General features: G+C 45.9%; 2 protein-coding genes and 1 pseudogene across 3 annotated transcripts; all 3 read right to left on the bottom strand.

Moving 5' to 3' along the window:
• Positions 1-349: 349 nt before the first annotated feature.
• On the bottom strand, positions 350-37,508 carry JPT2 (Jupiter microtubule associated homolog 2). The gene is made up of 5 exons (XM_056535201.1): positions 37,357-37,508; positions 15,997-16,145; positions 4,769-4,914; positions 3,819-3,864; positions 350-1,760 (listed from the first exon to the last, which is right to left on the bottom strand). Exons 1-5 carry the CDS (start codon positions 37,410-37,412, stop codon positions 1,489-1,491), a joined length of 669 nt encoding a protein of 222 aa, XP_056391176.1. The 5' UTR covers positions 37,413-37,508; the 3' UTR covers positions 350-1,488.
• LOC130290105 (U2 spliceosomal RNA) lies at positions 30,883-30,965 on the bottom strand (annotated as a pseudogene).
• A 7,203-nt stretch (positions 37,509-44,711) lies between the features above and the next one.
• CRAMP1 (cramped chromatin regulator homolog 1) lies at positions 44,712-120,947 on the bottom strand. Of its 2 annotated transcripts, none has more exons than XM_056533272.1 (21): positions 120,754-120,947; positions 115,883-116,199; positions 101,452-101,642; positions 101,102-101,255; positions 88,886-88,966; positions 86,472-86,520; positions 86,214-86,308; positions 84,982-85,105; positions 81,941-82,022; positions 80,418-81,386; positions 65,500-65,677; positions 61,359-61,540; positions 59,128-59,196; positions 57,354-57,435; positions 55,081-55,182; positions 54,189-54,373; positions 54,047-54,103; positions 53,733-53,967; positions 53,347-53,505; positions 50,642-50,787; positions 44,712-49,154 (listed from the first exon to the last, which is right to left on the bottom strand). In XM_056533272.1, exons 1-21 carry the CDS (start codon positions 120,921-120,923, stop codon positions 48,993-48,995), a joined length of 3,789 nt encoding a protein of 1,262 aa, XP_056389247.1. In that variant the 5' UTR covers positions 120,924-120,947; the 3' UTR covers positions 44,712-48,992. The 2 variants fall into 2 exon arrangements, with proteins under 2 accessions (XP_056389247.1, XP_056389248.1); XM_056533273.1 differs by lacking the exon at positions 120,754-120,947 and adding an exon at positions 117,627-117,750.
• Between the last annotated feature and the right edge of the window lie 949 nt (positions 120,948-121,896).

Raw genomic sequence — 121,896 nt, 5'->3', positions numbered from 1 at the left:
GCAGTGCTTACAGGTGGGTGCTACATGCTAGATTGCAGGGGCAAGCGGCAGGACCCCTGCGATCAGACATCTTATCCCCTATCCTTTGGCTAGGGGGGTAAGATGTCTTGGGGCCGGAGTACTCCTTTAACTTTTCAATCCATGTCAATGCTGGGTTTGGATCTCTGTATAAGGAATGTGATGCTCAAACCACTATAGGAGATAGAGAAATATATATATATATATATACATATACATATATATACATATACATATACATATATATACATATACACATATACATATACATATATACATATACACATATACATATATATAATATACATACATACATATATATACACATATATATATATATACATATATACCGGATCAGTATATAATCCTGGCTCTGAAAACAACAAACCCAAAGATTCACTTTAATGAGTCATTCAAAAGTTGTGAGCACCCGCAATCTTCAGCTCCAGCGTGGCAGACGCAGGCCACGCCAACAAACGTACCACACTCAACAAAATCCCACGCATCAGTGCCGTTCATCCTGACATAGAAACTGAAAATCACACAGGTTTACAAACTTACACTTTAGTGCTCCCTTCTTTAATAACCGGAACGTTTAGGGGTGACTGGTAACTTCTAAAATCGACATTTTGCCATCAGTTTTAGGAAGCTAGGATACATGGAGCTGTTTGAGCCTTCACTGCCCCTCTAGGCTTAGTTCACACACTAGATCTCTATGGCAGAAGAATCCATTGTGGATTCGGAAGAGAATCTGCGGCAGATTTGCCCATGGATTATGGCGGAGACTTATCATTGCCTGACATTTTTTTTAACTGTTATTTGGCATAAAAATTTTCGCGCAGTTGTTTTTTTATGCAATTCCAAAATAGATACTTTTCTGCAAAACTAATTGTGAAATGCAGTGAATCATTACTAACTTTGCAGTAGAAAGGCGCAAAAAAAAAAAAAAAAAAAAAAAAAGCGCAAACGTTCAATGATTATGATAAAAAAAAATATGCAAATTCATACCACCGTCAGCCTTGCCTTAGAAACGCGACATCCTACAGCAAGTTCTGAGGGGATTTTACATTTGAGTGATAGTTATAAAAATGTATGTGCGTCTTTTTGATAAATTTGGTGCAAAGTAAGCCAAAAACACTGCAAAAAAAAAAAAAAAAAAAAGTCAGAAGGAATGACTGCACACAGCCACACAGTGATAAATCTCCCCCTATTCCCATTCACCTGCACTAAACTGTCTGTGACAGCCTGCAGCAGCTTCTCTGAATCAAGTAGTGACGAGACCCTTTCTTTCTGTAATAACGATTTCAGTTCCGCAGATTTGATGTTTCGTGCAGTGACATTTTTTTCATGTGGTCTTTGGCTTGGACCTGTGTAGAGTAAAGACACTGACCTCTGTCGTCACCCCCAAGACTTCCCCTATCTAACCTGTGCTGGAATCCCGGGTCACCCTGCTGATTCTGTGACACTAACTTAATAGAAAGTGACACTAGATTTGCCCCCTGGTGGGTTCAGGACTCTGTTGTGACATCTTGGCCGGGGACCAAGATGTGGTTCATGTGCTGCAAGGGCCGGGTCTGGCACTGCAACTTTTTCTGCAACTTTTTCTTCTTTGGCAACTGGGGCTTTCACTTCTGGTGCAGGGACTGGTGGTTCAGCTTTCACCGCAGGGACTGGTGGATCGGCCCTCACCGCAGGGACTGGTGTATCAGCTTTCACTGCAGGGACTGGTGGATCAGCTTTCACTGCAGGGACAAGGTGATAAAAATAAATGGTTAAAGCTAACATGTCGCTGGGGCTGTCAATATTAAAATGAGGGTCTCTGTAACCAAGACTTGTGCGATTCCATGGTAACAGATTACAAATAAACCCTGTGCAGTCTGATCCTGCAGTTATACCGTCCATCTGCCCCCTACATTTTACAAACGTCATGCAAGGAGACACTATAGAGGTCCAACCGCCCCCCCCCCCCCCCAACGATCTCTAGAACAGAACCAGTCAATGACCTTTAAGTGCTCCAGCACCACCTTTATGAGATAAACTAGTCTCAGGAGGGACGGCCTGGTCGGCCAATCACCGGCCGCAGTATTGTCTCGCATTAGCCTGTGATTGGTAGAGCAGGCAGTCACTCCCGGGACCAGTTTCTCTTAAAAGGGGTACTCTGGTGAAAAACTATTTTTTTTCATATCAACTGGCTCCAGAAAGTTAAACAGATTTGTAAATTACTTCTATTTAATAAATCTTAATCCTTCCAATAATTATCAGCTGCTGAAGTTGAGTTCTTTTCTGCATGACAACAGTGCTCTCTGCTGACACCTCTCTGTGTCAGGAACTGTAGTAGGAGCAAATCCCCACTAAAAAAAACTCTCCTGCTCTGGACAGTTCCTGAGACAGACAGAGGTGTCAGCAGAGAGCAGTGTGGTCAGACAGATCACTCAACTTCAGCAGCTGATAAGTACTGGAAGGATTACATTTTTTAATAGAAGTAATTTACAAATCTGTTTAACACTTATCCCCTATCCACAGGATAGCCATGGCCCCTTGCAGGAGATCGTAGGGGGCCCCCGCAATCAAACACTTATCCCCTATCCTGTAGATCGGGGACAAGTGTTAAAGGGCTGCAGATGTCCCTTAACTTTCTGGAGCCAATTGAGAAAAAAAGTTTTTTTCAATGGAATACTCCTTTAAAATGTGGGGGCTGAAGCACTTAGAGGTAAAAAGATGGGGCCTTGTTCTGGAGATCAAGACCCCACACGATCAGACACTGGGGATAAGTTTGCATAACCAGAATATCCCTTTAAATAGCGCCCCCCCCCCCCTCCCAAAAAGTTAAACAGATTTGTACATTACTTCTATTAAAAAATATTTACCCTTCCAGTACTTCTTAGCAGCTGTATGCTAGAGGAAATTCTTTTCTTTTTGAATTTCTTTGTCTTGTCCACAGTGCTCTCTGTTGACACCTGATGTCCGTATCAGGAACTGTCCAGAGCAGGATAGATTTGCTATGGGGATTTTTCTCCTGCTCTGGACAGTTCGTGACACTGACAGAGGTGTCAGCAGAGAGCACTGTGGTCAGATAAAAAAAAAAAAAATTCAAAAAGAAAAAAGAACTTCCTCTGTAGCATACAGCTGCTAAAAAGTACTGGAAGGGTAAAGATTTTTTTATAGAAGTAATTTACAAATCTGTTTAACTTTCTGGCACCAGTTGATTTAAAAAAAAAATAATAATAAATAAATGGTTTTCCACCGGAGTACCCTTTTAACCTCATGTATTGGGTCATATATACAAAGAAGAAATGTCTTGCTGGCTTCTTTTGCAGTGTATTTGTTTTGCCTGTTGTGGAGCGGTGGGTGCGATCCTACAGCACTTTCTATATTCAGCTATTACACACACCACTCAGGGTCTAAAATAGAGCGGATGAGACAGGGAGCCTGTTACACTGTGTATATATATAGGACACGCTGCTGGAAATCAAGTAAGACTGGATGCGTCCATGGTGTCTGACTAATGCCGACCACAGACTGTTTGTACAAACAGATGGTAATCCAGAAGTGAGTAACAAGTCCAGTGCTTCCCAACCAGTGTGCCTCCAGCTGTTGCAAAACTACAACTCCCAGCATGCCCGGACAGCCTTCGGCTGTCCGGGCATGCTGGGAGTTGCAGTTTTGCAACAGCTGGAGTCACACTAGTTGGGAAGCACTGTACTAGTCCCTCAAGAACCCCCCTCAGAGCACCTGGTGATTTGGGGGACCCATGTGAAATGGGCTGTGGGATCTACCTTACCATTACTGCGGGTACTTACCAGGCGTAATGTTACTTTTAGCTTCCTGCTTTAGCGAGATGCTATCCTATAAAACACAACAGGAATAAAGTTATAACGTAATACAGTGATCCCTCAACTTACAATGGCCTCAACATACAATAGTTTCAACATACAATGCTCTTTTCTGGACCATTGTAACTTGAAACCAGACTCAACATACAATGCCAAGGACAGTTCAGATCTGTGAAAAGTGTCAATGGCTGGAAGAACTGACCAATCAGAATGGGCAATTTACTGGTAAGACACCTGTATCATTGAAGCGTATGCACTGCCTGGTGTCTGGTAGCGCCCCCTACAGTACAGGGAGGTATTACATGTTCTGTACTCTTTACCTGTACCAGGGTTAGTTGCTCCTTTGGACACCAGGTGAGGTCGGCTCCATGTTACTTTTTTAGGACATTGCCTGTTCTGTACAGGACCCTGAAGAAGCTCCTGTCCTCTACATAGACCAGTGTTTCCCAAGCAGGGTGCCCCCAACTGTTGCAAAACTACAACTCCCAGCATGCCCGGACAGCCTTTGGCTGTCCGGGCATGCTGGGAGTTGTAGTTTTGCAACAGCTGGAGGCTCCCTGCTTGGGAAACATTGAAATAGACAGTGATTACAGCTCCCAGCAGATCTTTCTTACTTTTATATGGAAGGATTTGTTTTATCTATATTAGTTATCTGCTTATTTTTCTTTAATCCTCACTTTTTCCTATTTTTGGATGACATTTTGGTGCCTTTAGAACCAATTACCAGGTTTCCATAGAGTTCTGGTCTCAACATACAATGGTTTCAACATACAATGGTCGTCCCAGAACCGATTAATATTGTAACTTGAGGGACCACTGTACGCTCATTCACAATACACGACCTATACAATTTATCTACCCCAGGAAGAGATGCCCATTCCGTATGATGGGAGGCCACGGTGTCTGATCATACATACCTTAGGTTTATTAGGATGTGCCTTAGGGCTTACTGCCACCTGAGCCTCGCCAAAAATGTCACTGGTTCTTCCTCCTGGTGGGTTATGTCGTACAGAGGATTGCACAGAAGCTGGGGGGTCCTGGAAGATGCCGCTGGTCTTTCCACCTAATGAAAAAAAAAGCCAACACAAGTCAGAAGAATGGCGCAGAGAACGGTCAGTAAAAGCTGCGACACTACATTAGGCGGAATATTGGTGGGGTTCATTGCGGATTTCCCCAATCAGAATCGGCATGCGGTGTATGGCAATAGCCGCAGTGCGGGCTAATTTCCACGGGGAACCTTTGCGCAGCGCGTGCGTGACATTTAGCAAAATCCTATCCGCTTGCCTTTTACTTTGCAAACCTGCAGCTAAAATCCGAAGCAATTCCACTGTCATTAAAACAAATTTTTGCTATTGCATTCCTTATGGTAAATTAAAAAAATCTTTCTAATGTACTTTGTTTAAAAAAAATATGAAGTTTTCTTTGTGTTGAAAAAAACTGCCACTAGGTGTCTCCCTACTTGTCCAGAGAACATTTCCCCCTCCATCTCTTGCACAGACTTTGGACTCCAGAAGTCCAAAATCAGGAAATGCAGTCTGGAGTGCTAAAGGGGTGTGTGCAGCCTTAGCCAATCATAGCTCATCTCAAACACTGAACTACTCTGGGCTGTGTGTAGCAGAGTGAGGGAGGAAGTTCTCCCCTGTATGGGTTCAGATTATGTCACAGCCTGCTGGGGAACACCCCTTCCCAGTCTGTGAATCTGACCGAGACTGAGCAGAAAATACAGAGTGATATCAAGGTATAAAACGAACACATAATAAAAATAAAGGCAGGGGGTGGTTTATCATGATGGGGGCAGTGAACTGGGAGGATTATAACATTTAACAAGATCATGAGAGGTACTCTTTAAAGGGGTACTCCAGGGAACACAACTTATCTATACACATAGATACGGGATAAGTGTCTTGATCATGGATGGTCATACCTCTGGGTACCCCGCCATCTCCAGAACGGGGCCCTGTCCCTTCCGGTTCATGGAGCATTATGTTGACAGGTGCTCTATGCATTCTCTATGGGGTCCTTGGAGATCCACAATCGCTGTATTTAGGCATCTCTGGCCCTCCAATAGACAGTGCATGGAGGGGTGTGTAGACTTCACACTCCCTTGCACAGGGAGAGAAAAGGCCCCGCTCTGGAGATTGCAGGTCGGGGCCCCCAGCTGTCAGATTCTTATCCCCCACCCTGTACTGGAGTGTCCATTTGAGCTGACCATACACTTAAAGGGGTACTCTGCTGCTCGGCGTTTGGGACAAACTGTTCCCAACGCTGGAGCCGGGAGCTTGTGACATCATAGCCCCGCCTCCTGATGGCATCACGCCCCACCCCCTCAATGCAAGTCTATGGGAGGGGGCATGACGGCTCTCACGCCCGCTCCCATAGACTTGCACTAAGGGGGCGGGGTGTGACGTCATGAGGGAGCGGGACTATGACGTCACAAGCTCCCGGTGCCAGCTCCAGCGTTCGGAAAAGTTTGAGCAGCGGACTACCCCTTTAAGAACATGCCTCTCTTCCAAAGCCCCACCTAACACCTGTACCCTCGGCTAGGCTGAACATGCATGTGTTCCTAATAAAAGGGGGGAAGCTGCTGTTAGACCATTGTTTTCCGACCGGGTGCCTCCAGCTGTTGCAAAACTACAACTCCCAGACATCTGGGCATGCTGGGAGTTGTAGTTTTACAACAGCTGGAGGCACCCTGATCAGAGAACACTGTGTTAGACTATGGTAGGAGCTTATATGCTGTGCTTACGCAGCTTATAGCATAACTCCATCACGCTCTGAGGGCGTTCACACAGACGAAAATGTACGGCCGCACATTTGCTATATCCGGCAGCACTAGGACCTGTCGGAAATGCGCCGTCTCCATAAACAGCAATGCATTTATTTTTTTTTGCAAGATTAGCAATTAGCAGAGTGCACAGTGTAGCAGAATCCAATTTAAAATCAATGGGACTGTTCTGTAGCGGAATTCTACTCGGAAATTCCGCCGTGTGAACATGACCTAAATCTCCCAGCAACTTAGTAGCCCAATTTGCCGGGAGTTCCACAGACTTGCATGGGACTTCAGGCAACACTGTATCCTGATTATTGTAGTCTTGTGCTACAAAGTTGCTGGGAGATTCAAACAGATATCCTGCTGTCATAGCATGAGCAGAGTTCCGCTTTAAAGGGGTACTCCAGTGGAAAACAGTTTTTTATTTTTTTATCAACTGGTGCCAGAAAGTTAAACAGATTTGTAAATTACTTCTATTAAAAAATCTTTACCCTTCCAGTACTTTTAGCAGCTGAATACTACAGAGGAAATTCTGTTACAGTTACATAGTTAGTACGGTTGAAAAAAGACATACGTCCATCAAGTCCAACCAGGGAATTGAAGGGTAGGGGTGTGGCGGGATATTGGGGAAGGGATGGGATTTTATAATTCTGCATAAGCATTAATGTTATTTTGTTCCAGAAATGTATCTAACCCTGTTTTAAAGCTGTAAATTTTTCCTGCTGTGACCAGTTCCTGAGGTAGACTGTTCCATAAGTTCACAGTTCCTATGGTAAAGAAGGCGTGTCGCCCCTTGAGACTAAACCTTTTCTTCTCCAGACGGAGGGAGTGCCCTCTCGTCCTTTGGGGGAGTTTAACCTGGAACAGTTTTTCTCCATATTTTTTGTATGGGCCATTTATATACTTATATAGGTTTATCATATCCCCCCTTAGACGTCTCTTCTCAAGACTAAACAATTGTAACTCCTTTAATCGCTCCTCATAGCTAAGATGTTCCATGCCCCATATTAGTTTAGTCGCGCGTCTCTGCACCCTTTCCAGCTCCGCAGTGTCCCTTTTATGGACAGGCGACCAAAACTGAACAGCATATTCCAGGTAAGGCCGTACCAATGCTTTATAAAGGGGGAGTATTATGTCCCTGTCCCTAGAGTCCATGCCTCTTTTTATACATGACAATATCCTGCCGGCTTTGGAAGCAGCAGCCTGACATTGCATGTTCTTTTTGAATTTCTTTTTTGTCTTGTCCACAGTGCTCTCTGCTGACACCTCTGTCCGTGTCAGGAACTGTCCAGTGCAGCATAGATTTGCTATGCGGATTTTCTCCTGCTCTGTACAGTTCCTGATACAGGCATCAGGTGTCAGCAGAGAGCACTGTGGACAAGACAAAAAAGAAATTCAAAAAGAAAAGAAATTTCCTCTGTAGCATACAGCTGCTAAAAAGTACTGGAAGGGTAAAGATTTTTTAATAAAAGTAATTTGCAAATCTGTTTAACTTTCTGGCACCAGTTGATTTAAAAGAAAAAAAAAATTCTACCCCTTTAACCCATTGCAGCTCAATCAGCGCTAATAAAGGCCGGCATTGATTCCTGGTCCAGCAGGCTTGATGTCCACGGTATACAGCTCCCCACCTGCAGGCCGTCTGTGTGGGAGGCACGGTACGTGGAGGCCGTAAATCTGCCGACTCCTCACCTCTCCCATGATATTTGCACATCTGGCCAGTTCCTGGATTTGTTTGCATTACACCCAAAGCCTCCTCCTCCCCTCACATGAGGCAATGTACAGGAGGGGGCCGAAATTCAGGGAATTCTAAGACAGTCAGAGCTCTGCATTGTATGACATCGGACGTAATCAACCCGCCTGAATAATTGGTAATATTTCTCTGGATAGTCAATAGAGGGGTTCATCACAGGACACAATGGTCAGCCTCTCCCATACACAGGAGACTATCCGCATATGGAACCATATGGACTCTTCCCCAACCAAGGAGGAGCCTCGGAGTATCTAGATCCAGCTCTGGGCAGAACCATCAGTGCCGGCTCAGCACAGTCCCCAGCTGCCTCTAGTCCTCCCATCCCCTTACTGGGAATACTTATTGTGCATACCCCAAACCTCACCGCCTACTTAAAGGGGTACTCTCCCCCTATGTCTGATCGCGGGGGTCCCGCTGCTGGGGACCCCCACAATCTCGGCTGCGGCACCCCAGACATCCGATGCATGGAGTGAACTTTGCTCCGTGCCGGATGACTGGCGATGCAGGGCGGAGGCTCGTGACGTCACGGCCACGCCCCCTCAATGCAAGTCTATGGGATGGGGCGTGAAGGCTGTCAAGACCCCTCCCATAGACTTGCATTGAGGGGGCGTGGCCATGACGTGACGAGCGGGGTGCTGACTTGATGTCACGGGCCTCCGGCACTGCACCCGACGCTCTAAATGAATGCTGGGTGCAGCAGGGAGATTGCGGGGGTCCCCAGCTGCGAGACCCCCGTGATCAGACACCTTATGCCCTATCCTTTGGCCGTCACGCCCCTCCCATAGACTTGCATTGAGGGGGCGTGGCCGTGAAGTCACGAGCCTCCGGCGCTGCACCTAACGCTCTAAACGAATGCCGGGTGCAGCATGGAGATCGCAGGGGGTCCCCAGTGGAGAGACCCCCGCGATCAGACATCTTATCCCCTATCCTTTGGGGGATAAAATGTCTAGGGGCGGAGTACCACTTTAAGAAGTGCCTGTGCTACCACATCTATGTCAGGCAGCGCCCCTCAATACACAAGGGAGTATACAAGATGTGTTCACCATGTTTAACCAATATCAGGGGTGTGGACCTCCCATTTTTTGTAGCCCGACAGGGGTGTGGCAATGTTACATCACAGGTGTCCTAGTATGAACATCGGCCTCTAGTGACAGTGCCTGCAGCTACTAGAAGCCGAGACTCTTACTATGGAAGGCGCACAACAAGTAACTTCATTGTGCACATCCAAAAGATAAAAGATGCTCGTGGTTTCTAGCAGCCGCAGGAAGAAGCAGAAGACTCTGGAGACTGATGGGGAGCTGAGGGGAGTATGCGTTTTGTTTTTTTATCCTTGGAGGGAGGGGGAAAGAGGTGCTACCACCTACCGGGGCCAAACTACCTTTAGGGGTCATGGGCAAGCTACATATAGACTGAATGACTCAAACCTTGAAAAGTAGTCGAAAATAGCAACACCATGAATACTGGGTAACATCACACACCTCCCCAAAGCGGTTTCACCATCACATTACAGGGGAGTTCAATAGATGTTTGACCAAATATAGAGGCTGATTTTTAAAGGGGTACTCCACTGCTCAGCGTTTGGAACAAACTGTTCCGAACGCTGTAGCCGGGAGCTCGTGATGTCATAGCCCCGCCCCTCATTACGTCTCACACTCCGCCCCCTCAATGCAAGTCTATGGGAGGGGGCGTGACAGCCGTCACGCCCCCTCCCATAGACTTGCATTGAGGGGCGGGGCTATGACGTCACAAGCTCCCGGCGCCGGCTCCAGCATTCGGAATAGTTTGTTCCAAACTGAGCAGCAGAGTACCCCTTTAAGTAGCAATAGAAAGAGGAAAACTAGATGTTATGGCTTTTATTCACTTGCAACGTTTCAGTGCTGTAATGCCCCTTTTCAGCGACGTAGAGGGTACAGGTATATTTACCTGCCTCTGGGTGACGGAAGGGGTGTGGTCTGCGGCTGTTCACTTACCTGTTTGCAGGTCCCGGCATCCTGCTATACGGATCACTATTTGCACCATGAATAAAAGACAAATATTCCACGATTGAAGCAACATCGTACCGCGAGTGCCCCCCTGCCTTTTCTTCATTTTCGATTTTTAAAGTAGGTTTGCGAAAGATTGCAAGACCCTCGGTAGAAAATGGTCCCTGACCCCTGACTTTAAGATAAAACCCCAACTTGTGTCTTTCCAGCTGTTGCACAGCTACGACTCCCAGCATGCTCTGGTTTGTAGCATTGCAACAGCTGTGGGATCTGTGACCTATGTGTTACTTCAGAATAAGCGTTGCCAGAGAATTAAAGGGGTACTCCGGTGGAAAACAATTTTTTTTTTTAATTAACTGGTGCCAGAAAGTTAAAAGATTTGTAAACTTCTATAAAAAAAAAAAAAAATCTTAATCCTTCCAGTACTTATTAGCTGCTGAATACTACAGAGGAAATTATTTTCTTTTTGGAACACAGAGCTCTCTGCTGACATCACGAGCACAGTGCTCTCTGCTGACATCTCTGTCCATTTTAGGAACTGTCCAGAGAAGCATATGTTGGCTATGGGGATTTTGTCCTACTCTGGACAGTTCTTAAAGGTGTACTCCGCCCCTGGCATCTTATTCCCTATCCAAAGGATAGGGGATAAGATGTTAGATCGCCACGGTCCCGCTGCTGGGGACCCCGGGGATCGCCGCTGCGGCACCCCGCCATCATTACTGCACAGAGCAAGTTCGCTCTGTGCGTAATGACGGGCTATACAGGGGCCGGAGCAGCGTGATGTCATGGCTCCGCCCCTCATGACATCACGGCCCGTCCCCTTAATGCAAGTCTATGGCAGGGGGCGTGACGACCGCCACGCCCCCTCCCATAGACTTGTATTGACGGGGCGGGTCGTGATGTCACAAGGAGCCGTGACGTAACGGTGCTCCGACCCCTGTATCGCCCGTCATTATGTGCAGAGCGATCTCGCTCTGCACAGTAATGATAGCGGGGTGCTGCAGCAGCGATCCCCGGGGTCCCCAGCAGCGGGACCCCGGCAATCTGACATCTTATCCCCTATCCTTTGGATAGGGGATAAGATGTCTAGGGGCGGAGTACCCCTTTAAAATGGACAGAGATGTCAGCAGAGAGCTCTGTGTTCCAAAAAGAAAAGAATTTCTTCTGTAGTATTCAGCAGCTAATAAGTACTGGAAGGATTAAGATTTTTTAATAGAAGTAATTTACAAATCTGTTTAACTTTCTGGCACCAGTTGATTTAAAATTAAAATAAAAAAGTTTACCACGGGAGTACCCCTTTAAGACACCTGCTCATCTTCCATACCAACTGGAGGGTATTCCCAACTAAACACTGCCCTAACACGTTCGACAAGGATCTCACAATATACTGTGAATTACGTTTTTGCGTAAGTAGTTCTCAGTTACGCAGGTTTAGGACATTATGTAACAGAAAACCCCTTCTTAAAAATTCCTTACAAACCAGACTAGTCCTGTCCTGTCCATGTTCATCAGTCCCTGTAGTCCCTTGACAGCAAATACTCCTAGTACAAAGTCACCTGGAGATCAGTCAGCTCTGGGTGCTATGGTTCACTGGTTAGTTACCTCCAACCTGAAGCTTTCCAGCGGGGTTTCCCAACCAGGGTTCCTTCAGCTGTTGCAAAACTACAACTCCCAGCATGCTGGGAGTTGTAGTTTTGCAACAGCTGTAGGAACCCTGGTTGGGAATCACTGCGTTACAGCAACAAATTCTAGAAAAGACTCTTGGTTTTACATTACGAGTAGAGAGCGAACTTACAGTAAATTCGATTCGTCACGAACTTCTCGGCTCGGCAGTTGATGACTTTTCCTGCGTAAATTAGTTCAGCTTTCCGGTGCTCCGGTGGGCTGGAAAAGGTGGATACAGTCCTAGGAAAGAGTCTCCTAGGACTGTATCCACCTTTTCCAGCCCACGGGAGCACCTGAAAGCTGAACTAATTTATGCAGGAAAAGTCATCAACTGCTGAGCCGAGAAGTTCGTGACGAATGGAATTTACAGTAAGTTCGCTCATCTCTAATTATGAGTCTTGTACAATATTCTGCAAATGTCTAATAAGACTTAAAAATGGAAACTGACAGTGGGTTCATCCGCACTAAATCCCCAAACAGTGAACCATATTACAATGAGCATCAAAGTAGGAGGACAAAAGGATGAACTGGGCACTGCCTAGTATTCCTGTGTGGCCAATGTTCATGGGTATAGAACTACGGGGTCTGTACGGGGGTGCAACAATGGCAACCAGACATCCATATAACTACACGTTGAGAGAAGAAAAAGCCAGTGCACTCACCCGTTCAAATGGACTGCTGTTTATTCACAGTACATAGTCGTACAACATAGTAGTCCTGGACAATATCCCCGTGTGGAAGGTGCAGAGCAGGATGTATCGCAGGCAGGGACGTTCGCCGGAGCATGACGGTGCCGTTTCACGCCAATGGGCGTTTCCTCGGTGATGCCCGTTGGCGTGAAACGGCACCGTCGTGCTCCGGCGAACGTCCCTGCCTGCGATACATCCTGCTCTGCACCTTCCACATGGGGATATTGTCCAGGACTACTATGTTGTATGACTATGTACAGTGATCCCTCAACTTACAATGGCCTCAACATACATTGGTCTTTCCTGGACTATTGTAAGTTGAAACCAGACTCAACATACAATGTACAGACAGTCCAGATCTGTGAAACGTGTCAATGGCTGGAAGAAACAACCAATCAGAATAGGCATTCACTGGTAAAACCTCTGTATTAGAAGCGCATGCACTGACTGATGTCTAGTAGCACCCCCTACAGTACAGGGAGGTATTACCTGCTCCTTTGGACACCAGGTGAGGGCGGCTCCATGTTACTTTTTTAGGACACTGTGTACTGTACAGGACCCTGAAGAAGCTCCTGTCCTCAACAAAGACCAGTGTTTACCAAGCAGGGTGCCCCCAACTATTGCAAAACTACAACTCCCAGCATGCCCGGACAGCCGAAGGCTGTCCGGGCATGCTGGGAGTTGTAGTTTTGTAACAGCTGGGGGCTCCATGCTTGGGAAACACTTACAAAGACAGTGATTACAGCTCCCAGCAGATCTTTCTTACTTTTATATTTAAGGATTTGCTTTATCTGTATTAGTTATCTACCGTATATACTCGAGTATAAGCCGAGTTTTTCAGCACGATTTTTCGTGCTGAAAACACCCCCCTCGGCTTATACTCGAGTGAACTCCCCCACCCGCAGTGGTCTTCAACCTGCGGACTTCCAGAGGTTTCAAAACTACAACTCCCAGCAAGCCAGGGCAGCCATCGGCTGTCCGGGCTTGCTGGGAGTTGTAGTTTTGAAACCTCCGGAGGTCCGCAGGTTGAAGACCACTGCGGCCTTCAACATCATCCAGCCCCCTCTCACCCCCCTTTAGTTCTGAGTACTCACCTCCGCTCGGCGCTGGTCCGGTCCTGCAGGGCTGTCCGGTGAGGAGGTGGTCCGGTGGGATAGTGGTTCCGGGCTGCTATCTTCACCGGGGAGGCCTCTTCTAAGCGCTTCGGGCCCGGCCTCAGAATAGTCACGTTGCCTTGACAACGACGCAGATGCGTCGTTGTCAAGGCAACGGCTCTATTCCGGGCCGGAAGCGCGGAGAAGAGGCGCCCCCGGTGAAGATAGCAGCCCGGAACCACTATCCCACCGGACGACCTCCTCACCGGACAGCCCTGCAGGACCGGACCAGCGCCGAGCGGAGGTGAGTACTCAGAACTAAAGGGGGGTGAGAGGGGGCTGGATGATGTTGAAGGCCGCAGTGGTCTTCAACCTGCGGACCTCCGGAGGTTTCAAAACTACAACTCCCAGCAAGCCCGGACAGCCGATGGCTGCCCAGGCTTGCTGGGAGTTGTAGTTTTGAAACCTCTGGAGGTCCGCATGTTGAAGGCCGCAGTGGTCTTCAACCTGCGGACCTCCGGAGGTTTCAAAACTACAACTCCCAGCAAGCCCGGACAGCCGATGGCTGCCCGGGCTTGCTGGGAGTTGTAGTTTTGAAACCTCTGGAGGTCCGCAGGTTGAAGACCACTGAGGGCGAATGATGAGAAGAGGATGATGAAGGGGGGGTGTGGGGATGATGAAGGGGGGTGGGGATGATGACAAGGGGATGATGAAGGGGGGATGTGTGGGATGATGACAAGGGGATGATGAAGGGGGGGATGTGTGGGATGATAAGGGGATGATGAAGGGTGGATGTGTGGGATGATGACAAGGGGATGATGAAGGGGGGGATGTGTGGGATGATAAGGGGATGATGAAGGGGGGATGTGTGGGATGATGACAAGGGGATGATGATGAGGATGTTAATGACGGGTCTGGATGATGACAGGGGGGGGATGATGTATTTCCCACCCTAGGCTTATACTCGAGTCAATAACTTTTCCTGGGATTTTGGGTTGAAATTAGGGGTCTCGGCTTATACTCGGGTCGGCTTATACTCGAGTATATACGGTACTTATTTTTCTTTAATTCTCACTTTTTCCTAATTTTTTTGGATGACATTTTGGTGCCTTTAGAACCAATTACCAGGTTTCCATAGAGTTCTGGTCTCAACATACAATGGTTTCAACATACAATATTAATTGGTTCCAGGACGACCATTGTAACTTGAGGGACCACTGTACGGTGAATAAACAGCAGTCCATTTGAACGGGTGAGTGCACTGGCTTTTTCTTCTCTCAACGTGTTGTCATATTACAATGAGGCATCGCTTATCTTTACAACCGGACCAATGTACCTGTTGTATTAGCCGGCATTGCTAATCTGGAAATCAGTTTTGCGCAATTGCAGCAATACCCAGCCTTCCTGCCTCCGTCCCCTCTGCATTGATATGCCCACCAACCTCATGAATATTCACGAGACCCCTTTGCCCGTGTAGGCACATGGTGGGTGGGCATACAAGTGCAAAGGGGATGGAGGCAGGAAATTCGGGTATGCTGGGTACTTCCTCCACTGCATAAAGCTGACCATTCCCATATTAGCAAGCCAAATAATACAACAGGTATCTCCGGAACTGGGTAAGTAATTGTATCACTTTGTAATCCTCATTGCAAATGATCCGGAGTTATATCCTGTATTATACTCCAGAGCTGTACTCACTGTTCTGCTGGTGGGGAGTCACTGTGTACATACATTACATTACTTATCCTGTACTGATCCTGAGTTATATCCTGTATTATACTCCAGAGCTGTACTCACTATTCTGCTGGTGGGGGTCACTGTGTACATACATTACATTACTTATCCTGTACTGATCCTGAGTTATATCCTGTATTATACTCCAGAGCTGTACTCACTATTCTGCTGGTGGGGTCACTGTGTACATACATTACATTACTTATCCTGTACTGATCCTGAGTTATATCCTGTATTATACACCAGAGCTGTACTCACTATTCTGCTGGTGGGGGTCACTGTGTACATACATTACATTACTTATCCTGTACTGATCCTGTACTTATCCTGTATTATACTCCAGAGCTGCACTCACTATTCTGCTGGTGGAGTCACTGTGTACATAAATATAGTAAAAATGACTAACACCCTTTGAGAAATCTCACCTATACAATTACAGGTCTGATTCTACCAACACTCACCTGGGGGGTTGGACCTTTTTGGTGCATTATCTGGCTCCGGAGGTGCATTGAAGATGTTAGAGGACATCTTATTCTGTCGTCTTGGGGCAGCAACCTCCTCTGAATTCCCAAATATACAGCTTGATCCTCCACCTGGCGGCTGCAGAACCCTGCAAAAGAAGAAGATGTACTGGTTAGGAATTCTGCATTCATGAGTTTGTGGTATGGGGTGTGATGCAGGGCAGATGTTATTACCCTAGGGGGCAGATGGCATTAACCTCTTGTTTTCGTGACGCCAGGGCGTGGTTTATCCTCATTACCACCCGAAGGTATACTGCTGGATCCTGGGCTAGGCACGGGGGCAATGATGACTAGGACGCCACGTTACCGACAACGGTAGCTTTACTGAATTAGACAGGTGGAATAGTCTATACAGCTTAGTCAGGCCCACGGAGGTGACCGGGCTTGCTGGGACTTGTAGTGGACTGGGACGACTCTGATGCAGGCCACGCTGACTGAAGACAGGTTGACTTTGATGTGACTGACTATACCCAGTTTGTAGCATACTAGCTCTGACTTGGACCTGGGGGTAATGAATTTGTAGACTTGTGGTTGCTTCAGACTTTAGGCCTCCTCTGGACTCCAGACACACCTAGGACCGGACTGCACTGGACCTCAGAAAAGACTAAGAGAGTGAGCAGAGGCTCCTCTCAGGGCTTATATAGGGGAGACTCTGGTGGGGTCCCATAGGTCACCCTTCGGTCACATGGTCACTGACACCTCACTGGGTTACAATCACATGACAGATGTTCTTAAAGCTACAACATTTTATATACATTACATAGCATAACAATAACTGTACAAGGGGAACAGATGCAGGGGGCCCAGGAGACACTGCAGGGAGGCTGCCTGACAGGGCAGCAAGGGTACAGGGGTACAACTCCTGTACCGGGCCACCACAAGTCATCCGCGCGGTATACATGAAATGGTTAAAGGGATTGTCTGGTGTCAGAATGTATAAGAAAGCAATTTACTATTATAATGCTATTAGACATAAGGCACAGCCTTTCCATATCATCTGTGCTCCATTCCCTGTAAGCTGTGACATCACACCACAGGCTCTGAATGCAGAAAGCTCCCTCCACTCTAACAGCACCTGATTTGACCAGTAATGTAAAAGGGAGGAGCTGGTATTACTGCTTATTAGATAAGGCAGCAGGCAACCATTCTCAATCACAGTAGTTTCAAGTGGAACGGGCTCTCTGCTGCCTTATTTAAGAAGTCATAAATCTAATGAGCAGTAACACCAGACCCCCCCCCCCCCCCCTTCGTCTCACCTTACTAGTCTCGTCCCATGCTGATTGAAGGGGGGAGGAGGGACGGAGCAGACTGCTTTCAGTGTCTGTGACATGACGTCACAGCTTGCAAAAGGAGAGCACAGCGGATGTAAAAGATCTTTACACTATGACTAATAACATTGCATTAGGAAGTGGCTTTATTATGCTTTTTAAACCCCATACACAGGTTGTTTCTTTCGCTGGACAACCCCGTTAAGTCTGATATAACTGTATCCTCTAAAAATCGGTGAGGACTGGTCATGGTGCTGGTGAGATATTTCGGCAACTTTACCATATACTTTGTGCTTCATTTATTTTCAGGATCTCTGCTGTCAGTGAATGTAAGAGGATCCAGTCACTGACAGCAAACAGTTGTACAGAGAAGAGCAATTTGATCAAGGAAACAATATACCTACAGCCTAATGCTATCTATTACCCACTCTTATCAGAGACTGTTCCTGATACATTTACATACACAGGGGCAACTAATATCAGCATGGCTTAAAGCAATGTTTCCCAACCAGTGTGCCTCCAGCTGCTGCAAAACTACAACTCCCAGCATGCCCGGACAGCCGTTGGCTGTCCGGGCATGCTGGGAGTTGTAGTTTTGCAACAGCTGAAGGCCCACTGGTTGGGAGACACTGCCTGGCTTGGAGTGATAGATTCCTAGTGCGGGGGCCGCCCCAAGAAATAGCGCGGTCAATACGTAAAGACTAACATCTGAGCCGCCGATAGGCTGGGTGGTGTCGGCTCACATGGTGACCCTGCGGAGAGATGTGTCGTGTCACCGTGTAAGGGCGATCAGATATTAAAAGCAGAGACGGTGATCCCTGCCAACACGCATCAGCTGATATACAGCAGGGGGGGGGGGGGGGGAAGGGACGACTTGACACAAGACGCTATGCAAACAAGCAACGTACAAAGTGCAGAGCGTGCAGCCTCCACCTACTGTACAACAATGCAAAATTATTCTATATTCAAGGAGAACCCAGACACTTCCTTTACACAGAGGGACACAAGGGCACCAAGACAATGGTAGATCCTGCGAGGATCATTGGTCTCCTCCAATATGATCCTACCCCTTCGGGTCCTGTCCCTTTATAGGGAATGTGTCATCAGAAAATGATTTATTGTTTAAAACAAGTTAAACATTTTTTGACAAAAATTTTGCAGATTTTTTTTTTTTTCTTTTTTTTTTCTAATTTTACATTTTACCATCCAGATTTTAGAATTATTCTGAAATCTTGCAGTTTCCATTGCGGCCACTAGGTCCAGAACTAAGCTGAGACTTCCTGTTCTATACAGATCCCTTCCCAGTAATGCCTTACAGTACAGAGAAAGTATATAGATTTTAACAGAGGTACACATGATAGTTGTTGCTCACAGATCAGCCTCCCCTCCCTATAGAATGGTCTCTGAAAAGGTCAGAGAGAATGCCTAGTAATGTCTCCAATGCATTTGAATGGGACAGGGCCTGTCTATTGTCGTCTATGTCCATGTGGCTTACTGTAAAGCATGTCACTCAATGGTGTAAAAAAAAATAAATAAAAAAAAAAAAAAACAGGTCTGGCAATAAAAAAAATAAAAAGTAAATTAATAAATAAAATCATAAAAAATAGAAATCGCTTAAAAAATAAATGCTTCAGTATCTGTCTCTAAGCAGTAAAAAAAAAAATATTTTTTTTTATAGGAGATACATTCCCTTTAAAGGAGTACTATTGTGTAGAAAAGGTTATCCCTTATCCAAAGGATAGGGAATAAGTGTCAGATTGCGGGGGTCCGACTGTTGGGACCCCCGCGATCTCCTCTCCAGATTAAGGCGCCAATCAACTAAGTTTGCACTTGTTTAGGTTGCGTTCATACAATGTGGCTAATTGGCAGCACCGTAAGTAATTACTGCATGCGTTTTTGCCTCATTTGACCTCAAATGACCGAAATCTGGGAACTGGTAGGAGGGGGAGGGATTTGTTAGGTGATGTCATCGTGTTGTCCATAGTCTGACATCCTGTTGTGACCATTAGGCACTGAAAGATTTAGAGAGTCAGGAATGTGATCACATGACCACGTTAGAACAACAAAACACATGGATGCAGCTGCGCTGGAATAAAACAAATGGCGCTGTAGACCGGAGTGCTTCTTTAAAGGTGGCGGTCGGGGCAGGCTGGGAGTTGTAGTTTTGCATTAGCTGGAGGCACACTAATCTATAAATCGTATTATTTTTTAACACTTTAATTGCAATTAGGCGCTTTAAAAAAACAAAAAAAAAAAAAACAAACAGTCTTTCACACACGATGCAGCTGTAAGAATCCTGTGCATTTCAGCTATTTACACAGGAAACGCTACTAACTTCTCCCAGCTGCTCCAGCGGAGGAGATGGGGCCCAGGTCAGGGCCATGGAAGGTCTTCCATATGGACAGAAAATGCCCTAAGGCAGTGTTTCCCAACGAGGGTGCCTCCAGCTGTTTCAAAATTACAACTCCCAGCAGTATTAGGTCTCACCTCCAGCCTTGGTGCTCCTTATGCAGCTCAGCAAATATGACCCTGTCTATGATTGTGTGTGTATGATAGATAGATAGAGATAATTAATATTATATATATATATATATATATATATATATATATATATATATATATACACACACACACACACACACACACACACACACATATACATATATACATACACACACACATACACACATACATATATACATACATACACACATATATATACATATACACCCCCCCAGTTAAGTAGAGACAGGTGAGGAGGCATCTACAGCTGATGACTTGAGGTGAAGCTCAGGATCTCTAAGATTATACTATTTAGTTGTTCCTTTTAGAGAGGAAATGTGCTTAAGTACCTAAGAAGAGTCAAGTAAGGTCCTCAAGACGGGCGTCTAAGACCCACTTGAAATGCGTGACAATGGCCAAACATGCAGTGATCAGACAAATGTAAGAGCCGAAAGCAAGTTACAAGGATTGGTCTCCAGAAGAGTCACTCTGTGGTAGTGGTCTCCAATGAGTGATGCCCACCAACAATCCGGTTTCTTTTTCCAGTTACTCCTGGATAGTTTGTGCTCTATAGGACCATTTAAATCAGGGGTCTCAAACTTCTGGCCGCGAATGACAAATGGAACGAAGTTTTGTGGCCCGAGCAGGTGATTTCTTCGGGCAAGCAGCACTAAATACTGGAAGACTTCCCACACGTCGGCACACACTGCTATTGTACCTATATCTCCCTGCTGCAGCCTATAAGGAGCCTTCCTAGAGGGATGCGCGTGATTGGTGACATCATTGCATCCGCAGCACCAAACGTCGGGACGCTGCCATCCTGCGCCGCGCATGTGATGACGTCACCTAACGCGCGCATCCCCACAAAGAAGGCTCATTTTAGGCTGCAGAAGGGAGATGTAAGTACTGTAGCTGTGAAACTCATCTTGCCTAATAAGGGAGGACCTTATCACCAGGGGCTAACCTATCTTCTTAGGGGGCATAATTGTTTAGATAGGAGCCCTAACTGCCAGGGGTAATATCTATGTGGGGGCTTGTACACCTATTGAGAACCCCTACCTGATCATCAAGTAGGGCTCCCCAGTAGGTAGACAGGCCCCCAGATAGATATTAACCTCAGCAGGTAGGGGCTCCTATGGGGATCATAGCTGGGGCCTCTATACCTACTTAGGAACCCTACCTGATTTGGGGGGGGGGGGGGGAATCATATCTTTCTGGGGGGTTTGTGTACCTACTGGGGAGCCATACCTGAAGGGGGTTCATATCTATCTGGTGGCCTATCTGGGCGCATTTTATATGGGAGGGGCGCATGATGGGGGCATTATATATGTGAGGGGCGTATGATGGGGGCATTATATGTGAGGGGCGCATGCGGCCTAGCCTCACCCAGCCTCTACCTCCAGTGGCCCCCAGATAATTTGAGTTTGAGACCCCTGATCTAAATTCAGGGCTGGTGCTAGGATTTTTTCCACTCTAGGTGAAACCTAATTTTGCCGCCCCCTTGACCCCACCCATTGGTTCAGCCCTTTGACACGCACACCTTACTACTGGGGTGACACACTGTAACAAACCTCCTCCTCATGTAATCTCCTTACCACTGGGGTGACATGGTGTTGCTGGCTGGGCGGGTGCTTCGGATGCTAACTGGCTACTAACTTTCTTGCTCTACGCAGCTGCCTATTTTGCCTATAGGCAGAACCGGCCCCGTCTAAATACCAAGGTTGGACAAATCCCAGGCGCATTGTAGACAATGTACCGAAAGTTGGGTTCACACCTGCATTGACTTTGCTACTAATCTGCTGTGTTATAGGAGCAAAATCAACTGCGCCCGCAGAACTGTTGCCCGATGGAGACACCAGGGGCACCCGACTCAACCGTGAACCCAGCCTAAAAATATTCTGCTGATGTCAAAACTTTTCGGATTACTTTCTATGTAAGTTCCTATCGGCCTCACAGTTTACATCGCTGTTCCCCAACGTATGACTCTGTAGCTGTTGCAAAACTACACTTCCCATCATGCCCTAACACTTCCCATCATGCCCTAAGAGCCAAAGGCAGAAAAAGCTACAGTGATCAGTCCACCCTTAACCATATGATGCCCTAATACAACTGGTGCCATGTACCTCACTAACTGGCCTCAACAGGCCAAGACGGGCCTGAAGACACAAACCTTGACCCTAAAAACAAATGGCACCAAATGCTCGCTCGTGTGGCCAAGTATTTTCCAGCCTAAATTTCCATGTTTCACCAATGGTCACCAACCTAACTCCCAGCATCTATCACAGTCAGCGGCTAAAGATCTGCTCTCAAGAACCAAATCAGTGGAGAAACCACAAAATATGATGACAGCAAATACTTCCAAACTAAATTTACAGAAAGCAGGAGACCCCCCATTAACCCTTATTAGTCCCGCCTCACAGAATCAATAAGGCTGTGTCTTCAATTGGTCACACTGTACGGAGAATGACCTCTTCTTTAGGACATGGCCTCTACTTTCCATTAGTGTTATTGAAGGAGGAATTCTCTACGGTCCCTTAGAGGGATATGAGGAAACCTCCGGAGGAATCTGACATTAGAGGACAGATGTTTACGGCCCCTGATGGGATAGCTGTCTGAGTAAAAAGGAAATCCTTGACCTAGGAGATGTCTGACACAGCAGGGGTCAACCCTATAGATCAGTGGTCTCCAAACTGTGGGCCTCTGGATGTCGCAAAACTACAACTCCCAGCATGCCCGGACAGCCAACGGCTGTCCGGGCATGCTGAGAGTTGTAGTTTTGCGACATCTGGAGGGCCACAGTTTGGAGACCACTTTTCTGCACACAAAAGGAGCTCTGCAATAGTGTTGAGCGCAAATATTCAAAATGCGAACTTTTACCGCGAATATCGGCACTTCGCGAATATTTAGAATAGAATGATTTTTTCTTAGAATGTAATTTTTTTTTTTAATGCAAATTTTTATGCAAATATCGGCACTTCCAGACTGGACACTGATCCCTCCCTTCTTTTAGGTGAGATATAATTGCGCATGCGCACTAGGTGAATAAAAAGAAATGAATAAAAAAATAAAAATAAATTAAAAATAGCGCATTTTGCGAACATAGGACAAATATTTGTCCATATATTTTTTAAATATTGCGAATTCGAATACGGCCCCTGGCGCTCATCACTGCTCTGCAATAAGTTGTCACAATGGATGAGAATGGAGAACATTACCGACATACAATGAGGAGCCTGTATAGCAGCGGACACATGATTCTTCTCCTCCCGCCTTTTATAGGAAACAGGAAAAACCTAAAAGCCTCCTTTGTCATCCCAGTCCTCCTTTATGTCCCTTTTGTTGACTCAACAAGCTGAGAAATGAAGCCCTAAGCTACACCGATGACTTTTAGAGCGTCATAGACAACGATACACGGCCACAAGATATAAAAAGCTTTAGTTTTATTTCCTTCTTGTATAAAAATTCCATACAAAAAAGAAAGCCAATAAAAGTTCATTTAAAACAGGAGAAAATTTAAGGAAACCGACTAGTTTCGGGCCTTAATGGACCTTACTCGTGGTCTGGATGGACACCTCCCAATGTTCTGGTGGTGTACAAATACCCCCAACTCCACCCTTCTTAAAGGGGTACTCAGCTGCAAACATCTTATCCCCTACCCCCACCATCTCTATGCTGGCAGCGGTGGCTCCATGAACAGGACATCACGCCATTCATGTCAATGGGAGGTGGTGTGACAGCTATGACGTAGCCATCACACCTTCTCTGATAGAAGTGAATAAAGGGGGGCGGGGCAGCCGCATGGCCAGTCATCGAGCACAGAGTGCGCCAAATGATGGGGAGCTGCGCCGGAGATCACGGGGGTCGCCAGCAGCGGGACCCACGCGATCTAACATCTTATCCCCTATCCTTTAGATAAGGGATAAGATGTTTGCGGCAGAGTACCCCTTTAACACCCGTGTCACTCAAAAACATATCAGAGAAAAGCATAAAACACAACAACAAAAAATCCCCACACAATGCACAAAAAGCACATAAGGGGAGATTTATCAAAACCTGTGTAGAGGAAAAGTGGCGCAGTTGTCCATAGCAACCAGATAGCTACTTTCATTTTTCAGAGTTTTTTTTTTTAATGAAACAGATTGGTTGCTATGGGCAACTGCACAGGTTTTGATAAATCTCCCCCATAGTATTTCAGTAGAGTAATGCAATATTAATTCTGTTCTGTGGCTCAATCCATTCTATAGGTTCCTGGATCCTCTTTGTAAGCGGGCGTTGAGTACAACCCACACAGCATATATTGGCCCTGATTGTAAATCCGATCTGTTTTGTTGGGTTGTATGCCAGAATTTGCAACAAAAAATAAAAAACCCGACCAACTGTCCATTTTACTAAGAAAACCCAGAAAAGGGGCACAAGAGAGGCGTGCCCCCAACATTTTTGAGCATAGAGCATGTGCGAAAAGAAAAAGCAAAACGTAGGGAAAAAGCGCAAAATGTAGGGAAACCATGGAAAAATACCTATTTGGGGGGGGGGGGACTCAAAGAAAACTATACTTTACTCTTCGTAAATCAGGGCTTTAATGTATAATGTATGTAGAATAGCAGGGGTGAGGAAATCTCCAGTCCGCCAGCCATATAAGGCCCGCAACATCATTCTGTCCGGCAGATCCGTGGTTCCCAATTGGAGCACATGAGAACCGGCCATATATATACTGATGGTGCGAGGACAAGGATAGCGCCACTTCAAAGCTCAGACCTGGACTGGTCCGAGCTTACAGACTCTCCCAACTTGGTTGTAGGAGATATCAGAGGGTCACTTATGTGGTGAATGCCCTTCTAGAGCGCTCACTAAAGTAGACTGCAATGTGGTGGCCCAGTACTGGTGGTGGCCCAGTACTGGAGTTGTTACCCCATACCCTTGCTGCCCTGTCAGGCAGCCTCCCTGGCGTCTGAGTCATTACTGCCCCTGTGCCTAGCCCAGGATCCAGCGGTATACCTTCGGGTGGTATTGAGGATAAACCACACCCTGGCGTCACAAATACAAGGGGTTATTGCCATCTGCCCCGCATCTCAGACCCTCTACCACACAGTTCCAAACTGGACCATTATGGGTCTCACTGTCTCCTACTAAGGCAAACTCACTAGTGATGAGAGTCTCACCAGTTTAGGACTGGCTGCAGAATAGCTGCTTCTACTTTCTGTCGAAGAGGTATCCAGTAACATAAGTGAATTGTACATGCACATAAAGGCCCTGAATTACTATTGTAAACCAGCCATGTAGGGCAGTGCGCCACAAATTGTTTCTGCGCCACCCGACAAACCTGAAAAGGGGATGGGGCCGGTCAAAAAGGGGTGTGGCTTCACAACACGACCTATTTACTATTGAATTCACAGAAAACCATGTAAATAAATGGCTGGAAATTATCACCAAGAAAAAGCTGGTCAGAAAACTTTTGATCTGTGAATCCCCATAGTTGGAAACAACAAGTCACACATGTAAAAACCCAACACACTTAGATCAGGGCCAATGGGAGAGATTTATCAAAACCTGTGTACAGGAAGAGTGGTGCAGTTGCCCATAGCAACCAATCAGATCACTTTCATTTTTCACAGGCCTCTTCAAAAATGAAAGAAGCGATCTGATTGGTTGCTATGGGCAACTGCACCCCTTTTCCTCTACACAGGTTTTGATAAATCTCCCCCAATAAGTCTATATTATATATACACACCTTTACCTGGTTGAGATGTTTCATGTAGTTTATAAAGAGTAAAAAAAGTCAAGCGGGAAAAAATAAAAAATAAGGGACCTGTTGACCGAGCAAACAAATCTGATGGCTGTGAGACATAATAACTCAGCAGCTTAGTGAGGAATCTGTCAGGGGCTGATCCTGCTACAGAAGAGAATGGACTTTCATGGGAATTCAAGTGAAAACCCCTTCAGACTGGCCTGCAACAAGAGGGGCTTCTATCAAGTCTATTAGCACAGTGGTCCCCAACCCGCTCCTCAAGGCCCAACAACACTACTCTTATTTTCAGTTTCTCCATTGAAATAGAACAGGAATTTTTTTAAATCCTGGACTGTTAGCGGGCCTTGAGGACTGGGTTGAGGACCTTTGCATTGGTGTTCTATGAAAGTCCATTCTCTGACTGGCTATAGAGTTCACTCTGAATTCTGATCTACACAAAGCATTTTGAGAGACCATCGAGTGAAGATAAACACGTCATCACTTCTATTATATACCTATTCAAACAGGGACCCACTCGAAAGACAGTCTTGATACAACCCTTAAAAAGGTACATGATAAAGGGTTAAAAAACACAGGCAACCCCCTGCTAAGTGGCGGTGAAGACAATGGACTCATTCTTTAGGAACCCAAGTGTGAACGTATTTGCCAAGTGCGCTTATTTGTTTGGCAAAACTCAACACTACAAAGTTACTGCCAAAAACTATATTACACTTTGCCTACCAGAAATTATATCGAGGAGGAGGAACTGAAAGAAGACGAAAAAGGAAGGAGAAAAAGAAGGAACAAGCTTGACTGAAATAAGGACTTGAGGAGTCTTCAAGAAGTTGGGATGTAGTGCAAGGGGAAGAGTAGTCTAAGGCTAGGTTCAGACTAAGGAATTTCCGTCTGCAATTCCGTTTTGAAATTGCAGGCGGAAATTCCACTTGCTAAAATGTATGGTGTAGTGAATGTGTTTCCGTCCACAAATTCACACTTCGGAATTTGTGAACGGAAAATCCGCTTGGAAATTTCCACCTGAAGAATGGTGTTGCTCTTTCTTCAGGTGGAAATCCGCGTGGAACACATTGCAGTCTATTGGAGACTCCAGTGTCCGCACGGTCCTAGCGCCGACTGATTCAGTCAACGCTGGCCGCACTCGGAATCTCCGGGCGGAAATTTTCTGCCCGGAGATTCCGTAGTCTGAACCTAGCCTAAGGGTCTAGTCACACAGCAGAATTTCCGCCTCAAATTAAAGGGGTTCTCCAGGAAATTTTTATATATCTCTCAAATGGCTCCAGAAAGTTAAACAGATTTGTAAATTACTTCTATAAAAAAAAAATATATATATCTTAATCCTTTCAGTACTTATGAGCTGCTGAAGTTGCGTTGTTTTTTTCTGTCTAAGTGCTCTCGGATGACACCTGTCTCGGGAACTGTCCAGAATAGAAGCAAATCCCCATGGCAAACCTCTTCTACTCTGTGCCGTTCCTGAGAGAAGCAGAGATGTCAGCAGAGAGCACTGTTGCCAGACAGAAAAGAACAACTCAACTTCAGCAGCTGATAATTATTGGACGGATTAAGATTTTTAATAGAAGTAATTTACAAATCTGGCTAACTTTCTGGAGCCAGTTTATATTAAAAAAAAAATAAGTTTTTTCCTGGAAAGCCCATAGACTTTTATGGGATTCTGCACTCCCATTCACACTTCTGAATTTCCACTTGCAGAAATTCAGAAGTGTGAATGGGAGTGCAGAATCCCCATAGAAGTCTATAGGCTTTAATTTGAGGAGGAATTCCGCAAGCAAAAGATCTGCCATGTGAAAAGACCCTAATAGCACTCGTACTGTTTTCCTTGTAATTGAGGATATAAATATATTCCCTTATGTGCACTTTCCTCCAGGTCTTCAGCTAGGAGAGATCTTCTGTGGATTTGGCCCCAGATTTCCGGCATTTCACTGCAATTCTCCAGCAGAATCAATAGCTCCCTGGTGTGAAGTGCAGAAAGAGTTAACAATAGAGAAGCGTAGATCACATGGTGCGTAACCACAAAATGCAAAAAATGGGGATGAACTAAGGTTTTATTGTGCTGCAAACAGAACTGGCGACAACTATGCGAGGCCTGATACATGGTGATTGTCACGACATTCTGACTGATAAGGATGAGGCCACACAACCAGATCGGTCACATGTTCTCACCCTAAGGCTGATGGGCAAAAAGTTTCTGATCAATACCTGGCCCGTATACGAATCTACATTGGATTTTAGGTACATACTCCATAGAGAGATTAACCCACTACTTAAAGGGGGTACTCCACTGGACATGGGTTCAGATCATTTAGTTCCGAAAGCTGTGCGCGCACTGTGGGGGTCGGCCACGCCCTCTCAAGTCTATGGGATGGGGCATGACGGCCGCCACCCCCCCTCCCATAGACTTACATTGAGGGGGCGTGGTATGACATCACAAGGGGGCGTGACCAACCCCCACAGCACGCACACAGGCTGTCCAGGCATGCTGGGAGTTGTAGTTGTGCACTGTCTGACAGGCTACATTTTGGAGATCACTGCTCTGAAGAATCTATTCTCTATTATACAGACAACTCACCTGTATTGCTGTAGGGGAAATTAAAGGGATATATAAAAAACATTTTTCCTGGATAATATCAACTGGCTCCAGAAAGTTAAACAGATTTGTAAATTACTTCTATTAAAAAATCTTCATCCTTTCAGTACTTATGAGCTGCTGAAGTTGAGTTGTTCTTTTCTGTCTAAATTCTCTCTGATAACACCTGTCTCGGGAACGGCCCAGTTTAGAAGCAAATCCCCATAGAAAACCTCTTCTACTCTGTGCAGTTCCCGAGACAAGCAGAGATGTCAGCAGAGAGCACTGTTGCCAGACAGAAAAGAACAACTCAACTTCAGCAGCTGATAATTATTGAAAGGATTAAGATTTTCTAATAGAAGTAATTTACAAATCTGTTTAACTTTCTGGAATATATATATATATATATATATATATATATATATATATATATATATATATATATATATATATATATATATATATATTATGTTTTTTCCTGGAATACCCCTTTAACACTTGGACCGAGTTCACACGGCAGAATGTCCGCAGAGAAAATCTCAGTGCGGACATTCTGTGGACTGCGGGCGCTGGACATGACACTACAGGTGTCCTAAGACCACACAGGAATGCGCCGTGTTATAGATGGCAATGCATTCCTTGTGGAGAAAGAACGGACTTTTTCATTCTTTCTGTGGACAGGTGAATATAAACTTGCGGTGCAGAAATTCCGCCATGTGCACAGCGCAGCAGAATCCCATTGAATTCCATGGGACGCTGTTACTGCCACGTGAACATAGCCTCACTGTCAGCCGTTCCTACACAGCAGAAGATCAGCTAAAGCCAACTCTACACATTGGATAAATGTTGGCTGAACCCATTGATTTTGGCAGGACTAGTAATCCATCCAATGTGGAAAGGTTGGGAAGCTGCCATACAAGTGTGTATGATGGGAGTCAAAATCTCAATAGTGGCCCTCATTTACTTTTGCAAACCAGTCATGTTTTGTCGGGTTGTGCGCCAGATTCTGTTGCATTGCGCCAGAAATTCTGTCTGCGCCAGAATAAAAAAAAAAAAAAAATACAAACTAACTCCATTTTGCTAAGAAAACCCGAAAAGGGGGCGTGGTCTCCGAAAAGGGGCATGTCCCCGACATTTCCACAAAAACCAAACATATTTACTAAGGTTTCCACATAAAATGTAGTGGATTTGAGCTGAGGAAAACCCCACAGATCAGAACAGGTGTAAAAAAAAAAAAAGTGTAGGGAAAGTGGAAAATGTAGGGAAACCTTTGTAAATACCGTGGAAAATAAATTGTAGGGAAAAACCCACAAAGAAACCTACACAACACTTAGTAAATGAGGGCCAGTGTGTATGCAAAGCTTTAGGCTGTCACCGTAACGTCACGGCTTTTTTATCTATGCCTAACCTATCACATGACAATCCAAATGGCACCCAATGGACCCCATCGACTTATAGGTTGCATCAGCCAATGGAAGTTCCAAATTTAAGCGTAAACACAGCCCAAGATCAGAGCACATAGAGCAAAGAACCACAAAATGGTCATGTTGCCAGAATCAGATATTTATAGGCATCAGACAAGGGAGGGGACCCAACAGTCTGTCGTAACGCTTAATAAGTGTCCCAACTCCTGTCCTGCAACTTGCCCCACCCAGACATCCCCAGCTGAGAGGTGATCCATGGTGGTGACATCTCCCCAAGCGTGAAATGCATTAACAAGGCGGCAGGTGAAGACACTTGGCAGGGCCATTGTTCTGTCTGGCTCTCAGGCTTTTAAGCAGACGTGTGTGATTTACAGGCTGCTGACAGCGTTACTGCATTTAACCACAACACCACAGAATCCACAGCATGGCAGATGACCACACAGAATTACTTTGATCTGTGTCATCCAGGGCACAAACACAAGAGTTTACACATCACAACCAGCTGGGGGCATATGAACAAAATCATCCAAGACCAAACCACTAAAACATATCCAGTCAGCTACCCATCAGTGCAAGAAAAAGGGCAAAACGCGTTACACTAAAAAAGAATGCACAAAGGATGCGGTCTATCGCAAAGCCCTTCTCCTACAGGAGAGAGGCGCCCCCCCCCCCCAACAAACCTTACCCTTCGACTCCAGACAAAAAGGTATCTGCGAGGTTCCAGGTTCCATGTCCCTTTTCACCAAAGCTACTAAAAGGGACCACAAATGCTCCCGGCATCCCCCTAGGCATTAGCCAAGGTATCTGCCTGCAGAGCCATAAACGGTCGGTACCCTGCCCATGCAGGAGAACCCGGGGTTTTTGCAGGGAGGTGCGAAACCTGTTGGCCACACAAACCTCCTATAGACCGCCAGGAGGGACACCCAGAAGGGCTACCGCATCCTGACAATCCTGTGGACACACAACACGCAAAAAGTGACAGTGTGACAAAAAAAGTTAATAAGTGAATGTGCGCAGGTATACCGCCTGGACATCCGGCCGGATCTATAAAAAATTCTCTGATCCAATCAGGAGGTGAGTGCCACAAAGGTGAAGAGTTCATGGTGCCTGTGCTTCCACTCATTAAGCAAGTACACCTAATGAGTTTTGGCACCTCGGGGTCACCACTCCCTGAGGCACTTAAGTACCTCGGCTCTAGACCCTCCCAGCCTCATGGCGAGACTCGGAGGGAACAGGTCACACCGGGGCAGCCGTTGAGCAGATTCCTCAGAACCAGCCCCGGAACGCCCCGGTACACCTGTCCCCTCCATGTAGCCATCCATTCCCACCAGTGAACTAACTGATAAGAACAGATGCTACAATTGATCTTAGCCAAAAGGCTGAGAAGCAAATTCCCATAGCAAACCTATCCTGCTCTAGACAGTTTCTGAAGTGAACAGAGGTGTCAGCAGAGAGAAAGGAAATTCAAAAAGAAATACAACTTCCTGTGGAGTATTCAGCAGCTGATAAGTACTGGAAGGATTAAGATTTTTAAATAGAAGTAATTTACAAATCTGTTTGACTTTCTGGCATCAGTTGATTAAAAAAAAATAAAAAAAATATAAAAAATCCACCGGAGTACCCCTTTAACAGGTTGTGCTGCCTCATCTGTAGAGAGACTAGGTCCATAGAGACTCTCTCTCTCTCCTTGACAACTTGATATACATTTCCTCTCTTGTGACACTAACACAAAGACCACTTAGCTTACATTATACAAGACCTTTTACTGGGGGAAAATAATGGGCTCTGGATTATGGCTCTCCAGGTCATCATTCATCCTGATCCTTTTCCATGAAAGAATCCTACATGTCTATGAGGGAGGACTCTGTGAGAGCTCTACGTGTGGGGGTTATCCCTAGCGAAGTGTGTAAAGGGCTGATAGACAAGATACTGTATAAACACTGATGGGGGGGACTGGGGTCTTCTTCTCTTATGCACATAAAGCTGACAAGATGATGGATGGCCAAGCCTGAAAGGGGAGAAGTAAACTAAAACAACCGGACACACACACACAGTCCCTATAAGCTCAACAATAATTCATTAAAGGGGGTCTGCAGAGACATTCATATTAGGGATGTCCCAATACCATTTTTTGTAAGGCACAGCACGACTATCAATACTTTTTTAGCAAACAATACCAATTTTTTTAATATCATGTGACAGCAGAGGTGGCAGTCTTCAAACTGTGGCCCTCCAGATGTTGCAAAACTACAACTCCCAGCATGCCCAGACAGCCAACGGCTGTCCGGGCATGCTGGGAATTGTAGTTTTGTAACATCTGGGAGGGCCACAGTTTGAAGACCAATGCTCTAGACTTTGTGAGGCCTTAGGTGAAAGTTGAACATGACACTCATAATAAGATATGATCCCAGTAGTTATGTAGGCAAGCCCCCTATTAGGTAGAAGCCTCAGTAAGTAGGTAGGAAATCCTCCTCTTATGTAGATGTCCCCAGTAGGTAGGTAAACCTTGCACAATTAAGTAGAAGCTCCCAATAAGTAGAGAATACCTCCTATTAGGTAAAATGCCCCAGTTGGTAGAAAATACTCCCCATTAGGTAGAATGCCCCAGTGGGCAGGGAATCCCCCCTGTTAGGTAGAAGGCCCAGGTGGGTAAGGAAAGAACCCTGTTAGGTAGAAGGCCCCAGTGGGCAGGGAATACCCCCTGTTAGGTAGAAGGCCTAGGTGGGTAAGGAATACCCCGTTAGGTAGAAGGCCCCAGTGGGTAGGGAATACCCCCTGTTAGGTAGAAGGCCCAGGTGGGTAGGGAATCCCCCCTGTTTAGGTAGAAGGCCCAGGTGGGTAAGGAAAGATCCCTGTTAGGTAGAAGGCCCAGGTGGGTAAGGAAAGAACCCTGTTAGGTAGAAGGCCCCAGTAGGTAGGGAATACCCCGTTAGGTAGAAGGCCTAAGTGCCCCGCACTGTTCAGAAAATAGGGAATCCCCCTATAAGGTAGAAGTCTCCAGTAGGTAGACCTTCTGCTCCACAGGAGGTTTCTGTCCTCCCTGAGCTCGCCTTAGGACACCTGCGTTACGGTTTGACAGGTATACCGCCCCAGTCAAACTCCCCACCTGCGACTATTTGGCACCTTACATTGCCAGGCTTGGCACCTCATGTAGACTAGGAAGCTCTCCTACATCCTGACATGTTCTCCGGCCCACACACCGATCCTAATCTCACCACAATGACATGATGCCGGCTGTACGGCACAGGGCGCACCTAAATAGGAATACGTCTTTAGACCAATGAGGAGTAGACAGGTGATCGAGGGGTTACCTCCACACTGCAGCAACCTGCACATGTCCAGACACTGCTGGGATGCGGCGCTAAAAAATGTGTTGCTGGAGGCAAAAGCAACGCTGGATAGTGGGGGGGGGGGGTCTGCCACTGTAAAGTTCCCTGCTGTTGTAAAACTACAACTCCCAGCATGTGGGAGTCGTAGTTTCGCTACAGCTGTAGAGCCGCAGGTTACAGGCCATTGGTCAAACTGTGGACCTCTAGATCTTACAAAACTACAACTCCCAGTATTCAGCTGTCCGGGCTTAACGTCCCTGCAGTCAGAGTTACCTATGCCATAGCGGCCAGGTAACCTACAGAAATAGGAGCTACAGGGACCTTGTGCGCTTAAGGCTGTATTATATATTTTTTGTAGTTTATTGGGAAGCCAGTGTTTTCCCCAACCTGTGTGCCTCCAGTAGGGATGGGTGGTATACCGGCTCATAACGAATACCGAAATCTTAATCCTTCCAGTACTTAGCTGTTGTCTGATCCACAGGAAGTTCTTTTCTTTTTTAATTTCGTTTCTGCCTTACCACAGTGCTCTCTGCTGACACCTCTGTACCACAGTGCTCTCTGCTGACACCTCTGTCCATATCAGAAACTGTCCAGAGCAGGAGAGGTTTGCTATGGGGATTTGCTCCTACTCTGGACAATTCCTAAAATGGACAGAGGTGTCAGCAGAGAACACTGTGGTCAGACAAAAAGGAAATTCAAAAAGAAAAGAACTTCCTGTTGATCATACAACAGCTGATTAGTACTGGAAGGATTAAGATTTTTAAATAGAAGTAATTTACAAATCTGTTTAACTTTCTGGCACCAGTTGATTTAGAAAAAAAATAATGTTCTCCACTGGAGTACCCCTTTAAGACCAGGTTTAGAGGAGCACAGTGCGTATGCCACGTTTGCCTGACATGTCTATTTATAACCCATTTAACTGGACACCATAACACAACAACCTGCCTCACCTTCATGGGGTTGTGGTTATGCACATCCTCTGTCGCAATTACACAATCTGGCGCCGAGATGTGTGATGACACAACTACCGAATGATTCAGGTCTGTGATTCCACAAGAATAGTCAGAACACTGAATCAGCCCCAAATGCTGGACCCCCTTGTGTTAGACCCATGTATTCTAATAGGATACAGAATATAGAGGTTGTCCTAGTGACTTCAAGGAGCATTGGTTGGGATTAATTGGGTACGTTCACATGGGCGGATTTATTTGCAGGTTTCCCGCTGCCTATTTGAAACACTTTTGTTGTCCGCAGCAGATTTTTCGATGCAGAATTTCCGCTGCAGAAAATCTGCCGCAAGCCCCATTGAAGTCAGTAGGGTCTGCGGCGGATTTTCCGCAGCGGAAATTAAGCTGCAGAGAATCTGCTGCGGACAGCTGAGAGGAGCCCGCCCCCTTTTAAATATGCAGCGGAAAACCCGCAAATAAATCCGCCCATGTGAACATACCCTTAGGCTGCATTCACACCACGTTTTTGCAATATAGTTCCTGTATACGTTTTCAATTTAAAAAAACATATGGAACCGTATTGAAAACCGTATGCATTGACTCTACATTGAAAACCGTATGCCAAACGATGCAACCGGTTGCATACGTTTTGCTTCTTGTACAGTTTTGCTCTTTTTTTTCCCGTGCCCAAAAAACGTAGCCTACCTCGGTTTTTGGTCCAGGTGAAAAAACGTATTGAAACCATATACTTTTTATTTTTTTATTTATTTTTTAATCATGGGAGTCAATGGGAACCGTACAGAACTGTATGTGCGTACGGTTCCATACGGTTTTCACCATAAGGTTTTTGACTTTGCACAGTTATTTTCTTGGAATTTCAATCAAACAAGTGAAACTTTATTCAGAATGGAGTGAAAAGTTTAAAATATATATGTTTTATTCTTAAAAACCGGACAAACTTTTCAAACCGTATAAGGGTTAAAATTTGTACACACGTTTTGACACAGTTTAGTCCGGTTTTGAGGAATCCGTTTTTCCATCAAAATCCTGATACGGGAATTGCAAAAACGTGGTGCAAATGCAGCCTAAACCATTGTTTCCCAACCAGGGTGCCTCCAGCTGTTGCAAAACTACAACTCTCAGCATGCCCTTCGGCTGTCCGGGCATGCTGGAAGTTGTAGTTTTGCAACAGCTGGAGGTGCACCGGTTGGAACTTATGGGAACTGAGGGAGTATATGTAGATCTGTGTTTCCCCACCAGGGTGCCTCCAGCTGTTGCAAAACTACAACTCCCAGCATGCCCGGACAGCCTTTGGCTGTCCGGGCATGCTGGGAGTTGTAGTTTTGCAACAGCTGGAGGCGCACCGGTTGGAAAACACCATGCTTGGGCAAACTCATTTAGAAAGGAGACTGTCCTTGCTGGAAACCCCCTCAACTGGAATGAAGGAAGAGCGGCCTTGAACAGGAAGCCATATTTTAGATAGAGCTGAAAGGGGTGTCTGGCGAGGGTCTCCAATTCTAAAGGACCCGGCATCCAATGCAAATTGATTTCAAGGGTGTCTTGTGAAGTTTGTCTCAAACCGAGATGCCCCCGACCAACCTAGGAGTTCTTAAAAACATAACTGCCTTGTTCCAGAAACAGCGCTCCTCTAGTTCACAGGCCGCATCAGGTACTGCAGTTTTGAATGAGACTGAATTTGCAATTTGCAATACTATCCCCTGGAGAAGAGCGGTGTCCATGTTTTCTATGGTCACACTACGGCTTCAATATGTAAAATTGTGGTAGTTCTGTGGCTCTCCTGCTGTTTCAGAACTACAACTCCCAGGATGTCCGGATGTACACATGAAGTTGTATTTTCGAAACAGCTGGAGAGCCTCAGGTTAGTGTTCAGAATCTGAAGGACTTCCTAAGGCAGTAGCTCCCAACCAGTGTGCCTCCAGCTGTTGCAAAACTACAACTATCAGCATGCCGGTTTATAATGCAATCACCTGTTGCCGAGATCCCTATCCTGTAGGTCTCCAGCTGTTGCAAAACTACAACTCCCAGCATTCCCAGATAACCTACAGATGTCCGGGCATGTTGGAAGTTGTAGTATTGCAACATCTGGAGGGACACAGTTCAGACACCACAATCGAAATCTGTCCATAGGTCAGGAGGCTGAATGGGAATTTTTCCCAGAGCACTACGCCAATCTTTTTATACGTGCAATCATGGTATTGGGATTTTTCAGTAATAAATTACATTTTTACCGGTTGTCTTAGACAAATAATCATTGTAAAGGACGACTGCATCAGAGAGGTAAGAGGACGAGCTGGCTCCCTTCCCGATCCTCACACACCTTTCTGCAGAACAAAGCCTGGGCCGGGCATGCAGCATCTCTCCTCTACACAGGGGACAATAGTCTTGCACATGGCTCTGCCTAGACGGCAGGATGTAGGTTAGGCAAGCGGCACGCTACCGATTAACCCTTTCAAAGCATCTGTCTATGGCAGTGTTTCCCAACCAGGGTGCCTCCAGCTGTTGCAAAACTACAACTCCCAACATACCAGGAGTTGTAGTTTTGCAACAGCTGGAGACACACGGTCTGGAAAACACTGATCTACACCTTTGTTCCTGTATCAGATCTGCCCCCCCCCCCATTATGACACAATGTATCAGATCTGCCCCCCATATGATACAATCAGATCTGCCCCATGACACAATGTATCAGATCTGCCCCCCCCCCAATATGACACAATGTATCAGATCTGCCCCCCAATATGACACAATGTATCAGATCTGCCCCCCAATATGACACAATGTATCAGATCTGCCCCCCCCCAATATGACACAATGTATCAGATCTGCCCCCCCCCAATATGACACAATGTATCAGATCTGCCCCCCCCCAATATGACACAATGTATCAGATCTGCCCCCCCCCAATATGACACAATGTATCAGATCTGCCCCCCCCCAATATGACACAATGTATCAGATCTGCCCCCCCCAATATGACACAATGTATCAGATCTGCCCCCCAATATGACACAATGTATCAGATCTGCCCCCCAATATGGCACAATGTATCAGATCTGCCCCCCAATATGGCACAATGTATCAGATCTGCCCCCCAATATGGCACAATGTATCAGATCTGCCCCCCAATATGACACAATATCAGATCTGCCCCCCAATATGGCACAATGTATCAGATCTGCCCCCCAATATGGCACAATGTATCAGATCTGCCCCCCAATATGGCACAATGTATCAGATCTGCCCACAAAATTGATACAATCCTAAGACAGAACAATGAGAAGGATAAAGCATGTCCAGTAGCATCCCTACAGAAGAGGCTAGCCCACACTGTGGATATCATTGTGCCTATGGCAACCAGATCCACCCTTCCTGCCCGTATACTGTCTGCAGATACCGCAGTTTAAAGGGCTGTGACATAACCCCCCACCCTGCCACTCCCTGTCGCCCCCTGCAGGATATACCCTGTACCCCATACCATATCTCACCTAGAGCTGGGCTTGCTAGAGGTCTCCAGGCCCTGGAAAGTGTTAGTAGAAGTCATGTCTGCACCCGCCTGCCAGTAGAGCGTCCAGACACAGAGACAGCTAGAACTGACTGTTCACAACTGCGTGCAAGCCTAGGACAGAGCGGGCTGCTCGGTGATTCGCCAGCATAAGTGTCAATCAATTCCCTCCCCCTATCAGCGCACAACTCCCCAGAGGTTCTCGCCCATCTCGTAATCGCTGTTCACTGGTAGACTGCCTAAAGTCAATCATCGAGCATGACGATTCCTATTGGTCAGAGGATCGGTTGGAGGAGGGATTTGAAATAGGGGGCGTGCCCGCCCGTACAGCGTAGATTGCGATCCAGTGAATGAACGTGGAAGGAAATGCTGCTGGGACAGAAAGCTGACGGGGAAACGGCGGTGGTGTGGGGCAGTGTTCTCCAACTAGGGTGCCTCCAGCTGGTGCAAAACTACAACTCCCAGCATGCCCTTCAGAATCTAATTCCCAACACTTATCAGGGCATGCTGGGAGTTGTAGTTTTGCAATAGCTAGAGAGCCACAGGTGGAAATTACATAATTTGAAGTAAAGTTGCAATCTTTGCAGATGATACTGATCTCTGTAAAGTATTTAACACAATAGAGGACAGAGCACTGTGTATAGCAGATAACACAATAGAGGACAGTGCACTGTTACAAATGGATCTGGATAGGTTGGAGGTTTGGGCTGGGAAGTGGCAGATGAAGTTCAACACTGATAAATGTAAGGCAATGCACATGGGGAGAAAAAAATCCGGGCTGGGATTACGTATTAAATGGGAGAACACTTGGGACGACTGATGTGGAAAAGGATTTAGGAGTCTTAGTTAACAGTAAATTTAGCTGTAGTGGCCAGTTTTGGGCAACTGCTGCCAAGGCAAATAAAATCATGGGGGGCATCAATAGGGGCATTAGATGCCCACGACAAGGAAATAATTCTACTGCTGTACAAATCACTAGTCAGACCACACATAGAATACTGTGTACAGTACTGGTCAGACCACACATGGAATACTGTGTACAGTACTGGGCACCAGTGTACAAGAAAGATATAGTGGAGCTGGAGATGGTTCAAAGACGGGCAACCAGGGTAATACGGGGAATGGGAGGACTACAGTACCCAGAAAGATTATCAGAATTAGGGTTATTTAGTTTAGAAAAAAGAAGGCTTAGGGGCGACCTAATAACTATGTATAAATATATCAGGGGACAGTACAGAGATCTCTCCCATCTATTTATACCCAGGACTGTATCTATAACAAGGGGGCATCCTCTACGTCTAGAGGAAAGAAGGTTTCTACACCAGCACAGACGGGGGTTCTTTACTGTAAGAGCAGTGAGACTGTGGAATTCTCTCCCAGAGGAGGTGGTCATGGTGAACTCAGTAAAAGAGGTCTGGATGCATTTTCGGAGAATAATAACATTACTGGTCATATATACTAGATTTATAGGGACAGAACATTGATCCAGGGATTTATTCTGATGCCATATTTGGAGTCGGGAAGGAATTTTTACCTCTACTATGAGGGTTTTTTGCCTTCCTCTGGATCAACTCAGTAGGGACTTAATAGAGATCTAGGTTGACCTTGATGGACTCTGGTCTTTTTTCGACCTTATAAATTATGTTAAAGTCTGTCAGAATCCAATTATGAACTTGTGGCTCTGGATACTACAATTCCCAGCATTCCCTGACAGGTATTTTTTAAAGTGTTTTCAGCTGTTGCAAAACTACAACTACCAGCATGCCCAGACAGCTGAAAACACGGATCTACACCTTTATCCTTGTGGTTCTTTCTGTGCTGGTCCATATTGAGGAGATCCAGCTGTATACGGATTAAGGGTACGTTCCCACACAGCGTATTTTGCTGCGTATTTGCTGCGTATTTGGTGCTGCGTATTTTCCTACCCATTGACTTCAACAGAGAAAATAAAATACGCAGCAGCAAATACGCAGCAAATACGCCGTGTGGGAATGTACCCTTAAAGGCAATGCACCCTGGGAACTAAGGGGGAGATTTATCATTGTTGTCTTTAGAACATGTATTAGGTTATTCTTTTTTGCTTTGGTTTTGCTTATGTGAGACCCATTTATCATACTATCACAGGGGGGGTCGATAAAGTTGGCTCATATACGTCGCAGTTGTAGTAAAAAATGTGTGACATGTATATGTGTTATTACATTTTTTTTCCTGAATGTCCTAACTCATTTTTTGTGTTTTTCTTTTCTTCTCATTTCAGATCTGTGTATACAGAGGAGTACTTCATGTTTGTTGGACTATGTCATTGACCTGCATTTTTTTTTAAATTTAAATAAAATGGTTTATGAGGGCTTGTGGGGGAGTGTTTTCTTTTTTTTATAAAAGTTTTTTTTAAAGTGTTGTGTTTTTTTTATTTACTTTATAGGCTTAGTAGTGGAGGCTGTCTTATAGACAGAGTCCATTACTAAGCTGGGCTTAGCGTTAGCCTCAAAAACAGCTAATGCTAACCCCCAGTTATAACCCCAGTACCCACCGCCATTTGGGTACCTGGAAGATCCGGTTCCAACAGGCCCGAAGCATCAAAAATGGCGCTCCTAGGCCTAGGCTGTAATAGGCTGACTTTATTAAGGCTGGAGAGGGCCAGTAACAATTGTCCTCACCCACACTGGTAACATCTGGCTGTTGCTGTTTGGTTGGTCCAAAAAATTGATTAGGACATTTTGGGTGCTCTCCCCTGGGCAGATCACCAATAAAGCTGTGTTTCCAAACAGGAGTCACCAGCTGTTGCTAAACTACAACCCCCATCGTTCCCAGACTGACAAAGGCATACTAGAAATTATGGGAGTTGTAGTATTGCAAATGTGGGGGCTCGTAGTTGGTAAATTACAACTCCCATTATGATGAAGTTGAAGTTTACCAACATTTAACTCGTTCCTTGCTGGACCAATGCATTGTGTTCAGCCCAGCAAGATTTTACAGAAATCCAGCAATCAGTACTCTCTGCTCCCCAGCTGGCTATGTCATTTCATATTCCCTGCCATTTTCCGTGATTGAACCAACCGGCTAATCACGGTTCCCGGCAGGGAATATGAAATCATGCTCTCCAAAGACCGTTTTCCAAAGACAGCTCTAAATGTGATGATAAATCTCCCTCTAATCCTCTGCTATAAGGAAGGAACATCTCTCTGGCAACACCTATATAGGTAGCTATAGTAAGTCACTGTCCAACTATACTATAGACATGGAAAAAATTGTTGGTACCCTTCTGCTATAAACAAAAAATAATAATATAAAACAATACTCATTGAAATAACAAAAAACTGACAAAAGTAATAATGAATAAAAAGGTACTGAAAATTATTACCTGATGAAAATCAGACTTTACTTCTGAATTATGGTTCAACAGAATTGCAAAGAAAATAAAGAAATCTTTCTAATGTACTTTGTTTAAAACAATTACGTTTTCTATGTTTTATTTGTGTTTAAAAAAGCTGCCTCTTGGTGTCTCCCTACTTGTCCAGAGCACATTTCCCCCCATCTCTTGCACAGACTTTGGACTCCTGCTGGCCTAGCTTAAGTCCAAAATCATGAAATGCTGGGGTGGGGGGGGGGGAGGGTTGTGTGCAGCCTTAGTCAATCATAGCTCATTTCACACACTGAACTGCTCTGGGCTGTGTGTAGCAGAGTGAGGGAAGAAGTTCTCCCCTGTATGGCTTCAGATGATGTCACGCCTGCTGGGGAACGCCCCTTCCCAGTCTGTGAATCTGACTGAGCAGAAAATACAGAGCGATATCAAGGTAGAAAACTAAAAAATTATAAAAATAAAGGCAGGGGGTGGTTTGTCATGATGAGGGCAGTGATCTGGGAGGATTACAAAATGTATCAATATCATTAGAGGTACTCTTTAAGTCAGCATAGTAATGTGCCCTATAGCATAATAATATGCATGTGTTAAAGGGGTGCTCCACTGGCCAGTGTTCTGGCTGCGTTTAGAACATTTAGTTTAGTTTGCATTGAGGGGTGTGGCCTGACGACACGAGGGGGCGTAGCTGACCCCCGCAGTGCGCACACATCATTCGGAACTAAATGTTCCAAACGCTGCCGTAACACTGGAGTACCCCAGTGGAGTACACCTTTAATATGTAAAATATCTTTTGATCTATGTATTACTGTAATGAGTCTTTCTGAATTTATCTGGGGGTGTTTCCCCTGGTGTATGAACAGCTCCTCTCCTCCCTCCTCCCCCTTTTAAAAGAGTAATAGCCCCCATTTTTTAGGCCTCTTAAAATAACAGATACATCCTGAACAGAGTCACTAGATGACTCCATTCAGCCATAGAAGTAAATGGGGTCTGCTGATCCTACTAACAGTATATGTCAGCATGACATTATATACAATTATCTTAGGTAGAAACGTAGTGTGAACCTAACCCAAGTTTAAATTACCTTACTGTTAAATTATTTCCGATGTTATCTAGGGGTACCATCATTGGAAGAACGTTGTCTGGCCTGATGAATCTCGATTCAGCTGTGACATTCAGATGGAAGGGGCAGAATTTGGTGTAAACAACATGAAAGCATGGATCCCTCCTGCCTTGTATCAGCGGTTCAAGCTGGTGGTGGTGTAATGGTGTAGGGGACATTTTCTGGACACACTTTGGGCCCCTTATTACCAATTGATCCTGGTATAAACACCACAGCCTACCTAAGTATTGTTACTGACCATGTCGATCCCTTTATGACCACAATGGACCCATCTACTGATGATACTTCCAGCAGGATAATCCCCCATGTCACATGACATCATCTCATACAGGCCAATGAGGTCACATGACTCCAATGGCCTCCACAGTCACCAGATCTCATCCAATAGATCAACGCTGGGATGTGGTGGAACCGGAGATTCTCATCATGGATCCATCAAATCTACAGCAACTGTATGATGTCATGTCCATATGTGGGAACTGTGTGAGGTCATCATATCCATATGGAGGAACTGTGTGATGTCATCATGTCCATATGGAGGAACTGTGTGATGTCCTCATGTCCATATGGAGGAACTGTGTGATGTCCTCATGTCCATATGGAGGAACTGTGTGATGTCATCATGTCCATATGGAGGAACTGTGATGTCATGTCCATATGGAGGAACTGTGTGATGTCATCATGTCCATATGAAGGAACTGTGTGATGTCATCATGTCCATATGGAGCAACTGTGTGATGTCATCATGTCCATATGGAGGAACTGTGTGATGTCATCATGTCCATATGGAGGAACTGTGTGATGTTATGTCCATATGGAGGAACTGTGTGATGTCATCATGTCCATATGGAGGAACTGTATGATGTGCTCATGTCCATATGGAGGAACTGTGTGATGTCATCATGTCCATATGGAGGAACTGTGTGATGTCATCATTTCCATATGGAGGAACTGTGTGATGTCATCATGTCCATATGGAGGAACTGTGTGATGTCATCATGTCCATATGGAGGAACTGTGTGATGTCATCATGTCCATATGGAGGAACTGTGTGATGTCATCATGTCCATATAAAGGAACTGTGTGATGTCATCATGTCCATATGGAGGAACTGTGTGATGTCATCATGTCCATATGGAGGAACTGTGTGATGTAATCATGTCCATATGGAGCAACTGTGTGATGTCATCATGTCCATATGGAGGAACTGTGTGATGTCATCATGTCCATATGGAGGAACTGTGTGATGTAATCATGTCCATATGGAGGAACTGTGTGATGTAATCATGTCCATATGGAGCAACTGTGTGATGTCATCATGTCCATATGGAGGAACTGTGTGATGTCATCATGTCCATATGGAGGAACTGTGTGATGTCATCATGTCCATATGGAGGAACTGTGTGATGTCATCATGTCCATATGGAGGAACTGTGTGATGTCATCATGTCCATATGAAGGAACTGTGTGATGTCATCATGTCAATATGGAGGAACTGTGTGATGTCATGTCCATATGGAGGAACTGTGTGATGTCATCATGTCCATATGGAGGAACTGTGTGATGTCATCATGTCTATATGGAGGAACTGTGTGATGTCATCATGTCTATATGGAGGAACTGTGTGATGTCATCATGTCTATATGGAGGAACTGTGTGATGTCATCATGTCTATATGGAGGAACTGTGTGATGTCATCATGTCCATATGGAGGAACTGTGTGATGTCATCATGTCCATATGGAGGAACTGTGTGATGTCATCATGTCCATATGAAGGAACTGTGTGATGTCATCATGTCTATATGGAGGAACTGTGTGATGTCATCATGTCTATATGGAGGAACTGTGTGATGTCATCATGTCTATATGGAGGAACTGTGTGATGTCATCATGTCTATATGGAGGAACTGTGTGATGTCATCATGTCCATATGGAGGAACTGTGTGATGTCATCATGTCCATATGGAGGAACTGTGTGATGTCATCATGTCCATATGGAGGAACTGTGTGATGTCATCATGTCCATATGAAGGAACTGTGTGATGTCATCATGTCAATATGGAGGAACTGTGTGATGTCATGTCCATATGGAGGAACTGTGTGATGTCATCATGTCCATATGGAGGAACTGTGTGATGTCATCATGTCTATATGGAGGAACTGTGTGATGTCATCATGTCTATATGGAGGAACTGTGTGATGTCATCATGTCTATATGGAGGAACTGTGTGATGTCATCATGTCTATATGGAGGAACTGTGTGATGTCATCATGTCTATATGGAGGAACTGTGTGATGTCATCATGTCTATATGGAGGAACTGTGTGATGTCATCATGTCAATATGGAGGAACTGTGTGATGTCATCATGTCCATATGGAGGAACTGTGTGATGTCATCATGTCCATATGGAGGAACTGTGATATCATCATGTCCATATGGAGGAACTGTGTGATGTCATCATGTCCATATGGAGGAACTGTGTGATGTCATCATGTCCATATGGAGTGACTGTGTGATGTCATCACGTCCGTACTGATGAAGTCTCTGAGTAATGTTTCCAGCACCTTGTAGACAGTATGCCACCAAGTATGAAGGAAAAGGGGGTCTGACCTGGAAGTGGCAAGGTATACCTAATAAAGTGGCCAGTGAGTGTACATAGAAACCCCAAATCTGAGACGATTAGCAGAGGGGGTGCAGAATTGGGGAGGGTGGAGTTATTGCTGGACTGCTTCTTTAATAACATCACATACAAGACATAATTTAGTCTTAAGTATTTCAATATATTTATGCACAATAGGAAAGCAATACCGAGTTTTACAAATTCAAATGCGCCCCCCCCCCCAAAAGAAAAAAAAAACAAACAAATCTGACCCTCCATTTTTTGCGCGTGAATTAACAGCAGAGATAAATAGCAACCATATTTATTAAATAACCCTCCCCAAATGAAAACAAAAAACAAGTCCTCGCCACGGCAAAGGTGGCAACGAGTAAATAACTTAAAAATGTACAATATAATACAAAACCAAACATCAGTAAACCCGTTCTTGTCATCCGGAGGTTAAAGACGGTTGTGATACTTTATACATAGACTGTACAGATTATTCTTAGATAGGATACTATATTACAGACACATTCAGATCAGCTGATCACGTTTTGGGATTCTCATAAACCTTCAGCAATCTTTACAGATTCCATTACACCAAAGCATCCCCAATGAGCGCAGCCGTGACCCTACTGTGTACCGGGGGCATACACTGGGGTGGACGTCACCATCCTGGGGCTAGAAAAAGGTCCTTGTGTGGACAGCTTCATCCAATGGGACCATAGATACAACCTAGAACAGTGTTTCCCAACCAGGGTGCCTCCAGCTGTTGCAAAACTACAACTCCCAGCATGCCCGGACAGCCGAAGGCTGTCCGGGCATGCTGGGAGTTGTAGTTTTGCAACAGCTGGAGTCACACTGGTTGGGAAGCACTGTACTAGTCCCTCACAAACCCCCACAGAGCACCTGGTGATTTGGGGGACCCATGTGAAATGGGCTGTGGGATCTACCTTACCATTACTGCGGGTACTTACCTGGTGTAATGTTATTTTTAGCTTCCTGCTTTAGTGAGTTGTAGTTTTGCAACAGCTGGAGGCACTCTGGTTGGAAAACACTGACCTAGAAGATCACTGCCAGGATATATGCCCACTAGAAGGTTAGGGAGCCGGTTAGGAAGTGTTAAAGGGGCACTCCGGTGAAAAACTATAAACTGGTGCCAGAAAGTTAACCTGATTTGTAAATTACTTCTATATAAAAATCTTAATCCTTCCAGTACTTATCAGCTGCAGAAGTTGAGTTGTTCTTTTCTGTCTGACAACAGTGCTCTCTGCTGACTCCTCTGAGAAGAGGTGAGACTGAGTAAGTGCTGGACTAGGCAATTTTTACATAAATCAGAGTACCCCTTTAAAAAGGGGGTACTCTGGTGGAAAACTAATTTATTTAAAATCAACTGGTGCCAGAAAGTTATACAGATTCGTAAATTACTTCTAATGAAAAAAATCTTAATCCTTCCAGTACTTATCAGCTGCTGTTAACTTAAGAAAGTTTATTTTTTCTTTTTGAATTTCTTTTCTGTCTGACCACAGTGCTCTCTGCTGACACCTCTGTCTGTCTCAGGAACTGTCCAGAGAGGGAACAAATCCCCATAGCGAACCTCTCCTGCTCTGGACAGTTCCTGAGACAGACAGCGGTGTCGGCAGAGAGCACTGTGGTCAGACTGGAAAGAACAACTCAACTTCAGCAGCTAATAAGTACTGCAAGGATTAATATTTTTTTTTAATAGAAGTAATTTACAAATCTGTTTAACTTAATAGGTGTTATCCAGAAATAGAAAAACAGCACCACCAACTCTCCTCAGGTTGTGTGTGGTATTGCAACTCCAATGGAACTGAGATGCAGAAACACCCAACCCGCAGACAACTAAGGGGCAGGGTTTCTTTTAGATTTATTATTATTTTTTAATCTGCTGTTTTTCTACTGTTAAATAATAATATGTAATAAATTGATAACCCCTTTAGAGCATTTATCATCTATTCACACATAATACATTTCTGACCAGTTTGGGGGGGTCTAACCTCTGGGACCCGCACCGATCACCAAAAAGGAGGACATTGAGTGGCATGATACATGCCCACCCCCCCCCCCCACCCCCCTCTCCATTCACTCTTTATGGGACTTCCGAGTGCTGTATTTGGACCATCCGTTCTATTATGGGCTATTATAAAAGAAGAAGCCATGTCTAGTGAGGGGTGAACACGTGTCATACGGTCACCTTCGGAAAAACGGCTCATAACATTCTAACCAGGACATAAAAGTGCACAGAAATCATCTCGATTCTCTTCCATTCCCAAATAACGTGTTCACTTTGCAGGCAGCCAAAGGACTGGTGACCCACGTGATTTCCACCCCAGTGATATGGTACACCCTTCTGCTTTGACTATAACCAAGTGGTTCCCAACAAATACCAACAACTTTTTCAAGAACAAAGAAGATAATTTAAAGGGGAGACCTTCCTCCCAACACCAAAGTGAGGTGGGCAGTTACTAGGTCATCGCAGCTTTTACGGAAAATGTCCCTGCACATCAGGGTAACACTGACGCCAAGTGAGACCAATTGGCACCTCAGCGGATACTTGCCCTAACACTATTAATCCAAGTCCCAACCAGCCGTTGGCTGTCCGGGCATGCTGGGAGTTATAGTTTTGCAACAGCTGTAGACACCCTGGTTGGGAAACAAGGCTCTAGCATAACCCTAGCACTAGAACTAAGCCTAACCTTTTCCCTAACCTAACCCTAGAACTAAGCTTAACCCTAATTTTAATCTAACCTAACCCTAGAACTAAGCCTAACCCAAGCCTTATTCATATTTTAACCCAGTGTTCCCAACTAGGAGGGCTACAGAGATTGCAAAACTACAACTCCCAGCATGCCCGGGCATGCTAGGAGTTGTAGTTTTACAACAGCTTGAGGCACCCAGGTTGGGAATCACTGCTTTAACCTAACCCTAGCACTAGAACTCACCCTAACCCAAGCCCTTGACCTAAAGCTTAGCCCTAACCCGGACCCTACTCTAACCTTAGCCCTAACACTAGTAAGGCTGGGTTCACACCACATTTTTGCAATACAGTTCCCGTATCAGGTTTTTGATTAAAAAAACTGATTCCTCAAAACCTGACTAAACTGTATCAAAAAGTGTGTAAAAATTGAAATCCGTATACGATGATATGATGTCCGGTTGCATCCGTTTTTTTAAGAACTTTTCATTCCATTATGAATAAAGTTTCACTTGTTTGATTGAAATTCCAAGAAAAAAACTGTGCAAAGTCAAAAAAAACAAATGGTGAGAACCGGATGGAACCGTACGCACATACGGTTCTGTACGATTCCCATTGACTCCCTTGTTTAAAAAAGTAACAAAAAACGTATACGGTTTCCATACGGTTTTTCACCGGGACCAAAAACCATGGTAAGCTACGCTTTTGGGTACGGAGAAAAAAAAACTGACAAAACCATACAGGATGCAAAACGGACACAACCTGATGCATCTTTTGGCATACGGTTTTCAACGGAGAGTCAATGCATACGGTTTTTGATAACAGTTCTGTGCGGTTTTCACATTGAAAACGTAAAAGGGAACTGTATTGCAAAAAGTGGTGTGAACCCCTCTAACCATACTCTAACCCAGCGGTCTTCAAACTGCGGCCCTCCAGATGTTGCAAAACTACAACTCCCAGCATGCCCGGACAGCCAACGGCTGTCCGGGCATGCTGGGAATTGTAGTTTTGCAACATCTGGAGGGCCGCAGTTTGAAGACCACTGCTCTAACCTAACACTGCTAGCCCAAACCATAACCCCAGCCATAACAATGGAGACCAGGAGGAAGTCCCTAGTGCATACCCTCTAAAGCCACAAAGATATCGTTGCCCATTATTGAGCTTTTCAGCTTCCATATAAAACAAAGAACAGAGATATAAAAAAAAAGAAGAAAAAAATGAAAAATAAAAAAAACACAACACAGAAAAGAAATTGCATATTTTGTACCGAGCCCACGGAGGAAGTCTCATTCCTTATGGCTTATATATTCGTCGGCAGAGTAATGCATTGTGTGGTTTAGTGAGTTTCAATAAAACAGATTATTTTTCCAGGACTACGACGTATGATAAATCCTCCAGGGGACGCTCATTCCTCCCCTGACTCTTCTGTACAAAGCGGCTGTAACACGCCGTCACCGCGGGGGTTTGGTTACCGTCCTACGCGTCCAAACGGTTTCAACACCTACTGCATCCGGTCACTGACTGTACATCCTGAACGGCCATCACAGATGACAATGAGAAAGCTGTCACCGGCGGGGGCGACAACGTGGACACAAACGTTATAAATACTGCATTATAAAACAACGCGTAGTATCTTCATCCGGTGCCCAGGGACAGGTCGATAAACGTCCGAGAAGAGCCGGCTGGGTACACACGGATTCCTATGGGCATTACTTATCTAGTGTCGCTCGTGCTGCCAGGGCTTGGAGTGCTGCTGCCTGCCACCTAAGTGCAGCCACAGTTTTGGGCATACTCTCCCGAGGGGTGTAGTAAGGAGCACTTTAGGACAGGTCACGTATGGGCTGCCCGTTCCCAGGGACTCCAGCTTCAAAGGGAGGTTCCCTCCGGGCAGTGTCAGAAAGCTCTTGGGCCAAGTCGTTGAAGCGGGATATGTAATCTATGCTGTTTTCGTTCATCAAGCATGCCAGCTGCGAGTCTACCACCTGGACAAAAGAAAAAAAAATTAATAATTAAAATGAAAAGGGTGTCCCTATAAATCAGTGTTTTCCAACCAGTGTGCCTCCAGCAGTTGCAAAACTACAACTCCCAGCATGCCCGGAAAGCCAAAGGCTGGGAGTTGTGGTTTTGCAAAGGCTGTATAGCCATATGCCTATCCCTCTCTTATATGAAAGATAACCTTATGCCTATCCCTGTCTTATATGAAGGATAGTCTTAGGTGAATCCCTATCTTAAATGAAGGATATCCTTATGCCTATCTTATATGAAGGATAGCCGTATGTCTATCCCTATCTTATATGAAAGATAACCTTATGCCTATCTTATATGAAGGATAGCCGTATGTCTATCCCTATCTTATATGAAGGATAGTCTTATGTGTATCCCTATCTTATATGAAGGATATCCTTATGCCTATCTTATATGAAGTATAGTCTTATGTGTATCCCTATCTTATATGAAGGATATCCTTATGCCTATCTTATATGAAGTATAGTCTTATGTGTATCCCTATCTTATATGAAGTCTATCCTTATGCCTATCTTATATGAAGGATAGCCGTATGTCTATCCCTATCTTATATGAAGGATAGTCTTATGTGTATCCCTATCTTATATGAAGGATATCCTTATGCCTATCTTATATGAAGTATAGTCTTATGTGTATCCCTATCTTATATGAAGGATATCCTTATGCCTATCTTATATGAAGGATAGCCGTATGTCTATCCCTGTCTTATATGAAGGATAGCCTTATACCTATCTTATATGTAGGATAGCCTTATACTTAGAGATGAGCGAACTTACAGTAAATTCGATTCGTCACAAACTTCTCGGCTCGGCAGTTGACGAGTTATCCTGCATAAATGAGTTCAGCTTTCATCAACTGCCGAGCCGAGAAGTTCGTGACGAATCAAATTTACTGTAAGTTCGCTCATCTCTACTTATACTTTAAAGGCTAAGGTCACACTACAGAATTTCAAAGGATAATTCCACTTACAAAGGACACTTGGAAATTTCAGTGCAGCAGAGTCCCATTGCTGTCAATATAATTCTGCTGCACAGTGTAGACCACACAATTTCAGTGGTGGAACATCGGCTACTGAAATTCTGTAGTTTGCACTGTGATGATTCCGCTGGCAAAAGCACTGAATAAACTGAAGTCTATGGGGACAGCAATGTCCGCGCAGTCCTAGTGCCAACTTAATTTAGCTGGCGCCGGGTGCACTTAGCTTTGTAAAGCCTGCCTAAGTTCTGCCTTAATCCGTTTCCTCATATACTGAGGTTAGGACTGTATCAAATATTCTATATTCAGCAGACAACAGTGTCTACAGATGCTCCAAGTATCTTGTCCAGTGTGAGCCCCTGTGATAAATCCGGCAGCTCTTTGGATTTATTTGGCACCTCTTTGGACTGCCTGGTTTTGACGTTTACGCAGGATTATTATAAGTTTATTACAGGACATTATACTTCACCTCAACTACATCAGACAAGGAACGAGACACAAATGAATCTCTGGAGCTCCCATCCAGCAAGCTGGGGCCGAGAAGAGATGTGCCGCTGGGGTTTCCTGCCGCGGCCGGTGCGGTCTTCTTATTCTTATCCGGAGAGATAAAGCTTGCTGCGGAGCAAAGCAGAAAAACATGGAATCAAAGAAATATAGCAAACAACTTCCCACCCAGTCACAAGATGAGCATAGACATAAATGTGCATTCACACATACAGTATCCTGCGCATATTTAATGCACAGGATCAGAAGCTGAAGATTTGTTTCTGTTTTCAGTCATTTAGTTTACATTGAAATCTGCAGCATTAAAGGGGTACTCCGGTGGAATGTTTTTTTTTTTTTTTTAATCAACTGGTGCCAGAAAGTTAAACAGATTCGTAAATGACTTCTATTAAAAAAATCTTAACCCTTCCAGTACTTATCAGCTGCTGTATGCTCCACAGGAAGTTCTTTTCTTTTTGAATTTCTTTTCACTCTAACCACAGTGCTCTCTGCTGACACCTCTGTCCATGTCAGGAACTGTCAAGAGCAGGAAAAAAAATCACCATAGCAAACCTCTCCTGCTCTGGACAGTTCCTGACATGGACAGAGGTGTCAGCAGAGAGCACTGTGGTCAGACAGAAAAGAAATTCAAAAAGAAAAGAACTTCCTCTGGAGCATACAGCAGCTGATAAGTACTGGAAGGGTTAAGATTTTTAAATAGAAGAAATTTACAAATCTGTTTAACTTTCTGGCACCAGCTGATTACATTTTTTCCCCCACCGGAGTACCCCTTTAAATCCTGCACATCGAATATGCACAGGTTAGGCCCCTTCCACACTACAAAATTACTCCGTTTTAAAGATCCGTACGAAGTTCCATCTGAAAATCGGCAGTAAAACAGCAGTTACAAAATCCCATTATAGTCTATGGGATTTTTTTAATAGCCGTTTTAACCCGTTATAGCCCGTTATTAATAACGGCAGTTATTTTGTGACGGGCGATAGTAACGGGAGAATTAGTGAATGCATTATTTCTCCCATCACAAAATAATATATTAATAACGGGCTATAACGGGTTAAAACGGCTACTAGAAAAATCCCATAGACTATAATGGGATTTTCTAACGGCCGTGTAGGATTTTAGCCGTTTTACAGCTGATTTTCAGACGGAACTTCATACGGATCTTTAAAACGGAGTAATTTTGTAGTGTGAAAGAAGCCTTACTACTGTATGTGTGAATAGACCCTAAAGGGTTCTCCAACTATTCCAGAATACCTTTACTATGCCCCCTTGCATGGACTCGGTCCAGTATTCCCGTTTCTTATGGCTTGGTTGGTCTTATTTGCCTGTTACTTTTGCTGTTCATCCCCTTCCGTCCCTGCACCTCCAGGAGACTACAATTCCCAGGAGTCAGTGCGACTTTGTAATCTGACTGCCGGTGTACTCCTACAAGTCACAGGAGGGGGCATGGATTGGCTGAGGGGTCTGCCTTATAGTGGGGACGAAGCAGAAAGCCAGCCCCCCCCCCCCCCCCCCGCCAGTGCACAAAATCACATGTTCTCCGTCTTGGGTGGTAGGGGCTACGATAGGAGGAGCTAACTGGAGACAGAGTGAGTGGTGGACTAGGCAATTTACATAATTGGAGTACCCCTTTAAAGGGGTACTCCAGAGGAACACTATTTATTTAAAATCAACTGGTGCCAGAATGTTATACAGATTTGTAAATTACTTCTATTAAAAAATCTTAATCCTTCCAGTACTTATCAGCTGCTGTTCACTACAGAGGAAGTTCTTTTCTTTTTGAATTTCTTTTCTGTCTGTCCACAGTGCTTTCTGCTGACACCTCTGTCCATATCAGGAACTGTCCAGAGCAGGAGAGGTTTGCTATGGGGGATTTTCTCCTGCTCTGGACAGTTCCTGACATGGACAGAGGTGTCAGCAGAGAGCACTGTGGTCAGACTGGAAAGAAATTCAAAAAGAAAAGAACTTTCTCTATAGTAAACAGCAGCTGATAAGTACTGGAAGGCTTAAGATTTTTTTTTTAATAGAAGTAATTTACAAATCTGTTTAACTTTCTGGCACCAGTTGATTTATAATAAATTGTTTCCCACCGGAGTACCCCTTTAGTAGCCATCTGACACCGAATGTGTCAGCTGGATGTGTTCAGGACGGGATTACAGGAAGGTTTCAATTCACTGTCAGCCACCAAGACTGCACAGTTCAAAGTACCTTGGAGAGTTATATAACTTTTCCTTATACAAGGATTAACAGGATTGTTCCAAGATTAAAATTTCACAGAATAGGGAATAGGCTGGTCAAAGGGGGTCTGACCGCCGAGACTCCCAATGATCATGAGAGCAAAGGTCATTTGTCCCCCAAAATGTGCAGCCAATACTCTATTCACTCTCAATGGGATTTCCGAACCTTTGTTCTCTTGATCCCTAAGGATGGGGGCTCCCAACAGCTCCACCCTCAGCGATCAGCTATTAATCCCCTATCCCAGTGTTTTCCAAAAACAGTGTGTCCCCAGCTGTTGCAAAAGTACAACTCCCAGCATGCCCGGACAGCCTTCGGCTGTCCGGGCATGCTGGGAGTTGTACTTTTGCAACAGCTGGAGACACACTATTTTTGGAAAACACTGCCCTATTCTACAGATACGTGATGAAAACCCCTAAACAAGTCCATACTTACAGAGTAAGCTGCTGAGTGAGGAGTCGGAGGAGTCGTTGGGATACCACTGAGGGTCATGGCTGGGAGACGCAATCCAACTCTGGTGAGGACTTGAGGACGGAGAAGGAAGACTCTTAGAGTTCTCATTGAGTTTGGCTGGAGAAAGTGGGACAGCTTCTCCTAGAACACAACAGAATAGCTATGAATATACTGAACCAGTGCTCTAAAACAGTGTTCGTCCAACCAGTGTACCCGTGGCTGATGGAATACTACAACTCTCAGCATGCCCGGACAGCCAAAGGTTGTCCGAGTATGTTGGAAGATGTAGTTTTGCAACAGCTGGAGGCACACTGGGTAGCACACTTGGCATACGCAATTAGCCTTGGTGCATTTGCCTGTGAACGTACCGTACTGTCCTGAGCTTATGGCTATCTCAATAATGGAGTCACTGATGTGTGTTGCCGGCTCCCCCTGCGATAGGACATCATCGGGGGGACCAGGCAGCGATATGTCCAGGAGAGCAGAGACATTAGGGGGAGAGAAGCAAGTGCTGGAACTGCTGGGGGCACAGCCGGGTGGGTCTGGGGGACCGTTCTGAAGGGGATGCTCAGATATAGGGGGCATGGACAGTATGGAGGATGGCTAGAAGCGAAAACAGAGGTCGGTTTAGATGTATGGAAAATTACTTATACAGACATAAAGAAAGAAGAAAGAACCGTACCTGGAATGGCGGGGTGGCCTCTTGTACAGAGGGTGTGGAAAGAGAAATGAAAGGAACCTAGAAAGCAGAATATAGTTTTATTAATAATACAGTCAGGTTCAATGGGCAATGACAGAATAGAGTATCAGAGATGGAGACTCACCTCAGGACACACAGTCATGGCAGGTATAGGATCACCACTGGTTGTCTCTATCGTAGTCTCTGGTACTGTACTAGGTAAAGTATCTGATGGAAGGGGACCAATGCCCACCAGGCCATCTGTCTCAAGAACAGGTAACGAAGATCCTGGGATAATCCCTGCACTTTTAGCAGCTAAGTCAATAGCACCTACAAAGAGAATAAGAGTAGTTTGAAATGACAGATGGGCACTACAAACAGAGTGAGGGAGAAAGGTTGTACCAATGCTAAGAGTGCTGGGTTAAAGGACAAGTATCATGTTAAAAAAAAAAAAAAAAAAGAGACCAATCCCCTATCGGAAGGAGAGAAAGGGGTAGTCCGGTGGAAAAAAATTAAAAAAATGTATATTATATATATATATAAATTTTTTTTTAAATCAACTGGTGCCAGAAAGTTAAACAGATTTGTAAATTACTTCTATTATAAAATCTTCATCCTTCCAGTACTTATTAGCTGCTGAATACTCCAGAGGAAATTCTTTTCTTTTTGGAACACAGAGCTCTCTGCTGACATCACGAGCACAGTGCTCTCTGCTGACATCTCTGTCCATTTTAAGAACTGTCCAGAGTAGGAGAAAATCCCCATAGTAAACATATGCTGCTCTGGACAGTTCTTAAAATGGACAGAGATGTCAGCAGAGAGCACTGTGGTCGTGATGTCAGCAGAGAGCTCTGTGTTTACAAATCTGTTTAACTTTCTGGCACCAATTGATTAAAAATAAAATAAAAAGTTTTCCCAGGGGCTTTGAACTAGGCCTCTGCTGCATTGGTTACATTCTTATGTATGTAGCTAGGCATGTGTCACCAGAACCGCCATACAAGATGTAAAAGCCTGAAGGACGCATAGTAATGACTTACTTGCTAAAGAATTGGTGGCTGGAGCCGTGAGTCCTTTGGGGACAATGGGCTGAGATACGGCTTTACCGAGGGTGGAGTGGATGGGTCTGAAGGAGCCGCGCCCTGCAATAAGACAATCAAAGTTGTTGCAATGGTGGTAAATGTTTTAATCTAACACAACTATAACTCCCAGCATGCCCGGACAGCCATTAGTCGTTTTGGATCAGCTAGAGGCACATTGGTTGGGAAACGCTGGCCTAACATTTCACATACCTTGCTATTGTAGCTCATGTATTGTGCTATGTTAGTTAGAAAAGAATGTGTAATACAAGGGAATTAGGTTGCTGATAACTAAAGAGGGCCATTAAAGACCCCAAAAATGTAAAATGTAGGATCCCTGCCCGTTTCGGACAGATGACTGCACTAAAATCAGTGCTCGGGGATGGTAGCAAAATATATAGAGGCAAATACATAAAAAATGTCAAAACTCTGTACCGCTGGTTAGTGCAGGGGGGGGAGCAAGCTGACAGTTTTCCTTTAATGGACCTTTAGCTAGACAAGTGTTTCCCAACCAGAGTGCCTCCAGCTGTTGCAAAACTACAACTCCCAGCATGCCCAGACATGGACCTTTAGCTAGACAAGTGTTTCCCGACCAGGGTACCTCCAGCTGTTGCAAAACTACAACTCCCAGCATGCCCAGACAGCCTTCGGCTGTCTGGGCATGCTGGGAGTTGTAGTTTTGCAACAGCTGGAGGCACCCTGGTTGGGAAACACTAGAACATTAGTGGGGGTGGGGGTCAAATTTGTGTAATACAAGGGAATTAGGTTGCTGATAACTAAAGAGGTCCATTAGAGACCCCAGAAATTAAAAATGTAGGATCCCTGCCCACTTCGGACAGATGACTGCACTAAAATCAGTGCTCGGGGATGGTAGCAAAATATATAGAGGCAAATACATACAAAAATATGTCAAAACTCTGATTTGCAGGTGAAAATCTGATTGCAGGGGTCCCATCTTTAGGATCCAATAGAACGGAGCCCTGACTCTCCCCTGGGATGACGCAGCGTGTCAGGGGAATTGGAGCTCCGTTCTAAAGATCGCGGTTGGTCCTAGATCCCCGCAATCAGACATTCTTTTGCTCTCGTGCGCTACCCTCTCCCTATCCAGAATGCATGCATGCTCAGCTGTGCCCAGAGTGCATGTGTATGGGGTGATCAGATGAATGAGCATTCAGATAACAGCTATTCTAAGGGTATTCTATGTTCACAAGAACATGTCACCCAGTCAGAGGCCATATGCCCAGCAGAAGGTGAATTGATTTAGTATGTTAGGGTCCCATCCGAAATGAGGCCACCTCCGCGTGGTTGATGGGGGATGCGTTTTGATCATAAAGTGCGCTAAGAGCCTCTATTTTTTTGACCAAGAGTGCTGCTGCAACCTTCCTTTCTTTTTTTGTACATTCTGTATTTGCCACAGCAGCGTGCACCCGTGTATTAGGTAGTTGTGCTGGCTATTTCTCTTCTTTGTGTTTTTGCTTTACAAGCAAGGTGAAGTGGCACCCTCTCTAGCCCTGCACCCCTCCCTGTTCACAGGAGGTTTTAAATTGGTAGTAGATCCTGCATGTCACCCAGTCAGAGGCTAAGTGCTCAGCAGAAGGTGAATTGATTTAGCATGTTAGGGTCCCATCCGAAATGAGGCCACCTCCGTGTGGTGGATGGGGGGGGGGACACATTTTGATCAAAAAGTGCGCTAAAAGCCTCCATTATTGGACCAAGAGTGCTGCTGTAACCTTTCTTTCTTTTTTGTATATTCTATGTTCACACTGCAGAATCTCCGCTCGTAGAATTCCGCGAGCGGAGATCCCATTTGGCGGCCGCCGCAGTAAATACTTTGGTGGTAGGACCGCGCAGCACTGCGCCGTCGCCACTGACGGGTATGCAGTGCTCGCGGATTTCCGCGCAAAGAATGAACATGTTCTTTCTTTGCGCGGAACAATTTCACTGGCAGAATTGTCCGCCGCCGAAATTCCTCAGTGTGAACAGGTCTCGCGGAAGACCCATTGACATTGATGCTAATGTCCACTATGTGTAATTCCACTCGCAGAATTCAGCTCACGGTGAACATACCCTAAATGTATGTCTAGCTTGAGAAGAGGATGTCCAGATCAGAAGTAAAGGAAGGGCATTTCCCAGTAACCCAAACCCTACACTTTGAGGATTGGGAGATACAGGCCCATTATTTCTTTTATAACCAGAGAGCGAATATGTAAGGTGTGAACTGGTCCATGCAGTACCTGCTACTGATGAGTTGGAGAGAATGGAGAAGGAGCAGACATGTGGTAAGGAACTGCCAGATGGCCGAGGAAGAAGCGTCCTCTGAGGATAAACATCATAAATTATGGTTAACAATGAAACGGAACAAAACCACGAGTTAAAAAGTGATAGTACAGAATAAAAGGTATTACATAAACCAACAGCAATAGCTTTATCATCCTATACTAAACTACTGAATCACAGACTATGATCAATGGAAATTCTGGTGATAAATTTGCAGCATTTAGGGTCTATTCACACGTACAGTACAGTGACCCCCCTGACCTACGATGGCCCGACCATCGCATAAACGGTTATCCGGCTGCCACCGGATAGCTGTTTATGGTGCCCCGTGTGGTCCGCTGACGATCACTTACCTGTCCTCGGGGCTCCGGCGCGTCCTCTTCGGGATCCCCTGCATCGTGGTCACTCTCCATCATCGTCATCACGTCGCTGCGCACACCGTCCCGTCATCCAATAGGAGCGGCGTTCGTAGCGACGTGATGGCGGCGACGGAGAGCGAGGATGCCGGGGAAGCAGAGGCCTTGCCGGAGTGCCGGGGACACCCCGGGGACGCGACGACAGCGATGGAAGGCGACATCCCGGGCAGTGGCGACGGTCCGGAGCAACGGGACACGTGAGTACAACTTCCTATACCAGTGGTCTTCAACCTGCGAACCTCCACATGTTGCAAAACTACAACTCCCAGCATGCCGGGACTGCCGTTGGCTGTCCGAGCATGCTGGGTGTTGTAGTTTTGCAACATCTGGAGGTCCGCAGGTTGTAGACCACTGTCCTATACTTTACATTGCACAGATCCCTCAACATACGATGGTCCATTTGGAACGGATTACCATCGTATGTTGAAGGACCACTGTATTTTGTGCAGATTTGATGTGCAGGATTTCAAGCTGTGTCCAGTCATTCAGTTTACATTGAAATCTGCAACATAAAAACCTAGGCATCAAATCTGCGCAGAATACAGCAAGTGTGAATAGACCATTAAAGAGTACCCACTGCCTTTATTTTTATTATTTTTTAGTTTTCTACCTTGATATCACTCTGTATTTTCTGCTCATTCTCAGTCAGATTCACAGTCTGGGAAGGGGCGTTCCCCAGCAGGTGTGACATCCTCTGAAGCCATACAGGGGAGAACTTCCTCCCTCACTCTGCTACACACAGCCCAGAGCAGTTCAGTGTGAGATGAGCGATGATTGGATAAGGCTGCACACCCCCCTCAGCACTCCAGACTGCATTTCCTGATTTTGGACTTCTGCCAGGCCAGCAGGAGTCCAAAGTCTGTGCAAGAGATGGGGGTGGAGGATGTGCTCTGGACAAGTAGGGAGACACCTAGTGGCAGCTTTTTTAAAAACACAAAACATAGAAAACTTAAAGTACATTAAAAAGATTTTTATGAGAGTGCATATTTAATGGACCTTTAGCTTGACAAGTGTTTCCCAACCAGGGTTCCTCCAGCTGTTGCAAAACTACAACTCCCAGCATGCTCAGACAACCGAAGGCGGTCTGGTCATGCTGGGACTTTTAGTTTTGCAACAGCTGGAGGCACCCTGATTGGAAAACACTAAGCCAGTTCTGGGGATAGAACATTAGTTTGGGGGGGTCAGACTTCAAGTACAGTCAAGGTGCACAGTGCTCACGTTCATTAGTAATGCAGCATCACAGCAGGGTAAGCCACCACCGATCAAACATTTTGATGGTCTATATGTAGGATCTCACACATTCTCTGAATCTTACCTGGACAACTAAAGGTTTCCGCAGGTGTCGACTTCTCGGCTTCTTAGGCTTTGGTAAGAAGAAGTCAGACTGAAAGGAGATGATTTGCAGGAGAACAGATTAGGGTCATGAAAGGACACTAAGGATGTAACATTTAAATGGCGCTAATGGTATGTTCACACTGCGGAATCTCCACTCGCTGAATTAAGCGAGAGGAGATAACCTTTGGCGGCGGCGGCCGAAAATACTACAGGGGTAGGACCGCACGGCACTGCGCAGTCACCACTGACGGCTATGCAGTGCTCGCGGACTTCCGTGCAAAGAATGAACATGCTCTTTCTTTGCGCGGAACAATTTCAGCGGCGTAACTGTCTGCCTCTGAAATTCCGCAGTGTTCCGCACCCGTTCACACTGATGGTAACGTTCACCGCGCGGAATTCCACTCGCAGGAATTCTGCAGTGTGAATATACCCTAAGACAGAACGGTGGGATGAACAGTCAGGACTCACGTTAAGGCCCCCATACCCACTACAGAGAATCCATGGAGAATTTCCTTGTGGAAATTCCATACAGACTCAAACTTGCACCGCACGCGCATAGATTCCAATAGCTTTTGCGGTTCTCAGTTCACACGGTGAAAATTCCGTGATAAAACGCCTGACAAGGATAAGTGCGGATTCTGGATCACTTCTGCTCTGTGCAGACGATTGCGGATCTTCAGAGGGATTCACCCTGCAGTGTCATCTATAGATAGTCCACCTGTATTATATGCAGTGTGATCTGAACACTTAAAGGGGTACTCCGATGAAAAACTATTTTTTTTGTTTGAGATAAATTGGTGCCAGAACGTTAAACAGATTTGTAAATAATTTAGATTTAAAAATCTTAACCCTTCAAGTACTTAGCTGCTATATGCACCACAGGAAGTTCTTTTCTTTTTGAATTTCCTTTCTGTCTCACCACAATGCTCTCTGCTGACACCTCTGCCCCTGTCAGGAACTGTCCAGAGAAGGAGCATATCCCCATAGCAAACCTATCCTGCTCTGGACAGTTCCTGACATGGACAGAGGTGTCAGCAGAGAGCACTGTGGTAAGACAGAAAAGAACTCCAGAAAGAAAATAACTTCCTGTGAAGCATACAGCAGCTGATAAGTACTGGGAGGATTAAGATTTTTAAATAGAAGTAATTTACAAATCTGTTTAACTTTCTGGCACCAGTTGATTTAAAGTGAAAGTGTGGATGATCTCAAAATCAAAGAGGTTATCCAGGATTAGAAAAACAGAGCTGATTTCTATAAAAACCATCACCAAACTTGTCCTCAGGATGTGTGCGGGATTGCATCTCAGTTCTATTGAAGTGAATGAAGCAAAGTTGTAATCCCACATCCAATTGGAGGACAGAGGTGGGGCTGTATTTGAAAGAAAACAGCTATGTTTTTTCTATTCCTGGATAACGCCCTTTGGCTATGTTCACACGGTGGAATATTTGCAGGAATGTCTGCCCAGAAAACAAAGGCAAAATATTTGTTCAACGCCTGCCCGGAAACCATGTGAGGACATTCCACAAATAGCGGGCGCAGGCAGGACATGCCGGCGCTAGAAACTCTTGAAAACCCGCCAACTCTATAGAGGGCAACGCATTTCTGAGCGGATTCCACAGAAAGAATTGACAAGTCAATTCTTTCAGCGGAGGCCGAAATCCAGATTTTGGCGGCAGATATTTCCGCTGTGGAAAATCTGCAGTGTGTGACCGATGCATCTAAAGAAAAGGGACTCTGAAAAGGGAGCCGAGTTTATCCATCGGTTTCTGCTTGGAAATTCTGTTGTGTGAACATTGCCTTAAAGGGGTACTCCTCTAAAAAGATCTTATCCCCTACTTAAAAGATAGGAGATAAGATGTTAGATCGGCAGGACTCCCGCGATCTCTGGGCAGGCCGCAGCGGGGTCTGGGACAGCAGCTTCTGTGTTTGTGACACTATGCTGAGCCCCCTCCATTCATGTCTATGGGAGGGGGCATGACCGCTAGCACACAGCCGTCACACCTCCTCCCATAGACTTAAATGGAGGGGACGTGGCGGCTGGCATTGCCAGTCATTGAGCACGGAGCGGAGTTCACTCCGTGCACCGAATGACAGGGGTGCCGCAGGATTTCCCAACGACAACAAGGCTGGGGACTGCGTAATGCGAGTGCAACTCACGTAAAGTGCTGTGGTATACGTTGGTGTTATAGAAGGGTAGATACATCTACATACACTGATTGCATCCAAGTGCTGGCGACCTGCTGCCTCAGCCTCCTTGTTTGGTGAGGAAATCTTGGCATGACGGCTGTTGGGCGGAAGCATGGTGGGAACTGCAAACACGGCTCCATCACTGCTGGTCGTCACAGATCCCAAAGGCCCACCGAACAGGAGCGGGCGAGATAGGTTCCTGAAACCTGTACCCGGAAAGACATATACATGAGATGCAAGGTTGTGCTCCACATACAGTTCAATGACAGATTGTCTGCAGGCTACAAACTTTACAGCAGAGTTTCCCAACCAGGGTTGGTTAACAATGCTGTAGACAATATAGCCACCAATATATTAAAGGGGTACTCCGGTGGAAAACATTTCTTTTTAAATCAACAAAAAAAGTTAAACAGATTTGTAAATGACTTCTATAAAAAAAAATCTTTACCCTTCCAGTACTTTTTAGCAGCTGTATGAAACAGAGGAAATTCTTTTCTTTTTGAATTTATTTTTTGCCTTGTCCATAGTGCTCTCTGCTGACACCTGATGCCCGTATCAGGGACTGTCCAGAGCAGGAGAAAATCCCCATAGCAAACCTATGCTGCTCTGGACAGTTCCTGACATAGGACAGAGGTGTCAGCAGAGAGCACTGTGGACAAGACAAAAAAGAAATTCAAAAAGAAAAGCATTTCCTCTGTAGCATACAGCTGCTTAAAAGTACTGGAAGGGTAAAGAGTTTTTTAATAGAAGTCATTTACAAATCGGTTTAACTTTCTGGCACCAGTTGATAAAAAAATAAAAAATAAAAATGTTTTCTACCGGTAAACGCTAGTTTGCAGTTTATATATATGGATAATCTATATTAGTGTTTCCAAAGCAGCGTGCCTCCAGTTGTTGCAAAACGATAACTCCCAGCATGCCCGGACAGCCAAAGGCTGTCCGGGCATGCTGGAAGTTGTCGTTTTGCAACAGCTGGAGGCACCTTGGTTAGGAAACACTGCTTTACAGTAAACATTGGTGGTATGTGCTGGGAAAGTTTTGTAAACACTTATGTTTATTTTATTTTTTTTACACCCTATCCCCATACAGCAGAATAAACCCAAACAGAAAAACAAAAATGGTGCAGAATTTCAAGTGCATTGTACAGCGGAATGCCCCGACTTTAAAGGGCTACTCCAGAGTTTAAAATTGTATCCCCTATCTACAGAGGTGAGACCCTATGATCCTTAGAATCTCCCTGCTGCATGGAGTGCTGGATTGGAACACACTCAGTGCATTCTCTATGGGAGCACTGGAGATACACAAGTGCTGTACTCCGGTATCTCCAGCTCTCCTGTACAGAATGCATGGAGTGAGTGCCAACTCAGTGGGCAGATTCAAGGGCCTTGTTATAGAAACCGCAGTGGGTGCCAGAAGTTGGAACCCACGATTAGAAACTTATCTCATTACCCTGTGGATAGGGGATATGTTTTTAAATGCTGAAGTACCCCTTAACCCAATGCTGAACCCGACGTTTCGCTCACTGCTTCATCCGGGGCGCTTCCAATGAAGCAGTGAGCGAAACGTTGGGTTCAGCATGTGGCTAAGTAGGTTATTCTCCCACTGGGGATTTAGGTCTGTTCATTTATACTTTATACTTGATATTTAAGTTATTTTATTATTTGGTCACGCAAATTGTGTTTACTTTGTGGCTTATGCCACATACCTCTAGGGGGGATCACAACATGTCTTCCCTTGTATTTTGCACGTAAACTGCTTTAGCCACCGCTTGTAGTTCTGGTCCACTGCGGACATCATTAATATTTTGTCTGTGATTTTAATATTGTTTAGTCTTTTATGCTTATTTGTATCAATAAAATATATCCTTGATCCGTAAACGTATGTGCTCTTTTTGTGAACTGACTTATGTTAACGTTGGGTCAGTGACTACATTGAGGATTATTCTATGGTTTACTAATACCATTATATGTACAATTGTAATATACATGGTTAAAAAATGTGCATACTTTTGTCCCTGCAGCTATTGCCTGTGTGTCTCTATGAGGAGTCCAAATACAGGAAGTGAGGGAGGACAAGCAGGGCTCTGTGCACTAAGAAAAAGCAGGACAGTGTGCACTGAGGCTCCATAACATGCTCCGGGCTCATACATCAGGATGATTGACAAGCCAGGAGTCTGCACTGAGCCCCGATTGTCCTGTCCTCACTTCCTGTATTTGGACTCCTCATAGAGACACACAGACATTAGCTGCAGGGACAGCATTTTTTCACCCAAAAATATACACAATTTTTAATCAATGTATATTACACATATACATAAAATGGTATTTTCTACATTATATAAAAAGTTTTTGTTGAGGACAGGTAAATTTTAAAGGAAATCTGTCACCAGTGTCACTTGCACTAACCTGTCGGTACCAACAGATAGTGCAGGTGACACTGATGACAACGGTACTTAACTAGTCCCGGTCTGTAGCGGAGATCTCCTGTAATCTTATCCGGTATCTTCGCTCCGGGCACCGGCGGAGCTTAATGATGTAACCGCTGCTGCATGGGACCCTGCAGAAAGCAGCACCGGCTTGGGGCATGGGCGGAGCTTACTGACATCATTGCTGTTGCTCTCTGCTGGGTCCCAGGTACTGGGAACAGCAGCGGCGATGTCATTAAGCTCTGCCAGTGCCCCAAGCCGGTGCCAAGATACCGGAGAAGATTTCAGGAGATCCCCGCAACGGACCGGGACAAGGTGAATACTCGGACCTGAGGAAGGAAGGAGCCCCTCCGAAACGCGTTGTCCTGTGAATGACTGCTTTTTATGAAATTAATAAAAAGTTGCACACCAAACTCCGTCCGACTCCCGTGTCATCCCGCCGCCGGTGTAGCGCTCCAAGTGCCGTAACCCTTGCCTGCTGGAAGAATTAGGAACCCCCTGCCAGGTTTCCCCATCTCCCACATCTGTATTCCTGATATCTCCACCGTCCTCGACGGGACCGACGGCCAGCTGCTCCCGGCGATCCAGTGCAGAAAGAACCTGCTGAATGCAATTCTCAGTGTTGCGCCTGCATGTAGCGCAACCTGAAAAGGTGAGCAATTTCCCACTTTATCACCCATTCCCGCTGTATCCCCAGATAATCGGCACTATATAGCGCCATCCCCGTCTCTTTTTTTCTTCTCCCCCTACATTGCTGTAGTGAAATATAACTTATCCCTTATCCTTTTGCTGGGACCCCCGCGATCTCCTGAATGGGGCCCTAGCAGTCTGCTGGATGGGGGCGTGCCAACCTCCACACTGAGCAGCGGCCGACACATCCCCTCCATGTATCCCATAGAGATACATGGAGGGGATGTGTCGGCCGTATCTTCCTGCAGGGGTCGGAACGGCCCCCGTTCAGGTGATCGCGCGCGGGGTGGGGGATGGGTTGGAGGAGGGGGGATCCCAGCGGTCGGACTCAGTTACACGTTCTATAACGTATCCCCTATCCTTTGGATAAGGGATAAGTTATATTTCACTGCACTGCTCCTTATATAAAAAATTCTCCACATTTGAAAGAGATATATCAAGATTGGCTGTAACGTTGTTGGGGGGCTGATCTCTGAGACCTCCATTGGTTATGAGTATATAGGGGACCCATGGACCACTCTACCTTGTTCAGCATTATTCGCGGCCCCAATTATGTGAATGGGGCTGGATAAGATTCCCTGTACAGTCATGTAGTCAGGGGAAAAAAGGGATAAACTAGTGCTGGAGTCCAGAGACTGGATGCAACAATAGCAGTAAGTCTGTCCCTTTATCCTTTTTGCATATGGAGGGAATTAGAACAAAGCATATTAGGAAGTTTCAGGGCTTTTCGTTATAAACTAATTTTGCTTTACTTACATTAACCCCTTCACACAGAACACCCTACATGTATGGCTGCTGCCTTCCAGGGCACTTAGAAGCAATCTTGCTTCATACCTGGTGAATACTGGCTGCTTTCAACAGCCAGGACTCGCCGATAATGACAGACACCAGGGACCATGCTTTGAATTTGTTACATCGGGGGACCATCATTTAACCCCTTAGATGCTGCAATTAACGCTGATAATGGCATCTAAAAAGTAAAGATGACAGCAACCCATAATATCAAGACAACAGCCTGACCTGAGATTATTTATTCCAGGCCTAAGTTACCTGAGGTATTAGAAGTGGGAGAGAAGGTGGACTGGAGGTGTGCGGGCTGCGTCCTCAGGCAGTCTGGGTTGCGGGAGACCAGAGTGATGACTTTACCAGGTGGGGTAAGGGTCTGATCCTGGACTGGCATCTTTAAGGGAGAGGTGGCGACAGAGGCGGTTTCTGGAATCTGTGATGGCTATAAAGACAAGACAACATATGCGTAAAACAACGGCAAAAACAATCCTTATAAAAACAATAATATACTAAACCATGATTATCTTAGAGAGCTGTGTTTCCCATCCAGCAAGCCACTGACTGTTGCAAATCTACAACTTCCAGCATGCCCAAAAAAATAAAAAATAAATAAAGAACACTAACACTCTAAGACAGTGTTTCCCAACCAGGGTGCCTCCAGCTGTTGCAAAACTACAAATCCCAGCATGCCCGGACAGTCTTTGGCTGTCCGGGCATGCTGGGAATTGTAGTTTTGCAACAGCTGGAGGCACCCTGGTTGGGAAATACTGCTCTAAGAGCAAGAAGAGAAACCATTAAAATGAACAAGGACCCCAGATTTCGAGCAAATCAAAAGATTGTGGGAGACGTGTCTCCGAAAGAATTCAACGAGAAAGGGATTTTAATGTTAAAATTTCTGGTGGATTGCATTGAGGGACCCAGCTACATGGCGATGTGTCCAAAAGCAATTCCTGAAGATGGGGAAAAGGAACCAATCCGACTGACCTAGCACATGGCTCAGACTGGCATCAGAGGAAGCCATGGAATGGACAACGCCAAGCCAATGAAGAGTCTTGTTCACGAGGATGGGAGGGAAAAGAAAGGCAGGCAATAGGAGGGGGGACAATGTCCTTAACCCCTTAAGGACCCAGCCATTTTACACCTTAGGACCCGGCCATTTTTTGCACATCTGACCACTGTCAATTTAAACATTAATAACTCTGGAATGCTTTTAGTTATCATTCTGATTCCGAGATTGTTTTTTCGTGACATATTCTACTTTAACATAGTGGTAAAATTTTGTGGTAACTTGCATCCTTTCTTGATGAAAAATCCCAAAATTTTATGAAAAATTTGAAAATTTTGCATTTTTCTAACTTTGAAGCTTTCTGCTTGTAAGGAATGGATATTCCAAATATTTATTTTATTTTATTCACATATACAATATGTCTACTTTATGTTTGCATCATAAAATTGACGTGTTTTTACTTTTGGAAGACACCAGAGGGCTTCAAAGTTCAGCGGCAATTTTCCAATTTTTCACAAAATTTTCAAACTCACTATTTTTCAGGGACCAGTTCAGGTTTGAAGTGGATTTGAAGGGTCTTCATATTAGAAATACCCCACAAATTACCCCATTATAAAAACTGCACCCCCCAAAGTATTCAAAATGACATTCAGTCAGCGTTTTAACCCTTTAGGTGTTTCACAGGAATAGCAGCAAAGTGAAGGAGAAAATTCACAATCTTCATTTTTTACACTCGTATTTTCTTGTAGACCCAATTTTTTCATTTTTACAAGGGGTAAAAGGAGAAAATTTATACTTGTATTTGTAGCCCAATTTCTCTCGAGTAAGCACATACCTCATATGTCTATGTAAAGTGTTCGGCGGGCGCAGTAGAGGGCTCAGAAGCGAAGGAGCGACAAGGAGATTTTGGAGAGTACGTTTTTCAGAAATGGTTTTTGGGGGGCATGTTGCATTTAGGAAGCCCCTATGGTGCCAGAACAGCAAAAAAAAAAAAAAAACACATGCCATACCATTTTTAAAACTAGACCCCTTGAGGAACGTAACAAGGAATTAAGTGAGCCTTAATACCCCACAGGTGTCTCACGACTTTTGCATATGTAAAAAAAAATAAAAAAAATTCACTAAAATGTGTGTTTCCCCCCCAAATTTCAAATTTTTGCAAGGGTTAATAGCAGAAAATACCCCCAAAATTTGTAACCCCATCTCTTCTGAGTATGAAGGTACCCCATAAGTTGACCTGAAGTGCACTACGGGCGAACTACAATGCTCAGAAGGGAAGGAGTCATATTTGGCTTTTTGAGAGCAAATTTTGCTCGGGGGCATGTCGCATTTAGGAAGCCCCTATGGTGCCAGGACAGAAAAATAACCCCCACATGGCATACCATTTTGGAAACTAGACCCCTTGAGGAACGTAACAAGGGGTACAGTGAGCATTTACCCCCCACTGGTGTCTGTCAGATCTTTGGAACAGTGGGCTGTACAAAATTTTTTATTTGCACAGCCCATTGTTCCAAAGATTTGTCAGACACCAGTGGGGTGTAAATTCTCACTGCACCCCTCATTACATTCCGTGAGGGGTGTAGTTTCCGAAATGGGGTGACATGTGTTTTTTTTTTTTTTTTTTGCGTTTGTCAAAACCGCTGTAACAATCAGCCACCCCTGTGCAAATCACTTCAAATGTGCATGGTGCACTCTCCCTTCTGGGCCTTGTTGTGCGCCCCCAGAGCACTTTACGCCCACATATGGGGTATTTCCGTAGTCAGGAGAAACTGCATTACAAATTTTGGGGGGCTTTTTTCCCTTTTTCCTCTTGTTAAAATGAAAAGTATAGGGCAACACCAGCATGTTAGTGTAAAAATTTTTTTTTTTTTTACACCAACATGCTGGTGTAGACTCCAACTTCCCCTTTTCATAAGGGGTGAAAGGAGAAAATACCCCCCAAAATTTGTTAGGCAATTTCTCCCGAGTACGGCGATACCCCATATGTGGCCCTAAACTGTTGCCTTGAAATACAACAGGGCTCCGAAGTGAGAGCGCCATGCGCATTTGAGGCCTGAATTAGGGATTTGCATAGGGGTGGACATAGGGGTATTCTACGCCAGCGATTCCCAAACAGGGTGCCTCCAGCTGTTGCAAAACTCCCAGCATGCTTGGACAGTCAACGGCTATCCGGCAATACTGGGAGGTGTTGTTTTGCAACAGCTGGAGGCTCCATTTTGGAAACAGTGGCGTACCAGACGTTTTTCATTTTTATTGGGGAGGGGGGCTGTGTAGGGGTATGTGTATATGTAGTGTTTTTTACTTTTTATTTAGTGTTAGTGTAGTGTTTTTAGGCTACAGTCACGCGGGCAGGGGATTACAGCGAGTTTCCCGCTGCGAGTTTGAGCTGCCGCGCAAAATTTGCTGCATCGCAAACTTGCAGCCTGATACTCACTGTAAGCCCCTGCCCATGTGAATGTACCCTGTACATTCACAGGTGGGGGGGGGGGGGACCTCCAGCTGTTGCAAAACTACAACTCCCAGCATGCACAGTCTATCAGTGCATGCTGGCAGTTATAGTTCTGCAACAGCTGGAGGCACACGGGTTGGGAAACACTGAGTTAGGAAACAGACAATGTTTCCCAACCAGTGTGCCTCCAGTTGTTGCAAAACCACAACTCCCAGCATGCCCAGGCAGCCGAAGGGCATATTGGGAGTAGTGGTTACGCAACAGCTGGAGGACAACAGTTTGGGGACCACTGTGTAGTGGTGTCCCAGCCGCAGCCCTCCAGATGTTGCAAAACTACAACTCCCAGTATGCCAAAACTGTCCAGGCATGCTAGGAGTTGTAGTTCTGCAACATCTGAAGGGCCAGATGTTACAGAACTACAACTCCCAGCATGCCTGGAGAGTAAGGGCATGCTGAGGATGTGTAGTTTTGCAACATCTGGAAGGGCACAGTGGTCTCCAAACTGTGGACCTCCAGATGTTGCAAAACTGCAACTCCCAGCATGCCCAGACGCCAAGGGCTGTCTGGGCATGCTGGGAGTTGTAGTATACAGGGTCCCATTACAGCAATGCATGTCGCTTTACGGCGACGTGCATTGCTGTAAAGGGCCCGACCGCGGCTGAAGATCCACTCACCTGTCGCCGCCGCTGCCGTCTCCGCCGCCGGGATCCGGGTCTTCAGGGATGAGGTAAGTACCGGGGCTGGTCCCCAGCACTCCCCCGTCCCCCGCCGCGTCCTCCGGTCTTCCTCCCGTCCTCTCCGGACTTCCAGGGGCCGGGCAGGATGGGAGGAAGTAACCGCCCCCCCCTGCGATTGGTCGGTTAACTAACCGACGGATCGCAGGGGATCGGAGGAGGTGGAAGGCTTGCCACCTCGCTCCTAGGCTCCAGCATGGTCCTGGCTGTCTGTGACAGCCGGGATCATGCGAAATTACCGGGCGGTCGGGTCCCAGAGACCCGATCAGCTCGGTATCGCCGCAGATCGCAAGGGCGATTTCCCTTGCGATTTGCGGTGATCGCCAACATGGGGGCCTACATGGCCCCCCTCGGCGTTTGCCCTGGATGCCTGCTGAAGCATTTCAGCAGGCATCCGCTTCCGATCTCTGCCCGGGGCGCGGCAGAGACCGGAGAAACACCAGGACGTACTAGTACGTCCTGGGTCCTTAAAGCCCAGGGTGCCAGGACGTTCTAGTACGTCCTGGGTCCTTAAAGGGTTAAAGGGGTACTCCCGTGGAAAACTTTTTTTTTTTTTTTTTTTAATCAACTGGTGCCAGAAAGTTAAACAGATTTGTAAATTACAGTTTATTGGAGATTACTCGGCACCACTAGGAATAACAGGTAGGTATCGGAATGGAAATAGTGTACGGCCCCTTTAACTGCTGTGTGAGCTCTGTATGCGGTGCTGACTCGCTGAAGATAAAGCAATTCACAATTCAATACTGAAGATGTAGAAAAAGCGGCGCACTCACCCAAGCTTCTACTGCAGTGGTTGTTTATTACAAACATGAGGGTACACTGATCAGGGAGCTGGGATGGAGGACGCAAGGGTATAGTCTCGGTCTGGTAGCGGCCAAACGTGGCCTGGTCACAACATACACTGGGGAGAACAGGTCAAAGGGGACGGTTTCGTGGTGGGGGTGGTAAGACAGCCCAGAGGGGCGCTAACAGAGAGGCTAAGTCAAAACTTCAAGTGAGCTAAGCAGAAGAAGAGGAAGAGGTTTGAACGTGAGATGGCACACTGTAAAAATAAATATTCACTTCTACAATGTCTTCTTGCCCACGCAGGGTCTCCACTTACACAGATAGTGGGGTACTGGCACTCCAACTGTGGATGCAGTAAAAAGCGCAGCGTTTCCCAACCAGGGTGCCTCCAGCTGTAGCAAAACTACAACTCCCAGCATGCTCGGACAGCCAAAGGCTGTCCACGCATGCTGGGATTTATAGTTTTGCAACAGCTGGAGGCACCCTGGTGGGGAAACACTGAAATAGGGGAACAGGTGACCAGCCTAAGGATCTAATAATTAGTTTCCTGGCACTCTAAGGGGGGGGGGGCTTACAGCTAATGTGGCAGCCCATGCTGATGACCCCGATAACCTGAAAGGAAAAAAATAAAATAAAATAAATAAAAATACAATGTCTGCCTCCTATAGACATTAGGCTAAAATTGTTTAGCCTAGTGTGGGTAGGAGGGGTATAGCCTGGCTAGTGTTGCCTTCTATAGCCATGGTTCTATAGATTTTTTAGCAGCAATATTATCTATAGCTGGCTGTGCTTTACCATTCCTCATCATCTACATCAGTGTTTCCCAACCAGGGAAAGGCTGTCCGGGCATGCTGGGAGTTGTAGTTTTACAACAGCTGGAGGCTCCCTGGTGGGGAAACACTGATCTACATATAGTATACTCCCTCAGTTCCCATCAGCTCGGCCTCAGTTCCCATCTGCAGATTCCCGGCTCTTGCAGTACATTTGCCCAGAGCAGAATCTCTCTGCTTGTACACACAGCAATGAGCGTTCACTCCTGAGCACCTCCCTGCAGACTTGGCAGATTGGGAATGTATTATGTCATGTAGCCTTATGCTTATAGTTACCCACTGACCACTTTTAAAAGGGGTACTCTGTATCAGAAAATTGTATTTCAATAAAACTCATCTCAAGATACCTAACTTTACTTAGATAGTGTTATCTCTAACTGTACTGGCTTCAGAATGTTTTTGCTTGAAACACCCCTGACCGGAAGTTGTGTGGGTATATCTGCTGCCACTAGGAGGCTGACACTAAGCATACAAAAGAAGTCGGCCCCTGCCAGCAGGGTATACCCCACCTACTGCCTTAGAGACACTCAGTTTTAGTCCCAAAGCAATAGGAGGAACCGAACAAATACAGAGTCCGGAGGGAGCCCTGTCAAAATAAATGAACCAACAAACTGACAGGGGACCAACTCTCAGATCACAACTAACACCACAGGGTGGGAGCTGTGTCCCCCAATGGAGCTTCTGAGAAAAAGATTTTACGGTAAGTGTAAAAAATCTCCTTTTCTCATTCAGCTCCATTGGGGGACACAGGAACCGTGGGACATACCAAAGCAGTCCCCGGGGTGGGAACCATGTAACCCAGAATCAAGCGGACGGCAGAGCCACCGCTGCCTGCAAAACCTTACGCCCCAAAGAGGCGTCGGCGGATGCAGAAGTGTGGACTTGGTAAAACTTTGTGAACGTGTGCATCGAAGACCAAGTAGCCGCCTTACATACCTGTAGGGCTGAAGCCCTGTTAAAGACCGCCCAAGAGGCCCCCACAGAGCGAGTGGAGTGAGCCGTAACCCGGAAGGGAGGATCCTTCCCCTTGGAACGGTATGCTTCAGAAATGGCGGACCGGATCCATCTGGAGATGGTGGCCTTAGAAGCCGGCAAACCTTTGCGTCGGCCCACCAGAAGGACAAACAGCGACTCTGACCGTCGGAAAGAAGAGGTGGCCTTAGGTAAACTCGTAAGGCTCGGACCACATCCAGATTGTGGAGAGAATGCTCCTTAGGATGAGACGGAGCAGGGCAGAAGGAAGGAAGAACAATATCCTCGTTCAGATGAAAGGACGAAACTACCTTCGGTTGAAAAGAAGGAACCGGCCGAAATACTGCCTTGTCTTGATGAAGAATCAGGAAGGAAGGTTGACAAGAAAGAGATGCCAATTCCGACACCCGACGGATCGAGGTCACAGCTACCAAAAAGGCGACCTTCCAGGAAAGGAAACAGAGAAATATCACGGATAGGCTCGTACGGAAGGGATTGCAAGGCACTCAGTACCAAATTTAAGTCCCAAGGGGGAGTAGGAGACCTGTAGGGAGGAATCTCGTGAGCTACTCCTTGGAGGAAGGTGTGAACTGATGAGTCAGAAGCTAGAGGCCGCTGAAAAAGAATAGACAGCGCCGACACTTGACCCTTGAGAGAACTAAGAGCCAGGCGCGTCTCAAGACCCGACTGCAGAAACGCCAGAAGGTTCGGCAGAGAAAAACGAACCGGGGAAAGAGAGCAGGCCTCACACCACCGAAAATAAGCCCGCCAAGTCCTATGGTAGATCCTAGCCGAGGATGGCTTACGCGCCCTGAGCATAGTGCGAATAACCCCAGACGAGAAACCGCAAGCCTTCAATACCGCGGTTTCAACCGCCACGCCGTCAAATGCATCGGCTGTGAATTGGGGTGGCAAAGGGGACACTGAGACAAAAGATCGAGGCGATCTGGCAGTTGAAAGGGAACGTCCGCCACGAGCCGAACCACATCGGCGTACCAAGATCGGAGGGGCCAATCCGGAGCCACTAGGATGGCAGATCCGCCTTCCGCCTTGAGTTTCCTGAGTACTCGAGGAAGGAGGGAAATTGGTGGAAACAGGTACGGGAGAGTGAACCGAGACCAGGGAATGACGAGGGCGTGAGGATCTCTGGACTTTGCCACAAAGCTTGGAACCTGCCGGTTCAAGCGGGACTCAAAGAGGTCTACGTCCGGAACCCCCCCAATGATGGCAAATGGACTCGAACACCTCCGGATGAAGGGATCACTCCCTGGGATACAGAGAGGAGTGACTTAGGAAGTCTGCCTCCCAATTTTCCACCCCCGGAATGTGGATCGCTGATATGGAGGGAACCATGCGTTCCGCCCAGGTCAAGATCTCGGTCATGGCGGCACTGCTGCGAGTCCCCCCTTGGCGGTTGAGATACGCCACGGCTGTGGCGTATTTCGACTGAATGCGAACTGGGCGACCCCGAAGAAGAGACTCCCAGTGTCGGAGACAAAGGAATATCGCCCGGATCTCCAGCACATTGATAGGAAGCCTAGCTTCCCTAGGTGACCACGGGCCCTGGACCGTCTGGTCCAGGAGAACACCCCCCCAACCGAGGAGGCTCGCATCCATCGTAAGAACCAGCCAGTTCAACGGTAGAAACGAGCGGCCGCTCTGAAGGAAGGGAGAGTGGAGCCACCAAAGAAGAGACTGGCGAGCCGAGGTGGGCAGACGGATCCGATGATCCAAGGACAGGGGGGATCCGTCCCACAGGTACAGAATAGCCCACTGAAGCGGATGGCAACAGAACTGTGCAAACGGAACCGCCGTAATGGCGTAAGAGCACTCCGCTTGTCCGGAGGAAGGAAGATTCGGGCGCTCCCGGTATCGAACCGGAGGCCCAGGAAGATCAGAGACCGGGAGGGAGAAAGGTTGGATTTCTCCTCGTTGATCAGCCACCCGAAGCTGGTTAGGGTCAGCAGGGTGATGTGGAGACTCTCCTCGTTCTGGATCCGGGACGGGGCCTTGATAAGCAGGTCATCCAGGTAAGGAAGGACTGTGGCCAGGCCGAAGGGCAGAGCCACAATTGAAAGTGACCCTGCGGAACGGCAAAGCGGAGGAAACATTGATGAGGAGGAAAAATCGGGATGTGTAGATACGCATCCCGAATGTCCACTGAAGACAGGAATTCGCCCCAGACCATGGATGCCACGATCGACCGTATTGACTCCATACGGAAGTGACGAAGATGTTGGTTGAGGAGTTTCAGGTCCAAAATCGGACGGACTGAATCCTCCTTTTTGGGCACAACGAAGAGGTTTGAATAGAAACCCCTGAAACGGTCCTGAGGTGGAACGGGCACAATGACACCCTGTTGCAGCAGAGTGCGAATGGCAGAATGAAAACCTGCGGCCAGAGTAGGTGAACGAGGAGGCCGGGACCGAAAAAACGATCCCAGGGAAAAGAAGCGAACTCGATTCGGTAACCGTCGGAGATGACGTCCCGAACCCAAGAGTCCTGGACTTGTGCCAACCAGACGTTCCGAAAAAGAAGTAAGCGATCGCCCACCCGAGACGGAGTCCCAGATGGGGGCGCCCCCTTCAGGTCGATGCAGGTTTGTGGGTTCCTGATTTAGCGGGAAATCGGTTGGAACGATTATCCTGCTTCCAGGAAGTTTGAAGGACAGGCCCCGTCTACCCTGCGAGGGGCTCGATTTTTCCTGGCGCCCCTGACCCAGGGATCGAAAGGAGGTTGACTTACGAAAACCCCCACGAGCCGCAGTGCGGCGAGCCTTGTTCTGGGGAAGCAAAGAACTTTTACCGCCCGTAGCCTCAGATGATGCCAGTAAAGGCCATTGCTGTCAGAGATTTCTTGGAAGCGAATTCGGCATTCCAAGCTTTGAGCCACATGGAGCGACGAATGGCGACTAGGTTGCCAGACGCGTCAACTGCACAACGAGCAGACTCCAACAAAACCTGGCATAAATATTCGCCTGCGTCTGACACCTGACGAGCAATCTCACCCAGATCATCCGGGGAGGCCCTGAACAAGAGACCTTGACGAAGCTGAGAAGCCCACACCGCTAAGGCCATCGCAACCCAAGTGGAAGAGAAAGCCGGAAGCAGGGAGGATCGCACCGCTTCAAATGCGTATTTGGCCAAATTCTCGACCCGCTTGTCTGTGGGATCCTTAAAGAAAGCGGCATCCGCCAACGGTAGAGTGGTGGATTTTGATAAGCGGGAGACTGGGGGATCCACAGATGGTGGAACAGTCCATTTAGAAATAAGGTCCTGAGGGAATGGACACAAAGTCTTCAACCTTTTAGTGCCTTGAAAGCGCTTCTCTGGAAGCTTCCAGGCGGTCTCCAGAAGCACATCAAACTCCTTATGAGGATGGAACGAGGAGTACGGGCAAAGGAAACCTCAGGAGCAGGGTCCGAAGGTCCAGGGTCCTGTAGATGGAAAGTGTTCCTGACTGCAGACACCAGGCTGTCCACCAAGTCAGACATGGAGGACAGCTCTTCAGAATCCGAATGAAGTTCGGAGTCCGCCAATTCACCCGGAGATCGGGAACGGTTAGTGGAGGCTCCCGATCTAGGTGACCGGGATCTAGAATGGCGGTTCGGGGAACGGCCCCTAGGAGAGCGGTCGCGTGACCGGGAACGCTGCCTAGGAGCGGGGGATCTGGAGCGCGAACGCCGCCTGTTTTCAGGAGAGGAGTCAGGATAAAAAGGATCTAGAATGGCGGTTCGGGGAACGGCCCCTAGGAGAGCGGTCGCGTGACCGGGAACGCTGCCTAGGAGCGGGGGATCTGGAGCGCGAACGCCGCCTGTTTTCAGGAGAGGAGTCAGGATAAAAAACCCATGGACGTCTGTGGGAGTGTCGGCAGTCCGAAGACGCCGAACTTGCTTCCCGAGGGAGACATAGGTAAGACTGCCTTAAGGCTGTAGCCACCTCCTTGGAAACTTGCATCAAGTCTGAGATAGTCTGGGAGAGGGAAGACACCCAAACCAGGGTCGGTTCAGGGGTCACAGACACCGAAGGAGCATCTTGGGCAGGGGTAGTAGGGCGTGAGGAAGAGCAGGCAGAACAAGTGGGTACAGCCGAACCCCCCAAAAATTTAACCCTACACCCTGTACAAGCATAGTAAGTGACCAAAGCAGGGGCCGCCTGTCTGAGGAAAGGTTCAATGCTGGGGGTAGTTATTGCAAAGCCCAGCCAATTAGTGACAGAAGAACTGGAATTAGCTCACCCAGGTTCCTGGCTGACGTCCCTACACCTCCGGAATACAGGACGGCCGGCTAGAAACAGAGATGGAAGAACCACAGGAGCTTCTGAGAAGAACAGCGATGGATCAGGAGCGAGTCACGTGCCCTGAGGGGAGGAGTTACCGTGCACGCGCTAGCACGGGAGAGGCTGAGAAAGCCTGTTCCTGATAGGCTGAACTAGTCCTCCCCGTGCCGGCGCTGAAGATTTGGCGCTCAGAGAGTGCGGGAAGGAGCTATACTCGTCCGGGACCAGGCCGAAGCTGCGGCCTAAAGTATCGGCCTGGTTCCCGGCCGAACAGCCCAAAGAAGTGAAGTCGGCAGCCGTCTCCTCTGCGGGGACGGCTACTGGAGTGAGAGCAGTCGAGACCGCCCGCGGGGCGGAGCCACACACAGCCGGGACCAGGCCAAGTTGCGGTTAAAGCCGCGGCCTGGCTCCCGGCCAAACCATGCCGCCCTGATAGAGAAGCCTGCAGCCGTTTTCCTGTGGGAACGGCTGCTGGAACAAGCTGAGACCGCCCGCAGGGCAGAGGTACCCTCGGCCGGGACCAGGCCGAAGCCACAAGCTAAATTAGCGGCCTGGTTCCAGGCCGAAAACGCCGCCCCGACGCTGAAGGGGCCGGCAGATGCCTCCAATGCGGGAACAGCTGCCGGGGGATAGCTAGACTGGACGGCCGCAAATGCTGTCCGGAGGGCCGGCAGCTGCCTCACCATGTGTGGGGGGCTGCAGCCCACAGTAATAGGCGCGGTTAGTGCCCCAAGATACAGCTTCCCCCGATGCCCCTACCCCACAACAATAAGGGGGCCCCCCATTTGAAATAAAGTCCTGTCCCCCTTGAGGAGCCGGGAAACTCACCTGCATACGGAGGGATACTTACCTCCAGAGAAGGTCTGTCCCCATCATTCTTCACCAGACTAAGCCTGCTGCATCATGCCAGGCTTCTCTAAGCGGAGCGAGCAGAGGCAATAGGTGACCTGGACCCAAGGTACAACCTGGTGCTGGCCGGTGGCGAGGAAGGGTTAACGGACCATACTCTATGGAACCGTGCCCTTCAGTCGCATGTGGGGAAACAGGTAGCGCCATGCTCCTGTCGCCCTTACCTGGAAAAATAAAAAAGAAGAAAAAAAAGTCTAAACACTAACACTAAAGAATAATAAAAAGACCAGGCCTGGAGCAATCCAGGCCCATGTTGCCTCCTATGACACTAAGCTAAAACTGAGTGTCTCTAAGGCAGTAGGTGGGGTATACCCTGCTGGGAGGGGCCGACTTCTTTTGTATGCCTAGTGCCAGCCTCCTAGTGGCAGCAAGATATACCCACGGTTCCTGTGTCCCCAAATGGAGCTGAATGAGAAAGAAACATTTTTTTAATAACATGCTATTGGAAAGTTATTCTGCATACATTAAACTATAATATATCAAAAATTTTTTGATGAAAGGTACCCTTTAACCCCTTAACGACGCAGGACGTATATTTACGTCCTGCGACAGCTCCCGCGATATGAAGCGGGATCGCGCCGCGATCCCGCATCATATCACGTCGGTCCCGGCGCTAATCAACGGCCGGGACCCGCGGCTAATACCACACATCGCCGATCGCGGCGTTGTGCGGTATTAACCCTTTAGAAGCGGCGGTCAAAGCTGACCACCGCTTCTAAAGTGAAACTGAAAGTGACCCGGCTGCTCAGTCGGGCTGTTCGGGACCGCCGCGGTGAAATTGCGGCGTCCCGAACAGCTGATCGGACACCGCGAGGGCCCTTACCTCGGTGTCCGATCGACGAATGACTGCTCCGTGCCTGAGATCCAGGCAGGAGCAGTCAAGCGCCGATAATGCTGATCACAGGCGTGTTAATACACGCCAGTGATCAGCATAGGAGATCAGTGTGTGCAGTGTTATAGGTCCCTATGGAACCTATAACACTGCAAAATAAATGTTAAAAAAAAGTGTTAATAAAGGTCATTTAACCCCTTCCCTAATAAAAGTTTGAATCACCCCCCTTTTCCCATAAAAAAAATAAAACAGTGTAAAAAAAATAAAAAATAAACATATGTGGTATCGCCGCGTGCGTAAATGTGCGAACTATAAAAATATATAATTAATTAAGCCGTACGGTCAATGGCGTACGCGCAAAAAAAATTCCAAAGTTCAAAAAAGCGTATTTTGGTCACTTTTTATACCATTAAAAAATGAATAAAAAGTAATCAAAAAGTCCGATCAAAACAAAAATCATAACGATAAAAACTTCAGATCACGGCGCAAAAAATGAGTCCTCATACCGCCCCGTACGTGGAATAAAAAAGTTAAAGGGGTCAGAAGATGACATTTTTAAACGTATAAATTTTCCTGCATGTAGTTATGATTTTTTCCAGAAGTGTGACAAAATCAAACCTATATAAGTAGGGTATCATTTTAACCGTATGGACCTACAGAATAATAATAAGGTGTAATTTGTACCGAAATACGCACTGCGTAGAAACGGAAGGCCCCAAAAATTACAAAATGGCGTTTTTTTTTTTCGATTTTGTCGCACAATGATTTTTTTTTCCGTTTCGCCGTGCATTTTTGGGTAAAATGACTAATGTCACTGCAATGTAGAATTGGCGACGCAAAAAATAAGCCATAATATGGATTTTTAGGTGGAAAATTGAAAGGGTTATGATTTTTAAAAGGTAAGGAGGAAAAAACGAAAGTGCAAAAATGGAAAAACCCTGAGTCGTTAAGGGGTTAATGACCATGTACTCTGATAAAATGTTTCCCAGTGTTCAATGAGCCCCTTCGGTACTGTAAATTTGTGTATCTTTATACTGCACAGAGCAATGCTCAGAGTTATAGTGTTACTGTCACTTTCAAAAATGACATAGACAGATGTCAATAGGTTTCACCATTCGTCTCACTGCATAATACAGGTTCCATTGTAAGTGAATGGAGCCTGTTTTATGCAACAAGGTGGTGAGTGCAGTAATACCAGGGAGTGAAGTGCTTCTCTAGCGATCGGCAAGGGATCAAGAAGGGTCTGAACAACCAAACCCGGACAGATTAAAGTGTTGTTATCTTTGTGTCACATCCCCCAACTACTTCAAACCTTTGTTTTGATCTTCAAACCTCAAATGTAATTACAGGTTAGAGAATCTGACAGCTGGTTCACCAGCACTAAAGCCAATAAACTTGGTTATAATGCAGGTGAAGAGCTGTAAAATAAGTGGTCACCTACTTATTTTCATTGTGTCTGTGCAGCGTTATGGATGTTTATGAAGTTAATCATAATGTTCCACAGAGCCCGATGGAGGCGGGGAGCAGTCTCGCCCAGCTCCCCTGCCTCCTCACTATTCTGCCCTTGGTCCACCCCTGTCTTGAATCTTCACTCTCAAGTCACTAGGACGAGAGCCTGTGAAATATCTATTTCTATTTTTAGCCCGGGGCATGTCTGCTCAGAACTTATGTGCTCCGGGGGAAGGCTCATCTGAAGCCTCGCTACACCTGACTTGTGGGTGTAGCAAGGCAATGGCACCTGCACTCTACTGTAAGAGCAGAGAACTGCCCTCCCTCCGCCGGCTGTCACGTCCTAGTGATGTGTGAGTGAAGATTTTGACTATTCAAGACGGCGGAAGAATATTGAGGAGGCAGGGGAGCTGGGCAAGCCAGAACCCCACCTCCATTGCGCTCCATAACATTCATAAATCTCCACAGACACAACGAAAATTAGTAAATGACCCCCCATTTTACAGCTCTTCATTTGCACTATAACTCAGTGTACTGGGTGCAGGTAAACCGGCTGTCAGATTCTCTTTAAATAATTTTCACCTCATGGGAATATTTAAAAAAAACAAAAAAAACTTTATGAATCTAGAGTTCACCTGGCTGAAGTCCAGCACCAGCAGCCTAATTATATGACACTCCACCCCCTCTCTATGCAAAGTTAGAGGATTCATGGGAACCGTAGGCAGCATTAGGAAATAATTTTCGTGATGGAATTGCAATCAGTATGGCTGAAACTCATGACTGCCACATCAGCTAAAACAGGTAAGCACAAGGCATACACAAGAGCTTCTTAATTAGCCCAATCAGAAAAAAAAGATATAATTTGTCCATGAATTTTTTTAAATTTTCATTTAAAAATTTTAAGGAGATTTACAACAGAAAAAGAAAAGACTACTTACAGCTTTGGGGTTCACCTCTGTAGCTATGAGCCGTAACAGGCAGCTCAGGAGTCTCTGTTTGTGATCATCCGACCTGTTGGGATCCATCCACTCATATTCCAGCTGTAGTTTGCCCGGTTTGCCCAGCATGAGGTAGACCTCGGCTAGTGTCAGATTTTCTGAAGTCTGATGATTCCAGCCTTCCTGACGCAGCTGCTCGGTGAGCTGGTTAGAGTTCCCTTTGGGAGCCTTGGAAGAACCGCTGGGCTCTTTCACCTGAGTGTCCGGTCCTGAAGTTTGTGTAGTGCATTGATCCTGCGGTGGGATTGTTGTCTGTGTTTCTGCCTTTTCTTGGCTTGGAGACTCTACATCTCCTGGAGGTTTGGGGTTGGACTCTGGAGATGTTGGAGGACATGTGGCCAAGTTATCAGCCATATGATTTGTTTCTGGAACAATAAGATCTTGGCAAGACTTTAAATACCGGGGCAAGGGGTCAATTAATGAAAGTTCCTCCACATCTGGGGGCGGACATACAGATACCTCACCACTGCTAGAGAAATCCATAGACTCTGGAGGGGCTTCGTCAGGAGTCTTTGGTCCATCTGACACCCCATCAGATGATAAATTCTCCAAGGAACCATTCTCAACAGTCTGAGACTTCTCTGGTGTGGAGCTGCTGGGCACCTCTCCTTTGTTTCCTTGTCTGGCATCTGCATTACCTCGTGGGCACTTAAGCTGTACCCGAGCTGTGCCTTGTCCAGTTTGGATGCCAAGGATCTGAGCAGGGGGTAGCAAGTGGGCATCCTTAGAGCTCTGCTTGTATTTTCCAGACTCCTGCCAGTGGACGGTGCAGTGGGCTTTGGAATGGACAACCCTTGCCACTCCTGGTAAAGGAGACAACTGAGCAGTTTCTGGTGGGAAGAGGTAAAGTTCTTCCTTGGAGTCCTGAGACTCCCCATCTGTCAACTGAGGATCATCCAGACTCTTTCTCTGAGAAAAATTAGTGAAGGAAGCCAATAAAAGATGAAGGAAATTAAAGGGGTACTCCGGAGGCAAACTTTCCTTTTTTTTTTTTTTATTTATTTTTTTTTTAAATCAACTGGTACCAGAAAGTTAAAGATATTTAAATTAATTCTATTAAAAAATCTTAATCCTTGCAGTATTTATTAGCTGCTGTATCCTACAGAGGAAGTTCTTTTCTTTTTGAATTTATTTACTGTCTCACAACAATGCTCTCTGCTGACACCTCTGTCCGTATCAGGAACTGTCCAGAGCAGGAGAAAATCCCCATAGCAAACAATGTGGCTGGAAATTGCCGATAACATATACCGGAATATCGGCCTGAAAGGTCACAGATTATCGGTATCGGCCCTAAAAAAATCGCTATCGGTCGAATCCTACTTCTGAGTTAATAAGATCCTAAACATTCATCAGCTAAACAGAAAGATGCCAAAGTATTTTCATAGAGAATATTCCACCATGGGGCCGATCACCCCAGGAATTCAGCCTGACACAAAGGTTTTAAATGGTCAAAAAAAGGATACAATACGAACTTCCTGTAAAGCCCACTTCTGCTTGAGAAACTCAATAAGACAGGAGACCTTTCTGTGCAGCTCCACCATCATCCTGGGGAAGAACAAGAGGAGGAAATGTAAAAGGAAACTCCCCCTGAGGTGTATACATCTCTTATACGTGATTATTTATACTTTACTTTTCATTCTAGCCTATAAAATTCTTTGAAAGATATTAAAGTGGAACTCCAGAGTTTGTAAACTTATCCGATATCTACAGCATAGGAAATAAGTGTCTAATCATGGAGGGCCACAATAACTACAAACCCCAGGGCCGAAGCCCAGGAGTCACTAACTCCCCTCTTAATAAGTCCCCTAAAATATAACTTTTATTAGTGTGATAAAATATTCCCACTCAATTGGTTAAAAATAAATGTCAGAGTGTTGCTTGAACAGTGAAAAATAACCAGTGGGGGACCCCCTGTCTGATAATGTAACTGTTTTAGCGGCGCTGCAGCCTGTCGCAATGGCAACACTATGACGTGCAACTTAAAATATAAGCACAGCCACCCTCGACATGTTTCGCTGTTGAGACAGCGTTATCAAGAGGTAATGTGGCTACAATGTGACCCAAACACCGGCGGGGCTATTTATAAGCTGGTGTCACTCATCATCATTAGTGGACCGGTCTCCTAATCCAATCAGGAGACCTGTAACGGACCCTTGATGCCCCAGCCAATGCTAGAAGCCGAACCAAAACCCTTCCGGGTCAAGACTCTACCTGCGCACCTATCCTAATACCTGTGTTTATGACGTAGGACCAAGGTGGGAGTCTCTCAACATACCGTCATCGCTGCGTGACCGATCTCGCCTCGCGCGAGAGTTCGCTGTGTGGTTAGCAGCGCTGAATACTAGTCCATTGCGCGTGCGCCGAGCTCGGCGCCGTACTGCGCATGTGTCCGGACTTGGACTCAGACCGCTGGATGACAGCGCCTTTTGTGTGTAAATCACCCGACTCAATCTGTGGTCCATTCAACCACTTAGTTACCACTACGGCCATAGATACCATAAATGAACCATGAAAAATATGTAGCTAAGGTATATTAATTTAGAGCAGAGGTATTAAAGATGTATGGTATTGAGTACTGGCCCATATGTATAGTATACAGTAGTGGTGTATCTATTATGACGATAATCATCAGATTATACTTCTTGCGAAAGTGGTATGTCTATCATGACGATAATCATCAGGTATAGACTTCTTGTAAAAAATTAAATTAACTAAGGTGAGTATAGATACATAAGGTATATTGAGATCATTAAGGTAAGTATAGGTACTAAAGGTTCGTGTTGTTTATATTGACTGACAATTGTGTCAGTTGTGGTCACATAGTAAATAATAGTTAATGGTGGGATACAAAAAATGTAAGATAATGCAATGATAAAGACAGCAGGCAGCTGAATGTTTGTTATTATCACATGATGATATTTTATAAGAAGGCTGCAAACGAGAATCCTTCGTTAAGGCCCAACGGTGCCTTACTTTTAAGAAGAAAAATCCATTTTGCTTCTTCACGGAGGAGGCGAACATCAATGTTGCCCTTACGGGGGCCTAATTTTAAATGACACAGTCCATAATCATGGAGGGTCTGACCACTGAGAGCCCCTGTAATCGCCTGAACGGGCGCTGAATCTCCCTGTGCCACCTCCATGCATTCTCTATGGGAGCACCAGGGATACACAAGCTTTGTTCTCGGGCGCTCCTATACAATCCATGGAGGGGTGTGCCGACCACACACACTGGCCCCATTCTGGAGATGATGGGGGGTTCCATATGTTACACACTTTTCCCCTACCCTGTAGATAAGTGATGCGTTTTCAAACGCTGGAGTACCCCTTTAAAGGCGTTCTCCGCTGCTCAGCGTTTGGAACAAGGAGCCAGGAGCTTGTGATGTCATAGCCCCGCCCCATCATAATGTCACACCCCGCCCCCTCAATGCAAGTCTATGGGAGGGGGCGTGACAGCCGTCACTCCCCCTCCCATAGACTTGCATTGAGGGGGCATGATGTGACGTCACGAGGGGGCGGGGCAATGACATCACAAGCTCCCGGCGCCGGCTTCAGCGTTCGGAATAATTTGTTCCAAACGCTGAGCAGCGGAGAACGCCTTTAAAGACATTTTCTCCTCTGATAAAGTGATGGCATATCACTGGGATATGAGATCAGTTTATGAGTACTGGGGGTCAAACCTATGAGACCCCCTTCGAAGTGAGAATGAAGGGGACACCGCATTGGTGTAGTTCTGTGTCCTCTTTAACTAGGACAGTAACATCCTGTTCACCTGGCTGTGCAAACAACTGCAGCTACTCCTCTTACTTGTATTGGGCCGGTGTGCAGTATTTTTCAGTACACCGGATGCAATTCCCTGCACTGCTGAGTGGCTTGGGGCTGCTGGGCCACTTAATTTTACCCTGAGATCAGATCCTCACCAATGATAAAGTGATGATATAGTGCTAGGACATTGCTTTATCACAGGGGTGTCAAACTCAATATTACTGGAGACCACATTGGTCTTTTGGTAGTCTTTAAAAAAGGGCCATTTTAAATTTTTAGAGCCTGCAGGCCTCCACACGGCCCCCCATATAGTGGTTAGGTCCCCTTAGTGCCCCCATAGAGTATTAAGATCCCCACACTGCCCCATATAGTAGTTAGGGCCCCCACACTGCCCCGATATACCACTCCTCAGTCCAAGTAGGCACAGGCCCACCAAGTCCTGACAGCTGCTCCTAAGCCATTTGCCCTGGTCTAGCTGGGTCCTTTACATCCACTGTGCCTGTGCTTGCTGCATCCCCAGAGAGGACGTAGCCAGCCCTTGGCAGAAGAGGCAAAGCAAGCACAGAGAACAGTCATAAACACATCTTTATATGTGGCCTGAACGGGACTTCGCAGGTCACAAAAAATTACTCGGCAGGCCAGACGTGGCCCATGGGCTGTGTGTGACACTTTTACTTAATCACATAGGAACAACATTTTGCTTAGTACCAAACACCTTGTACTACCGAAATAGTTCACACCTGAGCCGTGGGTTCTGTGCTAAGCTTTGTACACGGGCCCAAGCCTGATTGTTCCGGGGCTGAAGTTCTACAGGAACTTTTAGAGGCAGTCTCACTGGTTTCTGATCCTCCTCATCACTGAGACCTGGAAATTAATACGGAAAAGAAAATGTGAAATACACACACATTATACCTACCTATACAAATATATATGTAAAAATAAATAAATAAATGTTAAAACATTTATATACACACATATATCTACGTCTTATATTTATACATAGATATGTCCACCTATATACACATACAATTTATATATATATATATATATATATATATATATATATATATATTTATTTATTTATTTATTTTTTTTAAACCCATTTTAACTAGAATGTAAGAGATGGAGCTTACATCTTGGCATGCTGTCAGGTCATGCTGGGAGTTGAAGTTTTGCAACAACTGCTGGAGGCACACTGGTTGGAAACACTACTTTAAACCATGGTTTTTATGGGTTCACCTTTGGAAAACCTGCACTTGTGTTAGGAATTTATATCAACAGCGATTGTGTAACATAACTGGAACTGTTCCCAAAGTACTCACGAAATGGAAAAAGCCAGCTGCTTGGCAAATCTGTTCGCAGAATGCTGGTGCCGTATGTGGCAGCCTGTATTGCGCCGAAGATACCTCTTTAGTTTATCCAAATACAGCATTGATCCTCAACCTGTAGCTCTCCAGCCTTCAGCTGTCTGAGCATGATGAGAGTTGTACGTCTGCAATAGCTGGAGGGCCACAGGTTGGACAACACTGCATCCTAAAAATTCTGTGCTTTCCAAATTCTTATAATGGGTATATGATACCCATTGGTCACATTTCTTTTGATTCTGCACTAAAAATTTGCAATAAAATTACAGTAAAATTTTCACAATCTGCACAACACACACAAGCATTTTACATCTAAATTTGTCGCTAAAAAATTCCGTTGCATCTTGACCGACCATTTGATCATAACTATTTTAGCTCAGACCAAATTTTGTTTCAGTTAAACTATGTAACGCCTGAATGACCCACCCAGTGAAGGGTAAAGCAGTGGTCTCCAAACTGTGGACCTTCAGAGGTAGCAAAACTACAACTCTCAAGGGCATGCTGGAAGCTGTAATTTTGCAACATTTAGAGGGCAACAGTTTGGAGACCACTGGGATAAAGTGGCAAAATTCACAGTTACAAATAAACAAAACAAAAAAACTAGTTACCTGTCTTTCCTTCAGGGTCACAGAGTTTCTTCAACGCTCTGCACATTGGAGCCTTTATCCGTAGGTTCCTGCCTTTGTAACGCACTGTAGTCGCCCTGTAAAAAAGCAGCAAAAAAATATATCTGAACCAGCTTGGTGCTTGACTCTATCTGTGGTCAAACCATAAGTCCCAGGATGCCATGACAGTTCCAGATCGACATCCCAGGACTTGTAGCTTAAAAAAATATATATATATAAATAACCAATGACCTAACTCACCCTAACTGGATCAGCTCATTCAGCTTGGCAGCGTTCTTATCATCCATACCTGCAAGAAAAGAAAAAAGAAAATGCAAGAGCTGGAACCCCAACCGATCAGATACTTATCCCCTATCCTGTGGCTAGGGGATGCGTTTAAAATAACTGGAGGATCCCTTTAACTGTTTCCCAACCAGGATGCCTCCAGCTGTTGCAAAACTACAACTACCAGCATGCCCGGCATGCTGGTAGTTGTAGTTTTGCAACAGCTGAAGGCACCCTAGTTGGGAAACAGTGCTTCAACTAGAGCTGGGCGGTATGACCAAAAATGCATATCACGGTATTTTTGCAAGTTATGGCGGTTCCACGGTATTTAACGGTATTCCCCCCCCCCCCCCCCCGAGGAACTAATCATATATGACCCCCAGGCGCTGCTATATTTCTCTAAAGTGCTGCCCGCAAGTCATTCATTTAAAGTGCGGCCCGCAAGTCATTCATTTAAAGCGCGGCCCGCATTTCATTCATTTAAAGCGCCACGGCCCGCAAGTCATTCATTTAAAGCGCCGGAGGCCCGCAAGTCATTCATTTAACCCGATAACGACCATGGACGTCTATACTCGTCCAATGGCCGTTACCGGGGTATGACGCGGGCCCGCGTCATACCGGCCAGCCCCCAGCTGATTCCTGTAGCTGGGGGCCGGCGTTAATAGCCGACATGCGGCGATCGCCGCGGCCGGCTATTAACCCTTTAGATCGCCGCTGTCAAAGTTGACAGCGGCGTCTAAAGGTGCCTGTATACAGTCCCTGGTGGTCCAGTGGGGTGGATCGCTCCCCCGCAGCGCGATCGCGGGGGAGCGATCCACTGCTGAGGTAGCCTGAGGGCTTACCTCTCCTCCTGTGTCGGCTCCGGCTCTCTGAATGATAAAGCCTGGCAGGACCAGGCTTTATCAATCGAGCGCAGAGCACACAGATGAATGGGATTGTATGCAATCCCATTCATCTGTATGAGGAATCAAATGATTCCTCCTAAAAGTCCCCTAAGGGGACTAAAAGTGTAAAAAAAAAAAGTTTAAAAAAAAGTTTAAAAACACACACATTAACCCCTTCTTTATTAAAAGTTTAAATCACCCCCCTTTTCCCAAATTCCATATAAAAAATATGTAACCATAATAAAAATAAACATATGTAGTATCGTCGCGTGCGTAAATGTCTGAACTATAAAAATATATCATTAATTAAACCGCAATGGCGTACACGCAAAAAAATTTCAAATTCCATATAAAAAATATGTAACCATAATAAAAATAAACATATGTAGTATCGTCGCGTGCGTAAATGTCTGAACTATAAAAATATATCATTAATTAAACCGTCAATGGCGTACACGCAAAAAAATTTCAAAGTCCAAAATAGCGTATTTTTGGTCACTTTTCATACCATAAAAAAAGGAATAAAAAGCGATCAAGAAGTCCAATCAAAATAAAAATGGTAACGATTAAAACTTCAGATCACGGCGCAAAAGATGAGCCCTCAAACCGCCCTGTACGTGGAAAAATAAAAAAGTTATAGGGGTCAGAAAAGGACAATTTTAAATGTATAAATTTTCCTGCATGTAGTTATGATTTTTTCCAGAAGTACGACAAAATCAAACCTATATAAGTAGGGGATCATTTTAATCGTATGGACCTACAGAATAAAGATAAAGTGTAATTTTTACCGAAAAATGTACTGCCTAGAAACAGAAGCCCCCAAAATTTACAAAATTGTGTTTTTTCTTCAATTTTGTCGCACAATGATTTTTTTTTTCCGTTTCGCCATAAATGTTTGTGTAAAATGACTCATGTCATTCCAAAGTAGAATTGGTGTCGCAAAAAATAAGCCCTCATATGGATTTTTAGGTGCAAAATTGAAAGGGTTATGATTTTTAAAAGGTGAGGAGGAAAAAACGAAAGTGTAAAAACAGAAAAATGCTTGGTCCTTAAGGGGTTAAAGCGCCGGAGGCCCGCATTTCATTCATTTAAAGCGCCGCCCGCATTTCATTCATTTAAAGCGCCGGCGGCCCGCAAGTCATTCATTTAAAGCGCCGCCGCAACTTATCTGCGGCTGATAATTCATTCATTCGAGGGGGGAGGGGCCTGACCGGTATTGCGGTATGGGAAAAATTCATATCGTGCAGGGAAAAAATTTAGGTATTTGGTATGAACTGGTATACCGCCCAGCACAAGCTTTAACTACATGCAATAAAACTTCTGTGTAGTTTCTCAGTCCTCATATTGCTGAGATTGCCCAGGCCTTCTAAGGACACTTTCTCCTCTAGTCTATGGCTATGTTCACACAACACATTGGAAGTTTCATCACTTACAACAGCAAAAATTTTGCAAAATCTGCTGTTGTGATCCAAAGCAACGATTACAAGGAAACACGGCAAAACTTACATCCGCCAATCTTCTTCCGCAGTTCTCCATAGCAGATAAGGCCGTAAAGCTCCTGCGAGGACTTCACACCACAAGAAAATACTACAAGAAAAAACATAAAGACAACAAAAGTTAGATTTACGTACTGCATAGAGAGATGAGAAAAGCAAGATAAGTAACGACACACATTAAAATGCGTTTTCTCGCATTTTACATACAGTTGTGACCAAGGTTTGGAGACTGGCACAAGTTTTGTTTTTCACAAAGTTTACTGCTTTAGCATTTTTTAACCCCTTAAGGACCAAGCCCATTTTGACCTAAGGACCAGGCCAATTTTTGTTTTTGCATTGTCGTTTTTTCCTCCTCGTCTTCTAAAAATCGCAACTCTTTTATATTTTTATCCACAGACTAGTAGGAGGGCTTTTTTTTCCGTGACCAGTTGTCCTGCGCAATTACATCACTCATTTTACCATAAAATGTATGGCGCGACCCAAAAAAATACTTTTTCATTTTTCCATATAAGCGGCGGTATGAGGGCTCATTTTTTGGGCCATGATCTCTACTTTTTATTGATGCCACATTTGTGTATATAAAATATAGCACTGATCCGTGTTATCGGTGATCTTTTGCTCTGGTCTGCTCAATCTCAGACCAGAGCAGAAGACCCTGGGAGACGGCCGGAGCCAGGTGAGGGGACCTCCTGCTGCCATGCTGGATGATCGGATCCCCGCGACAGCGATCCGATCATCCATTTAAATACCGCACTGCTGCAGATGCAGTGATCGGTTGCTAACGGCATCTGAGGAGTTAATGGTAGACATACGCACAATCGCGGATGTCCGCCATTACCGTTTAGTCCCTGACTGCTGATAGCAGCCGGGATCTGTCGCGCACCGGACCGGTGCTCGCGGTCATGGCGGAGCGTAAATGTATGCTATGGTGTGTTAAGTATCACGGCGCCATGACATACATTTACGTCCATTGTTGTTAAGGGTTTAAATATAAAATATTCCAGTGTTGACCCTTCTTCTTCATGAAGACTTCTGCAGGTCACCCTGGCATGCTGGATAAAAGCTTCTGGGCCTAGTCTTGACTGGTGATAACACATTCTTGTCTCATCACTGCTTGGAGTTTATCACAATTTCTCTTTGTCCATATGCATTTTAAAGGAAATCTTTCATCAGTATCACCTGCACTAACCTGTCACACAAGCTTGTAGTGCGGGTGATACTGATCAAAATGATACTTACCGAATCTTGATCAGTAGCTCTGTTCCGCTGTAATTCCTCTTTTTCTGTATATGCAAATGAGTTGCTTGGGGCACAGGCGGAGCTACAAACCCTGCTCCGGATACTGTGATGTCATCTTCACCAGGTGGCCGCTCCGCCCGGCTCCTCCATTTTCATAATCCCCCTCCCTGCTTGCTCGAATGTTTCTTTTACAGTGAGTAAAAAAAAAAAAATCTCCTTTTCTAAGTTGCTCTTCATTGGGGGACACCTTACTGATAAGACGTACCAAAGCAGCCCCCTAGGGAGGAAAAAACAACCAACCAAAAAAGGGGGAATTAGTCCAGAGACCGAACCCACGTGTCCACAAGGCCTGTGGACGAGACCCCAGGCCAGAGACAAATTAGGCCCAGAAATTGTGCTCCCGGAAGATCCCCCGGGCATGGAGATGGACTAGGATGCCCAGACAGCACCATCCTCTGTAGAGACTCAAAACACCTAGGCTATATGATAAGACAAGAAAAGGTCAACCAGGAAGCCAGGTGGGCCGGAACCATCCCGGAAGCAGATAAAAAAACAACTCCAAGGAACACGAGCACAGGAGGTGGAGACTAGAAACCACAGAAAAAAAAGAAAGATGGAAATCTGCTCTAGAGAGGTCTGGTGATGAAAACAAAGACCAAAACTCCTGTCCCAGCAACAGTAGCTGGACCAGTGTAATCCGGATGACCAGAACACCCTCTAACTCGGGAGGACATGGACCCTGTAGGATGAAAAGAGAGGAATGCAATAACAAGTGGGCATCCCGGACACCGGAGAGACCGACATGGAAACTGGAGGTGTCTGAGTCACCAGGAAGACGAACCCATAAAATCAAATGGACAAGAAACAAGCGAAATAATCCGAAAAGGAGCATCCCAGAACACCAGAGCAGCTGACATGAGAATTGGAGGATCCTGTGTCTCCTGGAAGACTCACCTGAAGAGTGAGGAAAACAGACACCCGCGAAACTCACCGGGCGACAAACTTCCATGTCTTGGACCCCAGTGGTCCAAGCGGACCAGAACACTCCGTAGAAACATCCCACCAAAACGGGAACGGAGGGGGAAACAAAGGGGAACCCAGCTGGGACTCTCAGGTACTGGGTACAGGAAGGTTGCTCCAGAATACTATGGTGTCAGTGCAGCACAACTGACCCTGTCAAAAGGGAAGGAAGAACACACCCTTCCTGGGAGATTGCACCAAGGGAGGAGAAGAGCAATGACAGGGCCCAAACAGCAGACAGTGGCTGGACAAGCTGTCACTGGGCCACGCATGATTACATAAACTCCTCCAACAGAGGAAAGTGCCAACGCTGCGTGAGCAACAGTAGACAACCAAGAAACAGAAAGAAAGCCAGGCTGCAATGGTGGGCAGTAAGCACACAAGCCTAGACAGCAAAAGGCTCTGTTGATTGCTGTCAGCAAAAAACAAGGGCCCCGCCAGATGCCCCACCTATATAGTAGGAACAGAGAGATGGCTCCATCTTGGCAGCAGAAAATGCTCAAAGAAATAGTCCCCCTAGTGGAGGGGAAACGGGGTGGTCGAGATGAAACTCAGGTACTGACCATGGCAAGCTCCCCGATCCCTGTACCCCCTGAGGAAGGGGGATTGGCTCAGTGAGCCAGGCACTATAGGAGCAGGCAAGTGCCGCCCCACAGCCAAAGACAAGTACAGGGTGGACATAGCCCCCATGGCCCCTGCGACAACCCACTGCGGTATGGAGGAGCCACATCGTGTACCCAGAGGGATCGGAATCCTGTACACTGGAGCTGGGCAAAAATACAAGATGTGACTACGAATGCAAGTAAGAAGCACACACACACACACAAAAGCGTTGAGAGCCATTCCGGATGATGATTAAGGCAACAGAGTAGGTGCCTAAGCCACCCTGGACAGAAAACCCTGAAAAGATGCCTGGAGGCATAGGGAGGGGCTCAACTAACTGTGTCTCCCCATCAAGCCCCATGCAAGAACAGAGGTGCTCAACCGCCGCAGACCTGTGGAAACAAAATCACGGGAAGCCCCGAGGCACACCCCACCGAAGATAAGGAAAGGTGGGCCCTACACGTGCAGAGTGGTCTTAGCATATGTAGGGACACAGACAGGGGTACCTCACGGTAGTAGTGGGGTACCAAGACTACAGACATGAAAGAAACTGCCGACATCCAAAGGACCAGCAGAAAGCAAGGTATGCCTATAGCAGATCAACGTTGCAACCTTAGAAAGGGGAACAGAGTGATGCTGCTGTGGCTGAGAAAGTCCCTGGAACCTGCAGAAAAAAAAAATTTCTCTATCGGCTCCAGTGGGGGACACAGACCGTGGGTGTATCTTGCTGTCTCTAGGAGGTGTGACACTATGGTAATAAAAAAAAGTCAGCTCCTCCCAGCAGGATATACCCGCCTTCAGGCTCTGAGCTAATCAGTTTAAGCTTAGTGTCTCAAGGAGGTGGACATGGTCTGGATTGTCCAGACCAGGTCTTCTGATTTTTTTATTTCCTAGTATAGGGACGTGTTAGTTTTTTATTCCTTTTTCTTTTCTGTTTTCAGGTGGGGACTCAGGTTCCCCGTTTCCCCATTGCGAGTAAGGGGACACAGACATTGCGTATAAGCGCTGTTCACCCCCCCTCGCCAACGGTAAGCGTCTGGGTTGGTACCTCATGGGTCCGGGTCCCCCTATTTCTCTGCTCGCCTCACTCGTGCATAGCAGCCAGGCGTGATGCAGGGACAAAAGCTGACTAAAGACTTCACTGAAGACTCCATTAGGTAAGTTCTTCTGACTGAGGTAAGTACCCCCCCCCCCCCCTTTTCTCCATAGGTACGGACTCGCAACCTCTGGAGACCCCCTGTTTTTGGCCCACCTTCAGGTTATGGGGCTGGCTTATACAGGGGCTGCACTTTATTCTGGGGGAGCAGTGGCACCTGAGGGGGCATGTATTATGGGGCACTTCACTTTATGTTGTGTGTGTGTGTGTGTTTGGTGCAACTACGTCCAGCGCCTTATATGCGGCTGTCAGCCGCAGCGCTGTTTCGGGCCGGGCGCTCTCAGTGGAGCCGGGCGATTCAGCACCGGCTTACTTTCACCGGCAGTCTCTGCCGGCGTTCAGGCCGCCCGCTCTTTTCCCCCGAGCACATATGCAGCTAGACATGTGCGCTCGGGACAAGGAGCGGGCACCATGACAGTTTTTCTCGGCCGGTCTGTAGCTCCACCCACAGGGCTGGGAGCTCTTAGAGGCGCGAAGCAGCCTCCAATCAGCACCGTGGGCGCGATTTTCAGTGAGAAGGGGTCTGTTACTGTGTGCTTTGCTTCAGGCACGCCCCTCCCTTCCTATTGGCTGGCCTATTCAGTCTCTCTAGCTGCATGGAGCGAGCTCTCCTCACTGCAGCTGACAGGGGACACAGACTAGGGTGAGAAAGTCCGTACCCAGAGTTGTTCCTCCCTCTAAACAGAAACCTGGAACTTCAGTGACTTATTATATCTGTAAGCACTGTAATACCAAGATGTCTGGCTCTGCTCAGCCCACTTGCCCTGCCTGCTCCACTGCTCCCCCAGGCCCCCTGGTACCCCCTGATGCCCCTTCGGTCCCGGTGGGTTCAGCCGCTCCTCCAGCCTGCGTTTCTTCCCTGACCCAGTATATGGCTGACTTGACCCAAGTCTTCTGTTCGGTGGCTGAGGCCTCCAGGGAAGTGGTGTCCGCCTTGAAGGGGTTTTCCCTGCGCAGGACCTCTGAGAGGGCCTGCTCCTCGTCTCCTCATACTTCACTCTCTCACAAGCGTACTAGGGGTGCCTCGTCTGACTCTTCCATTGAGTCTTCAGATAGACGTGAGCATTCCCCTCCTGGGTTGTTACAACGGATGCCAGCCTGTCGGCGTGTTCAGGGATTGGACGGTTCAGGGACTCTGGTCTCCCCAGGAGACCCTTCTTCCGATAAACATATTGGAATTACGGGTGATTCTTCTTTGTCTTCTTCATTGGGAGTCCCTTCTTCAGTCCCGTTCAGTCGGACAACGCCACGGCCATGGTGTACATAAATCGACAGAGCGGCACTCGCAGCTCGGCAGCCATGGCCGAGGTGACCAAGATTCTCACCTGGGCGGAGAGCAAGGTTCTGGCCATTTCGGCGATTCACATTCCAGGAGTGCTCAACTGGGAAGCGGACTTCCTCAGTCGGTCCTCACCCGACCCCGGCGAGTGGTCTCTACATCCGGAGGTCTTTGCACAGCTCTGCGACCTCTGGGGCATTCCGGACGTGGACCTCTTCGCGTCTCGGCACAATCGGAAGATCCTTCCTTTTGTGTCCAAGTCCCGGGACCCTCAGGCCCTGGCCGTGGACGCCCTAGTGATTCCTTGGGCGGGGTTTGCCCTACCCTATCTGTTCCATCCTCTTCCGCTGCTTCCCAGGGTGCTGAGGAAGCTCAAGGCAGAGGACATCCCCGCCATTCTGGTAGCTCCGGATTGGCCCCGAAGGTCGTGGTACGCCGACTTAGTCAGGCTCCTGGACGACGCTCCTCTGCGCCTTCCGCTCCGCCCGGACCTCTTCTCTCAGGGTCCCCTTTGCCACCCCAATCTACAGTCGGCGTGGCGGTTGAGACAGCAGTTTTGAGGGCCCACGGGTTCTCTTTCTAAGTCATTAACACCATGCTCAAGGCTCGTAAGCACTCCTCCACAAGAATTTACCACCGTACTTGGCGGTCTTATTTTCGTTGGTGTGAAGCTCAGGACTTCTCCCTGGTAACCTTCTCGGTTCCCCGTCTTCTCTCCTTTTTGGAGTCTGGTTTGGAACTGGGGTTGTCTCTCAGTTCACTTAAAGGTCAGGTTTCGGCCCTTGCTGTTCTTTTCCAGCGGCCCCTGGCTTCTAATTCTCATGTCCGGACCTTCCTTCAAGGAGTGGCGCACACTGTTCCTCCTTATCGGTCACCCTCTCCCCCTTGGGACTTGAATTTGGTTCTGAGTGCCCTCCAGGGTGCACCCTTTGAGCCCCTTAGAGAGGTGTCTCTCCGCCTCCTTTCTTGGAAAATGGCGTTTCCTGTTGCTATCACCTCCATCCAGAGGGTGTCTGAACTGACAGCTCTTTCCTGCCGTTCTCCGTTTCTGGTGATCCACCAGGATAAGGTTGTTTTCCGGCCAGATCCTTCCTTTTTGCCTAAGGTGGTCTCGGCGAGGACATTGTCCTCCCGTCTTTTTGTCCTGCTCCTTCTCATCCTAAGGAGCGCTTACTACACAAGCTGGATGTAGTTCGGGCTGTTCGGTCTTATCTCTCCATCACTTCTTCGTTTCGTCAGTGTGATTCCTTTTTCGTCCTTACGGAAGGTCGTCGCAACGGACAACCTGCTTCCAAGGCCACCATTTCTTGGTGGATTCGGTCCCCCATTTCGGAAGCCTATCGCTGTAAGGGGAAGATTCCTCCTTTCAGGGTTGTGGCTCATTCTACCCGTTCTGTTGGGGAATCCTCGGCTCTCAAGAATAGAGCCTGGACCTCGCAAATTTGCAAGGCGGCTACCTGGTCGTCTTTGCACACTTTCTCGAGGTTTTACCGAGTTCATACTTTCGCATCGGCTGATGCTAGTCTGGATCGTAAAGTGTTGCACGCAGCAGTGGATCGGCCGTCTGCCTGACTGCTTATCTGCCCACCCAAGGGACCGCTTTGGTACGTCACACGGTCTGTGTCCCCCAATGGAGCAGATAGAGAAAAGGAGATTTTTGTTTACTTACCGTAAAATCTCTTTCTCAAAGGATCCATTGGGGGACACAGCTCCCGCCCTTTTTGGGATTTTACTTTGGTTCTCTGTCCGAGGGTGTGTTCAGTTATGTTTTTTCTTCTGGTTCTCGGACAGTTTTGGGTTTTTTCTTTGACCTGTTGGTCTCCTCCTATTGCTCTGGAACTTAAACTGATTAGCTCAGAGCCTGAAGGTGGATATATCCTGCTGGGAGGAGCTGACCTTTTTTTATTACCATAGTGTCACACCTCCTAGAGACAGCAGCATACACCCACGGTCTGTGTTCCCCACGGTCTGTGTCCCCCAATGGATCCTTCGAGAAAGAGATTTTACGGTAATTAAACAAAAATCTCCTTACCTGATCTTCTAATGGTGTCACCAAGACTGCAGGCGCAGAGTCAAGAGATGAAGGATGTATGTGGAGCAGGAAACATGCAGACACAGTCTGACTTAAAGGTAGAACAGGTCGTATGAACCCATAGAGACACACTCTGCGGAACTCCACCTGGAAAGAGAGACACCGGACTGCAGCCACGGTATCGGCAGGAACAGGGGAGGTGACCTGGTGGTTAAGAAAAACAAGCAGACACAGTCTGGCTATGTGGCATAGGGACCAAGGCCACGCGGGGTCCCGCATACGGAAACACACAGTGGAGTGAGATACCAGCCTACAGACAGAGCAGCAGGCATACAGAGAGGGATCTGGTAAAGTAGGGAACCCTGCAAACCAGTATGTGGTGCATTGTATCAGGCCCATGGAGCAACATGGCGTGACTCACTCGGAACTACACCTTGGCAGTGGGTTACCCAAAGTACCGTCCACGGTGTGGAAAGTGTATGGTAGTTGACCTGACATAGTGGTAAGCCAAGCGGGCAACCGTCTGGCCAACTGGTATAGGATTCCTGAATGCACAGGGTAACTCCATTCGACCTCCCACAGAAGCGGGGTACTGAAGTGCGGCCTATCCAACGGGCGACCTGGTGGTGTAGAAGACCCAGCAGACAATGGACTGTCTGACAGGCATCAATCCCGTGTACCTTTAGGGACCCTCCTCCAGATCCCTCACCCTAGCAGCGAGGTACGGGAAACCTGGCTATGCCCGCGGCAGCCCTGAGATCAGAGACCGATGGAGGCGGAAACCGTGCAGACAACAGTCTGGCTGAACAAGTACACCTCCAGGTGCTGGCGAAAAGGGGACAGTCAGATAGGCTGATAACTGTGCCTCTTTGTCACAGGTGGGAGGGCGGGGAGGCCTAGGAGACCTGGATAGAAACCCCGTCCCCTTGGGAGATAGGGGGAGACTGAGGAGCCGTGGCTGGCATCCCTGTCATCCCGTATAGGGTCTGTAGGACACGCTGGGTCAGTTCTTCGTAGACCGCACACAGCAGTGGGGTACCGGAACTCCAGCCGCATATACATAAGCCGTGTGACAGGCGGCAGAGGAAGCCATGCAGACCAGTGTCTGGCGTACTGGTATGGGTCCATAGCAAACAATGAGTCAATAGTACTGGTATGGGTCCATAGCAAACACCTCGCACAATAGTGAGGTACCGGAACTTCAGCCGCAGATACATCAGCTGGGTGATGAGTGACAGGTGGCCGAGGAAACCATGCAGACCACTGTCTGGCTTACTGGTATGGGTCTATAGTAGACAACAGGTCATTCCTTCGGACACCTCACACCAGCAGTGGGGTACCGGAGTGCCAGCTGCAGACGCAGCAGCTGTGAGATGAATGACAGGCGAGACTACTGTCTGTAATAGTGATATCAGGTCCAATCCATGCCCACGCAGGAATATTCCCATGGAGACCTTGCGCTGGATTTGAGGGTCCGGAGCATTAGCCGTGGATGCGGTAGCCTGTGGAGAAGGGAATCATATAGTATGACATGCCAAAAACACCCAAGGATGGGTGTCCGGCAGACCTGACAGATGAGGAACCTCAAAAGAGACCTGAGTGTCTGCCAGGAACGCAAAAGAGCTTGCACATGGTATTGCACTCAGTGGTAGGAGAGAACAGATTGCTTGAATATATCCCCGGTAGTTTCCAAGGGACCGTGATTCCCTGGTAACAACCTGCCACGGCGGTTCGCAAATGCTGCATGACAGTGAGCAACAATGCAGAATTAGGGACGCCAGAGGGATACCTTAAGCGGCTCATGTATTTTTTGTATAGCAGGTCACCCTCCAGGGTGACTGAAACAAACAAAACAGCCCCCAATTCAGACCCTAGGAAAGGACCCTACAGCTATTAAACTGATAAGTACAGATCTGGCCGGCAAAGGCTGCAATTGAAATTAGAGAGCAATACAAGTATTGGCCACAAGAGGGTGCCAAACTACACCAAATGATCTGAGTGACCAGGGAATTATTTTTTTTCCGGTAACAGGGAAGAAGCGAGGGAAGCAAAGCACCCTGTGCTGGGACTGTCTGCGAGGTCCCCAAGGGAGAAGGGCAGGACACCCACACCATAGGGACAGTTAGGACACTCTAGGGACAGAAGAAAACACCACAGGCAAGCAGTCCTGCAGGCGGCGTGTAGAATAACATACCCATCGGGGCGCACACCTGACATATATGTGTTGCATGAGTGAATGAGGCATATCGGCGTTATCGTTGAGCCAGCCTCATCTTGTGACACCTGTCCATATCAATAGGACAAGTTACTCATATGTTCCTTGAGAAACCCCGAGAGTATGGGCGGAAACGCATGGGAACGAAAGGGCAAAAAACTGTAATGTTCTCTTTTTATCATTACTTTATTCACAGTATTTTGCACGAGAGGTGTTATTTATGGTGAACACCTGATATTGGTGGCGAGTCAAATGCCCCTGTATTGTTGCCTACATACAGCATGATGATGCATAAGAGGTGGTAGAGTGATTTTTTGATACTATTGTATGTTACTCTGACCCTATCCAGGGGACATTGTAGGCTTCAGGTGTGTATTTCGGTCTGTTTATCCTGGGAGACCGGCTTATTACTCCGTGCTTACCACTGACTGTATCTGAATACAAACCTGTCCATTAGTCAGAATTGACTTTGGGCTTGTACAGAGATTTTTTTCAGGTGTTGTGGTAGTAAATTTTTTCTTTTTGTGTCACTAGTGTGTAGTCACAATTTATGTGAATGATCCTAATTTTAAGGCATACCATTAAAGTTACAAGTTTTAACAATATCTATTGCTAGGGTCTATAAAGGGCTGTGATACGATTTTCGACTGACTCAGAGTTATCTTTTTTATTCTGCAGTTTGCACATCACTCATTTTAGCCTAAAATGTATGGTTAGCCCAAAAAATAATTTTTTGTATAAGGAAATTTAAACAAAAAAACATAATTTACAAATTTGGGGGGAGTGTTCCATTTTCACGCTGTACACTTTATGGTAAAAATGACATTTTCTTTATTCTCTGGGTCAACATAATTAAAATGACGACCCAGAGAATGCTTACATAAATTTCAATTATTGTACTGCTTTTAAAAAATCTCAAACTTTTTTTTACAGAATCAGTACATTTAAAATTGCCCTATTTTGACCACCTCTAACTTTCTTATTTTTCCGTATTCAGGGACGTGTGAGGGCTAATTTTTTTGCGCCATGATCTGTTTTAGTACCAGTTTGCGCATATGTGACTTTTTGATCACTTAAATTTTTTTGCAATTTGATGTGACAAAAAAGCAGAAATTAGTTTGGACACTTACGCATGTAATTATTTATCTTTTTTTACGCTTTTGTGTATTAATATGGGGAAAAGGGGTGATTTAAAACTTTATTGGGGCAGGGATTTTTCAAATTTTTTTTTACACTTTAGTCCCCATAGGGGACTATTTATAGCAATCACTAGATTGCTAATACTGTTATGTCCTATACATAGGACATAGCACTGATCAGTATGATCGGCGATCTTCTGCTCTGGTCTGCTGGAAGGCAGATTAGAGCAGAAGACACAGGGAGATGGATGGAGGCATGTGAGGGGACCTCCATCCGCCATCTTGGCTGATCTGATCCCTTTCGACAAGTGCCAAGGGCGATCAGATCAGCCATTTGAAGAGCTGCACTGCCTCAGATGCCGTGATCTGTATTGATCACGGCATCTGAGGGGTTAATGGCAGACATCAGCGAGATTGCTGACGTCTGCCATTACTGGCGGATTTGCGGCTGCTGAAAGCCACCGGAACCCGCCACAAATTAAGTGAGCGCAACTCCGGCGCTCGCATCACAGCAGTGCCGTAAATGTATGGCGCTGTGTGCGAAGTGACGCTATGCAGCACCGTACATTTACTGCACATGTCCTTCAGGGGTTAAAGCCTCCTGAAACCATTCATGTGTTGGGGGGGGGGGGATTTTAATCCAAGGCAGTGGGCTTACTCTAACATCCTCTCAGAGCAACTTCTTCCAACCATCCTGGAGAAATTTGGTGACGAACAATGCTTTTTATAGCATGAGAGAGACCATAGGGGAGATTTATCAAAACCTGTGCAGAGGAAAAGTTGACCAGTTGCCCATAGCAACCAATCGGATTGCTTCTTTCATTTTTTACAGGCCTCTAGAAAGGAAAGAAACGATCTGATTGATTGCTATGGGCAACTGGCCAACTTTTTCTCTGCAAGGGTTTGGAAAATCTCCCCCACGTCACAGGGCAGAAATGATAACCAAGCGGCTTGATGACCAAAAACATTCTAATTCTAAACCTATCAGAACAAAAAGGGAGCACCCCGATCCTACCACCTGACATAGTGATGTCCATTTCCAAGCTCACCCTGTAGCCACTTGCATATGGACATCACTGTGTCTGGTATTGCAGTGAAGGGGACACTATGCCTTTTTTGTTTCTAATCTGTCGGGGTCTTCTGAATGAGACCCATACCAACCAAACATTGATTACAGTGTACCGGTCAATAAATAAAAAAAACTTTTGACATGTCCAGGGAAATGTTAAAAGTTTTTATCGATTAAGGTCTGACTGTTCAGACCCCGACTGACAACGACAACAAGCAGGAAAAGAGCTGCGCTGCCGCATGCGCCTTTCCACGATTTGTGTCTATGAGACCTGGACAGCCCCATAGACTTACATTGTAAGTCCGTCCAGGTCACATGACACAGAGTTGTGGAGACTCCCTAAGATCACTGACTGATAAGTTGTGGAGGCACATCAAAAGTTATCAAAAGCTTTTTGAGAGGTACCATGTAACTATGGGCCATAAATGTAAAATCCCACATGATGTACAGAGAAGGGGGTTGAGGGATGCTCACCATTGTTAAAATCAATGTACTTTGAGATCTTGTGCCACGTTCTGTAGTAGAAGTGCCGAACCTGCTCCTTATTCTTCACCATGCTGACCGGTTTGGCCTTCTTCTTGTACTTGAGGGCAATGTTGTTCTGAATGGCTTCAAAATCCTTTCCGTGCTAAAAGATTAAAGTGCACAAGAAGAGAACATTACTCAGGGGCAAAGGAGCTGCGTTTTGGCAAATGGAGAAGTAATTTATATGGCATACGGACATCCCTACATGAGGCAGAGGAGAGAGCCAGTAAGGGTCTGTTCACACTAAAGAAACGGTACACAGATATCGCATCCAAACTCTCCTGGGCCCATATACTCACTTCATAGAGAGCCTCAAAAAAGGTGTTCTTGTCCTCCGTGCTCCAGGACTCCCACTGCCGCCGCACCTTCTTCTTATTCCCCTCATCCTTCTCCGCAGTGGATGGAGCGACATTACGGCCCGATGCTTTTGTGGTGCTGGGAGCCAATCCGGTGGAGCAGCTGGGCGAGGTCGGGGTGGCACTGTCCAGTGCTGAAAGCAGAAGCAAATGTTATAAATAGAGATGAGCGAACTTACAGTAAATTCGATTCGGCACGAACTTCTCGGCTCGGCAGTTGATGACTTTTCCTGCGTAAATTAGTTCAGCTTTCAGGTGCTCCGGTGGGCTGGAAAAGGTGGATACAGTCCTAGGAAAGAGTCTCCTAGGAATGTATCCACCTTTTCCAGCCCACCGGAGCACCGGAAAGCTGAACTAATTTATGCAGGAAAAGCCATCAACTGCCGAGCCGAGAAGTTCGTGCCGAATCGAATTTACTGTAAGTTCGCTCATCTCTAGTTATAAACTATAAATCTATTCTGATGGGAAGAACACAGGGGAGATTTATCAAAAACCTGTCCAGAGGAAAAGTTGCTAAGTTGCCCATAGCAACCAATCAGATCGCTGCTTTCATTTTTAAAAGGGCCTCTGTAAAATGAAAGAAGCGATCTGATTGGTTGCTATGGGCAACTGGGCAACTTTTCCTCTGGACGGGTTTTGGTAAATCTCCCCCCACATCTGTAAACATTGGAATACTTCATTGCGAGGGAGATTTATCAAAACCTGTGCAAAGGAAAAGTTGACCAGTTGCCCATAGCAACCAATCAGATCGCTTCTTTAATTTTACATAGGCCTTGTTAAAAATGAAAGAAGCGATCTGATTGGTTGCTATGGGCAACTGGGCAACTTTTTCCTTTGCACAGGTTTTGATAAATCTCCCCCTATATGTACAGCAGTGGTCAGATGTTGCAAAACTACAACTCCCAGCATGCCCGGACAGCTGCTGGCTGTCCGGGCATGCTGGGAGTAGTAGTTCTTCAACATCTTGAGGGCCACAGTTTAGAGACCACTGATCTACAGCAAGCAGAAAATATTATTAAATAATTGAATTATTTGCAATTTATAATAATCCCTTTCTGTTTAATTATTAAAAAAGGGACCAACAGCATCAGATCAGATCATTATCCCAGCCTGGGCATGCTGGGAGTTGTAGTTTTGCCACATCTGGACCGCCACAGTTTGGAAACAACTAACATAAAAACTATTAAGATAAATGTCCGAGTAGCATAAGGCCAACCAGAATGGTCTACACCTTCGTTGGCTGTCCGGACATGCTGGGAATTGTAGTTTTGCAACAGCTGAGGGTCCACAGTTTGGAGACCACTAAATGGGCGTCCACAATGCGAGCCACTCATACGCATGGTTTCTCTGTTCTGGTCCTGACTAGGGGTTCCTTCTTTAGAACATTTACTTACCCTAAGAATATGTTCACACTACTGAAACTCCGCGCGCAGAATTGCGCTCAGGAATTCCGCAGTGTGAACATTAACATCGGTGTGAATGGGTCACCTTCAGACCCGTTCACACTACAGAACTTCAGCAGCAGAGAATTCCGCCGCCGAAATTGATACGTCTAAAGAAGGAATGTGTTCGTTCTATCGGCGGAATCATGCGCGGACTGCATTGCCGTCAATAGTAAGTGCGCGGGTCAGATGCTGATCGGAAATTTGTGGCGATTGCTGATCGGAAATTTTGCGAGCGGAAATTCCTTAGGCTATGTTCACATCAGAAAGCCAGTGCGGACATTTTGCAGACTGCGGGGCCGGCATGGCTTGGTAGTGAGTCATCTCATGGACGGCAATGTATTCCATGTGGAGTCCGCAGAAAGAATGGACATGTCTATTCCTTCTGCGGACACCGGGATTTGAATTTCCACGGCAGATGTTTCCGGTGTGAAATTTCTGTGATTGGCGCAGCAGAATCCCATTGAAATTTGTGAACTCCGCATGGAAATTCCATCATGTAAACATAGCATTAGGGTATGTTCACACTGCGGAATTCCGCACATTCCACTGAAATTGTTCCGCGCAAAGAAAGATGTTCATTCTTTGCGTGGAAGTCCGTGAGTACTGCATAGACGTCAATGGTGACGGCGCAGTGCCGCGCGGTACTACCGCCGGCAGCCAGGCTGAAACGCTGCTTGCTGAATTCCGCAAGCGGAGATTCAGCGACATATACGTACAGTGGTCCCTCAACATACGATGGCAATCCGTTCCAAATGGACCATCGTTTGTTGAAACCATCGTATGTTGAGGGATCCGTGCAATGTAAAGTATAGGACAGTGGTCTACAACCTGTGGACCTCCAGATGTTGCAAAACTACAACTCCAAGCATGCCCGGACAGCCTTTGGCTGTCTGGGCATGCTGGGAGTTGTAATTTTGCAACATCTGGAGGTCCTCAGATTGCAGACCACTGGTATTGGAGGTTATACTCATGTGTCCCAGCCTCTCCGGACCGTCACCGCTGCCCTGGATGTCGCCCTCCATCGCTGTCTGCGCCTCTCCGGCATCCTCACTCTCCGTCGCCGCCATCACGTCGTTACGCACGCCGCTCCGATTGGATGACGGGACGGCGTGCGCAGCGACGTGATGACGACGATGGGCACCGTAAACGGCTATCCGGTGGCAGCTGAAGCAGACTGCGCTGTATGATAGCCGTTTATGCGATGGCCCCGACATACAAAAGCATGCGAGAGGCCATCGCATGTTGAAATTATAGTATGTCTGGGCCATCGTAGGTCGGGGGGGTCACTGTAGTGTGAACATACCCTTAGAGTGAAAATACCCATATAGGTCATATGAACAGGTTGTTGACATGAAAGGACCACTTGAAATGCCATAAATGGCAGTGATAAGATGGACCAAGCAACATCAGTCAAACCAGGGTGACAGCTACATCTTTTATGGACACTAACACTATACATTCACTGACCGGATCAGGAAGTCTACACCAATAGGCAATAGGCGGAAGAAAAGCAGAACAGCGCTCGCGGGTCACGTACGATTAGTTCCCCGATGTGGAGACAGCGCACTGTGGCGAATAATTCACTAAATCGAGGGGTGGGGGCAACCGGTATTGCGGTATGGGCAAAAATTCATATCGTGCAGGAAAAAAAATTTGGTATTCGGTATGAACCGGTATACCGCCCAGCACTACGTCCTACCAATGATTATATCTGTGCCCCATATACATGGATAGCATCTTTTTGAGTACACCCCTCATTTTTTCTGTTCTGATATTTGCTTGCCTTTTAACACTGTATGTCTATTTTATATATTTTATAAAGATTCCATATGTACTTTGCATTTCATGATTACCTTGTGGCATATTTATTTGGTGGGGACCAATAGGCACAGGTCCACCATGCAAATTCGGAGAATTATAGTGAAATATCTGTGTATTTTCATATACCTTACACAGACAAGGAAGAAGCCATCCTTACCATAGCACATCAATAACATGTCGCAACGAGATGGGTCTACACGACTGCAACCTACTACGGAGAATACTGCACCAGGAGGACTTCTCCCACGTGTGCTATTAGATTGTACCAGAGTAGAACAGGAGGGACTGCAGAATGAAGTCAGAGAGTATTTTTAGACTGTAAAATGGAACGTCGTGAGCGCACACACAATCAGCCCCGGCATCCACCTCCTCACGACGTGCCACTCACAGCCACGCAGGGGCCACATCACTCATGCGCTGCAGTGACATCGACTCCTCCATAATGAGACATGACACCGGCTGAACAACTATAGGGAAGACACATCAAGTCATCTCTATGTCGTACAAGACTGCAAGACTGGCCGGCCTTGGTGTATTCCACTTAAAAAACATTTTTTTTTTTTCCATATCAACTGGCTCCAGAAAGTTAAACAGATTTGTAAATTACTTCTAATAAAAAAATCTTAATCCTACCAGTACTTATCAGCTGCTGAAGTTGAGTTGTTCTTTTCTGTCTGACCACAGTGCTCGCTCTCTGCTGACACCTCTGTCTGTCTCAGGAACTGTCCAGAGTAGGAGCAAATCCCCATAGCAAACCTATCCTGCTCTGGACAGTTCCTGAGACAGACAGAGGTGTCAGCAGAGAGCACTGTGGTCAGGCAGAAAAGAACAACTCATCTTCAGCAGCTGATAAGTACTGGAAGGATTAAATGGGCACTGTCATGAAGTAAAAAAATTGATATGTTGTAGTACTTAAGTACTACAACATATCTCTAATATACTTTAATTAAAAAAAGTGATTTTAAACAAGTTTAAAATCACTTTTAAATTCGGCCACTAGGGGTCGCCCTCCTAGTGGCCGAATGCATTCAGCAGTGACGTCACTACTGGATTTCGACTCATTTCAGCCTGGCAATGAGTCGAAATCCAGTCACTGCGGTGCTTGCTCCCGCCTGTCAATCAAACAGGCGAGAGCGAGCACGCTGAAAGCTGGGGCTGCACTGCCCACTGTCAGGCTGCTCCACTAGCCTCGCGCATGGCCCCGCCCCCATTACCCTGTCCGGAGGCAGCGCGCGCACTGATTGCTGCGCTGATCCCCCGGATGGGCAAGTCTGATCTGAGGTCTTATAAGGGGAGCGGAATGTCTTCTTTTCGGGCAGTTGGAGGGAGGGGGCTGTTGCACGGCGGGGTCTGGGGGTGATGGAGTTTGGAGAGCGGAATGTTTTTTCCGGGCCGGCGGAGGGAGAAGGGTGGGGGGTGTTGCGCGGCGGGGCCTGGGGGAGCGGGATCTGTGGCAGCTGCGGCTGAGACTGTTTTCACCACAGGGTGCCTACAGTTGTTTCCCCACTACAACTCCCAGCATGCCCTGACAGCCAATAGATGTCAGGGCAGGCTGGGAGTTGTAGTGGTGAAACAGCTGGAGGCACCCTGTATAGTTGAACTAAGGGCGGAAGTCAGGCCCCCCAGCAGGCGTCAGTGACGTCATGCCTGCCGGGGAAGTCTGCCTGGTAGTGAGCACACTACCAGGCAGAAAAAAAAGCATTTTTAATATAGTAAAAAAAAACGTAAAGGCAGGGGGGGGGGGGGTTAGGGATAGATGGGCAATAGGCAGGGACAGAAAGAAAAAAAAAAGGGATGGTGGGAGCTACCCTTTAAGATTTTTTAATAGAAGTAATTTACAAATCTGTTCAACTTTCTGAAGCCAGCTGATAGAAAAAAAAAAAAAAAGTGTTTTTAACTGGAATACCCCTTTAAACATATATACATATATTTCTAAGTGGGCACAGGTGTCATCCATGAATTAGGCCTCTCCGAACTGGTTTTCTGGTCTTAGGGTACGTTCACACGCGCAGATTTTTTTAGCGGGTTTTCCGCTGCATATTTGAAAGTGGGCGGGTTCTTCTCGGCTGTCCGCAGCCGATTTTCCGCGGCGGAACGTACACTGCGGAAAATCCGCCAAAAGCCCCATTGAAGTCAGTAGGGACTGTGGCGGACAGCCGAGAAGAGCCCGCCCACTTTCAAATACGCAGCGGAAAACCCGCCAAATGAGGTCTTCTTGCTTTGAACCATTGAGTAAAAAAAAAAAACTAAAGGGGACCTCCGTACTACAAGATGGTGCTTGGGGCCTAGATCACAATGGCCCAGATTTTTTTATCTGCCTGAAACTCAAATTGTCTGGGTTTTCCCACAGCAACCAATCACAGCGCAGGTTTTATATCTTAACAAGTTGTGGTAAAATAAAAGCTGAGCTGTGATTGGTTGTTGTGGGAAACCCCAGAAAACTCTGGTTTCAGGCGGATTGATAAATCCGGGCCAATGAATGTGTCACACTGGTCGGTCAACATTACAACTCCGCCATAGCCTTGGGGTCTATTTACACAGCAGAATTCCTGCTTGCGGAATTCTGCCTCAATTTAAAGTAGGGTTGCCACCTTCCCGGTATTTTACCGGCACAGATGGTATTTTGGCGTCCCTGACGGTATTTTTTTATGCAATGGCCGGTATTTATCCCAAAACATCCTAAAACTCTCGGAATGTTGCACCATATACTATACCAGTGTTTCCCAACCGGAGCGCCTCCAGCTGTTGCAAAACTACAACTCTCAGCATGCCCGGACAGCCAACGGCTGTCCGGGCATGCTGGGAGTTGTAGTTTTGCAACAGCTGGAGGCGCCCCTGGTTGGGAAACACTGATCTATACTATATACTACTATATAGTCCAACATGCTGGGAGTTGTAGTTTTGCAACAGCTGGAGGCGCCCCTGGTTGGGAAACACTGATCTATACTATATACTACTGGCCCAGTAAACATCAGTATGTTGTTTTTTTTTTTAGACTACGGATAGTCGCATACGTTGGGACATCCAATTTGTACCTCTGAGGCCCCTTTCACACTACAGGTATCATCTTGCTTTTTTTTTACTGCCGATATTTTACAATAACGGATGGGGGGAAAAAACTGATGCAATAACTGGTAATAATGGATGATAACTGATGACCATCATCCAATATTTTTAATGGTTTTCCTCTTAAAAAACCTGATGTTGTTCATCCGTTATCATCTGTTATTACCAGTTACATACATTTTTAAATCAGGTTTTTAACCCTTTTTTGTAAAGCGGTACTGAAAACCTGACAATAACTGATGATAACGGATGGGTTTTTTTTAACATCCGGTTCCCATAGACTTCAAATGTTACATTTTAAAGTCCGGTTTTTGACCATTTTTTTTTTTTTTTTTTTTGCCGGAACAAAAATTAGCGCATGCACAGTCTTTTGGGCCGGCAAAAATAACTGACATTAGTAAAAACAGACATGCCTGATGCAAAAGGCTTGTCAAGAAACCCCTTTGACATGAATGGGATTTTTTGACGGCAGTTTTCAGGACTTTTTGCCGGAAGTAATAACGGAGGTTTTTTCTTTAAAGGATGATACCTTTAGTGTGAAAGGGGCCTGAGGTGGGGATCAGTGAAGCATCAGGCAAAGAGCAAAACAAGAAGGTCAAATAAGGACAAGCAATAGGCCACAGAAGGGCAATAGGCCATAGTGAAAACTACAATAGATATCCGACACTCCCCCCTTCCCCAGGCTGTAGGGAGCAGACATCTGACAAGGCCCCAAGGAAGCCGACGCATCGCTGAGACTAAGGATGGAGGCAGCTACCAGGGATATCTGGGATAGGAGACAAGATGTGATCACAGCCAACGGAAGATGGTCAGGCCCTCCCCAGGCCCCAATACTTGAAGGGGTTATCCAGGAAAAAACATATATCTATCTATCTATCTATCTCAACTGGCTCCAGAAAGTTAAACAGATTTGTAAATTACTTCTATTAAAAAAATCTTAATCCATTCAGTACTTATGAGCTGCTGAAGTTGAGTTGTTCTTTTCTGTCTAAGTGCTGTCTGATGAAACCTGTCTCGGGAACTGTCCAGAGTGGAAGCAAATCCCCATATCAAACCTCTCCTACTTCAGTTCCCGAGACAAGCAGAGATGTCAACAGAGAGCACTGTTGCCAGACAGAAAAGAACAACTCAACTTCAGCAGCTGATAATTATAGGAAGGATTAAGATTTTTTAATAGAAGTAATTTATAAATCTTTTTAACTTTCTGGCACCAGTTGATTTAAAAAATAATAAATAAAAAAAAATGTTTTCCAGTGGAATACCCCTTTAAGGGAAAAAGTGGACCCCATTCTTATGACTGGTGGTCAGACCTTCCCCGATTAGCCAGGTATTACCCATTGTGGGGATAGAGAAAGACTTTCAATCTTGGGATAACCCCTTTCAAGTCAGGGAATCCTTCTAGTACACCGCAGAAGTGCTGGAACAACGAAACGTAAACGGAGACAAAAAAGAAAATCTCACAGAACTTCACAGTTTCTCAGACTTAGGATCGGAACACACTACATTTTAGCCCCTGTTAATCGCATCCATCGGCATCACGCCAAAAATGGGATACCGAAGTATATGGGTGCAGCAGACCCCATTCAAATCTATGGCCAAAAGGAGTCACCTTGTCACTCCTCACGGGATGTGTGTGTTATTTCAAAAGCACAACAGCCCCTGTCATGAGTGCGCTTAAAATAGGGGTGACCACGTTCGGCAGCAAAAGTTAATGGAGTGCGCTGCTCTTGTTAAAGGAGTATTCCGGCTTTATACATCTTATCCCCCTATCCAAAGGACAGGGGATAAGATGTATGACCGCAGGGGTCCCGCCATGACGGCACGACCACGCCCCCTCTATTCATGTCTATGGGAGGAGGTGTGACAATCGTCACGTCACTCCCATATGCATGAATGGAGGGGGCGTGACGTGACATCACTAGGGGGCGTGGTTGTGACGTCACATCCCCGTCTCGGAGGCAGCGCCTGGCACAGAATGCCGGAGGCTGCACAGAGATCGCGGGGGGTCCCCAGCAGCGGGACCCCTGCAATCATACATCTTATACCCTGTCCTTTGGATAGGGGATAAGGGGGAGAATCATCAAAACCTGTCCAGAGGAAAAGTTGCTGAGTTGCCCATCAGATCGCTTCTTTCATTTTGCAGAGGCCTTTTCAAAACTGAAAGAAGCGATCTGATTGGTTGCTATGGGCAACTCAGCAACTTTTCTTCTGGACAGGTTTTGATGAATCTCTCCTAGATGTATAAAGTTGGAATACCCCTTTAACAGTATACATCGGAATCCCAATTTTGGCGGGATGCCGACGGATACGATTAACGGGGGCCAAAACATAGGGTGTTCGGAACCTTAGGCTTAATAAAGGAGACTTCTTCTGCAGTAAGGTTCCATAATGTGGTGTAGGATAAGGAGGACACTACACAGCATTGTGTCATCAGAGGCGGGGATGTATTAGTAATCTCAGCTACACCTACATGGAACCTGCTCCACCTGAAAAAAAATAAAATTACCTGTCTCAGGGTGCGTTCACACGTGCGTATTTTTTGCTGCAGATCTGTTGCAGATTTGCTACTGCAGATTTTGCTGCCCATTGACTTCGGCAGATCTGCAGCAAAAATACGCACGTGTGAACGCACCCTCAACGGGCTTCTCGCTTTCTTCTTGTTTCCCCTAAAAGCCAACCCATTATGACATTTTGGTTTCTAGTTGTAATCATTGACCCTTGGCCCTAATCCTCATGTTCTCCTATGACACTCACAAAATGTAGAGTACTTCCACCTGGTGCTAAACATTAAAGGGTCAGAGTCACTTACAAAAACTTTTGACAAATGAGAGATCTGTTAAAGGGGTACTCCGGTGGGAATTTTATTTTTATTTTTTTTAAATCAACTGGTGCCAGAAAGTTAAACAGATTTGTAAATTACTTCTATTAAAAAAAATGTAATCCTTCCAGTACATATTAGTGGCTGTACATTACAGAGAAAAAAAAATTCTTTTTGTATTTCTTTTCTGTCAAGATTACAGTGCTCTCTGCTGACCTCTGCTGTCCATTTTAGGAACTGTCCAGAGCAGCATTTGTTTGCTATGGGGATTTTCTCCTGCTCTGGACAGTTCCTGACATGGACAGAGGTGTCAGCAGAGAGCACTGTGGTCGGACAGAAAAGAAATCCAAAAAGAAAATAATTTCCTCTGTAGCAGTCAGCAGCTGATAAGTACTGGAAAGATTAAGATTTTTTAATAGAAGCAATTTACAAATCTGTTTAACTTTCTGGCACCAGTTTTAAACAAACAAAAAAAAAAGTCAGTTCCTGTAAAGTAGCTCCAATTAGGAGTATTGGAAACCAATTGGGAATGTATGCCAAGCCAGAGATCTCTCCAAGAAGGAAAGAATGTCTACAGATAACTGGAGAGGGGCAAAAAAATAGCCACCGTTGTCTGTAGATGGACATTTTGTTTCTTCTGGAGCAGTGTTTCCCAACCAGGGTGCCTCCAGGTGTTGCAAAACTACAACTCCCAGCATGCCCGGACAGCCAACAGTTTTAGCGACACTTTAATGCTATAGGACTATTAATGCACCCACGGGGACGCTCTAGGGGACTCTTACAGATAACAACCTTAAAGGGGTTCTCCGGTGCTTACACATCTTATCCTCTATCTAAAGGATAGGGGAGAAGATGCGTGATCGCGGGAGTCCCGCCGCTGGGGACCCCCGTGATCTTGCACGCCGCACCCCGTTTATAATCAGTCCCTGGAGCGTGTTCGCTCCGGGTCTGATTACCGGCGACCACAGGGCCGACAGCGTGTGACGTCACGCCTCCGACCCAGTGTGACGTCACGCCAGTCATCAGACCCGAAGCGAACACGCTCCGGGGACTTATTATAAACGGGGTGCCGCATGCAAGATCAAGGGGGTCCCCAGCGGCGGGACTCCCGCAATCAGGCATCTTATCCCCTATCCTTTGGATAGGGGATAAGATGTCTAAGCACCGGAGAACCCCTTTAACCCTTCCCATATTAAAAGTTTAAATCACCCCCTTTTCATATATAAAAACATGTAAACATAATAAAAATAAAACATATTTGGTATCGCTGTGTGTGTAATTGTACGAAATATTAAAATATAACATTATGTACGCCGTATGGTAACTGACGTAAATGTAAAATAAACATACCAAACCCCAGAATTACAATTTTTATATCCCAGAAAAAAGTTAAAAGACTTAAAAAAGTCAGATCAATACCAAAATGGTACGATACAAAAAACAGATTAACAGGGGTCAGAAAATGGCAATTAAAAATTTTTCGAAAAAAGTTCAGAATTTTTTTTTTTAATTACTAAAACATGACAGAAACTATAGAAATCTGGTATTGCTGTAATCGGGCGGCCTAAAGTATCAAAATAACATGTTAGCTCAACCACAAGGTAAATGGCGTAGAAAAGAAAACCACCAAATATGCTAAATTACCACTTCACCAATATATTTTTTTTCTGTTTCGAAGCATATGTTATGGAAAAATTAGAAGTAGTTTGATTTATAGTTATTATAGTAGTTAGTTATGGCTATTACAGAGCGAGGAGGAAAAAACTAGAGTGTAAAAGCAAATATTGTCCAGGACAAGTGGATCATCATGAGGGACAAGTAGATTTTGCTCCGTTTTAGTCCCGTGGACAAGTAGTTTTTTTTATTACATTTCCACACCCCTGTTAATGTGGCTTCTGATGATTGTGAAAGGGGTATTCCAGGAAGAATTTTTTTTCTTTATATCAACTGGCTCCAGAAAGTTTAACAGATTTGTCAATTACTTCCATTAAAAAATCTTAATCCTTCCAGAAGTTATTAGCTGCTGAAGTTGAGTTGTTCTTTTCTGTCTGACAACAGTGCTCTCTGCTGTCACCTCTATCTCAGGAACTGTCCAGAGCAGAAGCAAATCCCCATAGCAAACCTCTAATGCTTCGGACAGTTCCTGAGACAAGCAGAGGTGTCAGACAGAAAAGAACAGCTCAACTTCAGCAGCTAATAACTACTGGAAGGATTAAGATTTTTAATAGAAGTAATTTACAAATCTGTTTAACTTTCTGAAGCCAGTTGATATAAAGAATAAAGTTTTTTCAAGGAATACCCCTTTAAATTCTTGCAGCCTTTTTTGCTCCTCTCGATCTAGGACTTTCTTCCTCCTCGGATCCCTACTACGATTTTGATTCTCTTCAGACAAAAATGCAGAACACTGAGCACAGATCACGTAATAAAAGATGCCGTAAATAGAAAATGTTAGCAGCAGATTTCAGATTTGCATAAGATCTCTCTCTCTACCCTAGGGCTCTGTTCACACCTACGTCAGAGCCTCAGCCGCACATTTCATCAGACTTTATGGAAAGTGCAGCGCTGCAAGCGTCACTATTCTTCCAAACTAAATGATGAATAACAGTAGGAACCCAAAAGGATCACGTTCAAAGCCAAAAGGGTCCTTCAAGAGCTGCTGGTGTCTGTTGTACAACAGATCCAGCATTGGTTCCTTTATAAACATAAAGCGTGATGCTGATAGTTCATAGTTCAGACAGGGTATTTATGAAGCTTATTCCCATATATTGTGAATCAGAATTTATTTCCAGTAGACCAGGGCTACAAGTAAAAACATGATAGAATCCGCTGTGCCACATGCATCAAATGTTTAAGCCTAAAAGTATCTAAACAAAGTTCACACTTCAGGCCGGGGTTGGTGTTTTTAAAAACTCACAGACGCTGCAGTTTTTAAAGGTCCACTGTGGATCTGCAGCAGATATTCTGCAACCAATTTTAAATACATTGATTTGTTTCAGTGCAGAAAATATGCAGCAAATCTGCAATCAGTGAACACAGCCTTTACCGTGCATTTCACCCCTTTAAAAGTGGTACTCGGGTAAAAAACAATTTATTTTAAATCAGCTGGTGCCAGAACATTAAAGGGGTACTCCGGCGCTTCGACATCTTAAGATTCCTGATCGCCGGAGTCCCGCCGCTGGGGACCCCCGTGATTTTGCACGCCGCACTCCGTTTGTAATCAGTCCCCGGAGCGTGTTCGCTCCGGGTCTGATTACCGGCGACAAAATCTGCTGCAGAAATCCAGATTCCGGCATAAGCAAAAAGAATAGACTTGTTGCAGGATTTAGTTCAGAAATGCATTGCAGTCTATGAGACGGCAAATTTTTGAGCGGTCCTTACGCCTGCCGGATAATTCAAATGCGCGGACTGTCTGCACGTGTTTTCTGTGCGGACATTCCACACATTTTACGCCGTGTGAACATGGTCTTATTGTTACTAGAATAATTTCATTGATTTATTGTTGTTTCCCCCCCCCCCCCCCCCATCTCATTAAGTTATCCCCTATCCACAAGATAAGGGATAACAAGCAGATCAGTGAATGGTGGAGGCCGCACTTGCGCAGCGACTGGTCTATTTATTCTCTATGAGGACGCCAAAACATCGTTCCGCGCTCAAAAATGTTTAGCGACCCCATAAAGAATAAATGGAGCAGTGGAGACAATTATGTTCCTGTTCTCCTGATAGGCCGAAGCTGTAGCGCACTCCACTCCCCTGCACAAAGCGATCTCCGTCCTGCGGCCCCACTTGTTCTCCGGATAGATGGGGGTTCAGCACTGAGCCCCAAATTGATCAATTGATCAAAAGTTCTGTGACATATCAAGTTTTTAAATTCAAAAGGGACAGTGACATATCAAAAAATGTTTAGTTTAAAAAAGGACGATAAGTAATTTTTTTTCACACTATGTACAATAAATGTACTATATTTTTTTTTTTAAATTATATATATTGGTGTATTTAAAGTAAATAAATCAAATTTAAATTATATCTATATCTGGTATTTAAAAGGGGTACTCCGGTGGAAAAATTATATATATGTTTTTAGGTATTTTTAAGTCAACTGGCTCCGGAAAGTTAAACAGATTTGTAAATGACTTCTATTAAAAAATCTTAATCCTTTCAGTACTTATTAGCGCCTGTATACTACAGAGAAAATTATTTTCTTTTTTAAATTCTGCCTGACCACAGTGCTCTCTGCTGACACCTCTGTCCGTATCAGGAACTGTCCAGAGCAGGAGAAAATCCCCATAGCAAACCTCTCCTGCTCTGGACAGTTCCTGAGACAGAGGTGTCAGCAGAGAGCACTGTGGCCAGACAGAAAAGAATTTCCTCCATAGTATACAGCTGCTAATAAGTACTGGAAGGATTAAGATTTTTTTAATAGGAGAAATTTACAAATCTGTTTAGCTTTCTGGCACCAGTTCAAGGAAAAAAAATAAAAGTGTATATATATATATATATATATATATATAAAAATGTTTTCCACCAGAGTACCCCTTTAAGCCCTTTAATTTAATTTATTTTTATATATTCTGCCTAAAGGTGGCGCTATGTGAGGGTCTTGGTGGTTACTAGACTTGTGTACCCTAATGGGTGACTCTCCAGCTGGTGCAAAACTACAACTCCCAGCATGTCCTGACCGTTGCAAACTACAACTCCCAGCATGCCTTGACAGCCGAAGGCTGTCAAGGCATGCTGGGAGTTGTAGTTTTGCAACATCTGGAGAGTCACAGGTTGGGAAACACTGTAGTAGACCTTGGTGCCCTTTATTTTGTAGGGTTGAATGTCGTTAGTCACCCACGGTCTGCCAGACGCCATTGCTTGATCACTGGATCATATACTCCTGCCTGACAAAATGGAGTCTGCCCGCCATGCTCTTGCGTGTAAAACTGCGTTCATATATTATAGTTCTTATTACACGTAAAAAATAAATAAAAAAAATAAAAAAATTAAAATAATAACAATTGTAAAATGAATCAACTTCTTCTAGGAAAATAAATTGCGCAACACCTATAAAAAAACAAACAAAAAAAAAAACATGTGCCTTAAAACCGCGTCTGGGGCGAAAATTATAGAAATAGGTCAAAAATGCTTCAAAACCATCTAGAATGAAAAAAAAGGGACATATGTAGATCAGGGCGTACCCCAAAATATCAATGGAGGGGTGCGGTGAATTTCGCAAGTATACCTTTGCTCTTGGCGCTGGGGGCCCGGCCATTGCCGCCAGAATCCTTTCTCTGCCTCTTGCTGTGCGGTCGGACGCTGGACCTCAGGAAATGGTGCTGATCCTGCTGGACTTTTGAGGGCTGTCCGGGGGTTTCGGCCTCCGGGGGATCCTTATCGGGGGTCTCCGAGATGAGCAGATCCCCTTCTATCTTGGTTTTCTCTTCCAGCTCCCCCGCCGCCAACACGACTACTGTGGCTGCTTCTTCCTCCTCCTCTTCAGTCTCGGGCGATCTCTTGTTCGGCTTCCTTTCCTCTCCGCTCTTCAGCTTCACTGTCATACTGAAATGAGAAAAAAAAAAGTAAAAAAATTTTAAAAAGTGATTAGAATTTTTTCTTTTCTTTTATTTATTATAAAAAATTTTTGGGGGGGGGGTCCTATCTGATCAAATCAATTCAATACTGAATTTGAAAAAAATAAAAAATGTGGTCAATCCTGCAAAAGAAAGAAGAAGAAAAAAAAAAAAAAACACTCAAAATGGTGGCCATGATCACATGACCAGAGGTTGCGGCCTGGCATGCTTCCCCATAATGCCCTACAATACACGCTGCGGTCACTTTGACATTGCTTATGCCATCTTGGCGTTATAGAGGCGGGATACAGTCCTAGGAGGCGTCTTGACTTTTCGGGGGCCAATTGGGGGCGCTCTCGATTAGGGCCCAATAGTCCGCATTAGACCAGCTGTTGCAAAACTACAACACCCAGCATGCCCGGACAGCCAACGGCTGTCCGGGCATGCTGGGAGTTGTAGTTTTGCGCTCGTTGGGAGGGAAAAAACACTGCAAAGCAAATTTTCCTAAATTCACTCGTCACACCAGCGAACAAACCCCTTCGATCAGGACAGGGTTAAAATCTACATTCATAATATTTTTTTATTTAAAAAAATTTTTTTTTTAAAATAATAATAATACTAAATAAACAAACTTGCTTTCCAATAACCTCTGCAAAAAAACAACTTTCCAGCACCGTCGCCACAACTCGCCGTCGCCTCAACGACAAAGCGGCATGGCAGAAGAGAGTCTCCAATGCCGCACTATCCTCTCAAAGGCGCAAAAATGTCGCATTCCGCGTCTAACGGACGCAAATCGTTTGGCGCCCGGGGTAGTCCGGACGCTAAAAGGCTTATGGCTGGTCGTCTCCTATCTATAATCCATGTCCATGTTTACTCTGGCTTCAGTCTTTCCTATAAAAAAGGACCTAAAATGTTAACCCCTTTTCTTCCCTGGGGAGGGACAGATAAGTGACCCACCTAAAAGCAAAAATAAAAATTAAAAATAAAACAAAACACTACTACCCCCATCATATTCCAGTCAGAAGAAATAAGTTGTAGAGAGAAGAGACAAGAAGAGAGAGGAGAGATCCTGAACAACATGGCCGCCATTGTTAGTGACAAATCCTCTTGCACTGTCCCGACTGCACAGACCGGGCTGGCTGCCCCTGGGCACTGTCGGGGAGGGGGCACTGTGCCCTGCTGGGGGGTCCCGGGGTGTCAGGGTCGGGGGCCGGGGGCCGGGGCAGGCAGGAGACGGCGGTATACCGAGGGGAGATCAGCCTTGGTTTTGTTGTTGAGCACAAGAGAACCCGACATGATGATCAGCAGCCGCCGCCGCGCTCGCCCCATACACAGCTTCTAAAAAGTACTCGGGGCCCCTCGATCCCTGACCTGCCCGGTCCCCCCGCCACCCCCGGGGTTCCTCTACCCCCTCACCATGGTCCCGGGCTCTCCGCCGCCTCGGTCCGCCCGGGATCGCTCATGTTCTCGCCGTGCGCTCTCGCCTCTCTGCGCCTCGTCTCCTCTCTTGCTGCTGCTGCTTTGGGGCTGGAGATTTCCACCAAATGCCAGAGCGCAGGGGGAGCCCTCCTTCAACACCCCAAAACTAAAGATCGCCACCACGTACATACACCGCAGAGGGGGCAAATTAAAGAAAAGAGTCTCCCCTTTCAGATGCACTTCTTACTTTTCGAATCGGGGGTGAGGAATTTAAACCAGACGCTGCCAAAGTTGGGGCACCTCATGGGGCGTTGTTGGAGCTGAACTTTGCTTTGCTACGTCATCAGATTGGGCAGCAATTGAAATTTAATTTTTTTGGTGCAAAACTTAAACAACCCCCCCAGAACACGATGACACCCCAAACATGAAGACCTACAACAGTGGGGAAAACAATGCAGGGAGGTATAGAGAGAAAACTAGTTTAGCAGCATTTAGTCTCCTATGGGCACAAAGGCATCAAAACAAGATGGATCCAGCTCCAGGGTGAACACCCTGATCCAGACAAAGTGGGGGGCTCCTGGTGACCAGATTGGGGGGCAGTGTTTAGTAACCCTTTATTATCTATACAAATAGATGGGAAAACTTGTCAATTCATTAGTGCAATGCTGCAATGGTAGTTAAGCTTTCAGTGCAAACTATAGATGAGAAACTGTCTCCCAGCAGGATCATCTGACAGGGAATGCTGAGAGTTGTAGTTTGCCCAGTGCTACATCACAATTGCACAACATGGACAGTTATATTCAGAACTGTAATGTATATCTATATATTGATCACCATGCAATCACTATATGTCTCACCATTGAAAGCATCACTATACATGTATCAACCATACAGTGTAACACCCACCATACATGTATCACCATACAATTACTATACATGTACCAACATACAGTGTATCACTATACAATTACCATACATGTATCAACCATACACAGTGTATCACCATACAATTACTATACATGTACCAACATACAGTGTATCACTATACAATTACCATACATGTATCAACCATACACAGTGTATCACCATACAATTACTATACATGTACCAACATACAGTGTATCACCCACCATACATGTATCACTATACAATTACTATACATGTACCAACATACAGTGTGTCACTAAACAATTACCATACATGTATCACCATGCACTGTATCACCATACAATTACTATAAATGTATCAACCAGTGTATCACTATACAATTACTATAAATGTATCAACCATACAGTGTATCACTATACAATTACTATAAATGTATCAACCATACAGTGTATCACTATACAATTACTATAAATGTATCAACCATACAGTGTATCACTATACAATTACTATAAATGTATCAACCATACAGTGTATCACTATACAATTACTATAAATGTATCAACCATACAGTGTATCACTATACAATTACTATAAATGTATCAACCATACAGTGTATCACTATACAATTACTATAAATGTATCAACATACAGTGTATCACTAAACAATTACCATACATGTATCACCATGCACTGTATCACCAATTACTATAAATGTATCAACCATACAGTGTATCACCAATTACTATAAATGTATCAACCATACAGTGTATCACCAATTACTATAAATGTATCAACCATACAGTGTATCACTATACATTTATGACCATACAATTACCATACATGTATCACCATGCAGTGTATGACTATACATAGATTACATGAAGATTGTAATGTGATACAACACTATACAGTGACCATGCAATCTATCACTATACATGTATATTAAGACAATCACCATACATGTATTACCATGCATTTAATCAATACACAGATTATCACTATACTTGTCCAACCATGCCAAGTGTCACTACACAATCACCATACATGTATCACCATCAATATACAATGTACAACCATGCCATGTGTCACCATCAATATACAATGTACAACCATGCCATGTGTCACCATCATTATACAATGTACAACCATGCCATGTATCACCATCAATGTACAATGTACAACCATGCCATGTATCACCATCAATATACAATGTACAACCATGCCATGTATCACTTCACATGTATCACCACCAATATACAACCATGCCAGCTGTTACTATACATGTATCACTATGCAATTCATCAATATACAGAGTATAACTATACAATGTACCACCATGCAAAGTGTCACTCTACATGCATCACCATGCAGTTCATCAATATATAGAGAATCCTTATGTACATGCATCACCATGCAGTGTATTACTATGCAATGTATCAATAGTGACTGATGACATCATCCAAAAACAAAACCATGAAGCCAAGAAATTACCAACTTCCAATCTAAATCAATAGCAATGAAAGTCACGTATATATCATTGCAATGATGGTTTTTTTTAGTTTCTGCAACAGCTGGAGAGCCCCAGGTTAGGTAGAGAAGACTATTGCAATCCTATCTGTATTGATATAGCTATGTAACATGTGCAGTATATACTGTGAAATATTACTGATCTAAATCAAAGTTAAATGCAGATGATATTACAATAGTATCATAAGCTGGAAAGGCATAGGAGACGCATCAGACTCCCAGGACAGCTGTTGCTCTCTGTTATCAGCACCTTCTATCCATGACCTACTTGTGATCTTGGGATGTGGGGCATTGTATCCAGTTCAGTGTCAGTTAGGAAGCTTGATACAATGTATCAGTTGGTTGTCACGTGACATCCTGATCCCTGACAGGTGGGTCACACTTGTCACTATGGCAGCTGTGTAAACAGCAGATCAGGGCCCCCCTTTATTCCTCTGAGTACTGCAAATCCCAGCATGCCTTGTTATACTACTGTAATTACACATAGAGATCAATGCAATAAAGCATTGCTTCCCACATTCTTGCAAAACTACAACTCCCAGCATGCCCTGACAGCCTTCGGCTGTCAGGGCATGCTGGGAGTTGTAGTTTTGCAACTGCATTATGGCAGGAACACTGACATTAGAGATTTTAGAGCATGCACAGTGTTTGCTGGGCGTTGTAGTTCCACAGCAGCTGTATTTAGCTATCCATGGTCCAGGGCCCTTACCTGATACATGAAGAAGAATAAGAGGGCCTGCTGTATGTCCAACCTAGGCGATAGAAGAAGCGAACACGCCCCCAGATAATCCAAGCAGGAAGCCGGCTGTCCACAGGGCCCGGCCCGGAGTTCCTACGGATCCTGATGCCGACCTTCCTCTCCCAAGTCCGCGTCCTCATCTGACAACAACCCGCGCCAAGCCAGCCTGCCAAAATACGCCACGCCCCTCGCAACCCAAACAAACGCACCCATTGGTCTCCAATCCCGGGAAGGCGGGGCTTGACGCGGAACAGCCAATCAGAAGCCACAACGTCAAGCGGCGCTTGGAGTCATGGGCATAGAGGGCGGAGTTTAATGATGTCAACAGCGAGAGGAAGAGCTTTCGGATTGGCCGGACGGTTTGGCCAATAGGAGAAGGTCTTTTCATGTATGTATAAAGAAAAAAAAAAAAAAAGAAAAAAAAATCGATGCCAGCCGGGTTCTGTATCGCGCGATGCTATTGGCTGAGGGAAATTTGATTGACGCAAGGGGGCGTGCCGGAAGTTGTTGTCATAAAATAACTGATAGTCTTAGTGTAGGGCGTTGGAGCTCTGGCGGCACTACAAATCCCAGCAACTCCTGTTTTATAGAGACTTTGATGTCCCCTGCTACTTGAGATTATAGAGCCACGTGGCTTCATTCATTCTTTGGTGTCCTATAATTATTGAACAGTTGTCTGGACTGTGGTCATTGGACACCATAGGGTGTGGCAGCAGGGCAACTGTGCTGTGCAGATAACCCAGAGGACGTAAGGCTAAGTTTCCAATTGTTTTTTTTTCTTGCAGTTTTTGGAAAATTGACGCTGCAGTTTTTGAGCCAAAGCCAGAAGTCTGTTCAAAAGGAATAGGACGTATAAAAGAAGGACTAAGGCTGCTTTCACACTATAAAATTCATCCGTTTTAAAGATCCGTTTGATGTTCCATTATGAAAACCCTGAAAATTGGCCATTAAACGTCCATTAGAAAATCCTATTATAGTCTATGGGATTTTTACATTATCCGTTTTAATCCGTTATAGTCTGTTATTAATAACGGACGTTATTTTGTGACGGGAGAATGAACGGAACAAATAGTGCATGCATGTTATTAATAACGGGCTATAATGGATTAAAAC

Source organism: Hyla sarda, chromosome 8 (genome assembly GCF_029499605.1).
Source record: "Hyla sarda isolate aHylSar1 chromosome 8, aHylSar1.hap1, whole genome shotgun sequence".
Classification (NCBI taxonomy): Eukaryota; Metazoa; Chordata; class Amphibia; order Anura; family Hylidae; genus Hyla; species Hyla sarda.
The sequence above is the reverse complement of the archived record's forward strand: the minus strand, read 5'-3'. Positions and strand labels throughout refer to the sequence as shown.

What these genes read in the sequence shown, in the direction of transcription:
- CRAMP1 (XM_056533272.1), bottom strand. Translation starts at nt 120,923, where the DNA reads ATGAGGACGCGGACTTGGGAGAGGAAGGTCGGCATCAGGATCCGTAGG. An exon ending in AGCCACCAATTCTTTAGCAA is followed by an intron (nt 54,374 to 55,080) that starts GTAAGTCATTAC and finishes TTCTCTTTGTAG; the next exon opens with GTGCTATTGACTTAGCTGCT. An exon ending in CTCACTCAGCAGCTTACTCT is followed by an intron (nt 50,788 to 53,346) that starts GTAAGTATGGAC and finishes TTTGCTCCGCAG; the next exon opens with CAAGCTTTATCTCTCCGGAT.
- JPT2 (XM_056535201.1), bottom strand. Translation starts at nt 37,412, where the DNA reads ATGACTTCTACTAACACTTTCCAGGGCCTGGAGACCTCTAGCAAGCCC. An exon ending in CACATCCTAATAAACCTAAG is followed by an intron (nt 3,865 to 4,768) that starts GTATGTATGATC and finishes TGTGTTTTATAG; the next exon opens with GATAGCATCTCGCTAAAGCA. An exon ending in TAAAAGTAACATTACGCCTG is followed by an intron (nt 1,761 to 3,818) that starts GTAAGTACCCGC and finishes TTGTCCCTGCAG; the next exon opens with TGAAAGCTGATCCACCAGTC.